At 40.6% G+C, this 143,319-nt stretch overlaps 8 protein-coding genes across 13 annotated transcripts; 5 read left to right on the plus strand and 3 right to left on the minus strand.

The window, feature by feature from the left end:
• Positions 1-26,137: 26,137 nt before the first annotated feature.
• LOC113148348 (SLIT and NTRK-like protein 3) lies at positions 26,138-40,535 on the minus strand. Its single transcript, XM_026340027.1, has 7 exons — positions 40,365-40,535; positions 37,177-37,457; positions 36,751-37,002; positions 36,382-36,497; positions 35,179-36,108; positions 33,571-33,790; positions 26,138-27,325 (listed from the first exon to the last, which is right to left on the minus strand). The coding sequence occupies exons 2-7, from the start codon at positions 37,390-37,392 to the stop codon at positions 26,216-26,218; spliced, it is 2,844 nt and encodes a 947-aa protein (XP_026195812.1). The 5' UTR covers positions 37,393-37,457; positions 40,365-40,535; the 3' UTR covers positions 26,138-26,215.
• A 5,323-nt stretch (positions 40,536-45,858) lies between these two features.
• On the plus strand, positions 45,859-63,997 carry LOC113148400 (nardilysin-like). Its single transcript, XM_026340101.1, has 32 exons — positions 45,859-45,898; positions 46,362-46,727; positions 47,275-47,515; positions 48,076-48,157; positions 49,151-49,304; positions 50,129-50,202; positions 50,385-50,480; positions 50,675-50,797; positions 51,875-51,932; positions 52,602-52,675; positions 53,068-53,137; positions 53,412-53,489; positions 54,667-54,787; positions 55,920-55,978; positions 56,189-56,243; positions 56,324-56,428; positions 56,837-56,960; positions 57,283-57,369; positions 58,443-58,562; positions 58,711-58,762; positions 59,029-59,179; positions 59,714-59,841; positions 60,016-60,178; positions 60,385-60,416; positions 60,689-60,827; positions 60,935-60,982; positions 61,075-61,127; positions 62,030-62,113; positions 62,370-62,460; positions 62,681-62,797; positions 62,984-63,073; positions 63,165-63,997. Exons 2-32 carry the CDS (start codon positions 46,519-46,521, stop codon positions 63,387-63,389), a joined length of 3,303 nt encoding a protein of 1,100 aa, XP_026195886.1. The 5' UTR covers positions 45,859-45,898; positions 46,362-46,518; the 3' UTR covers positions 63,390-63,997.
• A 13,753-nt stretch (positions 63,998-77,750) lies between these two features.
• On the plus strand, positions 77,751-78,527 carry LOC113148515 (protein FAM163A-like). Its single transcript, XM_026340227.1, has 2 exons — positions 77,751-77,855; positions 78,149-78,527. Exons 1-2 carry the CDS (start codon positions 77,763-77,765, stop codon positions 78,524-78,526), a joined length of 471 nt encoding a protein of 156 aa, XP_026196012.1. The 5' UTR covers positions 77,751-77,762; the 3' UTR covers position 78,527.
• Positions 78,528-82,136: 3,609 nt separating this feature from the next.
• On the plus strand, positions 82,137-85,715 carry LOC113148343 (rab GTPase-activating protein 1-like). 2 transcript variants are annotated; one of them, XM_026340020.1, is made up of 8 exons: positions 82,137-82,583; positions 83,205-83,282; positions 83,435-83,545; positions 83,881-83,985; positions 84,075-84,158; positions 84,311-84,382; positions 84,634-84,897; positions 85,112-85,715. In XM_026340020.1, the coding sequence occupies exons 1-8, from the start codon at positions 82,473-82,475 to the stop codon at positions 85,340-85,342; spliced, it is 1,056 nt and encodes a 351-aa protein (XP_026195805.1). In that variant the 5' UTR covers positions 82,137-82,472; the 3' UTR covers positions 85,343-85,715. The 2 variants fall into 2 exon arrangements, with proteins under 2 accessions (XP_026195805.1, XP_026195806.1); XM_026340021.1 differs by having other exon boundaries at positions 83,438-83,545.
• Positions 85,716-85,918: 203 nt separating this feature from the next.
• ebi3 (Epstein-Barr virus induced 3) lies at positions 85,919-88,798 on the plus strand. Its single transcript, XM_026339981.1, has 6 exons — positions 85,919-86,364; positions 86,578-86,692; positions 86,820-86,919; positions 87,459-87,576; positions 87,663-87,826; positions 88,223-88,798. Exons 1-6 carry the CDS (start codon positions 86,262-86,264, stop codon positions 88,376-88,378), a joined length of 756 nt encoding a protein of 251 aa, XP_026195766.1. The 5' UTR covers positions 85,919-86,261; the 3' UTR covers positions 88,379-88,798.
• Positions 88,799-88,868: 70 nt separating this feature from the next.
• On the minus strand, positions 88,869-90,876 carry odf3l2a (outer dense fiber of sperm tails 3-like 2a). The gene is made up of 5 exons (XM_026340265.1): positions 90,828-90,876; positions 90,357-90,467; positions 90,090-90,212; positions 89,519-89,660; positions 88,869-89,214 (listed from the first exon to the last, which is right to left on the minus strand). Exons 1-5 carry the CDS (start codon positions 90,874-90,876, stop codon positions 88,869-88,871), a joined length of 771 nt encoding a protein of 256 aa, XP_026196050.1.
• Positions 90,877-93,570: 2,694 nt separating this feature from the next.
• crlf1a (cytokine receptor-like factor 1a) lies at positions 93,571-108,604 on the minus strand. Of its 4 annotated transcripts, none has more exons than XR_003297397.1 (10): positions 108,219-108,604; positions 104,719-104,997; positions 102,679-102,808; positions 101,096-101,265; positions 96,361-96,518; positions 95,183-95,257; positions 94,997-95,090; positions 93,969-94,157; positions 93,777-93,846; positions 93,578-93,663 (listed from the first exon to the last, which is right to left on the minus strand). XR_003297397.1 is itself a non-coding variant. In XM_026338889.1 (10 exons), exons 1-9 carry the CDS (start codon positions 108,289-108,291, stop codon positions 93,823-93,825), a joined length of 1,188 nt encoding a protein of 395 aa, XP_026194674.1. In that variant the 5' UTR covers positions 108,292-108,604; the 3' UTR covers positions 93,578-93,663; positions 93,777-93,822. The 4 variants fall into 4 exon arrangements, 3 of the variants coding, with proteins under 3 accessions (XP_026194673.1, XP_026194675.1, XP_026194674.1); XM_026338889.1 differs by having other exon boundaries at positions 93,973-94,157; XM_026338888.1 differs by having other exon boundaries at positions 93,571-93,846; positions 93,973-94,157.
• A 9,899-nt stretch (positions 108,605-118,503) lies between these two features.
• On the plus strand, positions 118,504-131,124 carry keap1a (kelch-like ECH-associated protein 1a). Of its 2 annotated transcripts, XM_026339825.1 has the most exons (13): positions 118,504-118,684; positions 118,967-119,129; positions 122,661-123,537; positions 123,857-124,056; positions 124,248-124,404; positions 125,323-125,415; positions 125,685-125,831; positions 126,017-126,123; positions 126,665-126,794; positions 127,272-127,468; positions 129,104-129,309; positions 129,497-129,673; positions 130,283-131,124. In XM_026339825.1, the coding sequence occupies exons 3-13, from the start codon at positions 123,325-123,327 to the stop codon at positions 130,456-130,458; spliced, it is 1,803 nt and encodes a 600-aa protein (XP_026195610.1). In that variant the 5' UTR covers positions 118,504-118,684; positions 118,967-119,129; positions 122,661-123,324; the 3' UTR covers positions 130,459-131,124. The 2 variants fall into 2 exon arrangements, with proteins under 2 accessions (XP_026195610.1, XP_026195609.1); XM_026339824.1 differs by lacking the exon at positions 118,504-118,684 and having other exon boundaries at positions 118,724-119,129.
• Positions 131,125-143,319: the final 12,195 nt, after the last annotated feature.

Genomic DNA, 143,319 nt, shown 5'->3' on the forward strand with positions numbered 1-143,319 from the left:
TGTGAGAACAAACCCCAGAGTGGACACTGTGACGGGGGTGATAGCTCTTGTTTATCTACCACTAGAGCAGGATGTTTACCACAGTAACACACAGGTGTGTGTATGTTTATGTGCCTGTGCGGATGTGTGCCTGTGCCATTGTGTGTGTGTGTGTGTGTGTGTGTGTGTGCGTGCGTGTGTGTGTGTGAGTACATCTGGATGTCCGTTCACACACACATGCCTTTTGTGATACCAACTCAAGGCTTTTGGTTGCCTGGCAACCAGATAGAGAAACTTGTACCTACAGTAAAATGATTTCACTTTCTCATGACAACACCCAAAATAACCAAACCTGAGCAAACAGACCCACACACACACACACACACACACACACACACACACACTGTACCTATCACATCCACTTAACAGTGCTATGAAAACCAGGATTAACTGCATTGTGACCTTTGTTTTGATCACCAGTATAATGTGGATGTTAGCATCTGCAGTAAGATCCAAAACAACCAAAGCTGTGTATACACTCACACACACACACACACACACACTGTATGTAGATTATGACACATATGAAAAGCGTGAATTATTTGTTTTTAAAGCCTGTTTCACTTTTGTGTGTGCGACTCATTGTGCATTCTACGGTGCTTCAGTGTCCTACAACTTACTGTATGTTGCTTAGCTGCTTTGAGATTCATTGAAAGAAACAAAACAAAACAAAACATCACCAACAGAATATAACAGTACAGTTGTACAGCCCTCCTTGTGGCTGTGTTTGTCGCGTCGCCCACCACCTCTTGAACTCCCGACTTCCACCGAGAAAATAAATGCAATCCATTATCATTATAGACAAGAAAAGATACAAGGACAAAGAGAATAGAATTCTTTGCACCGCTTCTTTTGACACATTCATCAGAGTTGTGATGAGCAGGATAGGCAGTCAGTGCGCCTCACTTCAGCGCTCGAAACAAGGCCGGGTAAGACTGAAGGACCAGAGAGGCTTGAAGTGACACCCATGCTAATGTTCTAATCTTATTCCTGAGCCTATATTTGGAGCCCACCCATGTAAATTTAGCTTCATGGATGCCTCGACACACCCAAGGCCCTCTGGTTTCTATCTCACATCTGAATAAGTCTGTTTTTCATGAGCAAATCTATTCCACGATTACACAGCGAATAATTACCTACAGCTGAAAATGGAGGATGAAATCATTATTCACCGTCAGATTATTAATCACTACTCCAGACCTGATCTGGCTCCTCAGCTGTGAAATTATAGTTCTACTTTAGCAAACAACAATAATGGACTGTAGTGAGTTGAACAGGGCGAGAAGGAGGGAGCAAAAGAGAGAATCAGTAGGGACTGATAGAAAAGCTGAGACAGACTAAAGGGAAGGTGGAGGAGGAAGTGAGAAATATAAACCTGAGAGGAAGAGAAACTCAGGGGGAAAAGGACAGATACTGTAGGAGAGAGGGAACACAGGGAAAATGAGTTTGCTGAACAGTGTGCTGGAATCCAGAGTAATCATTACCGCACTAGCTGCTTCCATTGTGTGTCTTGGGAAGCTGAATCCAGCCACAGCCAATTTCAATTCATCTTTATTGAAGCTATTGTCAGCATCCTGGTTGGCAGAAAGCGAGGACAGAGAGACCGAGATGGGAAATGGGACAGAGGGAAGTGCTCAGGGAGAGGAGACAGAAAGGGACATAAGGCCTAATGCATGAAATGATGAGAGGTCCTTCCTGTCGTTTTAGACCTGTCACCATTTGGCTGTTTGCTAAGCCTGCTCATCTTAATTACTGTTGCAAAACCTGACAACCTTGATGTTTTTGCAACCCACGTTTGCAGTTTACAGTAAAACTGTGGGAGATTTACCGCCTGAATTATTATTTTTTAAACAATGCATTTTCGATTTTTCAGAAGTGTAAAAAATTGCATTATTTTTTCAGCTATAGCTGGTCAACCTCCGTTAATGCTAATGTTAAAACTATGTGAGTTGGTTGAATTATTAGTCTGCAGACATGGCAAAAGTCATGATCAAAGAATTGTTTCTAAAAAGGTAATCATTACAAGTAAAAAATACCACTGCAAATTCAAATTTACTCCGCCACTCCAGATATTAATGCATTTAAAACACTATCAAATGCTGTGAATACATTGATGGTGCAGATTTGTTCTACATGTGCATCACAAATAATATTTCTGCAGAAATTTAAAATGTTAGGACCTTGCTAAGTTTAATTTGTGTATTGATTCAAGGACAGAACCACCTAATTTAGTTAGTGGCATCACAACGCATTTATCAGAGCCTACGCACCAGGGACAATGATGATTGTTAATATGAGAAAATATTTAATGTCAACTTGTTTCACATTTGTCCCATAAATTAAAAATATAAATCCGAAGATGAAAAATATGATAATTAAAATTGTGATCAGTTACCTAGAGACCTGGTGTGGAAGAAAACCAGCAGCTGGTGGAGATGAGCTGCTTTTAACCACTTTATGTAGTAACAGCTGGTTAATTCATAACAGTAATCATTGTTTAATTATATTTTGTCATAACAATCTGATTTAACTAACTAGTAACTATCTCTATCCTCACAGAAAGTTTGATTATTTAAAAATACCGTGCTCCTTGCCTTTGGATGTAACATTTGGTCACTAGTGTACAGTAGCTAATCAGAGAAAGTAAGATTAGCTCATGTTAGGGCAGGTGAACACACTGTCTTATTACTTTCTTCCATTTTCTCTCTGGTACTTTGGAATTAGACTGAACTCTGATTAATTGTTGTTCGAGTTGGTGCACACTACCTTATTGCTTATCTACCTACCTTACATGCCTTTCTGTATGTGAGAGTGCCTGTGTGTATTTGTGCACCCGTGTTACTGCCCGTACAGTAGGTAGGTATGTCCATTATACATGTGTCTGAATCTGGGTCCCTGTATGTGTTTGTATTGTTGTTGTTCCCCCTGCCGCATGGAGACAACTCTTTAATTCAGCTCGCTGGGAGCTATGACGAGTGAGGCATCCCAGAGCAATAATATTCAGGGGGTAGTATTTTACAACATCTCCTCTCTGTTAGTATTGGAGCCCTTGGAACATTGCTCTGCTCATTTTCATACATATTGCCTCCTCTGTCTTCTTTGGATGCACCTCTACCAAGATCCATCACAGAAAGAAAGTGTTTTCTTTAAGACGTATCTTACCGTAGTCAACACTGCTGAAATGCCCCTTTGAAGCGATTTTTCACAGCGGCAGAATGTTTTCAGTGCTTTTTTAAACACACACGCTCACACCTCCAGAGGAACACAGGAGCAGTCAACCTACAACACTGGCAGCCTTGGGAATCGACTGTAACCACCAGCGTTCAAGTGTTTTCTTCTTTTTTCTTCTTCAACTTCTTCGTACTTAACATAAATTATTGCAGATACACAGAACTATAAAGATAACTCTTTGTTAGTCCATATGCTGAAGAACAAAATGTTACCTTAGGGCCTAATGGCTATTTTTCTATGTATTACAGATACAAACAATATTGCTTCCAAGTAAAAGCAATTGAGTGGTGCTAATAACATTCATGAACTCCTGTGGAGTGCGCGCTAAAATGTGCAAATGGAAGCAATTGACACCTACTTGCGCAAAATTATTGCTGGCATAGAAGCAAATTCTATTATGATTAAAATTAAAGGTTTCACTTAAGACCACTGCCTAGCTAAAATAAAAGTGTTTTAGAGGATGGATGGCCCTGGATTTTGGAGTAAGTAACTAATATTTTTCAGGTCACACAAAAAGCTTTCCTAAATGGATGTGGAGTGTTTGTGAAAAACTTCCTCCTTCAAAAGCAAAAATGCCCCTTTAAAGCTTGCGCTGTATAGCGATTAAAAGCAGAAAAGGTTAGGGACCCTATTTTCTGGTGTAATCCACTGTAAAGCCTCAAAGTTAAGCATTGTACAAGACCCCATATAGAGATACTTGTGTGAAGGATTATAAGATGACATCAGATAACCAACCCACGCAAACTATGAGCTGAACCGCAGGAGAAGACAACATACAAGACATTGACTCTCAAAGCCTCAGGCAAAATCTGCAGTTGCAGATAACAACATTGCCTCCACAGTCTTCAGGGGGGAAAGAGGGACTTCACTTTTCTTGCACGCATTTGACCACTAGGGGTGACTGTATAGAAAGGAGATCCTTATCCTTGAATGCTCTCACCGCCGTCGTTGACATTCATCTGTTGGCACAGAGCCTGCCGCTTCAGTTGTTAGCTTGTGGAGTGGACATCACCGGCCTGACCTGCCATGCCACTGCAGTAATACTGTTTCAAAGGGAAATAACATAAGGTGGGTGGAACTTGTCCAGCTAAACACCACCTTGCAGTCTTCTTGACACGCCGGCAGTTTCCAGTGTGTTTTATTTAGACGCAGCAGTTTGTGCGAGGAAAAGGTATCACACTGTTGGGAGTGCACTAAAATTAGACTAAAACAAAATGCAAGAAAAAGACAAAGTACTTGAGATCAGAACTTTCCCAATCAGAGACAAGAGGAGTTTAACAACTGCTTTGTTACTTGAAGAACCAACAGTGGTCTTCTTCTAAACAAAAAAGGGTGACTTTTTCGACCCTCTTGATTTAGATGCTCAAATGAAAAACAATGACAGTGCTGCTGTTGTAAGTGATAACAATGACACTTGCCATATGTAGCTGAAACCTTTGTGACAACAACAAACAGCAGTCTCTTTGAGCACAGAAATAATTACTATCCTTATCTAGACCTATAAAGCAAAAGAAGTACAGTATTGTACAGTTTTCTTTATATAGTTCTGTGTTAAGACATTAATGCACAACATACATCTCCACAAGAATGTGGAGTAGTACAGTAGTAGTAGTCTTGTTCTCATCAGTAACACAATCCTAGCACAGCTCTCTCTGCTGCAAACCTTGTACCCGCTGTGATCACTGGTCTGAATCACACCGAATGTCCACCAGCAATAGTCCCTCAGTAATGAGACAAACCCAAGCTACCTAAATGTATCTGCAGTGCTGGAAACAACTGCACAGCCCACAGTCAAATCAAAGAATATAAATACGATTAATTTGGGTAATATAATTCAAAGAGGACATGGCCTGATCATGTACGGTTCAATATGTGATTCATCAGTCTACTGTAGTGTTTCCTTGGTGAAGGTGAAATCAAAACCTGCCTCTTAGAAAGACATAACTTAAGCTGCTTTACATCATACAAAATATGTGACACAAGAACAATATAGCTTAATGTGATTTCTGAACATTTGATTACAAAACAATGGACATTAATATGCTATAACAGCCTCTTCCATCCTAGGAAGTCATACTGTAAGATTTTGTGACCTGGCTGTAGAGATTTACTGCCATTTAACCACAGGAGCATTAGTGAGGTCCAATAGTTATGTTGGGCAATCAAGCCTGCTCACAGTCAACCTCCGTGTTCATTTCAAAGGTGTTGGAAAGGGTAGAGGTCACAGCTCTGCAGGCAAATTCACGGTTTTCGGACCAGATTCAGAAAAACTTTTTTTTTATGGATGCCGCTATGCGCTCAGAGGCATTTGACATGTCGAAACGGAAAAAGGACCTTTGCAAACACAGTAAATCATTTTTAAACCTTTGTGTTCACTATTGAAAAATTTGTGGACTTGTTAATTTGATCTAAACCAAAGTTGAGTAGTATGGAATAAAGTATCATTGGAATTTAAAATGTATATATAGAGGCTAAGCAGTTTAGACACAGAAAATTGCACCATTTGTTTATTCTTAAAAACTCTAGACAAGACAGAATTCAACATTAATCTTATGTAGACAAATTCACATGCAATATCTTGTCTCACATCTTGCTATGAATATAATATTTGTACAGTATATATCTCCTGGCTCTCTTATGAAGTGATAAAGCCAAAGTGAAAGTAGAACTACAAACTGTGCAGCAGAGATAAAAATGGGACTTCTAAAAACCTCACCCTCTGTTAGCTCTGACTCCTGACTCCCTGCTTCCTACGCTCTCCAAAATATACCTTACTTCCAATCACATCACTTAAAATTGACAAATGCACAAAAGTGTATTTTTGGAGCCACTGAAAAAAAAGGAAGAGGTCTTGGCAAGATGTACTTTAGGTAAAAATACAGAACTCTTCATAATTATACAGCATCTATTTAATTCAAACTTGTGTGAGTTTAAGGGAAAAGATTTAAATTAAATATTTCATGTTATTAGTGTGTCATTGCAGATGATGTGGAGCAGTCAGAGGCAGTACACCGTAGGTATGGGAACAGCGATAAAGATCAAGCAAAGATAAAATGCACTAAAGGTGAGGAAACACACTGAATCCCACAAAATTATAGGGGCACAAGGTCTGCTCCTGTTGAGCCCCTCAGATCCACCAAATTGACCTTCCATCAGTTTTGGACTACAGGGAGCTATTTATATGTTGGCAGCCTTTAAGGCTGAAAAATGTCTCGCTGTTCCCTCAAGAATCAGCCCTGCAGAGCTCTGACCAGAAGCAGAGCTGCCCGATGGGCTCGTCCAGCTATGCTGCTGCCGCCATCAGGCTGTTAGGCCGTTTGGCAGTCGGTGAACTGTTGCAAACATTAGGATGCTTTGTCAACCGGGCTGTGAACATGGGCGAGGAGGGAAACTCCGAAAATGAAGATGATTTATAATACACAAGAAAAGTGGTGTCACTAATCCCTCCAGAGCAGGAAACACAATGAGTACTGTCAGCAGAACAGCAAAAGTACAGGATAAGATACTGTCGCTATGATAACACAAACCTTTCCCTCAAACTACTGATTCATTAAAGCTCCTAAAATAGAGACTTATTAGAACAAACATATTAAAACGCATTGCATGCTTCATACAACTTTACCATCGTTCTATAATTGGGAGGAAAGTAAACCACGAAATTTAAATAGCTTTCATGAACATGTCTTAAATGTAGTCTGTACCTGTCGTTCTTGACTGTGAAGCGAGTAAAGCTCCTTCAGCGCCACAAAGTCAATTTAGACACGCAAGAGTAAAATAAAAACCAATTAATCATCAACTAATCAGAAAGGTAATAAAAAAAACACACAGAATTGAATCAAAGTGTGAATCTTATCAAGCCGTCTGATTCTCCTGCTCCATTCCTTTTTTTGTGTTGTCAAAACTATAATTACATTTTTATTGTAAACCTGACAGCGCATTAAAATTAGTTATTCTCAAGCTGACAAAATGCGTCATTATGCTGTCTTTATATTGACAAATTTGTTTGATGAGCAAGTACTTAAAATAAGAAAAGACTATTTCACAATGCAACAAAACAATTACTTGTGTAGCACAAAAACTAAAGTTTGACTTTGTGCTGCTGAATGACACATTCATTCTTTGTCTCCTGTTTAAAATGTTACTCAGATGACATTCATAGGTAGCTCTGAAAAACATCAAGTTCAATCTGCACTTGTCATCTGTGAATTGAAAACTTTGTTTTTTCTTAACACAAGAGCGTCGCTACAGACTGTTGTGCCGAGGGAACAGGAAATCTAATCTGTGCTGTCGCAGAACATGATAGTGCTGTATCACATGTTTTGTTACTTTAAGAAATAAAAATGAAAGTGATATCCATCGTTAGCTCCCAAAGCTGTCTCCTCTGTTTGAAGAGAAGGTAAACTCACTACATGTTAAATTAGACCTACATGTATTTGATGTATTCATTTTAGGTTTAGAGGGAACTATTATCTTTTAACAGGAGCTACAGGAAGCATTTTCAGCTTTGTACAGTAGCCAGTGACACGATGTGACGTGTACATATCACACAGAAGAAAACAAACAGTAGAGTGAAATGCTTGGGGACAGATATGTTGCTTTAGTGCAGAGCGGGACATATAATAATTGAATCTGATGGGGGCCAATGGCAAACCCACTACGTTAAACGTCAATGTGTTGTGTGATGCGACGAGCACAGCTTGATTCATTGTGGTTTACACAGACAAACTAAGACTATTTTTTTGTCAAGACCAGATCATGGTGCTCGGTGGAGAGTCAGGCTAAAGTCCAGCTATCACCAGAGTGATGGACTAATTCAAACTGAGGGGACACAAATGTCTCACATTTAATAGCAATAAATCGAATAGTTATTGAGACTTTTCATTAAAAACAAAATGCCAAGTTTTCAGTGGAACTAGAGGAAAAGTCATCGGATCACCAACGTTATTCGGATACATTGTGTGGGGACCATGAAGGTCTTTACAAATTTTGCTGAGACTGCCTGAGCAGTATTGAAACACTGACATCCTTAAAAACTGCACTCTGCATGCTCTCACTGTTTTACTAAAAGACAAATGAGCACTGCCCACACAGTTATTCAATATATTGCCTAAATGAAGAGGATCAATAGGCAACTACGAGCAGATACAATACATCCACAAATTACTGAAAGCCACGCAGTGGGTTTATTCAGCTCAGCAGTGGAAACTGACTGCTGATACTGTGAAGGGTTTGCAGCATTTATTGTTGGTCTCACCGCATGAAATCCCAGTGTTTGCCAAGTGAATTATCAGCAGCTATACTTTAGCCTCTCTGTTTGCTTTAATAGCTCCAAATCATTTAAAGGCCTACAGAGTGAGTTACTTTTGAAGTACTGTTCTGTGAGACCGAGTGAAATAACTTAGATCATTATCAGGATCTTAAAGGGCGACTTCACTGATTTTGAACTTGCTTCCTACTGCATGGCTCTAATTCAGGGACTACATACAATGTTTTCTCCCTCCTCTATATTGAAATATCTCTCAAGTTTAAGATGAAGAACTCCTCCAGATGACATCATAAGGGGGAAGTGTCATGTGGCTGCTCATACTACTATTATCTGGAGAGGTTTTATTATAGAGAAACTAGAAGAACATTTAATAGCATAACTGTACAAAACTAATTGAAAATCAATGAAGTAGGATATATTCTAGTATCCAGTACAGCATAGTATATCACAGTATGGTAACTGTATTAATCTCAACATAATAAATGTCAGAAGTAATTATCTGTCCTCGTGCCAAAGGCCACAGTGGAGACAATAGCAGACTAGAGTAATTATCTAATAGTAATAATATTATTTAATCAGTAGCATTTAAATAGTCTCTCTCAGATTGGCTATAAGGTTACTCTGCTATATGAATGTACATTAATATCTGGGCATGCTCTGTGGATGCCAGCATGAGATTCACATTTGTGGTTCCAAGTAAAGCGCCTCAAACTATGGTAACTTTTTTTGATTGTTATGCCGGTTGCCTATTATGTTCTTTGCTCGACTGCAACACATGTTGGTCTTTCCTGTGTCAGTTGTGACATTTATGTTGTGCGTTATTTAATGTCGTCCTTCTCAAAATATCGACTGAATCAAAGTAAAGCTATTGTTCGACTATTAGGAATAGCATTAAAATTCAATAACTAATTTTATTTTCAATCACAGCCTAATGATTTCTGTCTTTTCAGTACGCACACACACGAGGTGCAGTCCTCAAAGCAAATCCATCAAAATTAAAACATGTCACATAGCTCTTCTCCAATCTACTATGCTTTAAGATAATTGAAAAGGTTTGGTGCATAGTGCTTTGGAGAAGCGTTGTGTGACGTGTTTAATTTTGATGGATTTGCTTTAATCTCAGCATGATTAGAATGATAACATAATATCATCTTATAAATATGATCATTATTAAACATCAGTTAGAATGACTCAGTGCAAATAATAAAAAACGAAAGAGCCGTCAAAGATTACTGTTAATATTTATCACTATTAATATTTGTGAATATAAAATGGCAAACTGTGGCATTTCTGCCCTAAGGCATGCAGGAAGAAAAATTATTTTAATGAGGACCTCTGACAGCTGGTTGAGTTTTTTTTTTTTTAATGTCATTTACAGAGTTTCCCTTTGCCTCAAGTTAACAAACCCTTTGGACACAAAGAGGATAATGCTTCCTAAAAATATCAATATTTAAAGAGCACAAGATGAGATGTCTCTGTCATCTATTCCCTGTTATCGTCTAGCAGACGAAATCACTGCCCAGGTTAGAGAAGCCCTGAGTGAGTAGTAAAGCAACTACCAACTTGTCTTTTCTGTTTTCTGTTTTGGTCCAGTGACAACCCACCAAGACGCCTCCTGGCACTCCAGCTGGCTGCTCAGCTATTGTGCAGGAGTAATGGCCACGAGGCTCCTGTTAGCTGCGCAATACACTCTGAGTTTCCTCCCGATGTGTGGACTCCCCACACGGCCACTGAGCCGTCTTAAATCATGGCCTCTGATACTGGAAAGGTATCAGGGAATATAGTAACAGGCCGATGCTGAGGCAAGCTGACAGCGACGGGGAGAGGCAGATGGACACACACACAAACACACAATCAGATACTCGCTTATGCACAAACACACACACGCATACCCAGCCTGTGCCCACACTGCTGTGACTCTGAGTGAAAGCATGACTGTGACAGTTCTGCTGTGGGGTTATCAGTGACCAACAGAGCATGCCCAGACACACATATACAGAAACACACATACAACCCCCAAAACACACACACACACACACAATCCTGAGGGCTCTCCAGTCACTGTTATGTACAGTCAGTCTGATGGGAGCAGACGTTGCCTTTTCCTTGCCTGCCATCATCTCTCCGAAGCCTCTTTTACTCACAGTCTTGTGTCTCTTTGCACCCTTGTTTCTTCCCTCATCCACAAATCTAGCTCTTATCTCTCACCTCTGCTCCTTCACCACCTCCTCTCCATCTACCTCCTCTACATTTTCCTGCACCCCCTCACCCCTTCAAGCTCTGAAGCAAAACACTCCAATCATTCTTCCTTTATCATCGGCAGCTATATTGCTGAAGTCACACAGACAGATATACCAGCCCAGTGAGCACATACATGAGCGTAGGTGCCCCCACTGAGACAAATAAGGGTGTCATCATCTGAGAGATCATACTGCATGAGCAGGAGTGTCTGTCTGGATCCCTCCCTTAGATTTTTCTCTCACTCTCTCTCTGCAATAACAGTTTCACACTCCCTTTCCCTCTCCATTGGGAGACAAACATTAAAGAGCTTTCTCATAATGAGGGAAACTACAGAGAAAAGACCCAAACTACACACACACCCACACATGCACACACACGTGCATGGAGCACGAACGCACACATAGAAACGTGTACACATGTCCCATAGTTACGTAAAGGTTACGTAAAAGACATGAATATTAAAATAAATGCTAGTGCATCGCTGTCATTAAAAGTGTACGTACAGTTTTGTGTGTGTGTGCGTGTGTGTGTACGTTTATCTTTCCAACCGCCTAAAAATACGTAATATTTTATGAAGGAGCTGGATGGAGGAGATCATAGTGCTATGAAATAACTGTAGAGCTGGTAATGCAGACATGGGAACTCCTGTCAGGCAGCAAAGTTACAGAGAGACGAGCGACTTGTACTGCTGTGGTGATTTAACATGTCGTAAGAGGCATGAGAAGGCAAAACAATGCATTTTTATAACAATGTGAGCTATGTGACAGTCAGATCAAATGAGCAACTGCCTGCCTCATACTGTGTTCTCTGCATTTGCCATTACCAGGCAGCTGGTTGGACAGTCCAAAAATATCATAAATACCAATACCAGTCATGCCAACAGTGTGCTGTGCTTCTGAACACTGTCACAACCCTGCCCATAAATGGAATTTAAAATGTGATGGAGATCTCAAAGCTTAAAAGGACATCAACGCCATATGTCAGACCAGCTTAAAGCTAAACAAGGGAAACAAGAGGGAAAACCGATTGTTAAGAATTTCAAAACTGGCTGGATAGTGGCATACCTTCCTTTGGAAATAGATCTTTATTCTATGAATTTATGCGACTTATACTCTCATGAAACGTTTTATAGCGAGAGACATAGGAAAAAGAACATATCTTATAATATATAATGTATTTTAAGTGTTCATGTTATTTGGGATTTTTACACTCTGCAATGTGGATCAGAGTGATGTGAGCTGCAAGCAACTCAAGTCTTCAATAAAATATGAACCCACAGTATTCTGAAAGATATGATAGGATAATAGTTACAGTTATTACAGTGATGCTTGTTCTCTTTAGCATCGCAGAGTGCAGGCTTCACTTTGCCTTTTGGGAGGCTCGCCAGCTTGTAACATATAATACAAACAGACACTTTGGCTGTAATACAAACAGATGCTTTTTTCAGTAGGTGTTGTTCCAGGGCTCATAGTGTTCACTCGAACCAAACCCGTCTAACTGCTGACACTGACTGAGGGAATAATAAAAAAAAAAAAACAGAGGGTTAATGAGGTTCAGGTGCTGCCCCTTATCTCTTTCCATCTCCTAGCCACAGCTGTAACTCATCACCTACTGCCGCCTCCACCTTGACACCAACTAAAGTTCAAACTGGCCTGCAACACTAGACAAATGGAGAGAAGGGAGTTTTTGCAGTAAAACTGAAAATAGACCTCGACACTATATAGCTGCCTCGAAGAAAAGCATCACTGCTGCACTCATTAGGGTAACATTTTAAAAGCAGACATGTCACCTCATAAGATCACTGTTGCTGCTTTTAGTCTTTTCCCTTTGGTCATGTCTTTGCTCACCACATCGCTCCGCGAAGCCAAATTTAGTTCAGTGCAGCCTTGTTGGGCATAAGGTGGATCTATTCACCACAAGCATTTATGAAAATTATTTTCTTTTAGTAGCCTTAGGATTGTGCTCAAATCCCCGTTCTAATGGTCTTACAGTTTCATAAAAAAGCCACTGTGATGCTGAATAAAAAGAACGGCTTCTACTGGATTCCTATAAGTTATAAGCTTTCGTTTACTTCAAAGACCCAAGACTATAAGGGAAAAAAATTGTTTACAAAATGACTTCTACCTTTCTATGAAAACAGAAAAAAACACAACTTCCTCTGAAATTCAATTCAATTGTATTTGTATAGAGCCACAACAGGAGTCATCTAAAAGAACTTTATGGTGTTTAAGATTTAAGACCTTACAAAATATAACTATATACAGAATTATATAGAGGGGTGGGATGGGGGTCATTTGCCTCCGCTGGATGGGGTGAGAGAAAAGAGGAGAGGGAAAAGAACAGCAGGCAACAAAAAACAACAACAACACGCAGCAAAAGCATTGGGCAGGTCTTTAGAGCCAATAACTGCAATCTGGAGATATACAGCTATAAGGCAGAAGATACCTGCAGAAAAGTACAGAGAGAGAGAGACAATCGATCTTTACTAACAAGCTACGTACCACAGGCTTTTAAGGTGGCTGTAGTCAAACCTCTATTCAAAAAGCCTACTCTTGACTTATGGGTTTTAGCAAATTATAGACCAATATCCAATCTGCCCTTTATCTCTAAAATTCTTGAAAAGGAAGTTTCAAAGCAATTATGTGACCACCTGCGCAAGCACTGGTAAAGGTCACTAATGATCTCCTATTAGTATCAGACAATGGGCTTCTCTCTGTTCTCGTTTTGTAAGATCTTAGATCTCAAAGACATTATGTCTAATCACATTTTTACCCAAGATGACTTAGCATTTGCCTTAAGTAATACTGTGAGGAATCTCAGAGTTATCTTTGACAAGGATATGTCTTTTACTTTATACATAACATAGATCTCTAGAACTGCCTTCTTCCACCTGAGGAATATTGTTAAAATTAGGAGCATCCTGTCCCAAAGTGATGCTGAAAAACTAGTCCATGCATTTGTTACTTCCAGACTGGACTATTGTAATTCCCTATTAATAGGATGTCCCAATAACTCCTTAAAAAGCCTCCAGTTAATCCAAAATCAGAGTTCTGACTGGAATTAGCAAAAGAGATCATATTTCATCTACATTAGCTTCTCTCCACGGATTCCCTGTAAAATCCAGAATAGTGAATTAGTGAATAATGGTACTCTAAACATAATATTTTATTGCACAACATTTAGAGGTAAGCACTGCAAACAAGCAATTTCTACAGCTCCTAAAGAGAGTTTCTTCACCTTCTCACAGTAAGTGCACACAACATCTGCATTAAAATTTGAACAAAAACTTGATCTTGCTCTAACCCTTACCTAAGAACATTTCTTGCCTACACCAGCCTCTTGTGAGACTTTGGTCTCAAACTTGGGACTGAGGCTTGTCAGCTCTCCAAGATACACGCCCCAGTCCACTGCAGCCTCAATCTGACTGATTCTGGACTCCCTGGTATGAGCACCATTTCTGTACAAAGAAATGTGTAAACAGTGATGCAAGAAATGACATTAAATGCCAAGATGCTTTTTGGAAACTAAGTCAAGGACTTAGGATTATCACGGTCAGTTAAAGAAAATGAAAGTCCAGTCCAGGGCGGACGAACTGAGCTCACCCTTAAGATCAAGTGTAAACAGGTTCTCAGCGTCCAATTCAGCTTTTTTGATGCATTGTTTGATCTCGAGTGAAAAGGAGTAAGAGAACGACTTCAAATGTGCGCCTTAAAAGAGAGTGAGGTAAATAGAGAGAGGCAGATGGAAAGAGGGAGAAGGAGAGGGCGTACGGTTCAGTGTTTCTATGAGGCTGAAATGAGGGAGGGAGAAAGAGCTCGGAGGCAGTCAGGTGTAATAAAGCAATAACTGAGTGAAGAGAAATACAGGTTGAACAGCCAAAACAAGGAGATCTTGGAAGCAGAGCAAAAGAAGCTGCTGAAATTACCAACCCTCGGATGACAACTGGTAAAACTGGATGTTATGTGTGTTGTTTTATAACCAGCCTATTATTTGAATAGCAGAGCGAACACACTCTGTCTACATGCAGAGCTGGGGATGTGGCGATGCTACATTTACATTGCAACATTCAAAAATCCCTTCTGGGTTGGAATGAGCTGAGCAGAGCAGCACTTTTTGCTCTGCTGAGTCTGCTCAGCTGTGCAGCTTTTTTGGGTGGTGGGGGGGTGGTACATCACTGCATTTGTTTGATTCAACAAATGGGCAACTGCAGCTCTCTAACCTCTTACGAAGTAGCGGGATAATCTCCCTTATAATTACAAATCTACTGTCATAAGATGTTTTGTCAAGCTTGAATAATGCATCATAGAAACCAGTGCAACGTTTGGCTGCAATCTGGATGACTTAACAATTTTGAAATAATTTACCACAATATCTTCAGCTGCCGTCAACATCAGCAGTGCCCTGGTCTCCCATCGTCTCTCATCATTTTGGGGAAGAGAGAAATTCATTTTGCCATCAACTGTCCACATGTGGCAGAGGTATACAAGAGCTGTTTCTATAGAGGCAGAAGCAGTGGGGGAGAGCAAAAAGAAGAATGTCCTGTGGAGTGATGGAATGAAAGGGGAAAATAAAAACGAAGGCAAACTCTGAAAAGCATTTTCAAACAGGTTCTACATTTTTCTTAGCCACCTATGGTGTCACTCTAATTTTCCTCTTCTCATCAAAACAACATTGTAATCAAAAGTCATATAATCTAAAACATCCTTAAGTGCTCTGTAGAGAAGACACAATTAGTCAGTTAATTAGTTAGAGCATTTATTGCTAGCAACTTTTTATTTATTTTGGAAAAAAAGACCAAAAACTAATCTCTGTTTTACTGTTCCTTAATTTCATAATTTGGGGTTTGGGGCAGTTGTTGAATAACATTTGAAGTGTGACACTGTGACACTATTTTCTGACATCGATCCCCTACAACTTCATTAGCTCACCACGGCTGCTCTTTTTGTTCCATTACTCTCTGCAATATTTAAAACTGATCTGCTGTCAAAAACAATTGTGAAATATGACCACATTTTGGATGAATGCTTGTATTCGCCACTAACCCTATAGACATATACGTTGCGTTTTCTGTGGCTGCTTCGCAGTAGAGAAAACAGCAGTGAAATGATGTTTGATTTACATTAGCGATGAGTTCACGCAGTTCTGACACGGTGTAAAGAGAATGAACAATAAACAGTGAAGATGTTTTGATAAATGGGATGAAATGCACTTTTCTTTTAAATACTTTGTGCTTAGTTAAGAAATCTGACAAGGAGAATGGTAGATCTGACCTTGATCAGTATTAATAAAGAAACTACTGTATCACTGAATATTAATACATCCATCAATTATCCTAACCACATTTCCTATTATAGATCACGGGGTGAATGTAAATACACTGAATGGTTATTGCAGGATTAATACACACCATAAATGAGTCATGAAAACCTTAATAAATCTAACTTTACCTAGTTTCCACAATAAGAATTTCTGATAATGGTGGATTGAGGGCCATGTTATTATTCCAGTTTCCAAATATAGACTTGACAGAAAATATTTGACAACCATTAGTCTAAACAACGACTCGGGAAGCAGGAGTTAATAGATGCTGAAAATAATTATTCATCGCAGCAATACACTTGATCAGTGAGAAACAGAGAGAATATTAGATGGCCAGATTCTAATATTCAGATTCAGGGTTTAATTGAGTTGTCAAATTAAATTAGCCACATATTTGTGAATTAACAAACTGGCAGTAAAAAGAAAGTATCCTGAAGAGGAAATCAGCCCAAGCAGCAGCAGCACTAGCAGCAGAGAGTCGCGTAACACTCAGCACATGAACTATGAACACTTGCAACCTCTGGGTTGTGTTTGCTGTGGTGCCCCCTGATCCCATTGTCCCACTATAGTTAATGATAATGTCAGTGGCGATGGGTGTGCGAGGGTGTGTGCTTCACAGTGTGTTTGTAGATTGTGCAAGCATTTGTGTGCACTGTGTCAGTGTGTATCAGCTGTGTGTACGCGAGTGTGTGTGACTTGTGGTGACCCAGTGGTGTCCCTGCTGGTCCAGAGCAGGGATAACACCCTCTGGAGGCGACACTCATTAATCATCCCATTCAAACACACCGAATACAATCCATCCTTCCATCCTCTCCTCCTCCTGCTCCTCCTTACCTCTCCTCCTATTCCTCCTCCGCTCCGCAGCACCAACGCTCCATAATGGGGTCACTGCTCCCATTTAACAGAGACAGACAGAGGAGAAAGAAAGGAAAAGGCGAGGGGTGGGTAGTTAGGAGCGGGGGGGATAGTAAAACGTAGTGAGATTAAATAAGAAGTAACTATGAAGAAGGATGGTGAGGGAGGCAGAAATAATAAAAAGAGGGGGTTGGAGATGAGGGGCAGAGAAGGAAATAATTACAGAGGGAGGTGTTTGAGTGTAGGAGCGATTAAGAAGAGAGGGAGGGGTAATAGAGAGAGAGAGAATAAGTAAAGAGGAAAGATGAGGGTTAAAAAAATGTGCTGGAAAAAAATCTTTCTCCCTGATTAATGTTGCACAAGAGGGAAGCAAAACATTGTGTTCTTTGGAAATGTGGAGAAGAATCTTTGGAATATGCCGCTGTGGGGACCCGGCACTAATTATGTGACTCTGTGTGTGTGATTCATTCTAGTGCTGGAGGACAAGCATGTGTACATAAGCAGCACACACAGAGATGCACAAAAGCTGGTAGAAGCACACAAACACACGCGCGCGCACAAGCTAGCGAGCAATGCCAGGGGAACTCGGTAGAAGTAGGTTCCTCCTCCTGCTGCATTATTCTCTTTGGAATGTTGTTTTTATTTCCTGGTTCGCAACTGCGGTAGCATCGCCCCCGGTTATCCAGCATCACACACACACACACACACATACATAGACGCACACGATGGAATGCTTCACTCATCCTCGTCCCAGAACCACTTTCGAGAAAACAGCCTCCGACAGATGCCCCTAACAAAAAGAGAAACTGGAGGCCAAAAAAACATCTGAGCCTGACAAAAAGTGTCGCTTTCTCACCCGCCCTCAAAAGAACAAGTTCATTCTGTTTCTTAGTAGACGCTGGTGGACACTGGAGACCTGTGACGGTGGTCTAAGTTTGTGGCAAATGTGCATGTATGTTTCCTGGCCAGGAGTTAATAAGAAGCTGTATTATTTGTCTAATTCGGAGGTTTTCAAACTGTGAGGCGTGCCCCCAGGGTGGGTGTAGAAGAGCTGGAGAGAGAGTGCATGTGCAGAGAGAAACATGAGGCAAAGATGCTGGGTCAGGTGCATGCTGGTGCTCTAAAAACAATGGGCAGTTAGTTATTGTGGTCTGGCCAACCAATATGGGCATGTGTTGGCAACAAGGTCAGCAGCTGAGGCTGCATCAGTGGTTACAGCACACAGCTCATCCAGGCAATTAAGCTACTCTAAAATCATCCCTTAGCACCCCTATGGCTACAATTTAATCTCCTGAATTTGCCAGAGAATCATCACAACTCATCCAGGTGTAGTTGTTCATACATCGACGAGTACACTGTGAACAGGAAGTCCTAATAGCTGCAGTAATTAAATTTAATGGTGAAATATTGCCATAATGCAAGTAAAGTAAAGTACAGGGCAACATTATGGTTCCTGTTTATACTGTACACTTTTCCAGACCTTAGATATCCATAGAAAATATGTAAAAATAGCTGCCACATTGTCATTTTCACACTTGGTTTTGTTCAGCTTCATCAAATAAGCTGCAAAATGTTAATTAGGGCTGTTTGGACACGTTTGGTAGATTTTGTTAACAGTAGACCGTCATAATAGCCATGAATCAAATAAAGATGTTTCCCAAACTATTCCCTTTAACTGCGGCGGGCAAAAAAAAAAAGATCACGGCTGGTTCTTGTAGTTGCTGTGATTCCACCCAACACAGAGTGGAGAAGTCTGGGCATTTAGTGTCGATTCAGAAAGCCCTGTCTGCCAGAGACGACGAAGCTAATTTATATAAGAATGGGATGGAGATTAAGACCTCTGAGGGTATTATGGATTTGGGGAATTAAGCATAATGGATTTCATGTAGGGCTTTCTTTTATGAGTCCCCCATTGGAGAGAGGTACATAGTCTTGAGAGCAGATGAGATTCATTCCACGGCTGGAGAACTGGCGCACGCACCGACCAACCTGCTCTCATTCAGTAAAAAAACACACATGCACACAAAGCACATACACAAGAGCATTTTCCTATGCCTGTACATTCATATAAACAGCAGCTCTGCAGGATGAACCACGGCTTCTAAGCGATCTGAGCGAAAATGGCTTTTGTTACGCCCAAGTGTATATTTATGAATTATTTCGATATTTATGAAAATTTTACACTCCTATTTCACACTGCTCTGATTTGTGAAACATGGATTGGTGGAAATCATCAAAACAGCACAACAATATGCACAATACAGCGAGCGCTGAGTTATGTGAGACAAAGTGAAGCCGACAGGAATGAAATCAGGCAAGATGTTTCTGTAAACAGCCTTAAAATTGTCTCCCCTGGACAGATTCTGAATCGTAACTGGTAAAGGTACAAAGAGTGGACACGTTCTGTATAATCCAGTGCAACATCATCACAAAGCATTGAGCTTTTAAAATGAACATAGAAATGAATTTATTCCATATTATAGCTTCAGAATGAGCCTGAGCAGCTTTAACACATAAATGTGTCTATTAAACATTAAATGTTACTATTAATTATTAGTAGTATTAAAATTTGCAATAATACAAAGTGCACTGCCTTTGTTTCCATCTCACGTCCTCACGCACATACACACAAATACAATTCAGTCGAATAAAATAAATAAGGGAGAACTTGTTCCGGATGTTTTGTTCTTTCTGAAATGATGTGTTTGTTGAAGACTTGGATGACGCTTGTAACCTCGCATTTTTACATCATATTTTCATAAAGTCAAGGCTAATTTGTGAGTGAGTTTTTGATTTATTAAACAACTGTGTTTCAAAGGATTAAAGCAGAATTATTAGTTTTTTTTTCTGCCACTTGGGAGAAGGGGAACTTTCTAAAGTTCATGTGACAAACTTGTCAGCAAATAATTACTGTTTAAACATCCAACAGACACAGAGCAGCATTAGCATTTGCTTGAAGATTTGTTTTCCGGCCAAGACTGAGTCTACGTCTTACATTGCTCCAGTGTGTTCACTGGTTAGTTGGTCCATTTACCAGCTGTTTGTTGCTGGGCATGTAGCATACCGTGGCATTTTATGGCTTTTTTCAGTGAAAACATTTGTGCTTATCAGACTAGTAAGGCTGACACTTCATAATAAAGGGCCGGAAAAGTAAAGTTGTGGGCAATTAAACCTAAACAAGAAGCTGACAGACACTAAAAGGCTCAGTGGACTTGAGACCTGAGGGGAACTATGGAGCAGGGTGATTATTCTGTGGGTTCTCTAAAGCAGTTCTTTCAGATTTCATATAACTGTTTGACTTTTAATGTAAAAATATTGATTAGTTTTAGAAACCGTTCTCTCCTTGATTCTGTACATGAAATAAATTTAACAAGGCGTGAACATTTGAAATTCCTATAGAAATCTTACTTACTGAAATACTGTAGCTGTAGAACAAATGTGGACAGGACTTGTACAATCAAGTTATCAACGGCATCAAGTTCAATGGTGTTTAAAATCCACTTTTTTCATAGCAGAGTGCTTGTACTCTTGTTCAAACTACATTTTAGAGCATGTACTCAGTACTTCAAATTAGGTCAATTTGAAACAGTACATCTATTTGGAGCAAGGTACATATTTTGGCAAGTACTTGCACTTTGTGTACTTGCGACACCTTTGGTCGTAATTAGGTTGCACCGCGATAGATTGATTCCAGCAGAGGTAATTGGTTTTAGACCGAAATTGAACAAGGCGTGTAAGGTTTGCTTGGAAATTTAAGGCACCTTTTTTGACAAAAATATTAAAAACTTGACCAGGCTTTATATTTTCTATGTTAACATTACTGTTCGTTACAGGAATTATTAAGTGCTCATTGTTATGGTAATGGATCGCAGAATTGCCGCACCAAGGATTTCTCTGTAACTGATGAGGAAATCAAAATGTGTGAACTTTGCATCATAGCTGAGTGAATTTAGATGTTTGCTGCAATAACTATAGTGATGAAAAACTAAAGAGAGGGCCCAGAATTCCCCTCCTGTGCACAGGACCCATAAATCACTGTTACACCCATGCACCCAGACACATAAACACAATGACACTCCCAGTTTCAGAGCAGCACATGGAGGGAGAGAAGATATACTGGGTTATCTCTGTGAACGGGTGCTTTCCCCTGGCTTCCACTCCACTCGCCTTCTCCACTAGATAAACATGTTGTTCCAAACACTGGTTCAACACCCGGCGACGGGCAGAGATTAAGGCCGTCTTAAATTTATCATAAATGAAGTGCAAAGTCGACAGTTGTGTGGCCCACTGCCTCTCAATACTAAAACCACCAGCTGGGGTATTTAGGATGTGATGGGAGCTGTGCAATAGCAGCCACCAGGCATTCCATTGCTGAGGTAGACTCTAATCCTCTGCTCCTGGCTTGCTCCTGACATGGGAGGAAACAAGTTGAAACTGCAGGAAGGTACATTCACAAATCAGAATTCACGGCGCGATCAACACTGTCTTATAGTTGTTGCCAAAACAGCACAGAGGCTTTGTGTTTTTTGTTGTAGCTTCAAAACCCAACACATAATTAGTAAATAGTGAATATTAAAAAGAAAATCCATTTACAAAAAAGAGATTTCCAGATACTACTTATAATACAAAACCCTGCTGTTTCACTATTTTATTGATTTTTAAATTGTTGTCAGGCATTAATTTGCATTTTCCCACAAATGTTGTCATCGCTTTCTTTCAGCTGGAGTATTTTCTGCAGGGAATTTTAGCGGAACAGTTTGTTCTGTCTGCAGCAACACCTTTAGGATGTGTGGGGACTGAAAATGCAGGTGGAAATCTCTTCAAAGTCATCTACTTCTTTCAAAGAATATTTTCCTGTGTAAATCAGAAAGAAAAAGAAATAAAAAAAACTTGCCTGGTTCTTCCACTATCTCATCCATATTCTCCTTATTCCGTCTGTTTCTGATCTCACACGCAAACATTTCAGAAGTCACATAAATGTGCACGAAGATATTAAAAACACACACATATGGAAAACTCGTGAAGCTCATGTGATATTTTCAACATCAACTGGGCCCAGCCCCTGCCATCTTAGTGTCTCCACACCAGCTTACTGCTGCAGCAGAATGACACCGTAACAGACACATATCAGCTTACTATAGCCTAGCCAACGCGCCGCGTAATCTGCCATTTCGCTTCACGACACTGTAAATAAGTATTGTGATGTTACACTAGGAGGCACAGAAATCTTCATCTTCTGACAGCAACTGTTTGGAAGACACGTAATTGAGCTCCAAGTCTTTACAAAGATCATGTGGGTGGCGTCGCGTGCCAGAGAGCAGACACAAAGCAAAGGCGGCCAGAAATGTGTGGATTCACCATGGCAAATACAGCTTGTGTGTCTGCTTTACACGTCTACTGTAAGTACTTTGTTCTTCTCTCTGTCTCACTGCCTACTGTACCTCTCCACTTGCAGTCAAATTAACAAGTCCTCCAGCAGCCTTAAGCCTGGAAACACCCGCTTGCTGATCTTTCTCCCCTTCTCTTCATCTCCTCCCATCCTCCCTCAAATCTCCCTCTGTCCTCTTTAGTCCCTCTTTCCCTCCCTACCATCTCATCATCCTCTTCCTTCTAGCATCCTCCTTACCCTCCCTTCTTCATTTGCCTCTCTCTCACCCTCTCTCTATGTCTCTCGCTGCCTTTGTAGGTATTTCACTTGCTGATGTTGTCCATTGAGAGCCAGTGATTGTCTGTGGGTGAGAGCAGGGGAGAAGAGTGGAGCAGATTACTGCAATGCAGAGCAACCAAACAACATCACAGCGCTGCAGCAGACCCAGTGTGTTTGCATGTGCACTTGGATGTACAGTTTGTGTCCAAATTTAAACTGACTTTGTTTACTTGTGCATTTGTATTTGTATGTACAGAGGTGTGTGTGCAAATTTGCAGAACTGATACAATGATGAAAATGTTTATGTGTGTGTGTCTGTGTGTGTTTGTGAGTGATGACCAGCTCAACCACAACTATTTGTCATGCCCAAACACCAAAGCTTCTGCAGCTATGCACCATGACTTTTAAATAGATCTCTTTTCACTGACATCAAACCATGCCCAACTGTGCATTTTTAATACCCTGCATGTTTATGCAGAGAAGAATATGGTTTCATGCCTTCATACACACACACACAAACACACAAGCTCTCTCAGAAAGGATCCGCCTATCGCCGCACAGGCTAAATCTATTATGCAAAATGGCAGTGTTTTAATCAGGCTAATTGTCCAGCTCCTTGCCATGTCTCTGCCATCTCTACTTAACCGATGCCACAGCCGAACTGTTTTTTTTTTTTTAAGGAATAAATGACACGGCAGTGGAGGAAGAGCGAGAAGCAATCTAAGCCACAGAGGCCCACAGGCGTTTGAAGTCTAAAGACTCTTTCATCCTCGACTCTGGGAAATGAATGATTTTTTTCACACAGTGACAGGACAGCTCTGACAGGACCCAAACACATGAACCATGGAAAAGCTGTCAGATAGTCAAACACACAGATGCATAGAAGGAAACACAGTGCAAAATATACACATACACACATAGCTGGAATGAGTCCAGAGCAGAAAGTGTTGCGAAAATCAGGCACTCTGCATTCATAAGCGAGGAAGTGAGAAGGGAGCGCTAAAAGTGAGAAAGCGCGAGAGAATAGGATGGATGGAATGATGCTATAATTAGTCGTTTGTTGCTTTAACTGGCATTTAGTTTTAACTGGGCTTCTTTGTCTGTAGACACAATGGGGCTGATGTGGCATGAGTGAACTACACAGCTTAGAGGATTAAGGCTGGACTGAGGCTGTGGCGCCGCACTCACTCTCTCCGTCACGCACACGCAAACAGACACTTGAGTAGCTGCACAAACACCCATCTTCACACACTTTCTTAAACACACATACACCTACAAACAAAGGCAAACCCCTCCGAATACACACACACACACGGGCCCGTGCGTGTGCACATACACACAAACGCACCCACAGGGGGATTATCTGTGCAACAGAGTTCTGAACACTGAGAGTGAGGAGGCGTCTGAAGAACTGCACTCATCACCAAAGGATGGAAAGAGCACAGCAGAGAGAATCGAAAAAAAAAAAAACATGCACACACACACACACACACACACACACACACACACAGTGCAAGCTACCTGTGTATTGAGCAGCATATAGAACAGCATCTCTCCGTGTCCGTCCTGTGAGGCTGAGTTGACAGTTGGAGCAAAGACAGGGAAAGTGAGGGGAAAGGAAAGAGAAGAGAAAGAACAAAGGCAAAAGGTGAGAAGGAGAGAAGAGGAATAAAGAGCTGAGGAAAAGAGAGAGCAGAGAGAGGAAGGAGGAAGAAAATCGTTAGGAAAGAAACAGAGTTGAAGAGAGATGGAGCAATTCACAATCTTGGCCCCGGGGCCACCAGCCTTACATGTCCTTATTTCACAAATAGATTGTATTGATTTTATACAATTAATGTGGTAGATTTCACACTATTAGCTTCTCTCTCCACCCTTTAGTATGTGAAGAACCCTGCAGGCTCTCAGCTTTGCTGAACTCTCATCTGATCCCTTCAACACGCTGCATGGACAAGCTTACAGGTTTAGCATACCGCGGGGCTGTTTCTTTCATGCGCTATTAAGGCAATGGAGACAGAGACAGCAAGTGCTCATTTATGAGGGTCAGGGCATGTGTGTGTGTGTGTGTGTGTGTGTGTGTGTGTGTGAGAGAGAGTTAACTTGTCACAGAGTAGCTGCCATCGCAAGGTTTTTACATAGCACCCTTTATTGTATTTCGTGGGTCGGCGGTAAGAAGGCTAAACCAGATGCAGAATCATCCTATACAGTAATATAACATGATCCCTTACAGGAGAGCTTCAACACGCAAAAACTAAGAATAAATATATTCACAACTGCCTCTACTATTGTAGGAGATGAAAGCATAAAAAGATACCTCCGTAAAAGATAATAATTGATAGTTGATAGAAGTGTCTGTCTTTTTTTGTTTGTTTCTTTTTTTTGACAAAAAAAAAAAAAAGCTTTCCCATCCTGGTTTTGTCCATTGTTTTGTTTTGTTTTTGCCATTCAATTTTCCTCTGAGAATACCTAAAAAAACAATAACATAAACTCGGTGCCTTTGTCCGATGAAAAGAAAACACGTGGAGCAGAGGTCCTCGTGGCCCATTAAGTCTGGCTGATTGAGAAATCCAAAATGCATCCATTGCCACAATGTCCTTCTGTATGTCGGCCATTCTTTGTTTTGCCTTGTATTCAGAAAATAATAATTTCTATATCTTTTCCTCCATAAAACCTTTTTTATAATTTCACATAGCAACCAACTATTTATGGAAATGTCCCTCATCTAGCCCTGAAAAAAAAAAAACAACTGTATAAGCAAATTAAGTTAACTGGATGAGATGAAAATGAACTGAACTGCATATAAACAACTCCAATATTGACTGGGTATATTATTATTTTTGGCTCATCCAGGGAATGCAATTATTCGGCGGCTTTGATTGGTTTTAGTCTCAGTCGTCCATCAGCGTCCCATCCATTGGTAGTCAAACCTCTTTGTTTAGATAAATAGATCTGTATTCATAGAAAAATAAGCATTGACCACACTGCTGGCTGTTCATTGCTAAGGCACTTGGCTGTTTTCAGTCATTTCTCTCCCTCTCGCATTGTCTCTGTCCTTTCTCCATCTTACGTGTCCACTCAGCTCGTTCCACACCTTTCCTCTATCACAGGTTATGACTCTGTGTTTGATGTTGCAAAGAGCTGGTGGTTTTCACCTCCACGCAGATCTTTTGAGAGTGGTAATATGAACATTAACGCCCCCACCACCACCATGACCACGCTGTCTCCTGTTCACTGTGGCGCAGAGTAGAAAAACGGAGCCTCAGTATTTTATGATTGTGAGGAGTAATAGATGAAAAAAGAAATACTGTAGTAGCTGCAGCTGAAGTTTTGCCTCCAGGCAGAGATCTGGGATCAGCTTATCCTTGCCAAATACCAACCTATATGCCAGTAGTGGGGAAAGTACAAAAACTGACCTCAGCTTGTTATCCAGGAATAAACATAGTGTGTAGTGTAGTCCCGCTCCCCCACAGCTTCCTCTCAAAGCCACGCCAGCCTCTGTACAGGAGTCATTCTTACTGGATGATTCATCACCAGAGAGAGAGAGATGATGAGGAGACAGGAGAAGAAGGGCAGCAGGAGAGGGAGCAGGAGAGGGAGGAGGAGGGGTTAAAAACAGAGTGTTAAAACTGGTATGAGCGGTCCAGCACCTCCATGTAGTCTGGTGTGGTCCTCAGTCTGGCTCTCTGCTCTCCTGCTCCCTGCTCGCTCTGGCTGCTGTTACCGCCACCTGTTGTGGAGCTGACGGTGGTAACGACAAGCGTTTGGTCAGGTCTGGTGTCCTGATTGGAGTCTTGGGGGTGGGGATACCGGGGCGGTGGCCTCGCGTACCTGTCTGGCAGGTCTCTAAACTCAGGTGTAGGGAGTCTGAAGAGGCAGTCCACCAGTTCGACTTTAGGGGTGGGGCCCTGACTGTCGATCACTGTGGGGCAGAGGATGCCATTCCCATGAAGGCTGGCAAGAGGTCCCATTGCTCCTGTAACAGTGTTGATGGGCGATGAGGATACCTCCAGAGTCCACTCCCTCTCTTTCTCTGCTGCAGAGCAGAAACCTCCCTCGCTCTGCTGCTGCGGTTGCTGCTTCACCGCTGCCTCTTTCTCCTCTTTATAGATGGGGTTGCTACACATGTGTGAGGCTGCAGCAGGGTCAAGACCTTTGGATGCAGCCTCTGTTGGCAAGATGGTATCATAGACGTGGTTGTGCTCAGGTGGAGGTAGAGGCGGTGTCTCCGGAAGGCCGTGGTGATGGTGGTGGTGGTGCGTCTGCTCTGTAAAGATTCCACACTCCATCTGGATGCCAGCCAAGTCTACTTCTCCTTGGCGGCGGAAAGGTAGTTTGTCCCTCCTCCTCAGGGCGTAGGCGATTAGTGCCGCTGCCGCAAAGAATGCCGAGACAAACAACACCAGCAGGCTGAGCACTAATACCGACAGAGGGATAGAATCCTTCCCTGGAGGGATCAGGGGGCCCAGCCCTGATCCAGGGTAGCCAACCGATACACCTTTGTCTTCAGCTGTGGAGGTGGCTGTCTGCTCCTCCTGCTCCTGGTCCTCCTGGGGCTCTAGCTCCGGGCAGAGCAGCTCCATGGAGAGGGAGCGCAGGTCTACACCTTTGGTCTTTTCTGGGGAATGGCAGACCACCTCTCCCACCACCACCACTGCACTGAGCCCCTCCAGCCAACGCTTCAGTGGAGCTGCTTCACAGTTACACTCCCATGGGTTCTGCTGCAGATCAACCTGGAGAAATACATAATACCACAGTGTGTTGTCATCGCGTAATAGTACACTAATTACTGGTGTGCTGTGACATGTAAAATCATATATCATTTTGAGAAAATTAAACAAAAAAATTTATCATTTTGATTTGACATTTATGTGATATATATTAGTAACTTGGTAAATGTCTCTTGTATTGAAGAATAAGCCGGTAGCTTGCACTATAATAAGATGACAACAAGAAAAATTGTGTTTTCCCTGCTACCCTTGGCTTTCACCAGCAAGAATATATGGAAAATCAGTTTTTCAGCATTTGCATAATAGAAAACAGCTCTACACAATGGCCGTAGTCTCTAAATTATTTTTGAAATATGCTTGTGATGAATAACACTGAATAATGTAAATAATGTAATTTTAAGGTCATCAAAACATTGAAGGGCTTACATTTCCTGAATGGTTGTGGACAGGCACAGCGCAGTGTCAGTAGACAACGACCTGAGCAGTGACCAACTCAACTTGTAACACCCATAAGTGCTCTCAAAAAAACTGTTCACCCATGCACTAGAGCAGGTTATAGAAATATTTTAGTTTACAATAACGACCACTCAAAGTTTACATAAGTGGTTATTCACAAAACTCGCTGGCAGAGTTTGTGCGATGTGCATGTGAGTGTATCACAGCACTTTGTTTATAACAATAGACAGGATGTGATGCAACGCTCCCTTGTGCTATAATCCAATAGGTTTGTGTGTAAATCCATTTTCTCATTGCCAGCTATTGATTGTGTGTCCTAAAACAAACTCAAATATTCACTTCGCCACACTTTGAAAAGGCTAAAGCAGATTATGCACAAAGGGAATCACTTACATCACGTCGTATTGTCTGCAGAACTGATCTGTTCCATATCTTTAGTAATGACACTGGCAATGAAAGCTGATGTTCTCTCTGTCACACTTCCAAGGAGTTTGCAGAAATGTTGTCATGCTAATTTGGTTAGGCCATCTCCCTGGCTCGCAGAAATAGATGGATGCTTTTCGAGATGATTCAGCATTGCTGTTGTGGGAGCCATGGTACGACTACTTCCCCATATCATACTCAGAACAACAGGATGCTCCTTCGCCTTATTGAGGACAACCCACTGTGGGCTTTTGTGTGGCTCTGATAATGACATAATTGCGACTGGAGGGTGAGTAGAAACAACACTCAGCCACCGTTTGAACACTTCAAGGTCTGCTACCACATCATAGGTCCAGTTTTGCAGGCTTGTGTGTTATTGTGACACATCTGAGACATAATGTAGCATAAATAAGCATCAAATAAACATAGTGATATTGTAAATAAACTGCATGTGAGTAAAACGACAGTGTTTTTTTTTTTCAACTTTCATGACTACAAATATGAAACTCTTGAAGCATTGTGTTCCTTGGTATTCTTTCATATCCCAATGGCTCTATCCCCTTCTCTTTTGCACGCATCTGTCCAACACCACTTACAATTCAGATGCCTGGTCACCAAGTGTGCAATTTGCTGTCAACTTGTCAATCAAAGCTGTGTTGGGAAGGGAAATTATGGACCCTGAGTAAGCCCAGCAGGTTGCACGGAAATGCTAGTGCATTAAAGCATTATGGATATTTTGTGAAGATGAAGGCTTTTAGTAAACGCCATCCACTTACCAAGTACAGTATGTTAATGATGACGATTTAACCAAGTGCCACAGTCTTAATAAATGTTACAGATTTGAGTCCAAATTTAATGTATTTTTGGAAAGAAATTCATGAAAAACACACAAAAAAACTTTCATTTGTCAGAAAATATATTTCACCTGGCTTAAATAATGGCTTTAAATTTGGATGGAGACTGCTACACTTTAGCTTAAGACGAGTAAATTTGCTCTTGTGGGTTTTTATCATTATGGCAGAGTCCAAAGATCAAGTAATAATTGTCCGAAATTTTCTTGGGAGCTATAAAAAAATTGCATTTAGGGAGCAATTCAGGATGTTCTCAGCGTGCCGTGTGCCTTATAATTGATCACTTTGCCCAAACAGTAATGTCCTGCCAGTCATTAGAATTGCTCTACTTAGCTCACAGAAATATAGTCAATACAAGCAGGTTTTGGAATTTCAGTTTAGTTGGTGCAGGGATTGTGCTGTAGTCTCTTGTGACGAGCCGCCCCTGAGCTTCAGCTTGCCAAGGCTTCTCTATACTGATGAATGTGTTTCATTGTCTTTTGAATAATACACAGAGCAAAAATGAAAAGACTGCATTTGAAGAAGAATCTGCAATATACGCAAAATGTAGTTTTTCTAAAAAAAAAAAAAAAAATACATGTATATGGGTAATCTGTCTTCATGGCTACAGTATATGTGAAATGTTTTATAGTACACATAAAGCCAGACAAATGCATCAAAGCTATTCACTCATGAATACTCTTACAATGTTAAATTTCATCATTCTGTGATGGTAAGTGCATTCCAGGAGAGTTTTTTTTTTTATTTGAAGTGTTGTAATTTACTTTCATAGTGTACTCACGCTCCCTTAGCCTGCCTCGTCGACTTCTACCTCAGATAGTGATTTCCCATATTTCCCAGAGCAACTTCAACAACCTCTTGAGAAGGGGCATGAACTTGTTCTATCCAACGGTTTGTGTTTCATGTAGGTGGAGAGAGAGCTGTAGTAATAGCAAAGAGCAAAGAGTAAGAGATTCTGGTCTATTGAGGCTGCTGTCAGCAGAGAAATTGGCATCTTTGCCTCTATGTGATTGCTGAACATCAGCGCAACATGGCCAGTCTAGAAAAAAGCCCTTGATCTTCTTTTCTGAGGGAAAACAACGAGTGATTTTAATGCTTTATCTGAAAATCTGGATTTTCTGTGTTTGAAATAGAGTATGCTGCAATCTGCTGTGGAAGTATGTAGACGTGATTAGAAGAGGATAATTAGCTGCAGACAATGCAACATTAAACAATAACAAGTATTATTTTGATATATTTAAAAATGTGGCCATACAACATACTAGTACTATAGTTAATAACCATAAAGGAATTTCGAGTTTTAAAACCAACCCTTTTAAATACCTAATCATTAATATTTTTGAAAATTGTATACAATCTTGTAAAAACAGAATCACATTACAACATTTGACTCAACTAAATGTTGATCCCATGTTATCCTGAACGCTTATGTTCATGACAGTGGCAGGAGTTAAACGGTCTTCACTGGCATTTGATGCAAAATAAAAAGTACTGAGACAGACAGTCTCCAGACTCCATCTTCTGTCCCACAACAGAAAAAAAAGACATTTGTATGCTTGCCAGAGGAGTGGTTGCACACTGTGACAACTAAAAGCTGAGTATTCAGAGGCTTTTATTGTGATACAATATTTATGCTCAAAACACCTGTGGCGGTCATGTTTTTGCTGTGCTGTGCATTTTCAAGTGAAATATTAGTTTTTATTACTCCCTCAATATACCCACTGGTTAGTCTCTCATGAAGGTGTTATTATACATGGTAGAAACCAGCCAGCTGAAAATAATGGCTAGACCGACAGAAGAAAAAGCTGTACCCCTGACAGATTTGATTTAGTTACATCACTAACTTGCACCTTACTGACCTTAACTTCTGCATTTAATAGCAAAACTCTACAAACAAGCAACAAACAAGATATAAGTTGATGTGTAGTATATTCAGTATTTAGTAATCTAGATTCACTTTGATCAAATGTTTATGTCATCGACTATGTACATTGTTCATTTAATCACTGTTGATAGTAATTTTAGTCTCTGGCTGGTTACTAACTGTTTTATTCGGTCGATTTTTTCAAACTAGGCCTATTCAAACTGTGTTTTCAAGGTTACCAGCTCACATCCACTTATTTGCAGCCGAGTTATCCAATCATGATTCATTTCTGTGGCTTTCATGGTCTTTGAAATGGGTTTTAACCAGAATGAAACGCACTGTTTATCATGACTGAGTTTGAAATATGTTTCCGAACACCAATAAAAAGAGCTTGGCTGCTAAAAGCTAATGACTGTCAGTGACAAATAAAAATCAGTATAGTCAGTTTAATTTTGTTTGGCTTAAAAATGTGGTGACATTGCAGCGTTAGCCAAAAAACAGTCTGGCATTTTACACCGTAACACAGCAATTTCATTTAGTTTTCTATGGATTTAGCAAACTGGAAGGTGGATTTAGACTGAGCCAGGTTAGTCTTTGTAATAAAGAAACTATTCAACTGTAGCTTTATACATAATGAATGTCTTACTATTCATTTTAACATTTGTTTGTACATGTACCAAAAGGCTTAAGGATATAAAATGGTGATCAAGTAAATATTAGTGGGACATTAAACGTATTAGTTTCCTGTCAAATCTGTCCCTGGAGGTGTTTTCATCAGTCTTTCCTGAGCGCGCATTGTTTTTCTAGCTGACATCACACAATGTGAAACATGGCAGGTTTCTTCACTGCAGTTGGCAATGATGAGTGACTGCTACCCAGCTACACTTTGTTTGCATTTACTGGAAAAGACATATGTATCCTTGAACTGTACATATTTCTGGCATCTACTCACGAGCTGATTCACCGAACCTGAGTTTATAATATTTTTTTTTTCACTGGGTTAGTGCTCATTTGCTCTTCTGCAGCAATTAATTCTCTAGTTATGAAATTATAGACACCACAGTGATTTTAATTGTCTCTTTAAAGTCTCACTAATAAATATTTTTAAAAATAACAGTGACATCAGGGAGGTGTTTTTCAAAAATATATTTGCATGTAAGTGGGTGTAGCTGTAAAATCCTGTCCTTGATTGTGACAATGACATTAAGCTATACATGCTGCTGCTTTATGATTATGAAAATGCACCGCTTTTTACAGCAGCTGTGAACTTCACCCTGTTCCCATCTGTGTTACCCTTTGATTTTACTGTGCAAACTCTGGCTCCAAAAACACAAACCAGCGCCCAGAAATCCCACTTCTCGAGCTTCAAACAGACCAGCAGTAACAGGTGATATCATTGTCACATTATTTTCTGCAGTCCACGGGCAGTGCTAATGTGGCTTTGTCAGAGTAATAACAACCCTGGTAAGTGAATGAATTCAATTACGGTGCCACAGATTTTGAGCACTACAATGATGATACCGCTGGGCTTTATGAATATGGTCCACAGTGTACTTCCATTTGGTGAATGCTATAATGCTCTTGGACATCAGAGGCGCCTAACAGCACAAAAACACAATACACTTCTACATGGTTCCTCCAGTTTCATAAACCACTGTCGTCCTTCCCCTGAGCAAACGTTTAGAAACAGCCTCTGAACTGCCAGCCTCACCCACACTACCTAGGATCAGGAATTTTTCATGGAGGGAAGTAAAATGGAAATTCACAATGACATTCAGGCTAATCCACACCCACCTTACCTCATTCTACTCTGGCTGTCTAAGAAAAGCCTGGTACACTAAATTTGCTGAAGTGAGAGGAGGCAGGATGAAAAAACGTAATACCTCGGGTTTGGTCCTTATCGGTGCAACGTGTACAGCAACCAGCCACATAATGCTGCAGTCAAATGTGCAAAGTAAGGCCTTACACAAAAAGCAAATTTAACACATATTGTTATACAGTCTATTTACTTATTTAAAGAAAAGTGCTAATTACAACCAAGCTCAAAAACTTGAGGGGTTCAGCTTTCTCCAGTTTAGTTGCTGATTTATTAAGACCACTTATGCAAATCGAGTCAATTGGAATTTTCCAATTACAATACCTGAGGCACAAACACAGTCCCATATGCCACGGCGGAGCTTTCAAAACAACAGACGATGCAGACGACAGAGAAAACCGCAGCTGTGCCAGAGGCCAGGAGATCAGGGGCTGCCAGAGGTTTTTAGATGTGGGTATGACTTGATCCAAGATTTCAGCTTGTTTTGTTTATTTCATCAAGCTGTGATAATATAATGTGTCTTGGCAATCTATTAGTTCTTTTAATCTCATTCTCTGACATTTGAAATAAAAAATATGCTGTGTAATTATGCACATTTTCGTTTAGTAAAACAACAGGGGTGATCCAATCCAATCATCTCCATTTTCATTCTGCCACTGTCACTCAACAAAATGCATGTTATTTGGCCTAAATTTGCAACAAGCCTCGTGCCAGGTGTCTGACTCATTTACACACGCGCAGGTTAGCAGATCAGAGTCATGTTTTCAAGCATCCTCCTGCACTGAAACCACCTCATTCATTCAGTAAATACAGTTTAAATGCAGAAATTTGCACCAACCTGTACCAGTCCAGTGAGGTGTTCCAGCACACCCTCCATAGGAAGCTGCAGAAGGTGGTTGTTTCTCAGATTGAGGCGAGCAAGGTTAACTCCAGAAAATACACCGAGAGGGAGGCTCCGCAGTAGGTTGGCGTTGAGAAACAACAGTTGGAGGGACGGCATGGAGTCAAATGTCCCAGGATCTACCTCTCGGATCTCATTGTACTCAAAGTAAAGGTACCTGTAAGAGAGGAGAGGATCGTGTTACAGTTCCTATTTACTGTAAATAGAAACTGAGAGTGGAGTGTAAAAATAAGAGGATAAACAAGGCATGGTTACATAAAAGGAAACTATAACTGCATCTTGATATTAAGTGATATCTGACAGTAAAATACATAAAATAACATCACAACAAGCTAATAATCCTCTGTCTATCTGATATAAAGAAACTGTATTTGATTCTTGATTAGTGCACAGCGTGAATTTTCACTTTTTCAAATTGATTTATTTTGAAGTATTCTGTATGTAATTTACTTCTCCTGCACCCTAGAACGATAATTACATCAATGAATATTTATGTAAAGAAGTTATAACCGAAATTTGATTTAATCTGCACTTTTCCTGTTCACAGCTGATTAGCTGTTGGGTATCAAATAATATTGTGTAATTTTACACTGATGACTACTTACACTTGCCTCAACATGCCTGATCATCATGTTAAATTTAGGAAACTTTGAATTTTTAAGGCTTCTTTTTCAATAATAGACGTCAGTGTGAACTTAGGGAAATTTAAGAGTAACTGGAGACTTTTCATTGAATACCAGTCATCTAATATACTTCCATTTTCGAAATAAGTAATAGATCTGATTTAAATGACTTATACTGTTCATTTGCCCTAGAGCCACTTAAAAAGGCTAACGAGAGGTTAAGGGGAAGACATTTTGAAGGTCCTGAGAGGGTCTATTATTGATTAATAGTCAAATTAATACTGTAGGGCTGTAGAAATATAGAGACAGTGGAACTAAAAACCCCACTGATGTTCTGAATGTGAAAGACAGCACAAAGCTTCTCATTCTTTATTTTGCACAGCAGGCAAGTTGACTTGTTGTCTTTATCAAGCTGACTATAGATATTTGCTGTATACATTATTTGGAGGAGGAGGAATTATCTTTGAACACTTAATCTGACAATGATACATCATTCTGACGACTCATTTTTATAATAAGTCTTTTTCCAAAAAGCAAATTCCTGGCATCACCCAGACGCCTCAAAGCCTTATCAACACCTCTGTATGCAAATACAAAAAAACATTAATTTTCACGTTGTCGCTCATACCAGCCTCACACCTCAACTGAAGCATGCCATCAGGCAGCGTGACTAACAAATGACACTCCTGGAAGAGAATGGGCACCTTTTAGTTCAATCAGACGCTGGCATAATGGTAATCAAAATGTTCTGCTCTGTGCTATGCCAGTGTAACGGTGAAATTAATTTCCACATACTTAGAAACAAATATCTAAATACCTAATCTGACATGTGGTTTCAGTTTATGAATTTGTTTGAAGTGCAGTAAGGGCAAAATGCCTAAAATGCTATGAGTGATCCAAAAGCAAAAAAAAAAAAACATACCTTAGATTCTGCAACCCCAGAAACATGTGAGGGCTGAGCCTCTCCAGGTTGTTCCCATTCAGGTAGAGGCTCCTCAGGCTTGTCAAGCTGGAGAAGGCTCCTTCCTGGAGGTAGGAGATGCGATTGTTTCCCAAATGAAGCAGGTCAAGACTGGAGAAATTCCAGAAGTCAGTGCGGTAGATCCTCTGGATTAAATTCCCACTCAGATAGAGCTTGCGGCCGTTGAGGGGCCGAGGTGTAAGCTGGGAAACATTGACGAAGCCATTCTCCTTGCAGTTGACGGTCAGGCCCAGGTCTGTGATGTGCAGGTTGCAGGTACAGCCCAGGGGACAGATGATGGGAATTGGGGGTCTTGTTTGGTAGCCAGCTACAGGGGGATTCTGATTGGGCAAAAGACTGCGAGGAGTTGGTGATGTTCTGGAGAGTCTGGGCCTTTTAGTCGGCCTCGGATGCCTCTCCCTTTCTCTACGCTCTGCTGAAGAAGAGGACGACGAAGTAGAGGAGGTATGAGTATTCTGGCGCGAGCCATGGACCATAGAAGAAGGTTTTGTCGGCCTGACTCGCCCAGGATGGGAGTTAGGTTTAGAATTAGGGGGCAAATGTTGGGGTTGTGATCCTGCTGGGGGACCACCGCCCTCTCCTTGTAGTTCTTTATCTGGCAGGTCAGCACACAGCTCCTTGCGGGGAATTTCCCTCAAGTCCTTACCATGAAGGTGAAAGGGATATTCACAGGTAACGTCCCCAACAACAGCCGTGTAGGGGATCTGACCCAGCCACTGCTGTAGCTGCACAGCCTCGCAGCCACAATTCCAGGGATTCTCCTCTAGCTGTAGCTCCATCAGGGAGCGACCAACATACTCCAGGGTCCCAGCGTATGCCAGGCTCTTCAGACGGTTTCCCCGCAGGTCCAGATGAGTCAGAGACACAGATCTGGTGCAGAAGAAGGAGGGGTATAGTTAGATATGTAAGATGAAAGGACAATGTGATAGTAAGTGCAAATAAAGGTTCACACATTCCATTGCTGAGAAATCTGCTGCTTTTTATCTGATAAGAAATTCGTCTTTTACAATAAGAAATTGTACGCAAAAAGAAACATTAATTCAACAATTGTGCAGGCTGGTTAATTGTGTCTGATACTGATATTTCTGCAGATTAGTCCCAGTATAATTCAAAAGCTTTGCAGTATTATCATCAGAGTCTAACCTGAACAGATGAGCTGGTAAGACAGGGATCAGGTTGTCATTGAGGATGAGAACTCTGAGCTTGTAGAGGAACCTCAGAGCACCGCTGTCAATTCGTTTGATCACGTTGTAGTCAGCCTGCAGGTAGGAAAGAGAAAATGTGACGAACATATAATTGCTGCAATTGACTAGTAGACTGAATGCAGTAGAAAAGTGTAAGCACTCTCCATTTGACAATACATAGAGATTTTAAGAAGATTCATTCACTCTGGCCACAAACTTGCTAGCCATAAACTATTTTGGTTACAGTTATCCATTGTAATGTTGGGCAAATTTATCAATAATCCCTTTAATCATGTGTAATCAGCGTGGATTTTCTTCGACACTCTACCTGGAGGTATTCCAGAGCCTCTAAGCCAGCAAAGGTGTCATTTCTGAAGACCTCCAGCTTGTTCTCGTGGAGGTACAGGCGCCTCAGTTTGGCCAGCCCATGGAAGGCTCCGACTCGGATGTCCTGGAGCGCGTTGTTGCCAAGGTTTATCGACACTGCGTTGCCAAGGTGCAGAAACCCGTTGCTATAGAGACGCCTCAGAGAGTTCCTCTGGAGATTGAGTTTGAAAGGGCGGACCCACGACTGTGACACCTGAATGATTAATTAGAGGTCTGTATAGTTATCTTATTAATTACATGAATTTAACAGTTAGAAACACCCATAAGCCACATTAGAGACAGGATATTAGACTTGGGCATATGGGATGTTAATGAGGTAAATGAAGTGCAATAAAGTGCAGTGCAGTTTAATATTAATGATTGATACCTGGCTGACATTTGTGAAGCCCCGCCCATCACAGTGCACATGCAGCACACCTTCTTTGACCTCACACGTGCATGGCTCAAAGCACGGCTCGTCCACTTCCTCCTCAGAGTTGTCCACCAGAGGGGTGTGTGTGGAGGTGGGGGGGGGGGTGGGGGTGTGCGATGCCCAGGACAGACACACACACCCCAGGGCCACTGCCAGAGTGACCAACTGCATCCTCCTGCTTCTCCCTCTCAGCTCAGCAGCCTGGGGCTACAGCCTGACATCGGCCCTTCACCGCACTGCATGGTGAGACACAGCACATACACACGCACACACATACATAGTTAAAAGAGGGCAAACAGCCAGGGAGGCAACAACAAAAGTGAGTTCAGGATGAATCAGATTGATGATACATCACAAGCATACTAAAGCAGTCGGAAAATGAAAGTTAAATCACACAGACTGAAGTGGCATAAGGAATGAATTACATTACACCAGAATAATGGAGGCCACAGTGCACGGTGATATGAACTGAACCTGAATGGTAAACATATGTAAGATGTATTCAGCACTGGAAAACAAGGCTGTGGACTTACTGGCTTCATAAAAAAGGAAATGCTAGTTTAATAACAACAAAGCGAAACACCTGAGCTGATGCAACGTCGCTTTTGAGTTGAAAATTCAAATACTGACATCATCATCCATCCAACCAATATTTTAACTGCTTTTCCTGTGAAGGGTCGTGGGGGAGTATCCAATCCTAGCTGTCATTGGGCGAGAGGCAGGGTACACCCTGGACAGGTCACCAGTCTATCACAGGATGAATCCTGACATTGAAAATGCAAAGCAGACACATGGGCTGGTTCACCTGTGAATCATATTTTATCATTTTCAAAGTGGCTTTTTCGGACAAGTGGGGGAGAAAAAGCTTGTGATGAATATATTCATCTGTATTCTCAAATGCCCGATGAAGCTGAAATGTCACGCATGTGTTGTTTTAATGTATGCAATATGAATATGGGTAAATGCAAATCAGATTCATAATGCTTCTGTCTAATGAACTGCTCAATTTAATAAGATGAATGGCAATCAGAGAACAGAAGGAAGGCACAAAATACCCCATATTATCAATCAGCCGAATATGTTAGGTTATCAGAAATTAAGTCCTGTCATAACCATTATTGTGATAATGACAGTGGAGAGAAAGCATCGCTGCGAATCAAAACTCTTCAACGTTTTCAAAAGGGTTGATGTGAAGTCAATGCAGTGATGGGCAGGAACATGAGCTGAGGATGATAGTGGCGATGGTGGTGATGAAGAAAGGAATGGCACTGCAACAACAACAGAACAAGAACGGAGTTGCAGTAGTCGTGAAAAAAGAAAAGCAAAACAAAAAAGAAAAACAGCTGAGATGAGAGTCTTGCATGGGGATATTTCCTCTCAAGTCTTAATGAGATCTAAATTGGATAAAGCATCTTGATCTGCTCATATAGTGTTGAACACTGCCATGCGAAATGCAATGATGATCATGATGGTATGGTAGCTGTAATCATACAGCAATAATCTAGCATCAGCGAGTTAGACAAGGAGGCAGCAGTGAAAACATCACCGCCCGGGAGAGGAAGAGCAATCACAGAGATGATTATGACTGGGAGAGATGAAGGGGAGGAGGTGGAAACAAGAGGAGGAGGAGGAAAAATGGGAACAAGGTGAAGGAATGGAGTAAAGAAGAGACAGACAGATAAAGAAAGAGTAATGGGCAGAGAGTAGGTACAAAGGAGGAGGAAATGGGTGAGGTGGGAGAGAGGAGTGGGATTGCATAAGCAGTAAGAAGTCAGTCTAGGATGCCACTCAGGATGAGAGCTCACAGTGAAACAGCTGAAATCTGATATTGATTACATCAAATCCCTCCTCTCGCTCTGCACACAATGTACGCCTGCTTCACAGAGAAACAGCGCAGGAGCCAAGTTACATGCGTCTGTGTTGAAAACAATGTGAGAAAGGTCAAACCATATCCAAGAAGTGTGCTTTTATAGCCTGCCAAGTACAGAAACAGGTAGCTAGACACGTGTAGATGAATGTGTGATTTTGTAACAAAGCACTGCAATACTGCAACACCACTTGGACTTATCCTGCAATACTTAAAAAAGCAAGAAAAGAAGGAAAAGGCACATTTCTTTTCTTTTTTGCTGTAAGAAAAAATCACCCATTTATCAAATTGTTAGGAGAATGTATGCTTCGCCCAAGAAACACAGCGCAATCTAGGCCAACGTGCTTAATGGTGTTTGACAAATTGGAATACAATATGAAAATAAAACCCATTCAGAGTCGCAGTAGGTTTTTGTTTTCGTCCCAGAAATGTATTGTTTAACGCCGGGCCCGAAAGCCCCTGGTGAATAGGAGATCAATACTGAGTCCAGATAGACCACTGGGATCCCTCCTGTTAGATTCTGCTTTGGTGGATGGCCATCTCTCCTTAATAAGAAGAAACACAGTCAACACTCAAGCCTCTTTCACCAATCAGCCAAGTGGACTAGTCAGCAGTCGGCATAGCTCTGCATCATTATAGTAACAAGAAGGGAATGGACTTGTGTGTTGACTGGTGAAAGCACAGCACAATTTAAAACTCTCTATCTATCTATCTATCTATCTATCTATCTATCTATCTATCTATCTATCTATCTATCTATCTGCATGTCTTTCGTGTCTGCCTGTCACTTTGTCCTCTTGTCCATCTAAAAGTAGGCCTGACACAGGTGTGGCTTCCTTCCCTGTCTTTCTTGAGACTCTGACTCTGAGTTTTTTCTATTCCCCCCTCTCTACTCCAGACCTGCACACTGACGCAAGCGAACCAGAGATGACGGTCACTGCTTATTCTTCACCATATTATTCATGTCACATAATTCCAGTGTCTACCTCTCTGTCCCTCTCCGTCCTCTCTGTCCGTCAGCATGGAGCACAGAGCCTCGCCAAAGCTTCACTCTGCCTTTTACATGGGCCCCTGCTCCCAGCACAGACCCACACTATCAGACAAGCAGCAGCATCACTGATCAAATGTATGGGGCTATCAGCCTGGAAAGCCCACAGCCCTCCAAGAAAATCAATTAGCTCATAACATTACAGCACACAAATTGTAATAGTTAGCAGAATTAAAGCTGGACTAATTAAACAGCCTAGTCATTAACAGAACCTATTAAGACATTTACCAGGCTATGTGTGAAAATCCTTGGCAGAGTAACGCAATCCAGTTGCATTCCCCATTGTCTGTCTCTCCTCACCAGTCTCTCTGATCCACACAGCGACGCTTAGCAGAGCAGGGATGCGGGTAATACTCACTCAGTCCTCCGCCAAAGAATTAGGAAACGACCGAGAAAACACTTTAGAGGCTGACTGTCGACATGTCGTTCACATTCAGCCGCACTCCTCTCCCTCTCTCTCCTCTCCTGTAGCGGCTCAGGCGGATGGGGAGGGAGAGATGGAGGGTGGGGGGGGGGGGGGGACCAGAGCAAGAGGGGGGGACGTGATAAGACTGCAATGAGGTGGAGGATAAAAACCGGGAGAGAGAGAGAGAAAGAGAAAAAACGATTGGCTTTAGGATGCAGGTCCGCTTCTCCACAGTGCAGCCCGTGGGAGCTGCGGCACTGGACCGCTGGACAGGCGTGCAATGCGCGGAGTTGTAGCCTGCGTAATGATGGAGAATCCTCTCTTCATCTCTAACACAACTGGGTAATTCATAGAGGTGAAAGGGGGGCAACGGAGGCGCCGGAATTAATCATGCAAAAAGGCGGTGCGAAACTGCTAGTTTGTCTATGAGGCATAAAGCGCGCAGGGTGGGTTCTCCTCGTCACCAGAGGAGCCAGTTCAGGTCCTCATCATAAACAGATTACAGAAGACACAACAGAGTCACAGACAATGGGCCCCATAAACTTTCTCCTCACGTTGCCCGCGTGTGCAGTCTGGTAAAAATACCCCGACTGTTCAGCTATACCGACAATAATTTATAATCTCATTAGTTTATTCAGCTCTCCTCTTGCCCTTAAGCACCGACGGATTTCGTGAAACCGGTGTGTGTTACCATGGCGACTCGTGCCAGCTGGCTTCGTCGCGCACTTACGCACGCGTGCGCGCGCCCACGCGCGCGAGCATGCACAAGGCATCAGTCGGGAAAACTGTGGTGACTTTTATGAGAGGAACAGCGGAGATTACAGGGCGGCCTGGAAGTCTGCACGGCCTACATCCAAACACCTGTCTCGCCAAATGGAGGTGGTGGGCGCAACAGATGCCGCGGAGATTGAGAACAATGAAGCCTCCCCTCCAACTCTGACTCGAGCTGCCTACACCGGCTAATCACAGCCGGTTAGGTGGCTGCTGCTCCATCAATACTGCCTCTAAATGGCAGGTGTAGGCCGCTTGTGAAGCCCGGAGTCCCAAGTGGACCAATAGCGGGGTCTCCATCAAGGACACCGTGGTGACAGGGTGTTGAAAACAAGCATTCAAACGCGTTCAAATATCCGTCAGCCGGTTTCATGGCTAAAGGAAAAGATTTAATAACAACATGTCTTTCACATTACTGAGCTGAAAGTTCAATTTTCAGTTCAATTTCACATTGATTTCAGCGTGCATTAAGGTGAATCACCTTGAGGAAATGGAGAGGTGCATCTCTCCCTCACACACACACACACACACACACACTTTCTCCATACCTCTCTCCATAGCACTGGAGGGGAAAGCTCTCCCTGGAGATTCCTATCAGAAACAGTAACAGAGACGGTTCCAGTAATATCAGGAAGATGTAGATGATGGTTATAGATTTCAGGGCTCTCAGGTGCATTAGGCTGTATTACAGCCTCCCCGCAAGGCTACTTAACTCTCACTTGCAATAGAAACAGGCCAGCAGACGCCGGCACGTATGCACAGCCACATGAATACACGCATTTGTGGAGATTGCTTACAGACAAATGCACACATTTAAGTCACATACAACCCGCAGGGCTGCAGCTGATAAATATAAATATAGCTTCAATGATGCAATGCTTTCGACGCTGAGATATTATTCTCAGTTTTGTAATTGCTGATGCCAGATCTGTGGCAGGGGTAATGTGATCCCAGACCTGGAGGCTATATCATCTACCTCTGAGTATAACAATGGCCGTGACGGAGAATCTGGGAAAAAACACCCGCTTTCCTCACCGAAGTGGTGTTGTTGAACCGTGGAGGCTCCCTAAATTAAGAAAACAAACGGAGAGGAACTGAGAGAAGATGGTTATCAGGCACCATCAGATACCTGTGTGTCTTTTCTCTAGGGGCAGGAGCCGCTCTGAGCACATAAAGCACTTTTTTTGGAGCTTTGACGGGGCCTCTAAAGTAGGGGATCTATTTATACTGGCCTAGTGCTGTCTGTGGAGCTGTCCAGTGCTGAAATGGATGGGGATTCATGCTGTTTCATTTCAACTACTTTTCCTTTCTTCCTCCTCCGCTTTCTCCTTCTCCAAAGCCGTTTCCTTTCTCCCATCTGAATTATTTCTGTCAGATCGTACTTAGATTCCTTCTATTCACTTCCCTTTCTTTCCTCCATCCTCTTCTCTCTCTCCCTCTCTTTCCCATTCTTCATTCTTTATTTTCTTACTTTGATTCTCCTGTGGGCTCTTGTCAATTCAGATTGGTTTACATGCCATTCTTTCTTTGAGTTATTTCTTTTGTTTCCCTCCCTCTGCTCACTCTTTCCTCTCCTCCACTGTAGACATATTACAGCAAGTGGCCATCACATTGTTTCAGCTCTCTCCAATTATGCTTTTGTTACAAAGATATCCACTGGGACTGGCTTGCATGCACGAATGAACACACACTCAAGACTGGAGGACAAACAGACACACTGGGAGGAATTAGAATGTGTTCTCCCCTGCCAATCCACAGGTCAGAAAATCTCCTTAAAGCTCCATGTTGTTCACATACTGTTGCACTGTCCCTTAACACATGTTTTGGTTTCTTTGGGCCTGCACTTCCCCCAGTTATACTTTTGGTTGAGACAAGCAAAGAGGCAGACAAGGGCATCCTATGCACTGTGTGAAGGAGTAGGGAAAAAGGGGGGGTTGGGGAGAACAGGGTAGATAGGGAGGGAAGGCGCAAAAGAAAAAATACAGGCCATTTCTAGGAGAGAGTGAAAAAGAGACAATGACCAAGGGAATTTGGGCGTTTGTGAGGGCTGGATGACATGCATGGGGAAGGGAGAGGAGTAGGAAGAGAGGGAGGAAGAATCAACATATAGAGGGAATAAGTATGGGGGAGCAAGGGGGAGGATAGCCAGGAGGGCAGGTGGTTCTGTCATTAGCTCCACATTAAAGCAGAGGGCAACTCCAGAGGACTCACCTCTGATTCACACAGTAGCACTGCAGGCAAGGACGAGCCTCGCGGGAGACATGAAACACACACACACACAAGCATACATGATGCAAACATAGTAGTGATTCACAGGATTACCCACAGGCCTAAACAGACACACATAGGCCTATAACACCCCCCCCCCCCTCCCCATTTAGCAAAAACTACACACAAGACATACCGTGAGTCACAAAAACATGCCGATTCCTACACACATGCCACATACACAGAGCCATGTTACACACACTCAAATACATATACACATCACTGAGCTAATTAATCAAATCTCCTGTTTTAATTAGGAATCAGATCAGTTGCTATGGGAACCTTGCCCCCTTGGAATCTTAAGGTAAAGACTTGTGCTGCCGCCGCTGCCTCCAATAACTCTACAGGAAGCTGACTGAGGGGGACAAATTCATAATACCTACAATGATTCAGCTGGCTGCTTTCTACATTGGGTTTTCACACAGACACATTTTTCTGGGGAGGCCTGAGGTACCCGATCTGAACTTCAATTTGGGCTCAGTCATAGAAAGGGGCACAAAAGTGGAAAAAATGGAGAATTACAACGGCTCACATTGCAACTGCGCTAATATAATGTGCCATACCAAGAAAAAGCCATATGTGTTGGCATTAAAGGGGAGGTTCATGGTGTGCAGAGGCCTGTCCAATCGATCACTAACACGAGCCTGCCACCATTTTTGCTCTGAAAGTTTTCACATTGTGAGTCACGTAAAAGCACTTCCACACAGCTCTAATAGGCTGCTTACCCTCGCTATTACCACAGCCCAGCAATTTCAGCCGAGCAACCGCTCTGTGCTTCCTACAGTATGTCTGGTGCCAGAACCTTTGCTCTGAAAACATCATTCATGGTGATTTCACAAGTGCTCCATTAGTGATCAATAGGATATGTTTGTGAAAATGGGCTCAGTATTTTCACTTTCTGTCGGATGAAGGAGAATCAATATGCTAACATTTCGGTCCATTTTAATCCAACAGGAAATATTTATTCACCGACTAATATTGGAGCATTATTTTAAGCAGAGTGGAGGTTTTAGTGTTAATACAGTTTCATCTCACATGCTGATAGACACACTTATCTCAAAAGACTTTGATGAGAAAGCTTAAACTGTAGTGGAGCCACGCTGCTTTCATCTGTCCTGAGTGTCTTAATATCAGCTCAGGTGAAGGCTGGACTTGATGAATTAATGGAGGAGTGGATGCCAAGTAAAGCCATTAGGATACAGGAACTCAGGCGTGTGCCTGGCTCACCGGTTGTCATGGTTGCGGTGTTTATCACCTCTTTCTGCCGACAGAAGCCCAGGGGCAAATCAGATTGGATTCAGACAGAGAGACACACAGAGGGAGAGTTGGTGAGTGAGGGGGAGGACATATTGGCACAGCAGAGGGGTGAAATGCCAACACGCTGCAGAGGGTAGGCTGAGGAAGGGCATTGGACAAATGTCAACGTAGCTTATTCATGGTTTTTTGTTTTTTACCATCTCACTGTGATTAGACGTTTGAGGTTGTGTATATTACCGATATTAGTCAGTCTAATTCAGCAAATCCTTGCTTTAAATTTCTCTTATTTTGTCTACAAACCTGCGGTATATCCAGTTATTTTCTGCTTCCAGTCATTTGTGTGTCTGTTTCAAAATAAACTGCAATTTTCTTTGCGGATTTGTCTTTATTTTCACACCTGTCTAACTTGGATGTCTCTTTTGCAAGCCCCTGAAATCCCATGGAGAAATGCAGATCAGAAGCCGTTTAATAGGTGTCTAGGAAGCATCAAAATCTTGGCCCATCCTCAAAAATCAGGTGTGAAATTTGCCCAACATCCCTCGTGGCCTATGCCTGCCACCTAGCGGCCCCTAAACATCCCTGTAGAAGCCATGAACAGGTGCATTAGGAGATGCGTGGGGGTCGGGGGGGTCACTTTTCCTATAATAGCGTGGCTGTCATGTAGATATAGCTGACAGGAAAATTCACATCTAACTACGCTCTTACCGGTTTATTGGCTAAGTACATAAAAAATGACCAATTATGACAGTTACAATTCATGACAAGTGGTCATCCTCAATCTAGCAGTCATAATCATAAACAGATGGCGAGCAGCTGCTTGTTCCATCCAGTTGGCTACTTGTCGCTGCTGCTGTCCCGTCCCTGCAGCGTTTTTACAACGTAACCACTCCTGCCTGCACGGCGCACACGTGTTCCGGCACGAACACGCCCCCCCTCCGCCTTTAGAGCCAATCAGAGGTCGCCATAAGGAATGGCCGGTCGTTCTCAGCGAATCACAGCGCTCCTTGTTGGAGAGGCGCATTCACGCGTCGAGGCCTGTCTGCTGTCAGCAGGGTGGAAGGTATGGATACATTGTTGTTATACCGGCTTCATGAACTACTAAAAGTTACTTTCGTCGTGTCTTTCCTTTGAAATGCAGTGTTAAGTTTATTTCTAAGAATATCTGTAGTATTTCTACATAAAACTCCTCTAGAACCTGTTTTAAAGCACACTGCTGCGTCTTTTTAGCTGCTCTTTTGTGGCTGCTGGGGCTCTGTGTTGCTGTGCTTGTGCAGATGAGAGGTTCAGGTTCAGGTTTTGGTTAGTGTGGTGAGAGAGGCTCGTATTTTAGCTGACACCCAGCTGAATAGGACGAAACCACCAGACAGAGTGTGTGTGAATAGCTGTATTGTAGGCGCTGGCTGTGTGTGTGTGTGTGTGTGACAAGTCAGGTTCCAACATGCAGGCCTCCGCAATAGAACATAGTCGTGGTTAATCTGTGTTGTTTTAATCCCACTGGTTCCTGAGTTTTGTTTTTCACACAGCCGCCTGTCAGAGAGGGTCCTCATCATAGCTCTGTCCAGGTTGACACGGTGTGTCTCCGTGCTGAGGAGTAAATTAGCGGTGACAGCGAGCTGTCCTGTTGTTTATGGTCGCGCCTTGCTGTCAGCCCGTAGCAACGTTTCATCATCTCTGCCGAAGATGCCACATATAAACAAGTGCAGAAACGCCCCAGCTGCTGACTCTTCAGGCTCGGTCCAAGCAGGAGCCACAGGAGCTGCAGCAGCAGCAGCAAGTGAAGACCCGGACCCGGTGCCGCGGGAGGAGAGCCTGGCTGCGGGGGACGCGAGAGTGGACAATGGTGGAGACAGCGAGATCATCAAGTCCCCCAGTGACCCCAAACAGTACAGGTAAGAGACTCTACAGCACCATTTGAAAGAATAACACCCACACTCAAGCTTGTTTGCTTTATGTTGTCACTCTCTTGAGCGTAAATTATGCACTGTAGCACCCCTGTTACATGATTCATCTCCTCTGTTTAGTTTATTCTTAGTCATTGTTATTAATCTGATTTCATGAGCAATGATATACATCAAAGAATACTATTTTCTGTATTCATGCACGCAGAAGTGTTGAGAAAATGACCCAGATCCACTAACCCAGATCCCAAAATGGTATCAAGCCTCCTTTCCAGCCAAATCAGTACATTATTATTGTAGTTTGATGGAGTGATTTCATGCTATGAGCACACACCAGTGCCTCAGGCCTCTGTGGGGCATACACAAAAAAACTGTTGTTAAGAATCACAGAACAAGAGAGTTTCAAATGGTAAAAGATGCAGGGGGCGAAAAGGCATTACAGCCTGTTCAAAATAAACTACAAAAGCTGTGAAACGACATGATACACTATACCTTAGATCTGTCTCTGCTGTTTCACCGTTGACTTGACTCCTTTCAGGTACATCGTGTTGGACAATGGACTGCGAGCTCTGCTCATTTCAGACTACAGTGGCCTAGCATCAGACGATGAAGACTCTGCAGAAGAAGAAGAAGACGAGGAAGAAGAAGAGGAGGAGGAGGATGAATCTGAGGAAGAAACAGAAGGCGAATCAGAGGAAGGCGACGACGAGGAGGGCAGTGACAACGATGAGGATAATGACAAGGAGGGGAAAAGGATCAAAGGAAATGCAGAGAAACAGGTACTGCTTGAAAATTTTAATGAAGAGCCCCATTTTTCTTTAGCTGAATATATTCAGTGAAGGGAAATAGTGGGGAAACTTTGTGTTGAAATTAAATACAAAAACATAACGGGTATTGAAGCCAAGAGTTGTCAGCACAAATTGAAACTATTTATAGTATTCACCAGTAGCTAAAACTTCCACAGGACTTCAGCTACATAAAGAAAAAGAGCAGGCAATATTTTCTATTTTCCTTACTGTCAACCCTAAGTTTTATTCAGCTACTTATTTGGTGCTACAATAATTATTGTAGTGTGCATCAAAACAAACCACCATGCCCAGGTTTGTTGTAATTAGGCAACACGACACATGGTACCACACTGTGGCTTGTTTTTCAGTGTTTTTAATAGTTTTTGAACAAAAGTGGAGCTCTTTGGCACAGGAGGATAAACTAATGAGCATTGCTGGTTTTAGTTCCTTTGGGGGTTTGTTAACAATAAAAAAACACAGTATATCACCAGACTTATTCTTTAAGTGCATTGTCAGCCTCAACAATGACTTGGCATTTATTTGTGTTTCAGTCTGCAGCAGCACTCTGTGTTGGAGTGGGCAGCTTCAGTGACCCCGGTGACCTGCCTGGCCTTGCCCACTTTCTGGAACACAGTGAGTAATTAACCTGAGTGATTCAGGTCATTTGTTTGGAAAAGTAATCCTCATCTTTTGTTTGATTCAATATGCATTTGTTATGTTTTTTCCTATTACCAATCAACATTTTGCAGTGCAGATTAATTGTTTTGAATGATTTATGTGCCCTCTTGGCCTGTTTTGTCCAGTTGGATTTGAGTTAATAATATCTGACACTTCCCAGAATACCCTTCTCCTAGGGCCAGATTAGCCCACTATGGGGCCACAAGGCAAAAATTGAGCTTTGGGCCTTCTTTTGACCCACTTTTTCTTTTTGTGCACTCTGTGCACTGCAAATCAAACCCATCACCTCCAAATACCTATTTGGCTCACATTGCATACACAACTAGCACTTCCTGCATAGAGATCTAAAATAAATGTCTCAATACTAGCTTTAGACCCAGGTCCTGCATAAGACAGGGGGTGAGATAATTATACAAGACTCGCTGTAAGACCCTTAACATTTCAGTTAACTCCAGGCCTTAGTAATGCATGTTCCATGATGAACTTACACATAATTAATTTACTACAAATTCAATGACACAAGTGAACCCTGGGGACTTCAGGGCATGTTTCCATTTTGGTTTGACTGCCCATAACTGAGAACAGACAGGAAATGTTTCATTCAGTCTGTGCAAGACAGCAAAATTGAGATTTTGCCACTCTCAGTGGGTAAATTATTGCTCTACTGTTGGTCCAAAATGGTCAATCTTAAAGGAAGTTGTTGTTCATTCTTGCAGTCTATCATCAAAACTGTCACAGAGCTTTGTGAACATCTATGTCTGAGCTACAACAGCTATTGTGGCTCACTGTAGAGTAAATAAACATTTCACTCAGTCTAGTTTTGGCCAGTTCTCCACATAAATAAGAAAACTACAAATGCAAGGCACATCAACATTTCTTTCCTTCTGAAAATCCCTACATTTATAGCCTCTTCCATTCTCTTCTCTTCTCTTTCCCATTGCATCCCAGTGGTGTTCATGGGCAGCGAGAAGTACCCCTCAGAAAATGGCTTTGATGCTTTTCTCAAGAAGCACGGTGGGAGTGACAATGCTTCCACTGACTGTGAGAGGACCATCTTCCAGTTTGACGTCCAGAGGAAGAGCTTCAAAGAGGCTCTTGACAGGTGAGGAAGCATCAGATATTTTTTGGTTTTGGAGCAGTCACTTTTAAGAAGTGGACTTCTAGAGAACCATCAAACAACTTGCGGATAAACACGGAGAATTGACAACGTAATAAAATAAACTTGAAATCCTTCCTGTGTACGTGGAAACTATTTATTTAATCTCAAAAACAACATTAGTGAAGTTAAGGTTCCCTAGCATTTTGTAAGTTTCCTCATAATTTGTTACTAGTTATATTTAAAATAGAGAGTGATCAGTTCCAGTTACTTGTACAAAGTAAGTTAGTACAACCTTGAAACTTTTATTTAAAGTGAACTACTAGACACCATAAAAGGTGTCTGCAAACAAACATCAATTCATCATAAATGAAAGAAGTTATGGAAAAATAAATAGAGTTATGCAGCGGAGTTTATTTGGAACATTTTCTTCATCAAAAAAAAAATCTATCTGGAGGCCAATAATAAACCTGAAACACTCTGAACAACTAAAATAACAGTCTTAGAACTTAGTGACAACGTTTGTACCTATTTTTCCTGTAATTACCTCAGAGCTATGGTCAATTCAAGGAAATCTTTTGTAATTATTAGGAAATAATGGACCTATAAAATAAAGATTTACTAAAACCTCTTAGGTTATATTAGACAGACTCGAAAAAAACATCTGGCACGCTCGAAATAAAAACTGCATAATATAATAAAATACAGTTTTAGGCAAGCAAATTATATATATATATATATATAAAAATGTTACGCGAACTGTATTTTAATTTATACATGCATTTTTGTTTAAACTTGCTTACAGCCTCTCTGTCATGTCCCGTTTTTAGGTGGGCTCAGTTCTTCATCTGTCCTCTGATGATCAGAGATGCCATTGATAGGGAGGTGGAGGCTGTTGACAGCGGTGAGTCTTGCTCTCTTTGTGCCCTACTCATCATTGATAAGATATTAAATTTCAGCAGTTGTTTTGGGGTTTAAACTCTTCAACACATGTGTTGCTGTGTTCCTCTTATGCAGCTCTTTTGCACACTATTGATTGCTGTCTTTCTCTGTCGCCTCACGTTTTTCTGTCTCTCCTTCTGTCAGAGTACCAGCTGGCTAAGCCGTCGGACTCCCACAGGAAGGAGATGCTGTTTGGCAGTCTGGCCAAACCTGGACACCCTATGGGCAAGTTCTGCTGGGGTGAGTTGATAAACACAACCGCTGGGACATATAATACACGCAGGACTTCCTTGGGGTATGTTCAGCAATAACAAACAGAACACCTGAGACAGGCGCCAAGTTTACTGTCTTGCTGAAATCTTTGCGTTTGCAAGGCAATAATTCTTCAGCATTTTTATAGCTGCTGAACTGATCTGTTCATTTGACAACATCAGGTAACGCCCAGACACTGAAGCAGGAGCCAAAGAAGAAGAAGATCAATGTCTATAAGCGGCTGCGTGCTTTCTGGAAGAAACACTACTCTGCACACTACATGACTCTGGCTGTGCAATCAAAAGGTCAGAAAACAAATCCCCATCCATCACGTATCAACAGCCAGTTAATTAGTAAATGACAGACGTTTAATTGATTTCAGTAATTTCATACACCAAATAAATTCATTAATTGAAAAATAAATCTGTATATTAATCAACAATTAAAACAATAATTAGTTGCAGCTCTGTCAGACATTCACTTCATCCATGTTCAGCCAACTGTAGATAATCATTCTCGAATCAACTCAAATTGCTGTATTTCTCCAAATTCCCACTTTTTTTTTTTGTAGGACTTCACAGAAAATATCACACAGCTAATTAACTACTGCAAGTAAAATGATGACTAGTGTTGACATTTGTGCTGAGGAAAATCACCCTCATGAAACGGCTGAATTATTGGCCTTCTGGATAAGTCTGATTCTTTCATGTTGCAGCCAGCATTTCAGAGGGAGAATGATAAGGCATTGGAGCACTAACGAATAAGAAAATGTAAAAAATAATACGTTTAGACATGAATGTTTAGACAGACTTTTCATGAAAATGCCCCTTGGTAGCTTATCTGTCCAGTGCCTTGTAACTTGTCAGCTTGCTGCAGTGATGTACGTGCCTGCTCCAGGACACTGGGACGTCACTGCTTGGCGTGGTTACAAGCTCAAGTCTATAGTACTTCTCACGCCCGGTGAAACGGGCATGACACATTCATCCAGTGAGAGCAGGTTGTCAGCCAGTATTGATATGCAAATTGTAGGAGAACTAGAAATCAGTGAATTTACCAGCGAAACCTAAATATTAACTGGGATTCTTCCAGTTGCATTTTAACTATGATGCAGAGCTACAGGATGTCATATACAGTAATACACTGCATCATTATTGCATAAGAAAATCCAAACCATATATAAAATAGGATTAGAAATCTGTCTCCAAATGCCAAATCTGTGTAAACAAAAACAGTTGCTTGTGTTTTTTTATTTTTACATTAGTAATGTGTAAAAATATTATAAAAACACTGGACCTTCTGCATGAACTCAGGATTATGACTTTCAGCCAGCATTATTGAGACGCACTCAAACTTTAATTTATCATCCTTCACTTGTCCTTTAGAAAAGCTAGACACTCTGGAGGAGTGGGTGAGAGAGATCTTCAGCAAGGTGCCCAACAAGTGAGTAGCGCAGAAGAGGCTCTCAGTCACTGTGATGAGGTGCCGGTGTGATATAGACTGCTTCTGAATATTCTTTGAGTCTTTGCTTAAATGTAAATGTCAAGCCTTCCTCTGTCTCTTTTTACCAGCTCTCTTCATCTCACACATTTTTTTTTCCAACAACATGCACCTGAAAGGGATCATTTCTCCCTAAAGTCGAGCTGAATTAGTGTTTTACAGAGCTCCACTTCTGTTAGCTTTATGAGTCATTGCAATAGTTTTTTTTTTTCTTCTAGAGAATCAACATGCATATCGCCGTTATGTGAAAACCTCATAACTGCCAGTTTGTAAGGCTTTTCATTTCAATTATAGGATTACATGCTCCTGTATGGGTTGATGAAATTGAGCTTATAAGGTTGTCTCATGTGACTCCAGCTCCTTTAGATGAACTAAATTCCCTTTGGTTAAATGTAAAACATGAAAAGTTGAAATTTTATAGTTGAGTTCATTTTTGCTGTTGTTTTCTTTAACTCATTAGAAATGTCATTTTTACAAAAGCATCACAGTGGGTGCAAGGCGTGTTTAGTGACATGTGGTGACACACTGTCGTGATATTTTTTTTAAATTTATGTTAATGCGTACAGTCATTGTCACAGTTTCTTCTGATGATTCTGTTTTTTGTGTCTTCAGTGGTTTGCCCAAGCCAGATTTCTCTGATATGCCAGAGCCTTTTGACACACCAGCCTTCAACAAGCTTTACCGAGGTATTGATCAGTCTTACTGAGTGAACACATCTGCGATTGTGCAGAGCAGTGGTTCCTCGACTTAGCGGCTAAATAACATACTTAAAAAGATAACAAAGCAGAAAAATATCAAATGTTTCTGCATTCTCCTAATCTTTGTATTTTTTCTTTTCAATTACTGGGTGATTTTACAGCTTCAGGACTTTAAATTGATCCAATAAAACAGTTTGAAAAAAAAAAAAATACAATTTGGTTAATTTGTTCACAACCTGTGAACAAAGTGAGAAAAATGTTGCAAAGTCACGGTTTTATTTTAATGCATCTCAAGCCAATAGGATTGGGGCCTAGTGCTGTAGACAAAATGTAATACAATAGTAAAAAACTGCATTATCCTTCTTTTGTGGTGTTTGCAGTGGTTCCTGTTCGGAAAGTCCATGCTTTGAATATTACCTGGGCTCTACCCCCTCAGGAAAAATACTACAGGTGAGATACTCACAGAAGACATACGTGATGAAGGGCATACAACTGCAGACAGCCGATAACAGACCATGCTTTCCCGTGCCTCGAGTGAAATTCTATTAAATGTGTTTGTTTCTTTTATTTCCGTGTCCCTGCCACCTCTCTGCAGAGAGGTGCCTCTTCACATAAACATTGAATTATACCAGCCACAAGATACCGTGCTTTGTCTTGGTTTGTAGAGGGATTGCATCAACGGTTTTTGTTTTCTCCTTTTCATCTCTTTCCCTCCTCTTTTCAGAGTGAAGCCTCTCCACTACATCTCTTGGCTTATTGGCCACGAAGGCACAGGAAGCATCCTCTCAGTGCTCAGGAAGAAGTGAGTGTTATTGCCTCTGTTTGTTTTTCTGATTTGAGGGCACTCCAAAACCCAATTAAAAGGTCTTCAATTTGCTGGGTATACATGAGATTTTTCAAGCTCCAAGTGTTGGAGGCCAATCTTCATGTACACTGTGCCAGCCCACTTGATGATGTGATTCATACAGTCTCATCCCTGTAGTAGAAGAGCATTTCAGCCTCTTGTCGCTAAGTGGCAAAGTGATTCACCAAACTCTCTGTAGTCCCACAATACCAAGAGCCCATCCAATAGTCCCTTTACCATCAGCACCACTTACAGCGTTTGATAAAATATTCCTATTTACTATATTCGCTGTTTCTCAATTGTTGATAAATGACAACTGTGAAATTGGAGTGCACTCGGTCTCGATTCCCAGTCAAACAAACTGCTGAGGCAGTAGAGTGGTTGTTTTTGTTGAGTTCAGACAATCACGACGTCAAGGGCCAAGAGACTGGTTTAAAATTGGGTCACTGTTGTTGCCTGTAGTGAAATTGGGGAATGGCCTGTCCATCTGTGTGTCCATCACACAGAACACAAACAGTTTGAAATGATGATCAGATATCTAACAATGTGTCAGGGTTTTGCAGGAGAGGAGTTTTACTGTAGAGGAGATGAATATGACTCTAATTACATCACTGCAGGTTATGTTAAAAACTTTCTCATGTGTTTTTCTTAGTATTCTACTATATGAAAATGGATTTAAATCTCTCTTTATGTACTTCATCATGGTGGACATCTGTTCTACTCGTGTGGTATGTCGTGTGCAATGAAGACTTTTCTAAACCAGCCTTTTCTTATTAAGTGCGTCATCACACAACTAGAACATGTCTTTATACAGATGAAAGCGGACATGACGGTTACTTTGAAGGATTATCCAACTCGGAGAAATGTCTGGTGTCTGCAGGTTGTTTTTCATTTTAAATGAGTGAAGAGCTGCCTCGAAGGCAGGACAAACGCATAATAGAGTGACGCATAGAAGTTCTGGATCCAGGGATTTTTTAAAGTGACATTTTTTACACGATACCCTGTAAATATTTAAAAGCTTTATCTGTGTTCTCTTTCCAGTTTTTAGTGATGAATAAATCTTTAGTGGCATTTCTGTTTTTAAAATCAGTGTCAACTAATTGGTGAGTGCCTTTATGTCTTGGTGCGTCTGTAGGTGCTGGGCCTTGGCTTTGTTTGGAGGAAACAGCGAAACTGGTTTTGATCAAAACACTACCTACTCCATCTTCTCCATCTCCATCACCCTGACTGATGAAGGTTTTCAAAACTTTTACCAGGTAAAGAAAACTCTTGCATGTCTTGCATCTTCTCCTTTTTATTTCTTTTTTAATTCTACGTTCAGTGAAACACAGATTGAAATGTTCTCTGCATGGACGCCGGCCCTTTTTGTACTGTTTTCACTAATACAACAAGTAATTTGTGTTGTCAGTTGCCATGGCAACTCCTGTGTTAAACAGAGAGGCGGTTGGCGATCATTCAACAGGAGCACGGTTTTTTGATCTAAAGTACTTAATGGAAAAATGTTTTACTCAACAAACTTTCATTGATAACGGTTATATAAATATTGCAACAGCTCAGAGAACGTTGTTTGCTGTGAAGAGCACTTTATCCTCGGCGCTTTCATTCAGAGAGTGGAGGATAGAGTTAGGATCAGAGGGTGCTAGTTTTCTGATGCAACATGCGAAATGCACTCAGCTACAGTTCAGTGTTGTCATGATTAACTTGACTTTTAAATAAACTGATTTGATTCGACCAGCATGTGGAAGCTACTATGGACAGTACTAAACTCAGTTGAACTCGGAGTACAGTATCTGTTTGCCAGAGTCTATTCAAAGAAGGAACAGGCTAAGAGACAAGATGGAGACCTCTAACCTTCTTGTAATCCTCCTTTGTTTGTCTGTAAGCTGGTCTTGAGCTTCATGTGTGATTTACCATTTGAATAAACTTGTTTGACATTGCTGAGATTACTCTATCACATGTACACTTAGCATCCATAGCAATTATGAAAGTCATACTTCTCCTCCTGTGTTCTGCTCTTTTACAAACAGACTGGTCACGACTGAAAATGCTTTTGTTCACAGTTAATAATTATTATTCTTAAAGCGGAGTTGACAGGTTCATTTGCATGTTTGGATCTCCAAACAGAGGCGAATAAACACACATTACTTTATGTTTAGTATTTAAATAAACTCACCTTTTCAGATGTCACTGTGTGCTGTAATGACTATAATCATGTAACTGTAGTCAATGTGATTGGCAGCCTCTTTCTTTAGCGTATATTGGTGTGGTTTTATCAAAATTAACTGTGCTTTTCACTTTATATTTACAACCAAATGAGTGAGATAATGGTGATTAATGACAAAACCCTTTCAAGGTATGACTTATCTTTTTTTTTTTTTTTTTTTACAGGTGACTCACTTGGTTTTCCAGTATCTGAAGATGCTGCAGCTACTTGGACCACAACAAAGGCACAATCTCACACACACACACACACACACACACACACACACACACACACACACACACACACACACACACACACACACAAACACCTTAAAACAACACAACAAATATATAATTAGTTAATACTACCTTATACTGGATACCGACAAGTTAATGTGTTTGTAGCTTTTTAATTTGGATTGAATAAAGTTAATAATTTTGTCTTTGTGTTTTAGAATATATGAAGAGATTCAGAAGATCGAAGCAAATGAATTTCACTATCAGGAGCAGGTAAGAATTCAAACATGTTTAGGGTGAAAAATTTTTTCATGTTGAGCTATGAGCAGTGAGATCGATTTGCTTTTTGTCAGATTGACCCCATAGAGTACGTCGAGGACATTTGTGAGAACATGCAACTGTTCCCTAAAGAAGATTTCCTGACTGGAGATCAGCTGATGTTTGAGTACAACGCAGATGTAAGTAGCTTAAAACTTTGGGGAGTGAAGCGGTTCATGGTTTTATCCTATATTTTCCTTTATTAGATCATGTTTGGATGTTAATGAATAGGGTCAGTGACAAGTTGAAAACTATATAGATATCCCATCGGTGGATGATTTTGTTTCTAACACCTTTGTAGCCACTTAATAAATTTCCTAGAGGTATTATTTTGCATCAAAAGTGAGAGTCTAATTGAGGTTTAGCTTATTTTCTGTAACCGCAGTAACTTCTGTTCAGTTTTTTTCTCTTTCATTGTGATTGACAGTTAAAATTGTTCTCACATAAACAAGTAATTTAGAAATAAAGGGGGGGAAAAAATCATTATTTTCCTCTCAGTTTTCGCTTTGAAAAGTTTACTTTTTTTGCATGTGTGTCTGTGTGTGTAGGTGATCAGTGCAGCACTGTCCCTCCTCACCCCTGAGAAAGCCAACCTGATGCTGTTGTCACCAGAACATGAGGGCCAGTGTCCCCTCAGGGAGAAGTGGTTTGGCACACAATACAGCATGCAGGGTGTGTTTTGTGCTTCTGTGTATGTGTTTGTTTAGTGCTGCAGCTCTTGTGCTACAGCTCTTTCCTACAATGTAGGTATTCAGTGCATTCATTGTCTTTTTTTTTTCCCCTGTGTGGTGATATTCAGTCTGAGCCAGCATTTATCTCTGTCTTCTAGGAGGCAAGAAAAAGTGTTGAAACAGCATTTAAAAAAGAAAACGTACAAAATCAGTACTTTAGTTTTCTGGTGATGAAGCCTTAAGGTCACTCAATTCAAAAACATAAGTCTAAGCTGAAAATCCTGTGTGTCATATTTGCTAATGGATATTTGCTGGTCACGCAGACATCCAGCAGGAGTGGATGGAGAGCTGGACAGGAAACCTTGAATTGAACAGTGACTTGCATCTTCCTGCTGAGAACAAGTTCATCGGTGGGTGAATAAATGTCTTTGTGCACTGCAAGTTTCTTAAAAGTGTCCCATAAGAAGATCAAGAAAACAAGATACGGTTGAACAGTTTGTGCTTTTATTTCCATTCACCAGTTCAACAAATAATCAGATATATTGACCTAACTTGGGAGAACAGTGCAACAGCCAATGTATCCTCAACTTAATAATACTTCTCTGACTTATCCTCTACACCTTAAGCCTCATTTGAACAGCATTTATTTCTTTAGAGGGCTACAGGAGATGAAGGAATATATCATCAATGCTATGGATACTTAGGATTATAAAAATCAACATCAGTGAAGCAGGACAAGATATGAGTATGTTCTTTCTTTTTAAAATCTGCAACGATGCAACCTGAGCACCAACAGTTCAGCCTGGGAATAGTAGAATTAAGCAGTGTCTGCTCGACACTCCCTGTTTTCTTCATTATCAAACCTTCATATAAGGCAGTTTATTAGATTTCATACAGCTTTCTCCATAGTTGCAAAAGGTTTATACAACTTTGTCACACATATGCAGTAGCATTTCCCAAGACTTTTGCCAATGGCTAAAATACCAGACAGATAACTGTTATACAATATTAATCCTGTCTGAATGGGGTGAGCTGTGCAACATTATGTCAAACATACATGCCTGGTGGTGGCACAAGCCTAAAAGTTTACAATTTCCAACTTCCAAAAAAGAAACGACTCCCAAATCCTTGATGATCAATCAGACTGACACAGAAATCCAGCTGTGGTTTGGTTGTTTCTAATTGGAGTGTTTTAATTAAATGTCAAGACGTCTCTAGTCCAATTTGGAACAAACTTGGAGATACACAAACAAACATGGAGGTTGCAATTTTAATTTTGGAAAGCCGCAGTGCCACTTGGCCAAATCTGACAATATGTGAAGAGATAATGTGTCATCACTTATAGGCCAACATCTGTGTGTTGTCAAGTCGCTGCAAGCTTATCTCCAGAGTGGACCTATGGAATTCTTGAAACTCACACATTATTTATGAGATTGTACCAAGTGGAAAGATGATGATTCATTGTTTATGTGTATTTGTTCAGCCACTGACTTCACCCTGAAGCCCTCTGACTGCCCAGACACTGAGTTCCCTGTCCGCATAGCTGACAGCGACAGGGGCTGCCTGTGGTACAGAAAGGACAACAAATTCAAAATCCCAAAAGGTGACGTGTGTGTGTGTGTGTCTGGGTGAGCGAGACAACATGTGCCTGTATTGCGTGCATCATTTAGCATGCAAGATGTTCTTTTACCATAGTCATTTAATGTGATTAAGGAGGTGTTGACATCCATTTGTCCTTTTGCCTGCTGCAGCCTACATCAGATTCCACTTAATCTCTCCTGTAATCCAGCAATCTGCTAAGAAGTAAGCTCAACCTCAAATTTGACCTTGTGAAAATAGTGTTTGTTTTTGCTGTGACACTAATTAACACCTGCCTTTCTTCCATCCATCTCAATCCTTTCCCCTATCCTTCCCCATCCCCTTCTCCTCAATCTTGGTCTTGCCTTCTCCTTCCTTTCTGCTTTGCATCTTTTACTCACTCTTGTCCCTCTTCCCATCTTCTCCCTCTACCTGCCTCCCTTTTCTCCTTTCATTTTCCTTTTCACTTTTCCTATTCTTGTCGCTGTCAGCGTGGTCTTGTTTGACCTACTAGTCAACATCCTCGGCCACAACCTGGCAGAACCAGCCTATGAGGCTGAAGTGGCCCAGCTGGAGTATAAACTGGTCGCTGGTGAGCACGGCCTGGTCATCAAGGTCAAAGGATTTAACCACAAATTGCTTGTGAGTGAATGCTGCTTTGATGCTACATTTACACTATGACTATATTTGACATACGTAGCTGGGGTCAGTACAATCTTAGCTTAGCTTAGCATAAAGAATGTGTGGAAAGGGGGAAACAGCTAATCTGGCTCTGTACAAAGAAAAAACCTTTTGTCTAGTAGCTCACTAATGAACAAGTTATATCTTGTTTGTTTAACCCAAAGCTTATTAGCTGCTTGAGCTTATTTTTACCATACAGGCATGAGAATGGTATTTTATCATCTACTTTTAAAGTAGAGGAAGGCAAATTAGCATATGTCTGGTGGGTAAAAAATCCTTTTAAGAAATGATTTCATAGCTTTTAGTTAAAAGTTATACCTACCTTTGGTTTACTGGTGTCAATTTGTTAGACTGACGCACAGGAGTACACCTGCTACCTGATTTTTCTAAACATAAACACGCTGAACGGCTTACATTGTTCACATATCGTACTTGTTAATTATTGTGATTCTTGATCTTGCTTGAGTGTCTGTCTTTCTGTCTCTCTCTGTGTAGTTGCTGTTCCACCTAATCATTGACCACCTGGCGGATTTCTCTGCCTCTCCTGATGTCTTCAGTATGTTCACAGAGCAGCTGAAAAAAACCTACTTCAACATCCTCATTAAACCTGAGAAACTCGGCAAGTGAGTTGTTTATCTTCTGTGTGTCTGCCTTTTTATTTATTTATTTATTCATTTTTTGTTCTCTGGCATTTCCATCTCAACCATCTGGGTCATCATCAAGTCTGCGATGCCTTCTAGTGGTGAAATAGAAAAGCCTATTTCTCTGTTCTCCTCTCTCCCTGTCCTATTTCCCAGGGACGTTCGTTTGCTGATCTTGGAGCACTCTCGCTGGTCCATGGTGGAGAAGTATCAGGCTCTGACAGCCGGTCTGACCAGTGATGAGCTGATGGCGTTCAGCCAGCACTTCAGGGCAGAGCTATATGCTGAGGGACTGGTGCAGGGCAACTTCAGCAGCACTGTGAGTGGACAGTAGTCTGAGAAGCAGATTGATTAGCAAGAAAATGAGCTGATTAGTTAACGTATTAGTATAAATGTCCATGTCTGCGCTGGCATCAGTTGATACTGAGTGTATCTGACATCTTTTTGGGTTGCTGGTTTTCTCACTTCACTCTCTTTTCCCTTATCTGTGCCTGTTCATTATCCTGTATTGTATTTCCTTCACAGGAGTCGTTGCAGTTCCTGCAGTATGTCACAGAGTAAGTCAGCTTGTACACTGAAAGCACTCCTTAACAAGAAGAACAATACTATACAATCAAATAGATTTGTTGCCATACACAATCATTTGCTTTAGCTACAGTTGTTCAGTTAATAATTGGCTTTCACTGTCTTCACTTCACTTTTTTCTGTATCCTTTCTTTTGAATCTCTCTCCTTCATTTCTTCTTCTTCTCCTTACCTCCTTTCCTATTTAATTTTCTCTCCCCTTCTCCTTTTCCTTTTATTTAATCCCCTTTCTCTTCCTCTGGCAGCAAGCTGCAGTTCTCCAAGCTGCCAGCAGAGGTGCCGGTGATGTTCAGAGTGGTGGAGCTTCCCCTGAAGCACCACATCTGTAAGGTGAAATCTCTCAATAAGGGAGATGCAAACTCCGAGGTCACTGTTTACTATCAGGTAGACACCAGCACACATCAGTACATGTACATGCAGTACATGTTAATAAACATTCTAATTTATTATCCTTTAATTTCAATATTTCTGCCTGCTACTTTTTTATTTAGTCTGGCCCCAAGGCTTTAAGAGAGCACACATTGATGGAGCTGTTGGTGGTGAGTACTGCAGTCTACTACTTAATTTCCTCAACCACTTCATCTTGCCCGTCCATCTGGCCTCCACCTTTGAACAAGTTGTTGTTTTCCAGATGCACATGGAGGAACCTTGCTTTGACTTCCTTAGGACCAAGGAGACTTTGGGGTCAGTTTGTTATGTTACCATTCACATTTTACTTTTTTTTATTAAACCTAATTTATATCTTTAACTATAATGGAGTTTTACACAGCTTTACAACTGTGTTTTACTATATTGTAACTACCTACAGGTGATGAATAAATGCTTACGATTGTGTTCTGTAATGTCTTATAAACATTTTCAAAAGGTTTGCAGTCAAGCAATAAAACATTACATTTTGTATAAGTTTAACTTGATTTGAAGTGCTTTAAAAACAAAGCTGATAATAAGACAAAAATAATGAAAGCAGAATACAATTTCAGAGCATGTTCAAGCTTGACTTGGTTTTCTAGACAGACTCTTCCAATGGCGTGATCATCATAAACTAAACATTATCTCAACAAAATTATATTCCAGCACCCAAGAACAGCTGGAAACATAACGGACAAGCAGGCTGGTGCAAAACCATTATTCCAAAACCATTTAGCTACTGTAACAGCTAAAACAGGTGTAATGTGCTCTCTCTCCTTTATGTACTGGTCAGCACTGGGGCAGCTAAATTCAGAATCAATTGCCACTGATGGTTTTTAGCAGTATACCAGATAGGAGAGCAGCACGGTCAATGGTTCAATTCCTGGTTCCTCTTAGCTACTTTTAGAGGTGTCCTTAGACAAGACACTGAAACCCCGTAGTAGCGCCGATATGTATCTTACAACCACAATTTTTCCAATGTAATTAGTGACGTATATCCTTATTATTAAATTCCAATTCTTTCCTGTCCAGACTTGATTATATACTGAAAACTAAAGAGTAGATGAAGTCAGGGCAGGTGATTCTTGCAAATGTAATACAGTTTTTCAGGTAGCTATTTCAATCTGTCTGATTCTCAAAATTCCTACTAGCTTGTTTTTCCACATCTCTGTCTGCAGGTACCATGTCTACCCCACCTGCAGAAACACCTCAGGCGTACTGGGCTTCTCTGTCACTGTGGAAACACAGGCCACCAAGTTCAAGTGAGTCTACAACACAACTATAACCTTTTTCCAAATCCTACCTTGCTTTTTGCCCAAAAGCAAGGTAGGATTTATCTCAAACGCTTTCGGTATAATCTATCTTACTGCTCACCTGAACCCACGCTACAATTTATCTGTGTGGCCCTGGAAAGAGAAGCGAGTAGAACTGATAAATGACTAAAGGAATCAAATACACCCCGTAGCATATAATATATCTCTTTCCTCTCATGAGCTGCTTTTTTTCCCTCTCTCTCAGTACTGAGCTGGTGGAGTTAAAGATTGAAGAGTTCTTGGCTTCATTCGAGGAGAAACTCAATGCACTGACTGAGGAGGCCTTTAAAACGCAGGTCTGTGTCTGTGTGTGTATTATTTTGTGTATATGTGAGTTTCCTATGGTTATGGAAAAAGTAAAAAATTCACTGCAAGTAATACATATCCAAAAAAGTTTTAGAAGTGTCAGAATTTGCTCTTCAAGTTACTTTCTTGGATTAGTAACAGATTTCTTAACCATGTTGTAGATGAACAGTGTGTGTGAAGAAAGCCTGTGCACTGTGTGTTTTATTCCAGGTGACTGCTTTAGTGAAGCTGAAGGAGTGTGAGGACACACACCTCGGGGAGGAGGTGGACAGGAACTGGTCTGAAGTTGTTACACAGCAATATGTGTTTGACAGGCTTAACAGAGAGGTGAGGGCCACACCCAAAAACTGCACATTTAAATTCAATATATACTGTGTTTAGCTTTGATTTGGTCTCTACCAATTTTTGTGTTATTATAAAAAACGATAAACACAGTTTGAATTGTTCTATTTATGCTATTTGGATTCCAGTCCAGCTGGTTTTCCTCTTAACACCCGTGTTTTTGTGTTTTAGATTGAGGCTCTAAAGCAGATGACCAGGGCTGAGCTGGTCTCCTGGTTCCAGGAACACAGAGGACAGAACAGCCGCAAACTCAGTGTGCATGTAAGTGCATTTGTATCAGTGGGGTGTTTTTATTTTTCCCTTTACGTTTGTGCTTAAAGCAACACACAGAATCTTTCTCTGTTTTGTCAAGGTGGTGGGATTTGGTGTGGAAGAAAATGATGAAAAGGGTGGTGGTAAAAAACAAGAAGGAGAAGAGGACAAAGAGGAGGATTTAAGTGGCTCGGCCTATGGCGAAGTGTCTAAGTTAACCTTCCTTCCTGCCTCACCCAAGATGGCAGGCGCCATAGCCATCATGGACATTCCTGCTTTCACTAAAGGCCTGCCCCTCTTCCCCTACCACAAGATCCTCGAATGAACTCATGCCTAGACTATGAAACAGACAGATGACTGAGCTTTGCCTTTTACTGAACCTACGTCTGGGAACACTGCCTCATTACAGATGCAGGCACTTAATATGTGGAGGTGAAGGAAGGTTGAAACAGCTTTGGCTCCTCTCTGGACCTGGATTCTGTCTCTGAGGCCCAGCTGTAGGTTTTACTTACACTGTGTGCATTAGCAAAAAGCCTGGACGTGATAATAGAGTTTTCTTTTAGCTAAGTGATAATCTTTTTTGATTTCTCACTTTCAATTATTTTATATCCTGAGACACTGTGTGTGTGGGAGCTCTCTGTCTCTTTCTATATTCCACACTGACTTAAAATATTTGAATCTCTTTGCTGCTATTGCAACACCAAATCCCTGTCTTTTCTATTGTTTGTGTTGGAGCAGAGACCGAGTTTGATGCTTTTAAAGTAAAATCAACTGTGCTAACTGCAGATATTCTGAGCCCTTTGAACTCCAGACAGTGTGTGTTTGAGTGATGGTGTGTCTCAAGCTCTGCTGTGTACTACATCTATTAGTCGACCTGGATCATGCCGTGAAATGAAACTGAGTAAATAAATAAGTCTCTGAGTGATGAGTGGATACAATGAAGCATTGCACTGACTACAGAAAACACATCTATTAAGTCATCTTTGTATATTTTAGTCTTCTGTAAATGGCAGACAAACTGACACACCTGCAGTTTTTCTTGGCACACAAATTGCGTTGAACAACACAAACACCACAGTGGATCAAATATTACTAGAATCTACTGTCTGACAAATAACAAGGTCAACAAAGTCAGAAGGTTTGCATGCTGGTGACTCAGTGTGGCGTCAGCTGTTTAATCTGCACGGCTTTAATATATGTGTAAATTGTACATTACTCACAGATTCTACCTTCTCCCAAAGGAAAAGGTTGTTGTTGTAGGCGATATTGTGTTGAGCTTGTGACTGGTGACACTCTGCACGATTGAATGTAATTAAAAACTAATCCAGAGCCCAGCACAGCAGAGCATGTTAACAGAATTGAATAATATGCCCACAGGGAAGTCTCATACTGTAGCAAAGTCTCCATCACATAAAATGATAACCATTACCTGTACGGTGGATTGCAAAACGGCAGAACAAAGCACAGGGGTACCTTGGGTCCCTGCTGGACCACTGACGAGGCTTCATGGGTCACCTTCCAACATACTGGAAGTAAGGAGCTCAGCCAGCCGAGCCTAAAGCTACCCACACATTTGTGGTGAGGTGTGCACTTATACGTTTTGTTATTGTGGTATCACAGCTAGTCAATGACTGAAAGGAAAAAAAAAAGTGATTTGCAAATAAATTAAAACTGTATTTGACTGAAATAGACTAATTGAGGTAATTTGATTTTTTTAAAAACATGATGAATTAGATGTCAGCAACACATTTAAGAAGGAAGTGACAGAGGCAACTAGAGACTGGGATGGGAAAAATGGACTTAAAGGCTAAAGGAGAAACGCCTGGAAGAACATTTCTCAACAGATGATGTGAAATGGAAACCGGTACCACGATTGCGTATAAAAAACAGCATCCCAGAGTATGGACTGGGAAAGGTTTACCACTCTGTGAAAGCCTGTGTAGGAAAATACTTTAACAACTTAAGAATAATGTTTCTCATTGTAAAATTGCAAATTCATGAATCGATAAGGAGATTTCATTATCAATTCATGAAACGATCCATAAAATATTTGTATGCAAGTAACAAGGCTGAAAATCAATAGGACTGTGATCTGTGAGCCCTCGGGTGGCACCGCATTAAAAACAAACGTGATTCCTGGAGTGGAAATCGCTGCATGGGCTCAGGAATGCCTCTGATGCTACATCCACGAATGCACGTTAAAACTGCACAAACACCACTTTACGTGAACAACATCCAGACGTTCTGAGCTCATTTAAGTTGGACTGAGGGAAAGCGGAAATCTGCCTGTGATGTGAAGCGTTTCTCTGGGTTAAAGAGGAAATGGACCAGCTTGTTATCAGTGAGCAGTTCAAAAGTCAGCATCTGTGATGATGTGAGGATCCATTAGTTCACACAGCATGGGCAACGTGCACATCTGTGAAGGCTCCGTTAATGCTGAATAATGTATATAGTTTGGAGCAACATATGCTGCCATCCAGATTACGTCTTTTTCAGAAAGACAATACCAAACTACTTTTTGTGTGTATCACAACAGAACGGCTCCGTATTAAAAGAGTCGTGATTCTAGATCAGCAAGAATGGAGGGGTCATTTTGGTCAATGGTCATTTTGAAGTCGAATTCAAAATGAGCATGTGTTTAAAAAGCTAATTTCACAGTTTCCACATTGGACATAGTTTCTTTGTACTTATTACTTTAATTTTGAATTGAAATAGGTTTAAAAAGCTTTTTGCAGTGTTGCTCTTTGTTTTATTTGCAGTTACATCGTGTCCCAGTGTGTCCCAGCTTTCAGAAATGTTGAAGAGTAAGCAAAGATGTCTCAGGGTGTCAAACCTGGAAATAATGTTATCCCCAAATGACATTCGAATGCAGGTATCTTGGTGAGAGAAACTGTAAGGAAGTGATAGTGGAGTGCAGGTAAAATTAAAAATAGAAAATGACTTTAAATGTGCTTTTCTTTGTTGATGCAGTACAAAATTCTAGTAGAAGAGAAATTTGAAACTCTACCTGTAGAGAGAGAGCGGCTTTAGTGAAATATTGTGTAATTCACTTAACAGGTTCTGGGTGTATGGCTGCAACATGCAGTACTGTACAATCCCACAGAGCATTTTTGGTGATGACGGCAGATCTAATTAGCTTTCAGTGTATTGTGATCTGAGCTGTGCTTCCCTGGTTAATCAGCTGCCTTTATCTCTTCTGCAGGGAATATAGGATATTATGCACAGGCTACTTTGTCTTACATTATACCAAACCTGAGATTGCAGCTTCGATGGGTGAAATTCAGTCTGTTAAAATGAGTAGAAGCATTTTTTTTAGCTGTGGCCCTTACTCCTGGACTGCGCCCACTAGAATCCATCCTTAAAGAACAGACGCCTGCAGTTCTTTGAAGGCAAAACAACTTGAAAATCTATTTTCACACATTGCACTCCAGGTTTTCACATAAAGGTTTAGTGATGTCTCAATCTGTCGAGCTGAAAAGCCACTTGACTTTATTTTGGTGTTTATAAAAACACTTTAAAAGACTGTTTGGCCTTTGGAGAAGTGGTAGCTGGCAGTGCCCTTAGAAACATGTTGGATTGCTACCAGGCATTTGGCCCAATATATTCAATTTACTTACCTCACAGCTGGAGCTTCTTTATGTGATATTTCCATTAGATTCTTTGTCAGTCTATCTTTGTCTCCGCTAGGAGTAGGTGCTGTGTATGAGAAATAAATCAGTTTATGTTTTTACTTGTATAACAAGATATACTGTAGCTATATACTCCTTGTTGTCATACTTCACTGTGTCGTAGTGCAGCAGACCATATTTGCCTGTCACAGGCAATAAAACATTTCATAGTTCACTTTGGGCGTGTAGTGAGACAGTGACCGCACCTTTTTCTTTTTATTTACACACATACGGAGTTAGAAGAGGTTCAATTTCAGATTTCTAGTAAAGAGCTCTCCTTGTTTATATGTGACGTCTTATTGACTCTACTGAATTTACTCTGAAGCAACACTAATACATCCATGTTAGCAGCTAGTGAGGCTGCACAGTTCTGATATGAGCACTGCTGTGAACGTCTTCATCTTAACAAGCTCAGGTTTTGCAGGCATGTTCATTTTCCTGCTTGACCGTGTTAGCATGGTAACATTTCCTAATTAGCACTAACCACAAAATGTATCTGAGGCTAGAGGGAATCCCATTACTTATACATTTGTTTGGTCAAATTGGAGAAAAATTACATTTTGCCCGATGATGACACTATGTGGAAACTTAAGGACTAATAGAAAATTATCACAATTAACTTTAAATGTCTGAATCGAATTTCATAGCAGTCCAGCCAACACTGAGATATTTGAATCTGGACCAAAGTGGTGGACTGACTAGAGCTACGCTGCTGAAGTGGCTATAAATACACAAATCATCCTTTTATCTCCACACACTACATTAAACACAGATACACTTTCCAACTACTTTTATTAAAACACACACCGTAAAACTCTGAGAAGAAACATTTACATCAAGGATACTTTACAGTAAATTAAGGTGCTTATCAATACATGTCCATATATTTATGATTTATTTATTATCTGTGCTTTTGAGGAAATTGAGAGTTCACTTCTGCCTGTTGTCTGCCTGTGCTACAGAAAGCAGCAGTAGCTCAGCATGTGTTTGAATTAAGAAGTCATAATTCAGCCTTTGGGGTATGTAACTGTGTCACATGTAGTATTGCCAGTAAATGAACTCAACAGTAACTGGTGGTCCTGCTCAGAAAAGCTTTGCGACTTTGTCCCAGATAGTTGTGCTCATTCTGTGTTCTACTGTCAGAAGCCATTCTGTCTCATTCGCTCTCTGTCTCCATCTCTTAGACGGAGTACATACGCAGAGAGGAAGTGTATCACAAATGCATGCAGACAAGCCTGCCCATGAATCAGAGAAGATTAGATTTGTTCAACGCGCACACACGCGCTCTCGAATTCACCCCGTGTAAACTTTCCACTGCTACACTCTGTGTCATTCCTGTTGTCATTCTAATTTCATCTGAGGAACCCTGCCAAGGCAATAATGAACTCAAGTCATGAGGCAGCCATGTTGAGTGGTTGAGCCGCGTGTGGGTGCGTGTGTTTGCTCGTCTTTGTGTTTGGTGAAGAGAAAATGAGAGGGGACGGTAAATGGAGGAAGACATGGTGTTAAAAAGAGGGGCTGACCAGGTTTACGCATGTTGTTGGTGTGTGCGTGCGTTTCTGTGTGCCGTGTATAACGTTGTGCTGGTTTTAAATTAATCAGTGCACAGGGGTGTATCATCTAAGCCGCTGTAATGTGTCGACTCCTTTATTCGATTTGAGCTGTAATCTTAGAACTCCCCACTGGCCCCCTTTCATCAGCCCCCTGCTACAAAGCTAGCTTAACTTAGCCTCAGAGACACACAAGCAGAGAAATGCTGAAGAGATGAGCCATTTTTTCTGGATCAAGATTACACTTAAACAAGTGTAGCCAGGCTTAATCTCCTCATTATATGGGTATTATGGTTGAGATGGACCCTGTTTGTTGAAGCGGTTTGAAAGGGGTTGGTTCCAGCTGATTATGAAATAATACTTCACAATGTATCTGGGATAAAGAGATGATTGCCCTTGTTTTAGTGAACTTCAGCACCACGGACAGCAGTGTGCATTCACCTCATCTGTTTTCCTGGGAGACTTTTTTCCTTTACATTAAAGAGACACAGACTTGCATGTGATTCATCTCAGACTCTAGTTTTTATGTCTTACCAGCATGAAATGAGCTTTTTATTTTGTGTTTGTGTAGGCAGAGACTGAAAATACTGGAAAGAGATGGAAGCGTTTGGATTTGGACACATTTACGCTCCGTGATTATTTCAGGAAGCTGGATGCTAATTGCACTACTGAAAATATTTGACTACTGTTGTTTTGAACCTGAATGAGTAAAACTAAACTTGCATATGTTAGATGTCAACACTTTATTTATCCTCCAAAGGGAAAGTTTACATCACAGCAGCAGTCAAACCGATATTAAAAGTTAAAAACAACAGAGCTAATTTAAAATAAAGTAAAAAGAAATACAGAGTAGCTCAATAATAACAATATAGAATTAGAGAGGTGAGACACAGCAGATAACAAAGTTTGTGGGAAGCGACAACAAAATTGAATTGACAGGTGCCTTTAATTTGAAAGATTAAGCAGATCAGTCTGAGTTTATCCAGGTTCGCTGGAAGCAAAGAGAAAAAACTGAACTGAACCAACTAAAACAACAGGAGCTGCTGTACGTGGCTGCCAGTCAACAGGCGCCATTCTCGCCAGTCTTCAACTGCATGATGGCATTAGACTGAACATTTATTATCAAGGGTTCAGAGCAGGTGTTGAATGCTATTTTAGAATATAACTGGGGAATCCTGCTTGGTGTAACACTCCCACCTGGACTCTAGTTTCTAGAAGACGTGTCTCACAGTGCTCACACTTTTCCATAAGTACTGGGATATTTTATTTTGTTTGGTTTTTATATGACCTGTGAACAAGTAGGTGCTTTTGCAGAACACTTGAGTTGAAATAGAGACTGTGTCGGTAATTTGATCTTTAATTATAAAGTAGTTTGAAAGTAGTTTTTCTAAACTAGATTTCTCTCTATGGTAGATTTGCTATAGTCCAACTTCTTCCAGTGTGAAGACGCTTACAACAACTTATGAAACCAAACATTTCTATTTTGTTAATAACTTTTATAACTGATGTCCAGTCACTGGCCACTTTATTAGGTACACTTGTACAATCCTATCCATTAATCCAATACAGCAGCCATGCATTCTACGTTTCTCTCTACTTTCTTTCTGTCTGATCTCTCACTCTACTGTAATTTCATTTGTTATTTCATTTATTCTTGTACTTGATCCGTGCAGCGTGGACCTTCCCGGCCACAGTCCAAACTACTGGATTATTTTACCCATTAGAGCATGCTGACGACCTCATGCCCACTACGCCAACCACACCGTCCTCCCCACCACCTAGTAAAGTGATCTCACTCGGGGTACACGACCGTCTCATCCTCTTTCCACTCCACCCCGCCGGGACCGGCGGCAGAAGGTGCCAAACCGCCCCCCGGGATCCGCGCCGAGGACGCAGCCATGCCGAGCGATGACACTCAGCAGCCGAGCTGCTGCCCTGTCTCATCTGTCTCCAGCGCTTCACAGGGGAGGAGGATGCCATGAGATTTCCCACAGGCCCTCACTGGCACCTGGCTGTGAGTGAACCGGGGGGGGAGAGGGGATAACCGACGGCGGATAATGACATAATAATGGTTCGGGTTGTAGAGCGAGAACAGGGGAGCTCCGGGCATCTGTAAGGACCGGTGCCACAGAGGGAATCACTGGACTTTTATGTGTGGAACCACGTACGATACTGGACCGACCGTAGTTCTACAAAAACAGGAACGGGCTCTCAAACAGGTTGCTGTAAATCTGCTTCCATCGGAAAGGTAAGACATCATCCGTGCGCCACTCACCGGCTCTGCGCGTTCATTTATTCGCTTAATTGAGTAAAAATGAGGCGGCTCAGTGATGTAAACGTGGTAAATTGACCTCCAGCAGCCAATTTAATTAACATAATAGCAATAATATGTTAAACTATTCATTTACCATTCATCCGACAAAAAATGTCTCTATATATTTATGTATACACTGTAGTTTGACATTACTGAATAACAGACCTGAACAACAAGGCGAGTAAAGTCGATTTTAGATGGGTTCATAATAACAATCCAGGCTGCTTGCATTGGAGTAATAGAGAAATAAGATAAATGCATTATTTTGTGCAAGATTGTGGCCACTTTTGCAGATTTAATTAGATTTAATTCAACATGATATGTGTTTTCTGCAAAGTACCATACATTCTTTGTGAAATATGTAAATGGAACAGTTCCTTACATGTTTTTCTGAGAAATTACACATTTTTATCACTGACAGAGTGATGAATGAATTAATTTATGATATGAATGAAGCCCCAACACCACCACACCACTGACTTTCTGCCACCACCCTCTCCACCCCTGCAAACAAACAGGTTACTTTGCTGTAACTGCAGTGCTGACCACATCACTGCTGGGGCCTGAGGCGTCTCCTGATATCCCAGTTATTACTGAGGTCATGTCTTTCTCCCCCGAGGGCTTTGCAGCACAGTGTAGGATGCTGTCCCCCAGATGGTGACTTGTACAGGTAAGGTGTGCTTGAGCATTCTTATGAACAATATATCTCTCACATACCCACGTGCCCTGTTTTCCTACGGGTCAAAAGGGAGCCAGACATAAACCTTTTGCCATGAGCTTGTTCATGTGGTGTCTCTGATCTCTGCTCTGCACCTCAGGGATGTTGCTCCAGGCGAACTGTGTTCGCTTGTGTTTCAGCTCCTATCTTCAGCTGGGATTGTGATTTCAATGATTTTCTGCACAGAATTCAAATCCAGCCCAGTCCACTAATGCACTTCTTAGTAATTCAACTGTAAATGACACTAAACAAATAACAGTGCAGCTCCTGGTAACCTGTCCTAATATAAAAAGAGATCAGAGCACACATAAAAAAAATGGATAATTGATTTCCATTTAGACAATTTGAACATGAAAACATCCACTTTTCCTCCCCCCTTTTCTCCTCACTCCTTCTCTGCCTTTGTTCCCTCCTGTACTGGCAGTGGGTGTCTCTGTCCTAGATGTGGATGTGTTCCTCTCCTCACACGCCGAGATGAGTGCTTTCAGGGGTGGACAAGGCAGAAAAGTCCCGATTTTACTACCTGGGTAAATTGCCCTGTGATGGAAAAATATTGTTAAAGGAATGATATTTGAATAATTGAAGCCCCAGGGCTTTAAAATTGCAGGGACTCTCTGTGATTTCCAGCACAAAGTTGGAGGCCACCCCACCGAAATATTCATATTATTTAAGAATGGTTATATCAAGGAGCCACTCGCAGCCGCCCTCTCGCTTCGTCTCTCTCACTCACTCACAGTGAATGGTCTCTGTTTCTCGTCTGTCTCCTGCTGTAAAATCACCTCCCAGCTTATGTATTTCTTATCTTTGAAAGCAGTTACTTTATCAATATCTTCTATCTCGTGTAGGCTATTCTTACATTAAAGCTTAAAATGAAATAGTTGAGATTGCTTTAGAAGAGTTCTTTTAAATACGCATTACATACTGCTGTACCATTCTCACAGTTATGTGTCCCATAGTCGCATTTTAAAGGAGAAAGTGATATTATATATCGATAATATCAATTTATTATAATTTTTATTGAATGAATTTAGAATAAAATACTTTCATATTATTAGGAATGTATGTTTATTTAGATGTCACTTTGACCTCCAGCTGATCATTACCTGGCATTTTTTTACTATTATTTAGACTTTTTTTTCTTTAGCTTCTTTAGGAAGCCTAGATATAGTATAGTCAACTGTAGTTTACACGTTTAGAATTTAGATGTGCTGAATTTGTTATTGTAAATACCTCTAATCCAGCACAAAAACTGGTGTAACTATTTTTTCAGGCACTGGGGGAACTTGAGGTTCAGCATCTTGCTCTAGGATATTTCAGCGGGACCATTAAATGACCAGCCGTGCACCGCAGCTGGCCTGATTAGTGAGCTTTAGAGATGCTGCTGGGTAGATTTATTGGATTGAGCCAAGTTAGCTTTTTTCCCTATTTCTGTTCTTCATGCTAAGCTGAGCCAATCAGCTGCTGGCTGCAGCTTCATGTTGAATAGACAGATATGATACTGCTTCTTATCTAATGCTCTGCAGGAATGCAAATAAACATGTTTCCCCAAAACTATTAAATTGGTTTGTGGCTAAAGTTGAGTTTTATATTTAAATGTTCCTTATAAGGCTTTATGGTTCACTGAGGCATCACAGTGGAGAACAAGCTCCTAATTACAAAACACAAATCATCACCACATCATCCCACTTGAAACATCTGAGGGAAGAAGTGTTTTTACCTCTCGAGTTCTCGATCAGGGATGTGTCGGGTTGCTAATGTGTATCTGCTCCATGTGTGTATATGAGCCAGTGCCGGCTGATAGCTGTGCGTGCATTTAGCTGACTGCTAGGTTTGTTTCATTTCCCACAGAGAAAACGAATTAAAATATGACACCTCTCTCAGCTGCCTCTCATCTCCTGCTTTTCACTCTGTCAAGAGATGACATAATGGCTAAATATAGTTCTGCAAGTGGAGTGTGAAACCTCTCCACCTCGTTCAACAGTTCTATGAAGGTCGAAAGTAGATGATGCTGTGGTACTGACGCGCGAACAACGTTGGAATCATCTCATTAATCATGCTAATAAGTGTGTTTTGCGCGTCCTCTCAGAGAAGAGAGGAGGTGTAGGGGAACATTGATCTGTGTGCGTTAAGCTGGGAGATATAATTGAAAAGAATACCAATGACACAGAGTTGACGATAACAACGCACATAAAAGTCAAACTAAACTGTCGACGGCAGTGGACTTTGTGCCACTGTTATGCATTACATCAGAAAATAGTGTTTACACTTCAATGTACTGATTTTACCTCTTCACCTTACAGAAGTTTCTGTATTTTTATTTTATTTAGTGAATTATTATTGAAGTCTATAGATTTTTCTGACACAATATGCTCATACAGCTAACGCGCAGTTCCATTAAAGCTCAACAAATAATCATAGTCACCCTGCTGGGGACTCCGTGTTGCGAGTTAAGTGACAGCGTTGCTGATGGCTGAGGTTTCTGTCCTTCTCGGTCTCTCTTACAAACAAATCAGTTTACATCAGCTACCTTCAAAATCCCCGCAAATCTCACAAATACACACTCTCTTCATCCCTTTTCGTCTCTACCGAGGAAGTGGATCCTTCACTTACTGTCACTGAATCCTGTTTGACAGATTCACACAAAACAACTGGTCCACTGGTCACATGGGACTTGTACACTTAATGACTTAAAGGAGGTTTTGTGTTGTGGAAATCAGATGCCTGCTGGTTCCACTGAGACCGTCTCATTCCCCTTTATCCCTGTCACTTGTCCAAGTCAGCAGCTGACAGGATTTCTGGCAGATCCTCTAACTCCTTTCATGCTACTGTTAAATCTAAGGGTTTCTGCTCGGATTTGTGTTTGCGTGTGTTTCCCAGCTGAATCAGGCAGCTCTAAACCTGCTGAGAGTCATACATGAACTACGCTGGTTAAAATACTCTGACAGTGTTAGAGTTGAGTCTCCCAACCTCTGTCACTTGGCGTCTGTGTCTCTCCAGTCTGTTGGAAACACTCTAATCTGAGTCTTTACCTCAATGCTCCCTTTCTAGCATAATTTGGTTGCATGTTAGTCTAAATCACTTATTTTTAGTTCTAAAAAGATTCCACTGCTCTGTCTGTGTTAATATACATCAGAGAGAGCGGTAATTCTTTGCATAAATGTGAAACCGTAGCTTTAGCAGTCTAACAGGTCTTGATTTTAATTGATAAATGTGGGAGGGGGGATGTTGTAAAAGGGGTGAAAGAAGAGGATGTGGTTGAAATAGTGGATGAAAAACAAGAATGGAAAGAAGAGACAAGAAGCATGAGGCCAACTGAGGAGACGGAGATACCGAGCCAGAGAGGGAAGAGATGGAGAAACGGGGAGCAAGAGAGACTTCACATCGCTTTTAACGACATTATCGTGGCCCGTGGTGTATATAATTTAGTACGATGACGCAATGGAAGATACGGCACCGAGTGCGCCGTCTGGGAGGCTCACATGCTCATTTCAACACACACACACACAAATGCACAGACCCACAGAAACACATTTCTCTCTCTGATTGTGGGACCAATTTGATTCGGTTGCATTCAGTGTTAAATATTAAGATTTCTAATCCCATCCCTGCCTGATAACAATTTTAGAGGGGGGCATTCAGACAGTTGAAAATCAACAGAGGCACCAAAGGAAAGAAATCTTTTGCTGGATTTGACTGTAAGCGAGGAACATGGGAAACGCGTGGCAGCAGAGCAAACCACCATATCCTAAAGTAACGTTTGTTTTAACCTTTTTATAACAACACAACAAGTGCCAGAACATTTAAACCAGTTCATTAGGCAATAAGACTAAAACTCGATGCAAATTACAGCTTTGGGAGGCTCATAGCTGTTAGAAAGTTGCATTAATACATCAGTAATGAGAAAGAAATGTATTTATTTTATCAGTTTAATTGGGATAATTAAATGTTGCTCTTCCACTGAGAAATATTCGGATGTATTTGTTAATCAGCTTGAGCAGTAGATAAACAAAGTCGTCTGGTGTTGTATAATGGCAACGCTTAAAATGAATATTTCTGCCTGAACTCAACCATTTAAATTACTTTAAATTAATGTCACAATCAAACATTTTATATACTGATTTGAAAGAGTATTGGCTTTGAATATATTAATATTTAGATTGCATGCTTAAATGTGACTGCAGGGGAGTGGAAATAAAAATGTCCACATGCTTATTATATATTGCACAACTCATTTATTGCTTTCTGTCAGATTAACCTGTTTGATGCCAGACATTGCATTTGCTGTGTAGCTAATTGTTTGTGGGATATGTTGCTTTTTTTTCCCTATAAACCAAGTGTGATGCCAAAAAAACAGCACTGTAATTTAATCTACATACTTTCTAAACTAAAAACTACATCTGTCAGATTCCTTACTGTATGTGTCAGCAGCAAACCCAGAGTACCACCTAATGACAATTATCCATGCAGCTTTTAGAGGTGCTTTTGAATCAGTCACAGTAAATCTAACTGACAGGACATGCACGTACCACTCAGATTTAGCATGCTGAAATTGTAACAGCACATATGCATATAGAATAAGGGCCATATGGCTGGTGTGCACAGTAGGTGGTGCTGCATTCAGCATGCTAATTCATCTACACCCTCGGCATCTGTTCCTCATCCAAGCAGTCCTGTTGAAATTCAATCACACTTCACAATTGTTGCTTTTAAGACTTTCAAAAAGCAGTGAGTGCATTTATGTGTAATATCTGTGTATATAAAATTGCATTACGAGACCAATTTTACTAAAACATTCTGAAGAAATAATCGTTAAGACATTTGTCATTATTTTTTATAACTAGTTAACAATTTATATAATTGATTGAGCTCCAGCTCTGTGTTGGTTTCCTGCTATTTACCCTTGACAAAAGCCAATTTCTTCTCCTGCAGGAGTTCCAGTGAGAGGTGGTTTTGAGAGTAACACTCCACACACCTGTCATGGTTCCCTGCCTTCTCGCACTCCTCCATCTCTGCATCTCCTGCTGTCTTCTAATGTAAGTGTCCGTCTCTGCTAATAGAGTTCAGGCCCTCACAGGAAATAATTACTGTTCCTTTTAAGCTTGTAAAATTAGCCACAAGGACACACAGGAGGATGACAAATTGTCTGTCTGATATTTTGGCAAAAGTTAAATGCAGTTAGTTTTGCATAAAGACTGGAAACAGGGACTTTGTCCCAAGTTCAAAAAGACTCCACCAGATTTATAGTTTTGTTTTTTTGAGGAGTGTCTTGCACTGTATAGTGCCTCAAAACTCCACAGTAATTAAGAAAAAGTAGTGACCCTGGAATGTACGCCAGTTTCTGCCAACAACCCCACAATGCAATTCCCAGTTTTATAGAAAAAATCACTGTGCAACTCAACAGCTAATATACAGTATAGAGCAGGCTGTATATATTATACACAGAATCATAGTGTATGTATATAAAATTACTTATTAAGCTATTTATGTAGTTGTCATTTACATATATACATGTGCACCCTTCTTTCTGCCCTACTTCCTTGTAATAAGTCATATGTGTGTGGGCGGTTTCTTTGTCCTGCTTGGTTTTATTTGCTGTATGTCAAAGTGTATCTTCCTGACAAATTGCTATAGTTAAGTGGAGTCTAATTCCTTATATTATTTACAAACCAGTATTGATTCTGATATAATCACACTGGATAAATAGCTCGAATTTGCTTCTTTTGTTGCATAACCACAGTGTATTTACTGCATAGCACTTTGTCATAAAGTAAAACCAGATACAAGCAGTGTAAACAGTGCTGCTTCTATTTCTGTCAATCTTGGCTTTTATTTACATTCAAGTGCCACTTTTCATTGCTTTGCAGCCATTTGGTGGCGTGTTGATTCTTCTGTTGTCTCTACTTCCTCAGAAATTCCAAATAACTCTGACTAAGAGTTACAATTCACTTAGCAAAACGGTTTGTTGACTCACATTATGGAAATATATGGTCTGATATGACGTGAACGTACACCAGCGCACAGACAAAAGAGTAGTAGCCCTTATGATCTCATCTCATTTAGAAAGAAAGCAAATAATTGGAGAAGCCAAACAAGCACAGCTGCTGATGTTTCTGTACAAAGCTTAATGATTTAATAAGAAAGGAAATGTGAGTGAGACTCTGTGGCCACCGGATCGTAACCCAACTCAACACCAATAGGAGATTTTAGAGTTATGTGTTAATAACATGTTTCATGTTGCAGTTACATCATGATGACACATGGATCTAGTAATTTAGCCTATATTGGTTTTCACTGCAGCAAATGTTAGCAGTGATGACATCCACATGTGTTATAGCTTCATTTAGTGTCTATTTTCTCCCTCCTCTCTGTCTTCAAATTTCCATCTCTGTTGCTCTCTCTTTCTTCTCTCACTCTCTCATTCTGAAGGGTTTGATGGAGAGCTGGTCGAATGTCAGCGGGAACTATTGTTATAACGGGAGGAATTCTTGCCGGAGTGATACTGCTGTGCATTGTAGCAGTGCTCTGTTACTGTAGACTCCAGGTATCACTATCACTGTGTCTGAAGACAAAGACAAAAAAAAGGGGGGTTGCTGTTATGAATAATCTTAAAGTTAGAGGCATAGCTGAAGTGTCTGTGTGTTCTTAGCACTGAACTTGTTTATGTTTTTTATGTTAAAAATTAAATCAAAGAAAAAAAAATGTGCAGACCCTCTTTTTTTTGCTTTGAAATATATTAAATCAAGATGAAATATATTAAATACTAGTAAATACCTAATTCTATAAAGCACGTGGGCAAGTCTCTCCCCTCATCTCTTCCTCGTCCACCCTCTACAGTATTACTGCTGTAAGAAGAATGATTCTGAGGCGGATGTGGGATCCGTGGCGGGAGCGGACCCTCTCTCTCACTTTCCTTGCAATGCCTGCAACGCCCTCGCCATGGACGGCACAACCATCGTCCCCGTCTCGCTGGATCAGCTGGACACCGGTTCTTACCACAACCACTGTCCCACCTGTTCACCGTACCCACGTCGTTCTGGACTCACAGACGACATGCGCAACGGAGGGGAGAGGCTGGGCTTCCACACTTACTACGAGAACCGGTCTGTGTCTCTTCCCCTGTCTGCCAACGCACTGGGCTCCTCCCCTCTGAGTTACTACAGTTCCAAGGACATGTTTCCCCCCCCTCATCGCTCCTACAGCACCCAGGTGTGACCTCTGCTGCACAAGACACTCAGACAGAAAATTTTACTGACATATTTACACACATCTGACATTTACGTGTTCAGTACATGTCCTGTTGTTCGGGACTAATTTCAGGTGATGGACTACAAAACAGCACAATAACACTCATATGCACACATTACTGCAAAAGCAGTCTCAGTTTAATCCAGACTCATTCATCTAGGGAAGTGGCCCACAAACTGAGCCCACTGACAGAACCTCTGTGTGGGCAGCAGCCTCTGTGGAACTGCATACTGCAGCATAAAACAGTATTAGATTAGCATGGATGTGGTACATGCATACGTCTAGTACAACAGTTTGTTTCACTGGCGTTAAAATGGGTTCTTGGTAACCGGATCATACGGTATGTGAATGTGATCCAATCTTCACTGCACGTCTCTGAGGCAACATTTGAAGTTGGTCGGTGACATGATGCGATGCATGATGGTGTAGTATGAACACAAGATGGTCTCCATTGAAGACAGCATTTACCTATTTAAGTGCTAGGGTGCTAATTTCAAGCAACACCTATAAGCCATGTGAATGACTTACTATCGTCACAGTGTGTGCGTCCAGGAAAGCAAATAATATAGATATTTAAATTAGAAATGACAAATGAATTAAGCAAAATTAGTCATTATTAAAATGTTTTTCGATTTCACTTTAACACTTATATCAACTAAATGACATTTTAATTTACAATAGCAGTTTTCTGCCATTGCTCCACTTGCTGTTGTTCCTAAACTGCATAACAAAATCCAGAAGTTAATACATAGTATTGTTCATAATAATTAAAGCATCATTATGCTACTTTTGGGAATTAAGCCCTACCTCTTCCTGCTCTGCCAACCTTTCAGGTGTTAGTCATTCTAAAATTACAGTAAATAAGAAGCTACAATACTTACCACTAAAGCAAAAAGATAGATAGATAAATAGACGAGCCTCACTCAGAGTCCTTTTGAAGGTAATGCTGTATAGTATACCTACACTGCCGAGCTGTTCAGCATCTCTTCACATAGAGCTTTCTACTAAAACATGTTACCTAGTGCAGCTTTATGTGTGAGGAAAAGACTATAAATGCTACTATATCAACTAAACTACAATAGGCTTTGCTGCCCTCTTGACCGAACATCAATTGACTCTCAGTGGGTTTAGTACTGTAATAAACTGCCAGAGCATCAAATCAATTGTGTTTGAGAAACACCTAACATACGATTTAAGTCTGTAAACCAAAGGCAGGTTCTGAAAAGCCACGGAAATCCCCTTTTTCTCACTGAATGGACGTACAGTAAACGTGTCTCAGTTTTCCTACTCATGAAATCAAACGTGAGCTGTGAGATGAACTCTGCTCACAAGGAGACGGTGGAGACACTTTGCGACAACCAGTGTTGTATATCTCTTTACAAAATGCACGGAAACCTGCACCCCCACCACCAGTTTTTAGTTTCTTTTCTTCTCTCATACATCGTCAACCCCACCCCCAACCCCAAGAGTGGAAATGCTTCCCCCACCCTCCACCCCACTGCAGCTACTGCAAAAGAGGGCTAACGGTTTTTCTAGTTGTTTCCCAACTATAGAAACTACTAATGACTACTACTTTTTTTTCCCAGAGGAGAGACTTGAAGAGTTAGGGAGAAACCTCCGGTTTTCTTCTTTCTTGAAATTTCTTTTCAGTCAGCTAGAAAAAAAAAAATTCCGCTGCACAAGTGTTTTGTTTGCTTTTACTTTCACTTCTGGTTAATTGTAATGAAACTAGACTGCTAAAAGGATGTTGGTTCTGCAGTGTCTTCCATATAACTGGATGTATTTGACTTTTTCATGTTTACAGATTGTGATGGATGAAAAGAGCCAGTGTCGCTAGGATCATGTACCATAATTTAGTTTCCTGAAAGTTTTGTATCTATAAGCCATTATATCTGCTATACAGTACAGTACAGTGACAAGATGCAGTGTTATTCCATCGTATATGCCTGAATCTATATATTTTTAAGGAGTGTTGTAGTTTTTGTGAGGGATGTCAGGTTTTTGGTGTGTTATAGTGAGTTTGTACCAAATGTGGTTCTGCCATACTCTTCTATTTTTCTTCCAGCTTGATTTTGTGTGTCTCGGCCCCGTGTACAGTGATAAAACAGAGGAACACGGTTGGAAGAGAATTTAATGTATATTTGGAACCGGACGTTCATTTTATCCAATTATCCAAACTGAACTTAATACGTGAATCGATTTTTAGTGTTTGAAATTAAAGATTGTTAGTTAAAAGACAATATAAAGATATTTATTCAGTATATTCTCACATCACATTGTTTCCACTGAGCTGTGAGCTTCATTATCACGTCTCTTAACTTTCCTCACCTCACATCTACTTGTTGTTATTATGAAGTATGTGCTAATTTATGTATGTACAGGAGCTTTTTTTGTTCATTTACATTGGTGTTCACTGCCACGTTGCCAATATACTCTCACTTAACAAATATGGTCCCTATTTTTTGGTGAAAGGTTTTCTTCTATTATCTGATTTCTATGTTGACCAGTTTGTTGTGCCACAGAAAAGCACCGTAGCTGTATCGGAACTGACGTGTGCATCTTTTCTGTTTTAGTTCTTGTTCTGATTTGTATAAGTTGTATTTTTCTGTATGAAACTAGAATAGGTTTTGGTACACACCGGTACAGTGTGCGAATGAGAATCCACCATGTTTCACAATGTTTTTTTTTTTTTTTTTTTGGAAGGAGGAATAAATGTTTATATCAGCTTGGACTTTTTTTGGTCCTCCACCATTTACAGTGACTCAGACTGTGCTGGTAAAAATAAGAAAAAAACACCAACAAACAGTGGGAAGTGATGAAATATGCACATATATTAAAAGGCTCAAAAATAAAAAAAACCTAAGTAAAATCACTGAGAGAAGTGAGAAGTACCTACACAAGGAAGCTTGAAGAAAGAGAAGTGAAACCAAACTGATCAGTCATAGAAGAAATTAAGAGATTCCAGACAAAAAGTGAGATATTAGCAGGAACCAAAAACGAGATGGTGGGGAATCCGTTGGTGTCATTTACACGTGAAGCTTCCGAATATATTTATGTGATCCTGCATTCATGCTTTGGTATTGTATCACCTTACTTGCTGGACCTGTTGACTCCTTTGTCAGGCTGCTCAGCCCAAAACAATGATGGAGAGACGGGCTTGTGTTGTGCCTACGCCCCAGGGTGAAATATCCCAAATACCAGCTGTGTTAGGCCCGCGCAGTCTGGCAGGTTCGCACAGCAGCTGTGCCAACTGGAGTAGAAGTGTGAAGAAATGAAATGCAGGACAAATGAATCCAAATTAAAGCTCACTGTATATAAACACAGGCAGATGGAAAAATCAGTACAGGAGCGCATTATCACCAAATAAATGTGAATCAAGCACTTGACTGAATTCCTTTAAGAGGTGGGAAACACAAACGGGTGTAGTGCGTGTGTGTGTGTGCATGAGACAGGTGACATCTAAAGTAAGGTGAGCCTTGTAGTGGGTGTGTCACTGTTGTTCTTTAACACACACTGTCAGGCTCGTATATAAACCCTGTTCAACCTGTTAACTGACTTCATGTGTGAGTGAGTGGCTATGACTTCTTACTAGGTGATTTATCTATGTAAGGTTAGCTACCTGGTGGAGTGTGTGTCTCTATTAAACACCTTTGGACTGTCAGAAAAGTTTCCTTGTCTCAGGACGACTTGGACTTTGTCCTCATATTTCCTGTTTACTCTCATGCCACTCACCTGCATTATTGCAAGCGAAAACAGGAGGACTTCGTCTTTCAGGAATGACACTGTGTCTGACGCTCATGGTAGATTTTCTTAATCTCTCCCGGATTGGATTTGGAGGGTTCACCTGCAAAAGCTGTGATTGTTTGTGTCTGCGTGAGTGGTAGTAGCTCTCCGGGGTGCATATTTGGCCAAGATGATGGAAGAGGTGTTCACGATGATGGCGTACGATGCACAGGTTATGGAGCAGATGAGTGAGCAGGAGATCCTGGACTGTCTTGGGGATGAATCAGGACCTGTGTTCACAGTAAGACTTGCAGATGCATGTATTCATTATAAAGGTTACTCTCAAATCCATCAATAGGGTTATTACTTTTTCCCAAAATATAAAGAGTTGTTAAACACATTTTTACTGCATTATCAGTACATTAACCTCTTGTGCAGGCTGAACTGAGGTTTAGTCCATCGTCCTACAGCACCTTGTTTAAGTAAGAGAAGTCATTTGACTGAACAAAGAAAACCAAAATCATATGTACTGATTTAACTTACTTGGAGCTACAAGCATGAACAGAATGGACAAATCACATTCCTCTGCATTTTCAAATCAATCTTAAACAAAATGAATTCTGATTGTTCATTTTAGATATTCGAGATATTAAAATTATTATTCAGGCTTTTAAAAAAAAATCCTCCCCTCCACCATTATCATTCGTCACGCAGCCTAAATTATTCCTCCATGTGCTTGGCTCTATCTTATCTCCGTTTTATCCCTATCTGGATCTCTTTTGAAAGCCTGTTCTTGATTTGTTGCGCTCATCCTGCATCTGGCATCAGATGTGTTTAGAGGATATAGCTTTCTTCAACCTCACTCATATATGACACTTGTCCCACATTACTTGATTTAATAGCCTTGACTCTTTCCCCGCAGGTCCCGACGAAAAAAGCTAAATTGAAGGAAAGCCGGCTTCAGATAATGGATGATGAAGTCTCTATAGACAAATACATGGTCAGAAATATTTCTTTTAAGTTAATCCACTGATAAAACAAAATATCTTTCTTAAAACTCCATATATGCATTTCTTTTTCTGTAATGACCCAATTTCTTCTGCTCGCCTTTCTGAATCCTGCAGTTTGATAGATTTTTCTGTGTTTTGGCAGAAGGATAATCATCAGCTTCAAGAGGCCAGCCTCCGTCTGGAGCAAGAAAATGACAACCTGGCTCACAGACTGATTAGCAGCAAGGTCGCCCTGAGGAATGCTCTGGACAAGGTGCGATTAGCCGTGTCTTACCACAAAAAAAAAAAAAAGAGTTTAATTTAAAAAAGCCAAAGGCAATTATTCAGAAACTCTGAAGCCACTCAGGAAATGACCAAACAGTAACCTTAATAAAAACTTCAGCAGGAGGAGAAAATGTTTTTAGGTTTAATTTTGGAGTCTTTGTAAAATGGTTTGAAAACGTAGCATTTGGATCTGGCTGATATTAGTTTCTGGTGTCTTGCAGACCAATGTGGAGTGGGCACAGCTGCCTGCGTGTCACACTGATAAAAACCTGAATGTATTAATTCTAAGGAAATCTAATGTTTATTGACTCACCTGTTGAACAGGCTGAAGACAAAGTGGACGAACTCACCAAAGACCTTCTACAGACCAGACATCAACTGCAGGCCACAGAAGAAGAGAAGAGGAGGAAGGAAGAGGAAACTGCAATGGTGTGGAGAAAGATTTCTACCTGACATCACAGCTGATGATGTGTAATTGTAGGGATGCACAAGTAAAAGATTTCTTTTTGTTGTTATAGCTAAAAGATGTATTTCGGAGAGAGCTGGAGAAGACTGAGCAGGAAGTCAAACGGTCTGCAGTCATCATCGCAGATTACAAACAGGTACAGAGAAGCAATGACAGTGTGATTGAAATGAGAAGCATGGAAAACCAAGCTGCTGGGAATTAGGAAGAATACTTTGTTAAACATTGATGAATAAAGAATTGAGGGACGGAGGTTCGCTTGATGTTAATTCGAGATGCTCTTTCTCTCAGATCTGCTCTCAGCTGACAAACCGCCTGGAGAGGCAACAGGCCGCCTACAGAGAAGAGTTAGACTCACTCAAGGTGAGAATAGTTCCTCCAGTGGAGCTCAAGTGTTACCCTCCATACTTTCATCTCTCCTTAACTTTTTTTCCTGCCTCATCTTGAACAGTAAAATATTTATTATTTAAAAGCTGTTGTGTAATTCATTTGAGATTACTTCCCCATACAGCAGGTATCAGTAGTTTTCAGCTGCTTGATGTCATATTTAGGGCATAAAAGTTTTTATTCTATCTAATCTTTTTCCTTTTATTCTCATTCTCCACTTTTTTCAGGATGCAGTCAAGGAGTGCGCTCACTGTCGACTCACTGTTGAAACAGATGAATCATCAATTCTGGGTCAGGACTCCTCAACAGCAGCTCTAACAGAAAGCCACAGGTTGACTGAACAAGGTCAGGATGAGGGCAACCAAGGTCCCACACAGGGCCGGAGGAAAGAGGAGCAGGAGAGGGAATCCATTAGCGCTCAGATCAGGGAGCTGGAACAGGAGTTGGCTCAGACCAAACTCCAACTGGTGGAAGCAAAGTGCAAAATACAGGCAAGACACAGAGCAGGTTATCATAGACACAGCATCACAAGCACTGACAGGAAGAATCTCATTTGTCTATCAAATTAGGCATATTGAATCTGTCTCTGTTATGGTGAGCAGGAGTGTGTCCTCTCTACAGTTGAAATACAACAACACCTGCAGAAACACAGCCAAACTGTAATTTTCCACGTCAATGCTCACAAACACCTGTATCCTCCTCCAGGAGCTGGAGCACCAGAAGGGAGCCCTGGCCAATGAGCTCAACGAAGCAAAGAACAGCTGGATCAGCAAGGCTTTCACCTCCCTGCGGACCTCCAGCAGGGGACTTCATGGTCTTAGTATACCCGGCGATGGCACCCCTGCAGTGGGCTGGAACCTCCACAGTGGGTCCCTTTCCGGATGGAGGGCCATGAAGCTGCCGTGGCCTCACAGAGAGAATCGAGAGAACGTCTGATCTCTTGGACTGTGAACGTACAGATTAAATGCAGCCACTGTCACGAGTAGAGGCACAAATCTGGACACAATATAGAGATCCGACTCATTTATTCAGTGGACAGACTCACAGTTCTTCAAGTTTGTCTTACAGCAGTAGTCAGATGTTCATATGATCACTGAAACAGGTTTTGCCTGCTGTAACCATTCCTTTAGGGTTGTGAGCTGTAATTCACACGTGAACGTACACTGCGTTCTACGCTGTGGCTGCTACTTTTCTCTGTGTGCATTAGAGGGCACAACAATAGTAGAGTAGCACAGCAATAGAGCACAAAATGAGTACCTCCTTTGTCTGTTTACTATTTCCCATGCACTGTAGTAATTAATGAATACAATGTTTGTACATATAAAGTTTTTTCTGTATATATATATATATATATATATATATATATTATATATATATATATATATATATATATATATATATATATATATATATATATATATATATATATATATATATATATATATATATATATATATATATATATATATATATACACATTATATATATAAACCAATGGTGTTTTATTTGCATGTATTTCTTTAATTTCTAAACGATTCAAATACAATATGAAACCAAGTGTGATGGTGAGGGTTTTGTTTAGTGACATGTAGAAAGAGAGAGACGTGATATAAAAGGTTCTTTCCTGTGACAAAGCGGCGCGTTGTTCCTCTTTCAGTCTGACCACAGTTGCCTTTAAAATGCTGATCAGTTGCTGCTCAAACCTATAGAAGCGAGTCCTCAGTCATCTGTTTATCTCTGAACTTTGACACGTTGAATGGAGTAGATCGTAACAGACAGCAGAGCTAGTGTCTACTGTACAGTATTTATAACGCATTTATAAAGCTAGGTATAGGGAATAATTATTGAAAGACAGATGGCTGTGGTATTTGGCAGTGTATGTGTCACTATGATTCTCCTTATGTATGTTATTGGAGGCCAAGCACTTGACCTGCTGAGAGCAATGGCAACCTCAGGGAGTGAGTATCAATATTTCTAATTGTGTGTCTTAAACATGCATGGCTGTATTTATTAGGATTTTGTTTTGTTTTGTTTTTCTTTTTTTATTTCTTGCTGGAATGTACCTGTTTAGCAGAAAATTGTTATTATTATTTTATGATCTATTATATTAATTGTTATTAGGAACAGTTATTAGTGGGATAACCTGTGCATGGTGTCATTTCTTCCACCAGATCCTCCTTCTACACCCATATTGAATTGCTGGTGTGCCAGCTACCCAAATGTGACCCTTTGCTCATGGCCTGAGCCTTTCGATTTCCCACCAACACACTACATCACAACCTACAGGTACATGTTGGGAAAAAAAACTCTTGTGTCCTGACACCAAACCCATGGACTCCTGTTCAGTAAAGCCCGTTGACAAATGTCATTAAAATGCTCTTTGGAAATGTGTGTAAACGTGTGTGTTTGACAGAGAGCGACACAACGCTTCATCCACCAAGGAGTGCCACCTCATTCCACCCAGCTCTTCACCATCTGCTCAGATCTCAGAAGCATCCTCCACGTCTCAACAGGTACCAGTTTATTCGCCTGCAGAGAAACTGTGCACAGTTGAACAGGTGTTTTCCAGAATTTATGCAATCTGAGATCAGCACAAGTGAAACCAAGCGCTCTTTACAAATGTTTAATAAAAATTTTGATGAAGGTCACTTCACTTTTCTAAAGGTTTTCTGCAGTAATATTGATCCAAAAACTCCAAAGTACATCTTTAGACTGGTGACAGTGCATTAAGTGAATAGTGAAAACAAACTATTCTTGTCTCTTGTTGTGGCTGTAATAGGCCACAGACCAGTTTCAGTAAACTAATGAATATATTCATTACTAAGAGCTATACTGTAAGTCATATTGTCCTTAGTTATTTATTGATTATAGTGGTAATTCTCATCTCATCATGGTCTCTCTACTCCCTTTAAACATCCATCCTCTCCTAGGCAATTCTATATTTCATTGTTATGTTATTTATGATAATATGTTTTCACAATCATTTAGCAGATATCTTCATTTCCTCTATACATCTTTCATCATGCATTATGTTATTTGGTCTCTGTTTCAGCTCTGGCACTGTCAACTACCCAACCTGAAACTTCTCACAGACTACATCATCAACGTGACAGCAGTTTATTCTGGTGGAAGCAGCTCCCATCTAGCAAGTTTTATGTTGGAAGATATTGGTAAAGTGCAAATTGCTACCAGACATGACAAGGTGGAGTATGTGGTAAGAAGAGATTAATATTCTTTTCTCTGTTTTTTTCTGCAGTGAAACCAGATTCTCCAGTAAATGTCCGGGTTTCCCCTCATAAAAGTAGAAACTTGATGGTTTCGTGGTCTCCTCCCCCAACATGGGACAACCTGGACATCCTTCCCCTAAAATACCAGATACTGTACCAGTGGGAACACAGGGGCAACCCAAAGTCTGTCAATGTAAGAATAAACTTCACAAAGTTTTACACGCACAGTGATTTCATATGCAAAAGTTTAAAGTTACACAACACTTCAGGAAACCTCAAAGATGTTTCTCAATTTGTTTTTCATAAGAGGAAAAAGTCTCCTCATTTTTGAGCAACTCTGATAAGAAAGATTAAATCAATTCAAGGTATTTTTCACATGTTTATGTTTCTCTTAATAAAGATAATATATAATGTTTAATTAATAAAGGCTTTAATTATAACTGACACTGTGACCGCACATATTTCCAGCTGACAAATCTTTTTTTAGAGTTGACGGGGGTGTTAAGTATTAAATCTACATACTCGTGTTTGATATTTTTTTAATATTGAGATGTGGTGAAATTCTAATTTCACATATTTTCCCCTCCAGCTCGGTCCCTTTGAGAGCACCAAAGTTGAACTGAAGGGGTTGACCCCAGGGAGGAGGTACCTGTTCCAGGTGTGCGCTAAGGAGCTGCTGGGTCTGGGCGAGTGCAGTGACTGGAGTTCACCTGTAACAATCACCATCCCAAGGATAAGACCATAGAGGTGCTTTTGCACTCACTCCTTTATTTATTTAACCCTCACCTTTAAAGCTATGAGTAATGTAAAACTGCACAACTGTAACTACTTGTCGTTTCAAGCAATAGTTGTTGAGATTTTGTTTTATTTATAAAAAATGAAAGAACATTATCTGTACAATGAATATTTTCTCATGTTTTTTGTAATACTGTTTTATTAAAGCGTATTATAGCAACGTTGCAAATTTTAGAATTTTGTTTGCTTTTCATGACTCAGTGATGAAAAGAGTGATGCAGCGTTACAAAAAACACAGAAGTGAATCTTAAAATTCAAACGTTATTTCCTGATGGTTTCATTATGTTCTAAAATACTAATAAACACGGCCATACCTCAAACATACAGACTGGAAATGATAGGATACCACACACATTTGGACAGGTTCTGCTCTGAGATGGGTATGTAAAAAAAAAAAAATCAATAAAAAATAAAGCATCTGAAATAAATCCACTGAATCTTCAGTCAGCTACATGCACCACGAGTGGGGTGACAAACTCAGAGTGTCTGACACCCAGAGTGAAAGATGGCGGTTTAGGAAGATGCAAATAATATTTCTCTGGGCTGTACATGCCCGGGCCGGGAGTAGCAGAGGAATAATCAGGCCTCTTAGTCCGGCTCTGCATGGAGAAGGAGGGCTGGCGCTGGCGGTAAATGTCCGGGTTGGTGCTGTTGTACTTTCCAGGTCCTGGGCTCATGGACAGATCCTCAGAGGGAGCTCCAACCCTCCTCCGGGCTGAGAAGCTGTAGCTGGCACTGGAGGGTTTGTTAGGAACCTGGCAACCTAGCAGACTCGGGAGACTGTAGCTGGTGGAGAGAGGGGAACAATAATTAGGTGGAGTCTTATACACTTTCTCAGATTTAGGAGATAAAACTTTTGTTATTTTAAGTGTGGTTCTCTGTACAAACACTTGTAACATAAAAAAGATGTTTTTATAGGTCACAACAGGTCACAAAAAAAGAGCAGGAGTTAATTGTGCCTTTGTTGGTAACTATTTTAAGCTGCAAACAAACATGCATCCGATTTGCTATAGATGTATTTCTACACAGGGGGGTTCTGTGGCACAGATAAAGCTATACCATTTGCTTAAATAATATGATAAATACACACCTGTTTGGTGCTGGTACAGCATCCACAGAGCGGTATCTGGTACGGGCACCAATGGTGTGGGATGGAGGTCTTTGATGACCATTGAGTGGTGGAGCTCTTTCAGGGCTGTAGGCTCCAGGTCCTGGAGTCTGGAACAGCTCAACTGTGAACATGAATAGTAAAGATTTTGGGAAGGTTTTGTAAGTATAATGAGTAAAAAGTTTATTTAAATTCATCCTTTGAACAAAAATGGAAAAGAAAAAGTCCAGATTCTGTCTGTTTTTAAGTCCTCCCTCGCAACTTATATTTTTTCTTATTTATGATTTTTGAGAATTCCCAAGAACTACTTATCATAGGCATGTGATGGGCAAACACAAAAAAAAAAACATTTTAAATGAGAAATTTGTCCATGATGACTTATGATAGTCACACTTTTGCAATTGCTGACCTTTTCCTTTCTTGTTTACTTCTCCTTTTACTGTATTACTGTGTGTTTTAAAGATAAAAAACATTTCTTTACCTAATGATACTGTGTGCCTTTGCTCTAGGAGGAACATACATCGTAGGCGTGACAAAGACAAGGCTCTGTTACCTTTGCTCCTTGTGCGTTTTCCTCTACCCAACATAGAGTAGGATGGCGTCTCCATCCGTCCAAACCGGGTAACATTAGCCTCAATGTTGTACCTTGGTCCTGGACTGGAGTCCACAGCGACCACTAGAGAAAGTTATTCAAAGACAGCTTTTTATCCCATGAAGAAGAGTGAAACTATATTTGACACATATTCAGGATTTGTGGTCCGAAGGTGGTCTAGTGAAGTGCAACATAACAGATAAAACAGGTTAACCTATGAAAACTCACTGGCACTGCTCATGCGATTGTGCAAAGAGTATGCAGGGCTGCTGGGTTTGGTGAAGTCATGGTTGATGTATCCAACTGTAGGGGGCAGATTGTAGCGTCCAGGGCCCGGGCCTGTAAGTAAGAGAGAGGAGGACAGTGAAAATGATGCAACGGATCCTGTTCTGAGCAGCAGTATAGCACACCCACTGCTGTTTGGCTCGGGCTGTGTTGTCTCTGATGATTTCCATATGGAGCTCTTTGAATTATTTTCTATGGTTATGCATTTTAACATCCTTCCTCTGTTTATTTGGGAATGGATTCTAAACAAAGTTGAAATCTCAAACAAGTATGGAGCAATAGCTGTACAATGCTGTGAGAGATTTCATAGCAAAACCATTTGAACTATAATATAGTCCATGTGGATGAACACACACACACACACACACACACACACACACACGTACACAGGCCTTCACATTTCTTTGAACTGACCTCTTTCTCTAGCAGAGATTATCGGCCGTTTCTTCACCACCTCCTCCATACGCTGCCAACCTCTTTCTTCCTTCTTCTGTGTCCTCTTCCTTTGCTCTTTGATTCTCTGTCACTTCACATCCTTTGCTTGTGTGTCTGCCTCCAGGTGAGCCACAGCCTCTCAGGCTGAATTATACATGACCACAAGGTGAAGAAACTCTATCTTGACTGAGGTTCTGTTTACAACCCAACCTGGTCTCCACATCTTTCTCCCTAGAGTCCCCTCAGGACAAAATGTTTTCTCAACTGTGGCCAGAAATCCAACTCCGTCATGGCTCAGAATAGAGGAACCAGTGATTATGTATGACTGAGATGTTATAGAAATGTACTGAAAAGCTGAATACAGAACAAAATCAACAAAGAAGCTGCTTCTGTACAGCAGAACATATATTCAGAGATTTCAGTGCTGTCTTTATTTATTATTGAAGCACTTAACGTGTGACTGGTATTCATCATGCCATTAACATGTAATGTTGATAATTTGGTATCCTATTCCAAAGTATTGGGTTACTCAAGTGCAGAATGTGTGGCGGACCCCTCAACTACAGCATACCTGCTGTAACTAATAGCATCTTAGCACACATGCTATTAAAAATGAAGGGACTCACTCTGCTCCTCAGTTGCAAGTGGACATTTGATGAGCTGAAAATTGTTAAAATGAAAATCATGAACTGGTGAATATTTAACACCCTTCAGCTTTTTGTGACTTTTATTCCTTAATATTTTCACAAGCAAAGATAGATTTTTAAGGTCCTAACAGGCAAAACATATCTAATATTTATTGAAAAGCAAAATTTAAAGCCCAAAATTATTTATTCATTTATTCCTAATCCTTAATTTTTCCAACCCCCATGTTTATCTTGTGACCTCAACTTCAGTGTAAAAAAACTCGAACTAGAACTATATCCTCTTTCACAGAGGTAACTAAAGCCTTGAGAGCAGAGCCATGACCAAGAAGAACTCCACTGTGGTTAAATATTAAGCACTGGTGACTCTGAATGGTCACAGGCTCTGTAACAAGACTCTGCAGTGGCACCAGCAGGAGATGGACTCAGCACGACCGGGCCGCTGACAGGAAACAGTTTCTTAAGGAAAAAAAAAAGTAAGACAGCATAGCAAGCAGTGTTGGACGTGTAAAACAATTTCACTTGTTGTTGTGATACTACTATCAGTACTATTTCCCACATGTGTCAGTAATGTATCGCCCTCTACAAAGTTATTAGTTTAGTTTCATTTCAGATTTTTGTTAGTTAGCAGGATCTCATTCATGGAGCTAAAGGTCAAAGAAGAAAACATTAGATTGAAGGAGCAGAGAGCTCCACCATGTGGGCAGCACCTGATGTTTTATGTTTTCAAACATAAACCTTGACCTGGGAAGTGTAGAATTCATTATTATTATTATTATTTGCCATGTTTATGGATTTTGTTGCATATGGTTCAATTTATGAACGCTGTTAAACAATTGAGCTATTTGACAAAAAATTGCTCCAATCGTTGAACACATTTGGCGTACTGGAATAGGCTCGAGCTCCCCCAGGCTATCGAAAGGATAAGTGGCTATAGATAATAAATGGATGATCATTTGCAAGATTTGAGGAAAATTTAATGAAATTTTTATCTTAAGACTCCTCTGTTCTGACAATTTAGGAAGTCCACGAGTAGGACTGCGCATCACCACTGTGTCTATCTGATGTAACTCCAGTTTCCACAATTTTTAAACAATAGAACACACTTAAATTAATATATATTTTAGTGTAAAGATGAACTATGTGAATGTGTTCTAGTTTAATGGCCCACATGTTTTCAGGTTGCTAATTACACTTCTCGTGTTGATGTGTGTCAAATTAGTTTGCTAATAAGAATGATTTGGTCTGTATGTTATCAAAAGTTCTTTTTGTCCACATAAAATTGCTCTTTGAAATGTTTCTGTACTGACATTATGACAAAATATCTTCAGGAAATGTATTGAGTTGTAAGTTATACTCAGGAGGAGCTGCTGGAGGTAGCATAGGCAAAGATATTTATAAATAGAGGTGTAGAAATGGGTATATTAGAGGGATGAAGAAGAAGATATTCAGTGTGTATCACTGTGTCTGCTTTGCATCTGTAGCACGCACATAACTCATCAGACTCAGTTTCTGACATTTTTATAGATCAACATTAGAGATTGATAAAAACTTCAGTCATTGATATTTCTTTACTAACTAAACATAACTTAAGAAATAAAACATAACTTTATACAGTTTTAAATATGCTGGTACAATTCAGTACAAAAATAAAGGCAGTGAAACGTCTCCACACACAACAACACCATTATGTCATCAGTCACATACTGGCACTCAGAAACAGAGAAATCCGTAGTGAACCAGTTTGGCACATTATCCACTTATATAACAAAGCAAGAAATACAAATACTGTTTGTTACTTTTTTCTTTTTTTACATCAGGACCACAGGGAACGCTTTAATTCGAGTGTCCATGCATGTCAAACAGCCACTAGATGGTGCTTTGGATCCACCCAAAAAGCTTACAAAACACTTCAAGCAGACAAACACTTCTTGATTCTTGTTTGAATCTGTTTTGACATTCAGAGCAGGTGTAATGTCTTTACTAATGTCCAAGTTATTCATGTTACAATGTCCTTTGTGAGCCCACATAATACCGAGATGTCCGTGACGACTCCACCATGTCAGTCCTTACCCAGTTGCACCTTCTACAGTGCTCGTGTCGACTGGAAAAAGATGCGTAAAGGAAGAAAATCCCACTGCTTTTCTTTGGATGTCTCCTCACGTCCATTGCTGGTAAATGTCCAAAGCAAATTGTCTTTATAATTCCCATATACGAATACAATCAAATCTCTTTTTCTCATTTCTCATCCACCCACAAAGACAAAAACACATACCACACTCACTCAGTTCTTTTCGTGACTCGATTTCTGCTTCTAAAGGCAGGGTGTGCTAGGATTTATCCCCTTGAAGAACCTAAATTTAAAGACAAAATCTGTTAGAAATCATATTTTATAAAACAGAGTTACTTTGTCTGCATGTACTCCAGCGTAAATGTGAAATCATGTATGCCTCATCCCTGCATTAGTGATGCTTACCTACCTGGTTGCGAGCTTTGTGGGATTTCTGCATCAGCACTCTCCACTGGTCATACAGCTTCATGGACATGCTGCTGCAGCCGTAGGCGTGTTTGCGCACCCAGCCGAAGAACTGCTTCAGCTCCCTGCGCAGGGTGGAGTTGGAGTCCCCGCTGGACTTGGAGTCACAGGAGCCTGACGTCAACCGTTCTGCAGGAACACAAGAAAGGCAGAGAGTGGGAGAAATTCACAGGTGAAGAATGAGTGAGAAAACTGATTTCTGGTAAAAGTATTATTGGCAAAATGTCCTCAAAGTATGCAAAGTTAGTACTGGTTCTGCAAAGAAACACGTTAGCATGTAACTGTTGTTGTTAGACGTGTGGAGTGCAGTGAACATAAAGACCTAAAAATGTTAGGAAAAGCAGAACAGGAAGGGAATTGAGAATGACTAGACACATTTATAAGAGGAAACACAACAAAGAAGAAGTCACAAATTGCTCAAGTTGTGCAGTGTGTGTGTGTGTGTGTGTGTGTGTGTGTGTGTGTGTGTGTGTGCGCATGTGTGTGTGCCACTTTTACATACAGTGTTATTAGGAACTCAAAGACATGGAGAAGTTCAGGCACTGGATGCTGCAGACCTGAGAGTTCTCACGTCTTCCCTTAAATTCTTGGCTTTTAAATTTGTAGTTCTTTCTTGCATTTATGATAACATTTTACTGAGAAACTGTACTGCCAGCGTCCAGGGGAGCAACAACCACAGGCTGCCAGTTATCCTTCATTGGAAAATTACTAATTTCTTTGTGAATCCCTTTGTATTCGTTCCTACTGCAACTAAAAGTTTTGATTTTGAGGTGTGTGGAATTGATTCGATTCAATACATGATTGACCAAGAAGAGTAAAACTACACCATCCTCTTATTCAACAAAGCTGCCAGTTTCTAGCAGTGGGCAGAAACTGCAGCACCATGATACTAAAGAGATTTTAGTCGTACAAATTTGCTCCTAATACGGACCAAAAGTCAAACGATGTGTGCGTGAGTGTGGGCTAACCGCTGTGGGGTGTGGATGCAGCAGTGGGGTGGCTCCACTCGCTCCAGATCCCAGCTTTGCGAGAGCCATAAATGCCCACAGGGTTACAGCGGACCTGAAGAAAAGAAAACAATTTAACTCTAAATCGTGTACTAATTTTGAAGTATATTAATATAGACTCGGACACACACACACACACACACATACCTGGACAAAATACACAGTGCCAGGTCTCAGTCCAGCCAGTCTACAAGAAGTCTGGTTCCCAACGTCATCCATCACCTACAAAATAAAAAAAGACACAAACACAAAGGAGTTGTGCTGGAGGTCTGACCACAGTATTAAATACCAATGGGCATAAACTAAAACACAGGGCAGAATCAAGATGTTGAAAAAAACCACAAACTATGTACAGACAAAAACATGCATGAACACCACATTGTTTGGTGGCTCCTGATCAGCATGTTTATGAAAATATTTTCATGTAATTGTGCCTGCTGGGTAAAATCTGCTCTCTATTATTTCTTACAAAGCCGGATACGCTGGGACACACATGGGAGCATGCACAGGTACTCGTACAAACCAAAAGACAGCAGAAGTAGAGACAGGCAAGTAAAGAGGAAGAAACTCACACGCTGCAGTTAATTATCTTGTCTAATAATTCCCCACTTTCTCTCTGGTATTCTGTCTGTAAATACTTATTAAGAGAGACCCCAACAGAAAACAGAACATGAAAATTACAGGCATCAGAGGGCTAATGATGTGACGTTGGGAGGCCAAATCAGCAGAAGTTACCGCTGAGTGTCTTTACAGCCATATTGAAGACATTAACAGCTGAGATGTATCCCTCCATTCCTCAGCATGACCTCATGATTAGGGCCAGTTCAGAGGGAAACTGCGTTTTGTTTTCACCACCAAACCCTTAAAGCCACTTGGATTTAAGTCTCCTCTCTCCTCCTTCTCATCCCTCCGTCGCCTCTCCACTCCCCTTCTTTTCTTTTTCCACTTTGCGAGCAAAGACTTGCTTATATTACATCGGTGTAATTCCCCCTTAATTACTGGAGAATCTTCACTCTTACCCAGAGGATTCTGGGAAGCACCACCTGCATGACTGAAGGTTTTACACTGTATTTTTCATTCATTAAAAGTTTAAGTAGAGATATACACAGTGGTCCTGGCCTGTGTTTTTCTCCTTATCAAAACCTGGCTCTTAGATTTATGGCTGATGAAAGTTTTGAGCAGCCCAGCTATTAACTCATCTGGCACAGGAGGCTTCAATCAAACTAGATTAGAAATGATTACTGCATTAAGATGAGAAACAGCTGGAAGAGTTCAGACAAAAAGATCAATTTATATCTTTATAAATCAGTGTCCTTGTCCTTTACCTTCCAGTCTTGGCTGTCCTCCAGCCTGTAGCGGATCTGGTATTTAGCCTGAAACAGGAAGTCTTTGAGAGCAGGAGGAGCTTCCCAGCGAACGCTCAGCTGGTCCTCCAACTGTCCGACTCGACTCACAGTCACACCTGATGGCGGATCCGTCGTCACTGGAGAAAGAAAAGACTGAGGAGGTTAGTGAGTGAGAAGAGTCAATCCAGAGCTGAACATGTGCCAAAATCACCCAATTTAAATGTGAATATTTGCGGTTTTGTTAGTCTTCAACAATCGTAAACAGACAATCTTTGTGGTACTGAGTTGTGAAACAAACAATTCAACAACTTGGGCTCTGAGGAAATTTTTCAGTTTTTTTAAACATGCGGTAAACCAGATTATGAAAGTCTTCATTAGATTATAATAATTAGCTGCAGTGCTAATCCAATGCATTCATCAAATACTGGACATTTTAGGAAGTAAATATACCACTGTTTTTACTTTCCAGTCATTAAATCTGCTTCTTGATGCTGAGCAGAGCTGTGTAAATAGTGTAAACTCAGTTAATCAGCTTGCTGCCTTCTTCAGCTGGACATTAAAACAATGAGAGAAGTGAGTGTGAACCAGAAGTTGTAAAATCAAAACACTGAACTGACGCTAAAAAAAAGTTTCTTAAAAGCTCTGAGAGCTGAGGGCAGATGCACAATCAGGAAATTTGATCCATTGTTAATATAAAAATATGAATTAGAGCAGCTTTTAGCCCTTAAATGAGTGACTGCAAGTAATGCTAAATGACTTTCTAGATTTATATTTATATTGAAAAAACAAAAACAATGGGAAAAAAAACAGTGGCTTGTATCTTTGACCAAAATATAATTATCACTGCAAAATCTGAAATGTGCAGTGATTTCATAAGGGGCAGAAACTGGGGCATTTTTAATTTATTAGATCCATTAACACGTTTATTTCTCTCCTAAGAACTTAATGATAAACTTCTGGTGGACAGATGGCCGAGATTATCCCGTCTAGCCGTGGCTCCAAAAACTCATGGCTTAGGGGCATCTTTACAATTGTGCAGTCAAGAAATCAATTCAATTTGAATTTAAAGTGCTAGGAGTGAGATCTTTATGTGTAACAGCACATTGAAGGATTGTTCAACATTGGCAGAGGTTTGCGGTTTCTGAGTGCCTTCTAGTGTCTGAAGGCTTGTGTGAGTTGGATGAGGCTTTTTCATCTGACAATGATTATCGTTTCGACAAACAAACGTGGTGACAGACCATTATTTTAACTTTCCTTGCTCATAATGTCATGCCTTACCAGTAAACAAACAAGACGACCCAGGAGGAAAAAGCGGGAATTAACTGAAGAGTTTTAGTTTGTGTCTGGTTTTGCCAGGAACTGGGGACGTTCTCTGAAGGTCGCATTCAGACAGTATTTATGGGTGGTGTAAAAAGTGTCAGCTCAAACTGAATGAACATAAAGAGCAATAAATATAAAAAACTGACGCACTTGAAGTTTATTTCTGGGAAGTTTGCTTTTTTCCAAGTTAATATTAACCATGTATTTATTATTAGTAAATAGGTCGGAATATAATAGTAGAAGCTGCGAGCAAGAAAAACAACTGTCTGAACCTTTTTGTTTAAAACAAATAATCAGTGGTCCATTTACTTAATTACTGTACAACTTTAATGTATTTCTACTTTTCTTGAGTATTTGTTCTTCTACTTCATAGTTTAACTTTTCTACATTTCATATGGTAATATTGTACTTATTATATTGTACTCCACTACATGCATCAGTAATTTTAAACCAATAATTTATTATTCATTGATGTAAAATGAGCCATTCTGCATGAAGATTAATTGTACTTTTGGTACCATGTAAGAGTATTTCTACACTGTGGTCTTACTACTTTTATAATAATATTAATAATAAATTATTTCAGTACTTCAGGAGTTTATATATATTTATATATACATGAGAGTATAGACATGGATAATGTACAAATATATGCAAATATATTACTTAATATAATGTATGAGGTCTTATATGATGCATAAAATGTATTATTTTTATATTCAATAGCTATTATTTTGTTAATTCTATAGAAAATTGCCATAATATTATTTGCTCAATTGATGGTAAATGTATAGCGCATTCAGATATTTTCAGTTTAATTGTTCTTTTGTAATGGAAATAATTAAAACACATTATTCAAGATAATTTTCTCATTATAAGAAAAAGACCCAACATGTCCCAAGATAATGAGATAATTAACTTGTCATCTCAAGATAATAGAGTAAATTAATTATTGCGATCACTGCAGCTCTGCAGCCACATTTTTTTTAACTGTAGTAATTAAGTAAATAAACAAACAGTAAGGTGGCCTTCATTGAGAGCAAATGTGTTATTGCTATACATTACACAATATGCACTTGGCAGTAAAAGTCAACGAGACATGACAAATTACATAAGAATCATTGTTAACATGTGTTGCATCATTCCTCAACACATCGTCATCGCCAGAGCGAGACACCAATACAAGTTCTGAGGGCTCCCCCGTAACGTTCAGAGAAAACTGTAGGTGTTTCTGCCTCGCCTTCATAATTGATTGGACATGACCTTATATGTGTGACTCATGCAGCTCAAGCATGCAGGTGTGGTTGCTGTGTTTTATGACCTGCCGCTGTTGTGGAAACTGCTCGTCTGAGTAGAACGGCCACAGCAACCTGAGCGAAACAAAACGCTCACACACGCAGATGCCAGAAGTCCAGAAACCGCCCACGCTCTGCCTGCCTCTCTGTTTCTATACTGTTACTAGGCCTTGCCCTGCCCTCGGGGTGTGTACACAGGTGTGTGCGTGCATGCATACATTAGGGAACAGAAAGGGATTACGGCTTGATGGACGCTTGTTCTCGCACCAGTGACGTGTTCACGGCTGAAACTCTATATGGTGTTTTCTCAGTACATCCCCTGACACCATTAGGAACATGTTAGGAGTGAACCAGATGAAGAGTTCCAAGCTAATCAGGTTGTATTATTTCAGGTCCAAGTCTTAAAGCCTCAAAGCCCAAACTCCACTGGCCTTGAAGGTCTGCAACCGGCTTGGAGACAGGATTAGATCTGAGTATGAGTCTGGCACATTCCAACATTGCCTAAAAGGGGTTAGCAAGTGTCTTCTGTGTGTGTGTGTGTCCAGTGAGCATGACTAAAGAGAAAATGAACTCATCAAAGAGAGGGCGTTTCCATTCATCATACACCTACGCCTGTCCAGGTGTGGACATGTATGTGTGTATGAGTGTGTGTTTTTTGGGGATAATGAGAGGAGAGAATGATTTTGGGCTTACTGCATGCTCCGTTTGCTTAAACCACTCTACACTAAGCAATGGACCACATAACAAAGCTTTAAAAGGTAACGCTGCTCAGTTCCTATCAGTGTTAAGCCAGATGAGAAGCTTCTGCAGAAGCCAAAGTCACAGAAGTCAGGCCAACGTCCTGTCGGCAGGAATAAAAGGGCTGAAGATGTAAAGAGAAGTGATTTTAAAGATGCCCATATGAGGCGAAAACTACGGTCATTCAACGTTCCCAACCTGTTGGTCACAAGGTACATCTGAGGAATGACTATGAGATAATAACAGGAATGAACAGCTTAATATATACTCCTCCTTGAAAAAGATTATATAAATAATTAGAGCCTCATACATAGATTTCATCTAGTTCTCACAGAATTTTTAAAGTAAGTTTCAAGTCACCACTTGTTAAATTAAATATTTTAGAGGTCATGTGCATCATTTTATACAAAGCTGAAGATATTCAATATCCACAATACAGTAATTTAAAATCATGTGCTACACAATCGGTTTAGTTGGCTGCAAACTGTGATGCTTGAATTATTAATGCTTCATAAATTCAGTTTGTTAAATTATTTTTGGCAAAAACCGAGAAGTTTTATCTGCTCAAGGATTCTAAGAATGATGCTGCAATGGTGTCGAAATTCAAAGATGTCATCGTGCCGAGCCCCATGGATGTGGATGGCACCTCATTCATTCTCATGAAAGTTGCTCACCGGGCATGTTGTAGCGTGTTAATCCACTAAAATTAAAACTTATATTTGTGAACATATGTATGCATATAACATAATGTTACGACTTTAACATCTTTTCATTCAGTGTGAAGTTGCAACCCAGACACGTTTAGAGTTATTTAGCATGCACACTCAAAACTATTAACTTGGTTTTGTGCAAACTTGAAGTTACTGCTTTCAGCTAAGAAAAGGTTTGGCACAAAACTCCCTATATAACCACTAATTGTTAATGTTACACCATTTTTTGCATGGATTAAACAAACAAGATACAACGTGTTAATTAATAAGCTGTAGAAGTACAGGCGTATTTAGAGGGGCAAGACATATTTTGATGTTTTATCTACTTGCTTGTTTAGTTTTGTCTACCCCTGCTTACAGTGGTGCAGCATTAAGCTAATTGCTTTCTTGATTTGCCTCTAAAGATAAAAAACAAAAAGCATGAGTGGTCGTCTCATGTAACTTTCAGCAAAAAAACAAATACGTTTATTTCCTGAAATGTCAATCTGTTGTCAAAAAGATAAACTTTCAAAATTACTTATGGCCCACAGACATTAAAACTGGTATCCACTCTCCTCAATTATAACCTGGGGACTCACTGACACTAGGATCTGAGCATCACACCAGCCGTAAAAAGAAAGAAGGTCAGAGATCACTTCTTCTCATACTCACCCACGTCTAGGATGTCAAGGGTGATGACATCAGAGGTGGCCCTGCCCAGCTGGTTGGAGGCCTCCACCCAGATCTCATAGGGTGTGAAGAGGTGCAGGTCCCTGGTGATGCTGCAGGAGTAAGGTTGCGCATGGGTGTAATCCTCACACTCCTTTTCTTTACCATACCACCTGGGAGTTAAACAGAAGACAGCATCATTCAAAATCTTTGATTAATGTGACATAAAACATTTTTTTCTGCCACTATTGGTTTCATTACTTACACTAATGTAACTGCAACATGAGATTTCCATGCAGTTGGCACCACTGTGGGCACTGAATGTCAAGTCATTTCCTTTTCTGTGTTTCTAAATGTCTCCCTGAATTACTAAAACATGTGAATGCAGCTCACACCCCATCTGAAACTGATTTTTAAAAATGTATGGTTCCCAGATGAGAATCTGTTTTCTTAATTCTTATTAAATTTGACTTTTTTACTGTTGACAGGATTTTACCCTCTGGCTACCACTGATGTTATTTCTCATAAAATCGGTTCTGCCAAAGAGTTACGTTTTTTCTTTTTTTTCTTGGATTTTTTATAGACATGTCAGTATCGTAATCTCTTGAAATATGTTGATGTTGGATGGAGGCATTTGCAGCAGACTCATAAAGTTGCACGTCTAACCCATTTGAATACTAGGAAATTTCTGGATCTTCATTCCCTTCATTTAAAGGTTTATGGCAAAGTCACGACAAGTCTCTATGTGTAATTTCCAGAATAAATTAGGCTACAGGGAAAATGTATTTTGCCCAGTCCTAGCTTAGCAATTGTAACGACACACTGCAGGCTTGTCAACCTGTGCGTTTCTCCACATGTTGAAGCAGTAATAGAGATGCACTCAACAAAAGCGGTGTCATTTTTAATCCTATTCAAAACCAAGACACACCAGAAGTGTAAGGAATTAATTAAACAGTGTAGTTATTTGATGCAATCGTCACCACATCAGCTGAATTGGCTACTTGTAGTAGTGACGAAGCATTACTTTAAATTAAGGGACACACCCTAAACTCCATTATTTGGTATTTAAAAAACATTCATAGTAAGCACAATATGTGCTGTTTAGTTTATCCAGCAGTAGTTGATCTAGTTATCGTTATATCATGTAGCCATCAAATGCATGTCTAATACCGTGTAGTTGTAAAACTAGTTTGACCAAAACATTAAATGTGAAAATGATGTGATGATGTAATTCAGTGTTGTTGTTTGTAAGTTAACTTCATTCACATCAGTGGTTGTTGTTTACCATCCTACTATTTAAACACAGCTGCATTAAGATTTTAAGGCAAACTTAATATTCCCACCTGTTCCTTTTACAATTAAACATAGACTGACTTAAAATGTCTCGCAGGAAACACATGATTTGTCGCAGAAGTTAGTGCTGACCACGATTGGATGCAAGCACAACAGACAAGTGATAAATTAAAAATCAATACAGAGTAGATTAACAGGTCCTACGCAACAGTAGGGGGCTAGAGAATGCATTATGTCAGTGAGTGTCCTCATTCAGTGTGTGTGTGCGTGTGTGTGTGTGTGTGTATGTGTACCGGAGTTTGTACTTCAGCGTGTACTGTGTGCTTATGTTGGTCTCTCCTTTTCCTCCTGGAGCCCAGCTGCAAGTCAGGTCTTTGGTGTTCCTGGACCAGCAGGTCAGATTGACCGGCTTCTCTGGAGGCACTGGGACAGAATGAGTGAAAGAGGAGGAGAAAGGGGTGACAGAATAAGTGGCCAGAGAAAGACAAGGTGAAGAATGAGGAAGTATGGGAGGGTAGAGATGTAAAGATGAAGGGTCAGTGAGGGTACGTGAGTTCCCTCCAGCCATTACTTCAGCCTCTTCCTCCTGAGAGTAATTCACCCACTGTGATGTTCCTCAGAAATTGGTGTGTTTTTTTTTTTTTTCTTAATTGGACTGCGTGTGTGTGTGTGTCTGTGTCTGTGTGTGTGTGTGTGCTGTCTCATTTGGTCAGACTCAGGATCCCTGCCAACATTCCTCATCTGAGAACACAGGGTGCTCAGCACTAGTGTCGCACAGAGATTAGGATCCCGACTGCACATCTTTGCGTGTGTGTGTGTGTGTGTGTGAGTGTGTATGTCTGGCAAAATGCAAGCATGGCTCATATTTAAGATTTTTTGACTCCTCTACAGTTAATTTTTCATCTCATCACCTTCCTTTGAAAATATTATGTGTACAGGAACTCGAAGAATAGGGACAAACACATAAATGTGTGTGTGAGCGTGTGTGTGTGCATTCGGTTTGGTCTTGTACTTCTACTGTATGTTTATGATGTTTGAGAATGAGGACATTTTTACAACGTGAGGACATTATGGGTGGTCCTCACTTCTTCAAAGGGCTGTTTGACAGTATTTATTGCAACGTGGATTTTATTTTTGTAGCTCAGGCCGTAATTCCTGTGGCACTCATCAAGTTAATTCCTGATCATCACTAAAAGGAGTCAAACTGGGCATGCATCACAAGACGTCAGACAAGATACCGGTTTTAAACAAAGCTTCATGTTAGTTAAACTTTAAATATTTAGAAGAGAAAACAAGTGTTATGTTATTATCATGCTGTCAGTCTGATGGGTAAGTTAATGATCTGATCTTCTGTACTCGCTGTAGTTAAGTCTACACAGTTTTCCTGTACAATGTGGGAGTGTTACATTTTTGTAGTATTACATTATCAGTACTTACTTTGATTTACCTCCAAAGCAAAGTAAGGCTTCTTTAAAACCTGTCTGATCAAGTGTTTCTTGCCGTGTCTGACTTTGTTGTAGCAATGGTTTTTGCTTTCCAGCTCTTGGCAATTACATTTTGTGACATAAGCCCAAAACCAAAGTGTAACTGTGATAATTTGTGGTTTTAAAGGGGGTTATATACAGGACTATTTCTTGGCTGGGGCTATGGCCTTCAGAGAAACTCTGCTGGTTTCCAGGCAAACTCTACATAAAGAGAATTGGAAGCCTTGGAAGTATTCAAGCTGTTATGTAAAACTATGTTAATGTGCTGCTGGTTCACCTACATATTTACTCTACAGGTTTGAATGTTGAATCTTCTCATCTGGTTCTTGGAAAGAAAGTAAATAAGAATAATTACCAAATTGTTCTTCTTGAATGGATGTTAAGGGGAAAAACACACAAAATGTGCATTTGGATGTGTGTGTGTTTTTGTAAAATGTAAGATCTGTGCCATGACAGCGCACAACAGGCCACACAGGGGGTCAAATCAGCCACCGTTTCACAGAGGCCTCTGACTGGGCCTGAAGGCAGGAATACTAAACATGAAGTATAGCCACAATTGTGTGGGGACACTTAAAAACCTGCCCACTACTTCCTTGTTGCTTCTCTTTATTCCCACTTCCTTTTCACTCCTGTGACCTCTTTGGTCTTTGGTATCACTTCTCTCACCCCTCTCCTGCACTTTAATATAACAAGCCTCTCAACATTTCTTTCAACATTTTAACTGTATGAGGCAATGGAGAGAGTTCCTCTCCTGAATAAAAAGCTTTAAATGTATCTTAGACAACTAAATAAAATCCATAGGAAACATCATTTAACATATGTACAGTACCGGGACAATCTTCAACTTACTCCCAACGTAAAGGCAGGATCCAGCCAAGATGTGTCCCTTGTGGTTGTGACAGACCAAGTTGTCTCCAGACTTCTGCTTGGATGCGTTGAGCCCAGCCAGCGTCACGCTGAGGTTGGTCGGGCTTAGCACTCTGTAGAGGGAGCTGGGCAGCTGCTGACCATTGAGTGTCCAGAACAGAGAGCTGGCATGGACGCCAAGGTCGGGGTGGACCCAGCAGCTAGCGGTAAGGTTAGACCCCATGCGAAGAACGGGGTCCTGGGGGTAGATGACTGCTACATCTAGAGGAAAAAACATGGAACATGGTTAATGATATGGTACTGTCATCAGGCTGGAGTTGAGTTAGACAGAAATATTGGACAGTTTTAACAATCTGGAGCTTGTGGCATCAGGAAAACCTGAGTTATAGCCAAGCACAGTTCAAATGAAGACACAGACTAATGCACTACACTGAGGGAGAAGTAAATCTATCTATATTGTTATTTTTTTATTATCTGTTTTTCATCAGATATTGTCTAAATGACTGTCTCTCACTTGTTTAACCGTAATTCTGTGCAGCTGTTTGCTTATGCTTCAGTGGTTTTTTGGTCTCTAATCCCACAAAACAGTTGGTAAACTTCAAATTAAACTTTCTAAATAAATAAATGGTATGACTATTTAAAATTTTTTGATCATATTTCAAAGCCAAATATGAAATAAACACCCACACAATTGGCAAACTGCAAAGCAAACTGTAATTAGAACGACTTTTCTCTCCAAGGGACATATATGAATGTTTAATTCACTGTGTGTCATGGCTGCTTTGTGTGAAAGATCTCGCTGTGATGTTGTTGAGAGGTCTCTCCTTGCAAAAACACACCTTGATCACAGTCTTCTTGGACAAATGCTGCTTAACGAAACTGACAAGTGAATAGTGGAGAGGCTTTTGCTTTCACTACAGATGAACAAAGCAGTAGAAAAAAACAGAGAAGAGAAGAGAAGAGAAGAGAAGAGAAGAGAAGAGAAGAGAAGAGAAGAGAAGAGAAGAGAAGAGAAGAGAAGAGAAGAGAAGAGAAGAGAAGAGAAGAGAAGAGAAGAGAAGAGAAGATTTTTCTTTACATCTTTCTCCAGAATTTGTTTTTTGCCCACCTGAGTCGACAGCTCAACAAAAACATATATTTAAGATGCTTTCTGTGAAGACCCGACTGAGCAGTGAGTGAGAACACCAACACTTTGTCAGACCACTACAAATCTGCGCCCGGGGCTACATCTATTCAGCTGCCAGCCACCTTACGCTGACAGACATTGTGTAGCCCTTTATGGAGGAGCCGCCTTTGAAGAAGTTCACTCGACTGTAATGCCACACCAATATTAATGTCATAACCCCATCTTGAGCTTTGATACAACACTTACATTTGTGCAAACACACACATACAAATGCAAACAAACACATGCACAGAGGCTGGTTGTCTTTGTCACCAGATACGGTGCACTAAAGGGGGCTTTGATTAGTCAATAATATGCCGATCCAGCTGAATAACAATCAGTGTTTATGTATTCCAGGCTCTAAGAACAGGACATTGCCCCGGAGCGGGGTGCAAATCCGCCTAATACCCTTCCCTTCATAGTTCAAATAGTGCACTGATAGACTTAATTACTGATGTTTATTGTCTCAAATTGACACACTCACTGGAGGAATTGCTTAGTAAAATATTATTTGTTTAGAGTGTCTGTGGCTGTGTGACGCACAGCTCTGATCGGACAAGAAAGGGATGAATCTAACCTGGCGATAAAGGAAGATGGAGTTTTAATGTCCGTTTCAGCAAGAACAGGACGTCTCCAACGTCTATGGCGGAATGAAAATACTTTTTCTTTATGCTGTCGCTCTTCAAAAGGTGCATGACATTCCCTGTTGTTTCTAAAGCCCTATTTATTCTTCACGCATCCATGGAACAGTTCAAAGCCTCTGCTTTTCTCTGTCTGCTGTACAATTGTTGTACATGTGGAACATTTTGAGGGGCCAGTGTGGACGAGCCAAGTGGAAGAAGTCACGCAACATTTAGTGACAATGAACCGTGCAACGCCATCTGAAAAAGAATCGAGGACACGGTGGCAGATGTTTTTTTGTATTTGTTTTATAAATAGATTTAAATTTGGGGATATTTAACGGAGTGTATTATCTAACGAGAGGAGAGATTATGTCGTCTGACGTATAGTCGAAATAGAGCACGTACAGTAAAAAGTAAGTGAAAAGGTAGATGTTTCCAGATATGTACTGTGTCAATACATGATACTTAATGATCATCGTCATGAATACTTGTTTATGTGTTAACAGAACATTTAAACTAAAACTTAACAGAATTATGAGCTGCACTAAAAACTAATTATAGGTTTGTAAGAAAACTCCACATTTCAGCTGTTTTATTTCAGTGTCATCCATAAACACACACTGAGTAAAGGGAAAGCACCATCCATTATTACAGTGAATAAAACAGTAATGACCAATTAGGCTCTATAATAAACAGCAGTACAGCTTATGATCAAGGCCTATTGTCCCCTTTAAGCCCCTACAACTATACTTTCTTTTATTAGCGCCTTTCAAACAGGATGAATAACAGGAGATCCTCTCTGAACAGCTATTCTTTGCCAGTGAGCTCACCATAAAAACTAATCCAGCCACTTAACAGGGGAAGCGGACATAACTTTGATTTATTTACGTTACTGTGCATTAAGCTGCCGGTTAACATTCTCCAAAACCTGAGCAAATGATGTCACAGTTTTGTTGCGGTTCGTAAAGCCTCCATGTGTTAAACGAATTATGGCCTGACTTGTTGAAATTCAGCCTCCTGAGGGATGAGTTTTCTCTGCAGGGACACAACCAATACACTTCAGCAGGCCACATCAATAACAGGAGCTGTCAAGTGGACAAAGTGGCATTTGTCCTTTTTTTTTATCTCTCCTAGAATCAACCAGCCTGGGACCAGTATGTTCTGAGCAAGTGAGCCCTTATTATGTAAGGCAGCTTCAGAAAGAGTCTGGAGTTATTTCTCATTGCACACATACTTATACAGCAGTATTACAGAATTATTAATCTGCAATTCTTACATGTTCCTCTGCATCTTTTACTTAAGCTTATGTAAAACCTACTATGATCATATTTAATGGAGTTTAAGAGACTTTTCAATATGAGTTATTTTGCATTAGGACCTGGGTACTACCCTCATAAAGCAGTTTTATCCCATATTTCTAGTGTCCTTACCAAGCCTGGTAGTCTTTCTGTAGTGTTTATGTTTTCTCTATAGTGACTTCTAACCTGCTGCACTGCGTTGTGCTCCTACTGGTCCATTTTTCTTCAGTTTTATCTTTAAAATCATGCGTACCAGTGTGGGGACAGTGTCCTGCACACTTTAAACAGCATCTCTGGTTGACAATTCTTAAGCTGATCGCAGTGGCCCGAACATGCAGGCCACCTAAACCAAGACCCAGGACTTTGCGCATCGATGGACATTGCTGTGCAACTTACGTGTGGACAAGGACAGCACGCCGGGAGTGAGCAGCATGAGGAAAATGAAGCAGAAATCCAAGACGACTTTCATCTTCCCCCACTTCGTTTTATTTCTGTCTTGAATCCACGTCCTGTTGTTGTTGTGATGTCGCCTTTTTTTCCGATTCCTGGAGAGAAATTACGCACAGTGCAAAGAGGAAAAACAGCACGGGTTCAAGGCGAATGCTCCGGATTTTATTGAGAAGACAAGTCTCAGGAGTGAAGGAGCGCACTAGAAAAAGTGGGACCCAGTGGAAAAAGCCAACCTCTGAGAAGCCATGAGGCAACTCGCCCCCAGTAAAGCATAAACGAGTCAATTCACCACGTCCTGTTTGCAGTCTTTTCCCTTGTTAATGCTTCCTGCAGTTAAATCATACACAAGTTCATACTTTTTAAGCCCCTCCTCTCTCTCTTCCCACACAGTCGCCAGTCATTTCCCCCTCTTCCCGTCCTTTCCCTGCTTTTTTTTTTTCAACCTCTCCCCCTCAGTGATGGGTAGGACAGTCTGAGCCATTCACTTTCACTGAATCACTCTGTCTCTGTTACTTTCCATGCCTCAGGTCTCAGCTTTACAATTTTCACCAAAGGCGGCTGTTGAGTCACTGAGTGCTAGAAGAAGGATTTCCAAGTGTCTTCACATTGAGAATACCTCTTTGTACCACTTAAATTGTGATGTTTTTTATGATTATGCCTGTTTATCATAGGTGCCAGTCGTTCAATACAATATCACACTCACACAATCTATCTCTCACATATGTTTATTTGCTATATTTATCTATAATTAATTGTTTAAAGAATCAGTTAACCTTGTCAGTGGATATCTGTGATGACCATGGATAGATTACTGAACAGGCCTAACAGACACAGTGGTCAGGAGACCCCTGGGCCAGAGCCTCAGAAAGAAGGAGTAGTAATATTTGTTGCTGCTAGGTTAAAAAGAGATAGAATTACTGCAATGAGACTAAAATTACCAATAATATGCCCAAATAATCAAAAGACACAAAAAATAGACACAGAATTACCACAAAGATAAAAAAAAAGGTTTCAGCATCTCATCGCCTCAGAATCCATCTATGATGATGGTAGAATTACAGTTTTAATTATTAACTACTTAAATCATCTGTACTTGAATAACTAGTCACAAATGTTTGTGTTTTTTTTTTTACTTTTGCTCTGTTTGCACTTAACTTCACAATGGAGCAATTTAAACACAGAACTTCTGAAGTGACGTCAGCAAACTACTGATGGGTTCTGCTGAGTAACTGTCATGAGTGAATCAATTTGCTGACTCCTCTCCACATCTATTGTTGTTCTATTGTTGTGCTACATTTGATCATTTTCCATTATCCTGTATTTCCATAAGATCAGCGTTTGCTGTAGCCTAACTAAGTTCACTAAGGAGTCAGTTAGCCTGACGGTAGGAAGGTTAACCTTCAAGGCCTAAAATAAACTAACTTGCATTTGATTAATCTAAGCAAAATAAAATTAGACTAATGCTAAAGTGTAAAATCTATTTGCGAAACCCGTCTTCAGACACAATAACTGCTTGTGAAAAGTTACCTACGCCGCTTTGATTGCTGATTTTAGAGAAACTCTTTTATTGCAACACTTGAACATGAGTCTTGTTTATTATAAGAAACAAGAAAACTCCTCTTTTTTGTTCTTCCATTTTATTTTATTTTTTTTTTGCAACATTGCCTCAACATAAACAGTGATGTCACAGTGTTTGGTTTTTGCTCGCCGTCCTATTGTAACGAAAATTCCCGTCACTATTGCTAAATAGACACTGACTAAGCATGAGTCAAAATATGAAGCCACCAAACACCCACAAACTGACTCACTTCTAGCTGGTTTGTTTCATGTTTATTTAGCATTGACCTTTAGATCAGATATGTACACAAGAATCCCACTCTCATTTACTATATAAAAGCTAAATAGATCAACCAATCAGATTTTCCACTGCAGACATCGTGACACGTATGCAGAAACTGTGATTGGCACTAAAAATATCAACAAAGGCCATGTTACTATGTGACACCATCACAGTAGAGCTAGCATGCACAATTCCAGGAACCTGAAGTAGATCTCAGTCGTTATTCGTTTCACTTAAGTCTGTGATTTTTCTTCTGGGAGGGTCTATTACAGGATGAAACATGTTGAGGAATCGTGTAAATAATTGTGAACGGTGAAAAGACCAATTTCGAAATATAAAAAAAAAATCATATTGTCACACAAGCGAACAAATGGCAACAATTATCACACGTGGGAGTCTCATTTCATCATCCGGCAGCATCCAAATTATTTCATCTTGACATTTTTATGATCTTGAAGAAAATTGAAATCACACAAAGATAGAAAAACTACAGCAAGAAAGTCGGGGAGAGAAAATGTAAAGAACAGGCCAGGCAATAATATAGATACTCATCTTACGGCAGAAACCTTTATCATTACACACCTACAAAGACACTCCTGCACAGGCCCTAGTTTTATATTATTTATGTTGTATCCTGAGAAGTTTTAGATTCTCAAGATTCACAAATTCATGCAAGATGATGACCAGGAGAAGTCACCAATTACAGCAGAACTGCAACAATCAGTGTCCCATAATCAGATACGACTTGTTGTAAGGTTTTGTGTCTAAGCAGCAAAGAAAATATTAGTGCCATCTGAAACTGCTTTACTATTAGCTAGCCAATCATCAAAAATCAAGAGAATCGTCTTCTTGTTAGACATATAACTGCTTGTGAACCAAGCCCTGTTTTCTTAGAATTTGGAGTTAATGCGTCAGTATTGTGCATCCAATAAAGTGTAGGACAGATTCTTTTTCATAAGAAGAAAACAAAAGAAATGCAACTTTATTTCCATGGAAGAACCTATTTTGTTTCTATGGAGAAAACATTGCCCTCTGGCACAGTTTTATCAAATCAGTAGAAGCCAGTGTGGATCTCAGTGGGCGTCCTGTGATGCAGCCATCCACTAAATCTGTCATCAGACACACAGGGAGCAGGGAGCAGAGAGCAGGGAGACACAGCAGGGTGAGGAAATGCAATCTCACCAGGTCACAGTGGGGTTGACAAATCCACATTTGGACCCTAGAGTGTGTCTGGAGAACAAAAACTCTCTACATTTTCATCAACGAAATGGTTCTAAATGGCTCTGACTAATGTTTGAGTAATGGTGGCCCCAAGACATACACAAGTTATCGTCTTCTTCTGAGTCAGCAGGAGTCTGGGCAGAGCGTGAGCCTAACAGCCATGCTGACCTTTGGGTCCTGGCCTACAATGCCCCTCTTTTTCCCCACTCAGAGGGAGCTCTTGTTCGAGGGGCACTTCCCGCTCATGCCATGTTGTTACTGTCCAGGAAATGTGAAAAGAATTTCGTGACACTGTTGTGGCTGCTGTGTCACTTTGCTCTGACGCCTATTCACAGTGTCATAGGTAGAATAGTTGATTTATGACGAGGAGTTGTCACCCTGTCAGTGAAAACGTTGTCACTGTCTCGGCTTGTGTGTTTTATGCTGTTATTGTTGCCTATTTTCTGCAAACACAGACATAAATATCCCACATTTACATACATGCAATTGCCCTCTTTCTTCTTTCCTCATACATAAAGGGCCCCTCATCTCACAAATACAAACAGTTTCATGCCCTACCATCAAACACACACACACACACTCACAGTGCTATTTAAATACCACATCTTCCAGCCAGACAGTCTTTAATCCAAAACACCACAGACAGAGAGCAAGATAAAAAGTGTTGAGAGACAGTGAAACACAGGAAAGATGGTGACAGAGTGAGCCACTAAGAGTCAAAAAGATCAAGAGAGCAGTTAAAGCTGTACTGAAGTTAGATGAGGACGGCTGCTCTGTAATAATGGCAGGCATGTGAGGACAAGACTTTACATCTCTTTAGCCGGAGCCACAACATGAGGCTCAGCGTAAAGCAGTGACACATTTGACAGGCTGGTGAGACTCAAATGTAACTTGTTAGACATGCTAGCAGCGGGGGTCTCCGGATAGCAACTTCTTTTTTTTTTTTTTTTTGGTCCAGAATGAAACAGTTATTGGACGAGTTGCCATGAAATTTTGCTCAGACATTCATAGTCTCCAGAGGATGGAGCCCGATGACTTTGGTGATTCCTTTGTTTAGTTTTCTCAAACGCCACGAACAGATTGACGTTAGAAGCTTTGAATGAGCTGTATCATATGACTTGCCATGAAATGTGGTACAGATGTCGATTTGCTTCTCAGGATTAATTGCATCAACAGGATTGTGTGCAACAGACATTGATTGATTGATTGTTTAAATCAATATTACAACCAGGAAGGTGAATGTGTATTCAAATAGAAGAATGGTAGCTGGTTGACATTTCTTCTGAGAAATACTTTATGTATAATATAATATAATTTTTAGAACAATGCATATTGGTTAATAAAGGTAAAAATATATTGTGAAGAAAAATGTTATTAATTCTTAACTTATTGTGTATTCAGTTTCTTTTTAGAGAGGAAACTGTAACAGGCGTAAAATAAAATACTCTGATAAATAAAAAACTAAATTCCTGATAAAGTTTTATCAGACCTCCTGTAATTATTGTTATATAACAAGTATTTTTTTTAATAACAAGAAGTTCTTCTAACCAAGTGGTTAGAGAGCTCCTTATCAAGAGACTGGAAAACTCAAACCAGAGGATAATCACAGGGATGCAGATGAGACGAGGAAAAATATACAGTGAGTAGATAGACAGAGACAGGAACGAAAAGTTCGAGATCGGGTTATAGCGACAAGAGGAGAGCCAGCAGCCACTGAGACACAGATATGTGGAGAGAGAGAGAGAGAGAGCGGGGGCAGAAACAGGGGGAATGAAGAGGGAGAGAGAGGGACTAATCAAGGAGAATCAGGACGTTTCCTCTGTAATACCCACAGGCCCCGGCTGAGCCCCAGCTCCAGAAATCCTCGCTGATTGGAGGGAAGGGTTTGTTTGAAGAGGAGGTCAAGACCATCAGTACCTTGTTAAGGAAAAGTTGTGTCCAGAGGAATGAAGAAGGCTGACTCCTTCCTGAGGAATTCATAGGGGGATAGTGTGTGGTGTGTAAGTGCACGTGTGTGTGTGTGTGTGTGTGTGTGTGTGTGTGTGTGTGTGTGTGTGTGTGTGTGTGTGTGTGTGTGTGTGTGTGTGTGTGGAAAAGACAGAAAGACAGTACTGATGTTTGAGAACGAGACTTGAGTTTGTCTTTTTTAAAATCTGTGTTAAAGTGAGAAAGTGTGATTGCCCGGCTGTGTTAGTGTAGTGACATAGACACTAAAGAGAGACAAGGAGGAGGAATCACATTGTGATTTAAGAAGGACCCATCAACCCCCTCCTCACATAGTTTCTAAAGCCAGGATAGCAGCACTGGCATTCGCCGCAATAATGCATGACAGATGTACATCAACTGCGCTCTCTGTCTCTGTTTCTCCTTCTCTCTCCTTCTTTTTCTGCCTCCTCCCATCTGGACCCAATGTGTTGTTGTTGATGGGCATCACACATCAAGGCATAAACTGTTATAAAATTGAGAAAGAGAGGATTAGGAACTTGTCTGCAGGAGCCTTTCAGATTTAGTGGCGCTAAGAGCAGTGAATGTTTGTTAGAGCTGCTGTGGTGTTGACGTGGGCTCCAACACAGTCTTCATCTCCTTTTTACCGCTCGGGATCATTCATGGAGACCTGGATGAGACAACATATATTTCGCAAAAGCACAAAAGCAAGACTGCGCTCTAAGGTGTATTATTACTTCTCCTCGTAGTTGTACTCTATATTTTCAAATAACGTCACTGACATTGCCGTTTCTTTCAGCTGTCCCTTAAATTACATCAGTCTTACCAGAAATTATTGAATAAATGATGGTATATAACTGGAAGACTTTTTTTTCTTCGTAAAACATTACTCATTAAATCATCAAATCTTTTGTGTAAACATTTAATTAGTATAAATTATTCCTTTCCTCACCTTAAATGTAAACTTTATCTGCATCTTAACTTACACTGTATTGTGAAATTTTAAGTAGTACTCAAAAATATATATTTTTGCACAATGTATAGGACATTTCTGTCAGGTATATACCATTTATATCACTTAATTACATTATTTACACAGTAAACTGTCAATTGACTGTTAACACAGCCTTTAAATTAAAGAGTATCTCCTGTACGATCTCTACTAAAGTGGAGAAATGTGGCCTTAGATCATTTTTGCTAGTAGCTAGTTACAATCCTTAATGCATAGGTAAATTTGTTTGTTGTAGAAAATATACTCAGTTAGTATTGATAACATTGCATGCAGCATATTAGGTTAATTACACATCATGTTTTGTTTGTGCTAATAGCCTAAAAAGACAATTTGTTATTTAACAGAGAACATGGATAAAGTAGCAAACAGAACGCAAAAGTCTAAAACTGGGATGGAAACTAAGGGTGCGGCGTAAAACCGGAAAAGTAACAACTAATAAATCACTGCTAAACTTGCAGGCAAAACTCTCTTTTCTTAGGAGAACAGGGGTCCAAAACACAAGAAGGCACACACTAAACAGTCTCTCAAAGGGGCGAGGCAGAGGTGAGGTCCAGGGTCCAAAGGTCTAAAGGTAGGTCAAAATCACAACAAGAAACAAGGCAGGAGTTACAAGGCTGGAGAGTAAAAATGAAATCCACAACGTGAGGCATGCAAAATCCAAATGGGCAAGGTAAAGGCAAGGTGTAGAAGAAGACAGAGGCAGGAAACCCAAGGCAAGGTCGTGGCTGGGAGGCAGAGTGAGGGGAGCTCTAAAAAGGAAGGCTGGTGCACCGGTGAAACAGAAGATGTGATCAAGGTGAAAGGTGACGAAAGGTCAGAAGTGAGGAGCAGGGTCATACCATGTGTCAAGCTCCTAACTTGCTCTATCCCACATTACACATGTGCAGCTATGTATAAATAGCACATTTCGTTTGAAGCATAAAGTATTATTATTTATAACTTTTTTCAGTATTTGGTCAAAGTAAAAAGACCTGGTTATCTCCCTGTGTTAAATTGGTGGATTGCCCCTTTGAGTGGTGTTTTCACATTTGCTTGTGTTTCTGGGTTCAAACAGCAGAGGGCAGTATGTCCATAGTGCAAGAAGTTTCCACCTGCTCCTTATCAGGCAAGGTCAATATAATCCTGTGGTTCTGGACAGAAACAGGCTTGACAGGAAGACAGTAGCTTTTTCACATGATCTTTTGTTGTTATCAGAGTTAAACACGTGCGGTTTATTTTTTCTAGAGAGATCTGATGCCAAGTATAATCTAAGATAGTTTTGACTCAATACTAAACTTGGTACCGTGATCTGAACATGTGTGAAGAGAAACAAAGACATGAAGAAGAGCAGGATAGGTCAGATTCCACAGATGACGAGGCTGTGAGAAGGATAAGGCGCAGAAGTTACAAGAAATGAGGAAACAAAGTGCACAGAAGCTGACCCGCATTGTGCTGTGTCATCGTGCTGTTGTACTTTGTATGTTTACTTCCTTGTAGCGGTAAATTGAGCACGGTGCCTGTGGCAGCTCAGATACTGCATAGACACAGGGGATCATTTTCCAAAACCAAAAAGAATATCTAACAACATAAAAGTATTTGATTGGAGATCGTCCAAGTGCAGCCTTAAAACCTTTTCTAACTACAGAAGCTTTACCTCTTAATATGTCTTTCTGTTGTTCCTTTTGATGAGGTGACCAGTGTTGCGATATATTTCCAGTAGTGGACATAACCAGGTACATTTAATATACACTTCAAAGCTCAAATACTGCATTCAAGTGTAAATGTGTCTTTTCTCTTGATGTTTCCACATCATGTCACTATATGCAGTCAGAGGAACATTTATACTTCACTACATTTATTTAAAATCCTGCGTTTTAACATATGATTCGTTTGATCAAATGTTTGTATAGAAGATTTTTATAGAATTAAGAGCAGCACATAGAATAAACACAAGGGCACACGTGCACACAAACACATGTACTTACCACACCTTTAATTCCCTATTCTGTGTCACAAGATGAATCGTCAGATGTGAATCACCTTTCCTGATGTCTTTAAAGGCAACAGAAGCACATGGGCGAGACATAGCTGCAGTATATATAAGCCTAGCTCCAAAAAAGAAGAAATGAAAAAATGTAAACAGGAGCTACAAATTGAATTGGCAATCATGCAGTGAAATATCAGCTTGACTCATAATTTCACACTGTTCATCCTCTCTAGCATGATTACCTTAATCTTTCACATCCTATTTTGTTGAGGTGTCATGACAAACTGAAACAATCTGGCCTCCTATAAAACTATGCAGAATAATGGCATTGACAATATGATGCAACATGTCCCGGCATTACACCTGCAAGTCAGTTTTGTTTTTATTGTTTTCAGTGTTGGTAGGTGTGGTGTTAGACACATGCATAATAGTGTTGTCATTAACACATGTGGCCTACCTGATACCTTGGCTGTTCAAAAATATACTGCTGTGCAAAAACACACCCACTTAAAACAGCCAGAGGGCTGAGACACATAGCGTAATTACAGTATGCTCAGTTGATAATATGACCAGGAGTCACAGCCCTACAAAATAAAAGTTTAATGAAGGATAAACTGAAGTTTCCACTTGAGATTAACTCACTAACCCAGACTCTAATTGCTATAATTATCAGGTGTCCAAAGGGCTTAAAGTGTCTGTGAGCACAAAGGGGGTAAAGTGCAAATATAATGAACTTGTCTTTTTCTGTTACACTTAATCAATATACTGTGAAAACTTGATAAATGAGTCTACATGGATTTTAAAAGGCCAGGATTGATGTTTTGTAAACTATTATAGAGAAACAGCTAACATACTGACTTACATAGTCTATAAAGTCGGTGCCATTCTTGTTTTCTTAGCATTAAGTGAAGCATGTTGAGTATGGCTGACTGCCAAAGGTGTGGCTTGTCATGTCTCTTGCTACTTGATATATCCATGATCAGGATGCCAAAGTATACCTGATGTCTGGTTGCATTTGATGTGGTCAGGATGTGCACCAACACATACAAGATCATATCCTCTTTGGATGTGAGGGGGGGGAAGTAATCTTCAAACGTCAAGCAGGGAGCGTTTATTGACAAAAGGACCATACAGGGTCAAAGACAGAAAATAAGCTCTTAAGCTTTGTTTTGCTTTTGAATAATCTTTTTAAATTCCTGTATTCATCAAGGGAGTTCTGTATGTACATTCATCTTTGATTTAATCAGACCAGTAAAATAGTGAGATTATCTTAGTTATACTTTGCAATACACACACATGTATCCCCGAAACATCAGCTTTTCGCACGCTTAGCAAAACTCTCTTCAGCTTTGTGACAACACATTTGTCAGATAATGCCGTTGTGTGTTTAAATAGTTTATTTTGCTTAATGTCCACGAGGAAACATTTGAAGAGCAAAACATGTACGTATGTAATTTGATTTAAAAAATGACCTTACCTCATGTCCCTGAATATTTCAGCTGAATTTGAATATTTCTGTTGTGCTCAGGTTTTTAACACAAACCTCACTAATGTGCTTTAGTTTGGTTCCTCAAAAATGTAGATAACGTGATAAGAGGTGCAGATAGTCAATCCCACGACTTCCCCATTTAAAATTAAAAAAAAGGTTTTTAAATGTGTAAAACAATAGAATTAAATGCATTTTTATGGTGGAAATCGATTCCATTTTTGTGTACTTATGTCATACACCTGTCTTATTTGTACTTTTTATGACCTGCTACCATCGTACAGGGTGCGTTTGGTCTCATTCTGGTATCTGTGAGTCTAGTGACTCACTCTTGTGAACAAGAAAACTCAAAGGAACTAAATATAGTAGTAGCAGCATGAGTCCTGTAAATTAATGATAAAAAAAACACTTTTGTTTGGATTCCTGACTGCAAACTACAAGTACTGTGAACATATAGTGTAAATTTATGTCCTTTGTTTATTCCTAATAATAAGTGGTTCTGTTTTGTTACCTGCTTTGTTTCCACTGATTGATTGTGTTGTCTTGTTGTACACTGATGAGTTGAAAGTTAGTTAGTAATATTTTTGAAAACATAAGTTTTAATTCTGCAAACTAATAATAATAATAATAATAATAATTAATTAATTATTAATAATAAATACACTAAAGAGCTATTAGATCAAACGAGCTGTATCTCACTTGTGTTGTATGTAGCTGCTGATATAATGTCCTTACATAGATTACTTAAACTACAGTCATCCTCCAAATGCTACGTGTTGTTATGTGGTTCCCAGAAAGGCAACAGCGGTGACTCATCGGGACAAACACGGAAATTAAACGGCAGATCCGAGATGTTTTTTCTGTCTCCGTGAATTAGTCACGCGTCGTCGCTCGCCTCGTCCGCGCACACGCGTCTCGCTCCACATGAACCCGTTTCTGCTCGGTAAGTGTTATATAATTCGTGGAGCTGTCCTGACCCCCTTGGCCCGAGTTCAGTTTCAGTTTGAGGAATGCTGATCCTGACTTGTTGTCATGTAGGCATCCGTGCATGCGTATTAGCCGCGCAGTGTTTGCACTGTGAGAGTTGCAGAGTCATGTTGGTGCAGAAATTCCTCCCCCTCCTCCTCCTCCTCCACCACCACCTTTGCACATCCGTCAGCTGTTACAGCCCCGCACACTTCTCCTTATACCGCGGAGTGTGACAGATCTACTTGTCTCTTGACAGGACGGAAAAGCTCCGGACATCGAGCCGGGAAGACGCGCTGCGCTGCGCCGCGCCGCGTTTGGACAGCTTCAGCCTTCTCCTGCCTCCTCTCTCTGAAACTCTCCCGAGCGGCGTGCGCGATAAAGTGCGCTGCTCGCTGCTCGCTGAGCCATTGTTACTGAGGGTGAGTGAATCTGCAGCTGTTAAACAGTGTTTAGGTAAAAAAAAAAAAAAAGAGGGGTTTCACATGCTGGGTGGACGAAAATCACCACAATCAAACTCGGCAGTCGTGTGTTGGCTACGTGCTCTCACAGCAGCACCACCACTCGTGTGTTCATGGTATAAAGTCACAACAAGGAGATGATTTCTGCTCCGTGTTACTCGGTGACATCCGGTGCCTGAAAATGTAGCTGTCGACCACTCGCTTGGTTTCCTCAGTTGTGCGCAGACTCCTAAAAGGGAATTGAAACTTTGACTCGTGTGGCGTCCTCTGTGCGCGGTGTGTTGCTAAATCCTAGTGGGCTGGATGTCAAGAGGGAGCTGCTCTATTTTCAATCACGTGTTTGGTTTCAGAAAGTTCATTATGAAAATCACACTGTGACACAAGAGGAGTCGACTCATTAGTACTAGTTAAATAATAATAATAATAATAATAATAATTAATTAATTAATTAAAAGAAATGCACATGAAATGTTTATTTGGATTGGGTCAAGTGTTAGTTGAAGCCCTGAAATTGATTTTATGGATCAGTTTATTTCTTTGTTTATAAAATATTTGCTAGAATAAAACCCCAAGATATTGTAGTTCAATTACTATTACTATTATCATGAGCACCTTCAGCCTTTCAAAGATGACAAACCAGTGGAGAGTGTGTCATTGTCAATAAAAACATTCTAGGAATTGTGTGGTCAGTACAACTCAGCAGTTTTGAACAACATGTTTTCAATGGCTAAACCAAAAAACAATCTTCTTTTCCCATATTAAAAGTGCTGTACATTATATTCTGGGTGCACGTCCCAGCTGCACACACCAGATCCAGCTGTTCTGCCCCCGACTGCCATCTGTCAGCGCAAACAGTCTGTAAATGGTTAACCCTCTATCTTGCTGATTTCTTCTTATATATTCTACACTTATCTAGACTTTTGATTTAAGAGGAAAAAAAGGACTTACGAAATTAATTCTTAGTCTTTTTTTTTTTTAAACTTCTTCACATGGATGCTCCCAGCATTCCTGTCGTTTAATACTTTGTTCAAATGTGCATTTGGTGAAATCGACAACCTGGACAGAATAAGTCTCACTGTGATCCCACATTGTTCTCTCATTGTTCCTGCAGGCTTGAGCAATGTTTTTATATAGTAACTATGTTCACTGATAATCATCTGTTTACCCCCTTAAAGGTCTGAAAAGGAGACTAGGACTGGCTGATGTATCCATGCATAATGGATCTATATGGAAAACTTGAGTCGCTCCACTGTATTAATGACTGTTACTTCCCCTTTTTTAAAAACTGTGTTTTCGATCTGATCGCTCTCTGTTGCAATTCGTCTAAATCAAAGGTCCCTTTTATTCCAGTTTGTAAATCTCTCTCCGGTTCACTGTATTTCCCTCAGACTGTCTCTGTTCGGGCACTGCTCTCACACTGTTGGTCATACAACCAGCTGGCTAACTGTAAGGTGAGACGAAAGGGATCTTAAACCTGAACAGATTTGATTGTGCAACTCTGCAAAGCTGCACCACTGCAGACCAAACCAGCAATAACCTCGTATGTACTTTGCTCAGTAAAATACACAAAACATTTGGGTGAAAACAGTAGCTGATTAAATTCTGGTGGGACAGAAAACAACAAACTCTGGGTAGGTATCCGCATGAATCTCAAAGGATCAGTGCAGGATTCTTGTTTGTCTGTTCATGCCAATCATGAGTCTGCTGCTTTGGATTCTGAGGATCTTTAAAACAATGAATATACTGTAGCTAATTGGCAGCTTAACAGATCATCTCTTGCTCTTTCAGAACTGATGCGTTGTGTTCACTCAGTAAAATGCTTTTTGATTTTAACTGTAGACATAGTATAATTTTCCTAAAGCTCATATACTTTCTTGCAGGGTGTTATATGATTAGATTGTCTGCATGGTGTTGTGTCTGAGTGTCAGCTGAGCAGTCTTAAGATAACCCATATTATGATATAACGGTGTCAACTTTTTAAAATTTCCATATGTACCCAGAAGCCATCCAGCTCTGGTCATAGTTAATTGACATTTCCTGCTATATTAACTTAACTATGGAGATTGTTCGACTTGGATTTTATTAATTGACAAGAATCTAATGAGTCTCCTAATTTGCACTTTATTAGAGGCAGGTGCACCTTTGAAATCCACGGTCTGTAATTATGTTAAACTCTGTGTAGTGCTTAATGATTTATAGTGCTTAAATCACGTCATCCACATCTGCCTGAGTGGAATAGTAATGATTTTACAGTGACTTATGGCCATACCCAGGTATCCTCTAGCTGTGCATAATATAAAATGCAGGTCTTCAGATGTAGGGTTATTTTGGTCCTCTGGTTTCTTCCATTTTCCCCCCATTCATAGTTTTTTGGGGAGTTTTTGCTTTTCCAGTTTGTGGGTCAGAGGGTGTTGTTGTGGCACAATACCCTGCTTTGGCCTTTGCAAAGGTCACCCTGTAATATTGATCAATTTGCTTTTCTGCTTATGTGAAGCACCTTGAATTGCATTTGCACATGAACCACACTATACTAATTAAATTGACTTGAATGACTGTAGAAATACATTCCTTGGGAAGTAAACCAGTGAGATGTGTGATTGAATTCATGCTTCACCTAGTGCATTCGAGGAAGATAATTGTGTTCTGTTCTTGAAAAGGTGAACTTTACTAAGTTCACCTGGATGGTGAAACAGGTTCCAGTCAGTAAAGAGATAAGTTAGAGGATGAAAACAACCTGTTCTGACATGAGGGAGAGGTTTTATTACTTACCCAGTGAGTAAGTGGAAACATAGAAATGAGTGTGCTTTATAGGGAAACAGTGGCTGGTCAGTGGCAGCTTCTGGTGTCTGGCAGGAATTCATTCATACATTGTGTTGCTTTAAATAGCGTGAATGTGTTCTGTATATGTTTGTCAGTCAGCTGGAGTCTGCAGAACCTCAGTCACAGCAGTGACTCACACTCTGACTATGACTGTTAGCAATCAGTTTGGCCGAGCATTTTAAAACGTGGGGACAGAAAAATGTATTTTAAACAAGGCAAACGTTTCTTCTGAAGGGGAGAACTGGCTCTTTGAGGTTAGTTTGGTATTCTACTACAAAAAGGTTCTCCTTCAGCGGAAAGGGTGCCATAAATGCATACAATGTCATTACAGGTGTTAAATATACAGTAATGTCACACTCTTTTGCCAATTTCAGCCCAGACTAAGTGGGCAAACTGAAATCCATGAAGTCAACTGAAGAAAAAACTTTCAAAAAATACCTAAAGTAACAAAATTAAAAATACATTGTCCTCTTCCATGGGAGAAAGTTGTGACACATACCAGTTAAACATATTTTTGCTTCAGCTGCAAGGAAGTGAAACTTTTAGTGTGTGACTCATCCGTCCACAGACGTTAAAGGGAAAAACGACATATCCACATGAGATTTAGATTCTACCAGCTTCATTTCAAACCTCTAAAAGTTGGCTGAAACTCTTTCTTTCTCTTCTTTGCAGGATAAGCATCAAAGCACACGGGGTTAAAGAAATCCCTGCCAGGACATATCTGATTTACCCCTTCTTCTGTGGAGCACTAATTCGCAGAGGACTCGCTACAATGTCGAAACGGATTACTTTCAAAACCCCGAAACCTGTAAAATCTGGAGCAATGGCAATTTAGTGATCATGGTTTGACTCGAGCTATGGGAACTGTCTGATCTTGATACAAATGCTGTCAGTCATGCTGGAGCCTGGATTGGTGCATGAAGGAATATTTTGTGGTTCACCATTAGTCTGCGAGTTTGTTTACCCATCAGAGTTGTGCAGAGAAACATATGACCTGAACTCATTTTATGCAGCAACTCATTTTTCCTGGGGGCTGGCTGCTCTGCCTGCTGGCTGCTCTGGCTGGGATCACCAATGGATAGTCCCCTTATGCTGTACACATCCATAAATTCTTGGAAAATGTCTACTTACTGAATAGAGTTGTGTTAAATGTTCAGAAAAATGGAGGAACTAAAGCCATCTGCTTACTGGAGTCTTTATACTGATAAATTAAAGGCCCAAGGAGTTGCCTGCATTGGAATAAATAACTTAAACCCTTAAACTTTTGTACTGTGAAACTGAGAAAACAACTTTTAAAGGAAAGAAACTTCTATACATCTTCTTTGTCTCTCCCATAATGCATTGCTCGATGAGGAAGAAACGTCCCACATGTGATTCTGATTTCTCGGCTATCGCAGTTCCGTCAATGCATGGATCTGGATACCTTGACTACACCGTAGAGACCCATGCTTTGAGATCCCTGAAGGTCATGGATGAGTTTAGACAGAATGAGATGTTGTGTGACCTGGTGTTACACGCCACGTATAAGGAGAGAATAGTGGACTTCAAGGTGAGAAACCCTCTCAAATAAATAAACTTTGGTCTGTTTGTGCCATTTGTAAGGGAGTTTTCAACCTGATGAAATGTAGTAAATGGCTACACACAGGTCAAAATACAACTTAATGCATCAATAAATAATATTGACTAATATATTATAGAATGCAACATAAATCATAAGTTCGAATAATAATATAATTGAGAATGTATTTTAAATCTCCTCGCGTAGCCCAACCATGCAACCAAATCCTTCTCTTTTGTAAATGACAGACTCATTTTTCTAGTAGTAGTGAATTCAGTGTTTGTTTCTATTTTTGTTCCTTCATTTCCAGGTGCACAAGGTGGTACTGGCCGCCTGTAGCCCCTATTTCAGGGCCATGTTCACCAGCAGCTTCAAAGAGTGTCACGCCTCAGAGGTCACCCTGCGTGATATCTGCCCTGAGGTGGTAGGAAGACTCATTGACTTTGCCTACACCTCCCGCATCACCGTGGGAGAGAAGTGTGTGTTGCATGTTCTTTTGGCAGCCATGAGGTAAATGCACTTGAGCTGCAGCACATGTCTCGGAAATATTAACACGAGTCTGCATACATATGCTGACCTAATTGCTATGTTGTCTTATAATAATATTAAACTTTGAGGATTTAACAGTGAAAATGACAATTAAATATACTGGAGCATAAACTCTGTAAGCACCAACCCTCGTTTCTGTTCTGCTCTGCAAGGTATCAGGTGGAAGATGTGGCTAAGGCATGCTGCGACTTCCTGATTAAGCATCTAGAGCCTGCTAATGTCATCGGTATTGCCCGATTTGCTGAGGAGATTGGCTGCACAGAGCTGCACCAACGAAGCCGAGAATATATCAACACACATTTCAATGAGGTAAGATGCATCTGTTTAAACCATTTTTTCCTTGTGCCCCACATGTAAGGAGCTCCAGGACTAAGCTGTTTGAAACAAGTCATGGTTATCCCAGTGATTCCAAGCACAGTTTTGAAGGAACCTTAGTTGTTCTTGTACAATGCTGCACCCATGTGGTGATTTTTCTGGTCATCAGTGACACTGGACTTTGAGGAGTAGACACCTTGATGGGGTTTTTGGAAAAAAACCTGTATTGTAGTGCAAAGAAACACACACTGAGCTTTGTGAGCTAACAGCTGGAATATATTTGCAATATATATAAATATATATATTTAAAAAAGATTATTTGTATTTAAAATAAAGGAGAATCAGCCACAAGCAGTTTGAGCTGCTTTCTAGCGGCCTAAGCTCTTCCATCATGGCCTCACACTGAGGTCAGAGTGTGAGGGCTTCTCTGTCAGACCTAAAACTCCTGACAGGCCAAGTTTCAGCTAACTTCTCATTCTTTCATCTGATCTTATCAGTTGACCTTACATAGTCTGCACGTAGCAGGCAATAAGTCACCACAAAGCTACAGAACATTTCAGCGTACATGCATTATTATGCATCGTTAATGAGATAAGATAAAGATAGTGGTAAGTTTCATAATGGCAGAGATACAGTATGTCACGTTATATGGACACTGTAGGAACATTGTAGCTTTGATTGCACCATAGTACCAAGGGGACATGCTTTATCATAAACGTATGCATGATTTTATGTATGAAAATCATTCATGACCAATGGTCAACATACTTTAAAAGAGATAATGCTTTCATTCAATTATTTCCCCATAAGATGACGAAATCTGGAAAAGAACACCAAGGTTTCTGAAAAGTAGTATTCTCTATACTTTTATCTGACTGTCCTGTGATGTCCTGTTGTGTCCCTCTGTCCTAGGTGACGAAAGAGGATGAGTTCTTCAGCCTCTCTCACTGCCAGCTGCTGGAGCTCATCAGTCAGGACAGTCTTAAGGTGCTCTGTGAGTCTGAGGTGTGTAGCATTAAAATATACATTTTACCGTAGCTATAAAAATGTATACTCACAGTAACTGACACAAACATTTTACATCACTTTAGTCTGATTTTAAATTTCCTATTATTAACATGTGTTAAATGTCACTCAACCAATGCTAGAAGGAACTACATCCTTTTCTCATGCAGTTGCAGGCAGCACAAAGTGTGTGTGTGTGTAAATCCAGAGAAAATTGATATCAGGCCAACATCAATATATATCAATATGTGTAAATACATCCATGCCAGGTGTATAAGGCCTGTACAGACTGGGTTGGCTGGGATATGGAGGGCAGATCGCAGTACCTGCACGCCCTCCTGAATGCAGTACGTATCTATGCTCTGCCTCCTAAGTTCCTGAAGAACCAGCTCCTGTCCTGCCCCATCCTCAGTAAGGTAAACTACAGACTTCCAGGCTGTTTTTTTTTTTTATTTTAAGGAAATGTATGAACAGATTTATGCTCATTTTAAAGTTACGTCTTGGTATTTATTTCAGTAAAAGATCCATATATTCAGAAGATGTTATGACTGTTACTCTTAACATGCTGCTCACCCTTTAATTGTTTGTCCTTTTATTTCAGGCCAACTCCTGTAAGAACTTTCTTTCAAAAATCTTCCAGGAAATGACATTGAGGAACCTGCCGCCTGCACCAATCCGTGGACCTCAGCTCATCTATGTGGTCGGCGGGTAGTTATCTGATACTGTTTATAGTCTCCTCGACAACATTGCTTTGTTCTGCAGTGCATTAGCAGCTGCACACTCTTAAGGTGATGGCAAACAATTTGGGATTCATTTCTGATATCGATCATCAGAAACAGATTAACAGGCACCTGTTATGATGTTTTATGTTAATCTTTTCAACACTCCATGGATACAGATGGTGTCTTATTCTGCCACCCAGTGGCTATTAGCAGGTTTTCTTTCTTACAGAGATCTATTCTTTCTCTATGCATGGCAGACTTAAATTATTTATCCACTATGGCCAGTTTAAAACTAGCAATTAGACACTTTGAGTGCAAACACTTTGTCACAGACATTTTTAATATAAATTCATGTGGAAAATCCAAGTCCCACCATCCGTATTTATATAAATCAGCATATCACTGGACCTTTTCTCTGCATCTGAACAGTTTCTCATTTAACTTCTAGATCATGTTCTTAGTATAATTTTAACTCAGAGAGTTCATGTGTTTAACTACCCACTCACTATTATCTTTCCTTTGTTCAGATACCGGCAGCATTCACTACCTTCCTTGGAGGCTTATGATCCCAAGAGGAATGTCTGGTTTAAACTGGCTGACATGGACACTCCATGCAGCGGTCTGGGAGCCTGTGCACTGTTCGGGCTGCTCTATATTGTAGGTTGCCACTTTATATTGTAGGTCTTGGGTCATTGTGAGCACAGTGACCCAAGAAGGAATGTAGATTAAGTTCCTTTTTTAAGGCCACTTCACCAGTGTTCGAGGTCAGGTGACAAAATAGGTCCATCAGCCACCTTCCTATCAGCATTTGACAGCTGTCATAGACCCGGTGTCAACTATTGAGCCAACAGCATTTAAATCATTAACCAGTCAGAGAACAGGCTGTCCAACATTTGTTATGTTATCGTGAGTCAGGCCTTTGTTATTGTTGTTATACTTTGCACCTACATTGCTTAGCACATACACAGATAGCAAGGAAAACTAAAAAGTACACTATACCATCAACAAAATGTTGTAACAGAGCCTTTTACCTCTGAATGATAGGATACAGCGCAGTACAGTACAATAACTATATAATAATATAGTATAATATGACATATACGCTAAATTCTCTTTTCTTCTCTTTGAGTTTAGGTCGGGGGTAGGAACCTGTCACTTCAAAACAACACAGAGTCTAGCGCCCTGTGCTGCTACAACCCGATGACCAACCAATGGAGCCAGCTAGCCTCCCTCAACATCCCTAGGAACCGTGTCGGGGTGGGGGTTCTGGATGGCTGCATCTATGCTGTGGGAGGCTCCCAGGGCTCGACACATCACAACACGGTGGAGAGGTAAGACATGTCTGAGGTGTTCACTTGGAGTATGTGAGGATTTATTTATTTAATTAGGCACTCAAGAAGCAATTTAGTTTTAATTGCATCTTATTTTCTAGGATGAATGTAATAAGGAAGGATTTCTTTCGCTATACACACATTCTCAGATTAAGTGCAGTTACCTATAAGCATGGATAATGGCACAAGAGGGATCAAATGAATAGCTGCCATTCAACCTAAAGAGCAGTCGAGAAGTTCTCAGGTATTCCTCTTTAGTCTAATTAGGCAACAACACCGGCTCCTTCAAAACGTGTTGAGACACACTTCCCAGGAATGTCAATCTGGATGAGAATGCTTTACACCTCGTCGCTGCCATCGCCAAGCAGGGAGGAGATTTAATGCTGTTTAATGCTAAATTGGTTCAATTGCTAACAAAAACCTCAAGTCTGTGAATGACAGTTTATTTTGATATTATTAGCTGTGCTTCAAATGTAACCTTTAATAACAGTTTTTTTAATAATGAATGGTATAGATTTCTAAAAGATGCTAGTCACAGGGGAATTGTTAGAGCTCATCAGACGCCACTTGGAAGCCTTCTCAAGAGAAGCTGCTAAATTAATGAAAGCTGATAAAAGGATTGAACTGAAAATTCAATGTGAAACACATGAAAAGAGACTAGAGCATTTATAGTAACAATAGATGACAGAAAAGGATCAGCTCATGAGTCTGCTTCCCAGAATGAGCATTCAACAGGGAGTCGGTGTCGTCCCGCTACAGTGAAATCAGGTTTTATTATTTGTTATTAAAGTGTACCGTGTTGCACAAGCGTGTGCAATAATTTCAGGGATCAGACCACTGGGCCATTGTGAGCACAGTGACCCAGGAAAGAATGTAGATTAAGTTCCTTTTTCAAGGCCACTTCACCAGTATTTGAGGTCAGGTGACAAAATGTCAGCCACCTTCCTATCAGCAGTTGACTGCTGTCGTACACCTGTTGTCAACGATCGAGCCAACAGCCTTTAAATCATTAACCAGTCAGAGAACACGCTGTCCAACCTGCCTTATCGTGAATCAGGCCTTTGTTATTGTTTTTATACTTTGCACCTTAGCAAGGAGAACCTGTCAAGAAGTGAAAAATTCTCCCATCGCCAGCGTCAAACCTCATTAATTAATCCACACAAAAACAAAACGTCTGCCTTATATTCTCTTCTAATTGGTGCAGAGGTGGTCTCCGACGGAGCCATGCTAACCTTCAGTCTTTATCCTAAATTAACTTAACATATTTAATGGTTTTCTCGTTTAACTCTCAGCAAGATAGCAAGAGCACTTACTTAGACAAATGTGGGACCATACCGTCGTGTGTTTCTCTGCTCTCGATGGTGTAACAACCTCTTTGCCTTCAAATAAAGCTCATCAATAGCTGCCAAACATGGTTGCCAGCTTAACCTAATCCACTTAAAGTTGACTGCCTTGTGTAGATTGAGAAGGTTTGCTGCTCACAGCTGCTCCCCCCTAAACCATTTAAAGTTTAGCAGCACTCATTTAAGTTTAATTATTTTAATTGACTAATATGTAATGTCATTGGGTATTGTCAGCAGATGTCGTACACACTATTAGCTCTGGACCATCTACAAGTTCAACTGTCGTTTGCAGGTGGGATCCAGAGTCTAATCGCTGGTCATTTGTTTGCCCGATGTCGGTGGCTCGCCTGGGTGCTGGAGTGGCAGCGTGTGGGGGGGCTTTGTATGTAGTGGGGGGATACGATGGACAAAACCGCTGGAACACTGCAGAGAAATACCAGCCTGATACAAACACTTGGCACCAACTCGCTCCCATGAGCACAATACGCAGCGGACTGGGTGAGTCTGTGTTCCTCTGATTTAAATTTAGAAAATCAGTACGAGGACATGTTGGTGTTTTATTTACATTGTTTGTGTCTATCTGTAAACACTCGTATATGAAAGTTCAGATCACCTTAGCGTCATACTGAACCAGACTAGTTGTCTGTCTGTCCATCTAAACTTACCTCTCTGCCTGTTTTTGCAGGTTTGGTGTGTGAGAACTCGCACCTGTACGCTATAGGAGGCTATGATGGCAGAACCCAGCTCTCCACTGTGGAGCGTTATAATATAACCTGGAACGTTTGGGAGCCCAGGGCCTCAATGCAGTACAGTCGCAGCGCACACGGGGTCGCAGTCCACCAGGGACGCATCTTTGTCCTCGGTTTGTTAAATCACTAATCAAATTCAAAGGGCGTTGCACATAATATGTCCACAAAAATATAAGATTGGATCTTTTATTAACACAAATAAGAGCAACGTGTTTTGCTTCATCAGACTCATCAGATGCTCTTTTTAATTTTTTTGTTAAATATATTTTTACATTTCTGTGTTTTGTTCAATTTCTCTCCCTGTGTCAGTACAAAAAGATGTTTAAGCAAGCAAAAGGATAATAATCTAGACTCATTAAATATTTAAATCATTCTGATTAATGAGGAGACCGTCTGATCAGGAGAGACACTTCTAGTTTAGTGTGCACTGCTTCAATTCCAAAGTGACTCTGTTGTTTAATTATGGAAATTAAGGTTCAAATGTTAATAAACAGATGTGCAATCAACATATGAAATGTTAGATCAGAAAGTAATTATTAACTACTTCACTAAATTCAATTTGCCTCTATGGAATTACCTTTCTACTTCCATTTCTGAACAGAAAAATAAATAAGTTACTTAAAGACAGACTAATTTAATTATTTGCTGACAATCGTTGAACAGTTCCCTAATAGCTTTATGGGGAGCTACAATAAATATGTTGTGTGTCTGTGTCCATTCAGGAGGTTTTAACCAGCATGGCTTCCTGTCCAGTGTTGAGTGCTACTGTCCAGAAAGAGATAAATGGACATTTGTCATCGAGATGCCTGTTGGACGTAGCGGCATTGGCGTCGCTGTTACCATGGAGCCCTGTCCCGGCAGCCTGCCAGAAGAAGAGGAGGAGGATAGATCCATGTAGGACAAGGACTAAATCTGCTGCAGGTTTGAGAGTTGAATGTGGATCTAAGTAGTGCTGCTCAGAGGGTCAAATGCATCAAATAGAAACATTCCAATATGAAAACTTGCCATTCCCGCCCTCATGGATCGGATTTGCGTTGCAGCCTGGAATACTGCAGGGAAACGGTAGCATTAATGGAAATGATGTCTCGACGTGACGGGGGAAGATGTGGTGCAGAAACTCTGGTAGCGTGACAAGTGACCTAGCAATAAACAAGGTGCTGCAAATAACAGTAATACTATTTAATTAAATAATGTTGTTCATCAGCTGTTTTTTTTATATGAGAGTGTAGTTTCATTTGCAAAACTACTAAATGAACGTCCAATCCCTAATTTCTAATTCCTCCCTCTGTGTTACAGCTCTACCTCTGTGTCCAAACAAGCACTTATCACGTGTGTTTTCTTCATATTGTGCCAACATAGTTGCACCAAAAACTGCCATTTAAACATTTTGTATTCATTTTGTTTCGTGCACTCATTAGATTTAGTTTTGATTTTGAAAATCACAGGGATCAAATGTGTTAAATATATGATAAATATTGTATTTGTCCAACATTTGTTCAGCCATTTAATTTGTATTTTCTTATATGCATTGATGTTAGTAAAGACAAATGTGTTTCACTGACCTCTTGTGATCTCAGTTATTAAGATACGTCCACAAAGTATGTTCGTGCGGCTGCAGTATGTAACAGCATATGCACTACCACTAGATGGTGGAATAAGTCCAATAACAGCCTTACACTGCAACTGAATTTTTTTTTTTTGTTTGTTTGTTTGTCATGTAAAAGAACTCTTTGATACTCGCAGCTTAAAAATAACAGAGCAAATGAATTTTGGCTCTAATTTTGTTTACATCTTGACAAAAATTCCCAATATTGGGAAAAAACTCATTGTGCACACTGTAAGAAAATTCTATCTGTTGGGATAAAGAATATTTGTGCATGTCGGAGTGGGAAAAATTAGCATTAACCAGCAGAGCTGTCGCAGCAACCAATATTTCAGCAGTCTTGAAGAAAGACAGAGGGTAACAGAGTCACTACAGCATTAGTCATCAACCACGGACGTCATTTGTGTGTTTACTTATCTCTCTCTGCACTGCTGTTCTCTGTCTCCACCATGGTTCACCTGCAATTATCCCAGCAGGCCACCAAAGAAGACAGTTCTGGACAGTGCTATTATTCAAATACATCCTCAGTTGTCTCATCATGTTGAGATTTCTGACAGAGACGAAACAATAACAAAGGAGGAAAAATTGTTCGTGGTTGTTTTATCTCTTTTCCAGTATAATAGACAGGCAGGTGGCTGTCGTCACATGTTTGCTTCCCTTTGACTCTGTCTCAGATTTCAAACCCGCGGACATACAGTACAGTGCATTGTGGCGTTCTCTGTTGACAGAGCAACCTGTTGGTCCATGAGCAGAGGAAGACGCAGCAGAGCTCTGGTTGTGCGTTCGGACCCCTGAGCGTTGGAGCGAAGACAGACGAGCAAGTAGAGGGCTTCTTACTCACTGCTGAAAACCCTACACAAGAGCAAATGACTCACATGGCGAACGCATGACGCAAGCATCTTGCACACATTTGCACATGGGTACACAAGGATGTGTGCACCCATACACAAACACATTTGTTCTGTATCTGTCACACACACACACACACATGCATCTGCCGTGTATGTGTGCGCACACTCATGCAAAACAAAGCTGGCTGTCTCTTATTCACAAGCTGTGGAAACAGATTTGCCTCAATGTGTTCATTGTCTCATGAGGGGAGTGGAATACAGAAAGAGATGTAGCACCGCACAGCAGGGAGTTTTGCCTTCCATAGAGAGTCGGTGGAGGAAAAATTCATAAACATACAGATGTGGCTGTTGTACAAGTCCATCTTTTGCATGGTTACTGCACTAATGCTGAACAGTTGCACAATCCCAAGAGGAACTGTTGGAGGAGAGGATAGTCCTCTGATAGAGCCAAAGAGATACAGGGAATGCAGTCATCTATAAGAACTGTAACAACGCATTTATATCTTAATAGTTGGTAAATGTAACTTTATCATTAGAACAGTCATTACTTTAGTGAATACTGTTGTGCAAAGAGATGGGACCTTTCAAAATTTGTCTTTCATGCTCCCTTCATTTCTTTAAGTTTGGCAGTCTACATCCAGACAGTCACATTCAAACATGGGGAAGCGATACAATCTCAAAGAGCCGAACTGATCAGTAATAGCATTACAGAGCTCGCAACTATGCAGCGTGTTGAAATGCACAAGTATGGGTTTTAAAATCTGCAGGGGCTTAGAAATACTCCAGGTAATGTACATATTGGTGCAACATGGAGGCATCCAACAGTTTTATTCACAGGGTGAAGGAAGTCTCAAGTAGCCGACCCAAGTATTACAATAAGTCTTATCCTGTCTGGCTTATCCTGCCTTATTCAGATCTGCATGAAGACAGGAGTTCGAATCATGTCTCTATAGGAACTGAAAAGGTGGGGGGCTTTAACGCCAGTGGGCCTATAGCTAGATGTGTAGGTGTGACCTTGGAAAGTGATGACCTCATCAACATCCCTACCTGCAACGCTAATCTGTTACATTCTAAAGGATGCTCCTGTGATGGAGCCACCCATGAAGGTGACATTGGTGAATGGGCTGGTGGGGAGGACGCACACCCTTAAATGAGACGCATGCAAACGCATGAGGATTACACGCAAGCAGATACATGGGAGTAGTTTACATGCGTGCAAACAGCATCCATAAATCCACATAAAACACTAAGATTCATGCACAGCGTCACGACGAAACCACTGTAACTACATGGAACTTGTGATGTAATACCCATTGGTTTACAGCAGCTGATCACCCAGATGCCTGCAGCAGGTGTTGCAGCATGATGGCGGTTAAAAGGTCAGACTGCTTTCTCTAATCTGACCCCAAATATTGCAGATTTTCAACTCTGTGGCCAACAGATAAAACTCTGCACATTTGTTACCTCTATTTTTTCCGTGAAATGTCAAACTCGACCGTTTTCTCGTTCATATGCAGCAGTTTTGCTCGTAATTGGGAAGATACCCAGCTGTACAGCACTTTGTTCAAAAGCAGCCCAGTTGAAGCAGTTGCGGGTTAAACGCCTTGCTCAACGGCTCCTTCAACCTCACAATAACTAAAGTGTGTAGTAGGAAATTGTGAGAAAAAAGCGAAACATACTCCGTGCTCGAGTATTTTCTCTGCCTTCTCGTTCAACAGCTGCCCTTGAGCAAGGCAACCCCAGCTCATGCAGTGGAGCTGCTCATTGAAGAGCAACAGAAGACAGACTGGAGGAGCTGTAATGAATGTTTGTGAGCAAAATGAGTGGGAAGCCGAGCATATGTGCATATGTACTCAACCAATGTCCCGCTGCACGACTTATCCGAGCACTCTTTAAGGCTTCAGCACAGACTTGCACTGCCTGAGTAAGTTTCTTCATCTAAACGCAGTCGTTTATTCAGCGTGTACGTCTGCGCTCGCAAGCGCACAACCGTGCACACGCCACGAACCAGCACTGCCCTGATGTTGAGCTGATGAAGGTTAAAGTCACATCTGCATTCATAACGTCGCTCAGTAGTGTATCTAGTCTACAAACATCAACCCTAGAAGGGGAATTATGCACAGCCCTGACTGTCATTTAGACTTTCACACACTTTTTGTGGACCATTCAAACGAGGTTTTGCTTTAGGGTTTATAGTGTGTGTGTGTGTGTGTGTGTGTGTGTGTGACCCCCTAATACAGGGAGTTCATACAGACTGGTGACTTTTAAACACAGCCTAGTGTCCATAGGAAAGTCCTGCAGTGACATACAGATGTTTGCACGGGCTTGAGTGGAGTTTTAGTGCAGTTGCATGCAGAAAAGCCTGCTGTTGTTTTTCGTGATGTGATGGGAGCCTGCCTGTTGTGAGCATGTAGTGCGGCCGACTGGTCTGTGTGTTCACTTCAACTGTGTTTCTCTCAGACTCGGAGGAAAGCATGAGTGCACGGTTTCAAGCTCCCCTCTCGCTGAATTGATTCTACTATGGGTCCTCTAGAAACACGGGGCTCCAGCACAGGGGAGCTTCGCCTCAAACTATTCCTCACATGTGGGTTTTTTTGATGTTTGGAGCGACGCGCGTTTCACTAATTCAAGTTTACAATGTTGCGTTGCGCTTTAGGATGGCGCTGAAATTCACGCCCTTGCTTGTGACGTCTGCTTTCCTGAAAACGCACTTCGTCAGCTCCCCCCTGTACCCAAACATAGTATATTCCACAATTTATTCCAGGGAAAGACTGACAGTTTTTTGGGTCATGAAGCAGCTGTTCAAGTCAGTGGTTCACCCTCCCTCCGTAAGAAAAAGGAATTAGTACATTTCAAATTAGATAACCACAAACGTTGGTGCAAGAAGAAGGAAAAGTGCGACAATGTGTCCGCTGCACAAAATAAACCTTTCAAACACGGGAAAAAAATATATTTTCATTGTTAAACCAAACTGATCACAGTTGATTTTGAGCCTAAAAATGAGCAATGTTTGCGCATTGTTTACATTTTTCAGCTATATTAGTGCAGGGGGTTGAATGAGTAAAGCGAATTCCTTTAAAAAAATTCCTGTGATATTAAAGGTTGAGAACTTACTAGTAGATCTCTCTTGCATGCACACACACACACACACACACACACACACACACACACACCCTGTAACAGACCTCCAGTAGAAAGTGGAGTTGAACAATGGTGGAATGACTGTTGACCCCTCTTCAATAAATCTGCTAAATGTTACGGTGTACCTGCGTGATCCGTAACGTTTCTGTATAGGTTTAAATTCATGCTTTCATTCTTCTTCTGCAATAACTTGTCCTCAACATGGTTATTTCACCATCACGTATCACGATCGCATTCTTTAAGAGCTTTTAAATTTGTACAAACATGAATCCATTCGTTCATACGCACTCATTGTGATTATGTGGAGGAAAAGCACTGGACGAGGACGATGCTGCGTACATGTAGTGCCAATTGTGTTTTTTTAGACGTGTGTGTGCACATGTAACGTGGGTCAAGCCCCTCGGAAACAGCAGCAGAGGTCTTCTGCTTTTAAGTGGATTAAAACTCCAGCACAATCCCCAGGGCCAGCAGGCATTGGACAGACTGGGTGTAGTTTAGATGAGGACTTAAGACTGATTATCTCTCGTGCTGCCTTTGTTTTTGCTGCTACTGTTGCGTATGTGGGTAATCCGGCACAGTATATGGAAATGTGTGTGCTGTACATACTAGCAGTGAAGTAGGTGTCAGCTCTTCAGACTCCAAATTGGTGTGGTTGTTTTTTTTCCATCTGCACTGAATCTTTTGCTGACTATCAGCCCAGATCCACTTAAACATCAGCTGTTACCAACTTTACTGTGGTGCTGCACTGGAAAGATTCCTCAGCTCTAAATGTATAGCTGCAGAGCGTTGATGTTTAGTCTGCCGTCACACCGCCTGTCTTATCTACACTATAATATGTGTGCCCCTGTTATGGTTTCCCTTGTAACCAGTGTTTTACTTGCATACTTCTTGCAATTTGTCAGCACCAGTTAACCAGGTCAATATTTCTGTGCTCCAGTTGTTGCAACTCTGCTTCTGATCCTTATTCCAGTCCAGATTTTAATGTTAAATATTCCAGAAATCGTTGGGTTTGCTTCAGGCTGGAGTTCAAACCTTGTTAAACCTTATTCAAAATTCAGTGCTTGTTTTTCTTTTTATGACCCCACATGATCTTCATAACCTGTCTAATCTTCTTAGGATTTTTGAGGCTTGGAAACACGTTGAATGATCCAGAATTATTTACTTTAATTCATTTCAGGTCAGAGGAATAGCTATTGTTTTATAAAGTGAGCATCGCTGGGTTTTCAAAAGTAATGACGATAACAACGTATAAGTCACTTACTATGTAGTCATAATGCTTTGGGTGTGGATCTGGCTTCTAAAATCAAATTACATTATGTGCTCTGTCTCTGTCTCTCCCTCCCTCCTTACTTGCCTGTTACTGTCCACTGTATACAATCCAATGATGAAGAGATGCCATAAAATTAGTGTTTAAGGAAGTAATGACAGTCAAACAGCAGCACTCGCAGCCAACAAGATAACAGAGTCTTTGGCATACAGCGGGCAATGTGCTTTACTTACCTCTCTGTGCTTAGTTTTACCATTTTATATCTGTTTGTTTCTTTGTAGCTTAAAAAAAAGACCCAAATCTGCACAATATACTGCTCTCCACGGTGAATTCATTTAACAGAGTCTGTAACTTTAGGAGGAAGTTTCAGCTGTGTTGTTACATCAGCATCTTTTAATTGGGTTTACCTGTTGTTGTCAGCAATGTCATGTGCAATTAGTCACTCGTTTGTCATCATGAGCAATTAAACCTCTCCAGATGATCCCTAAATGCAGCAGCACATCTCTTTTTTATTTGACCAACCAAAAAGGATGCGTCACAACACTGTTGACATCTTCACTGGCTTCCAGTGGCGGCCTGCATCATATTCAAAACTCTGACACCTGCTGACAGAGTGGTCAACTCAGCAGTACCTTCCTAATCCAGACCTACAGTCCCTCTTGTCTACTGCACTCTGGGAACGAATAGCGCGTGGTCCTTACCCCACATAATAAAAGATCCCAGGCAATAAAGAAATCTTGCAACTTCCTGTATTGAAAATAAAATTTTAAAATCTATTCTTTCCCTTGTATCCTTTATTCATTAATTTCTTATAAAGGCTGTCTTTTTCCTGATTTAGCTTTGTTGTTTACTTTTTTACCTCAGGTGTAAGTCGCTTTAGATAAAAGCATCTGCCAAATGACTAAATATAAATGTGAAGTGATGATTGAATATTTCAAACCTGGTTGATACTGCGCCACCATAGGTTACTGGTGATCCTAGCACATTTGGTTTAATACTTCATCACCCACTCCTTAAGTGGCAGCTTTGTCAGAAACACAACAGAAGAGCAACTGGTATATCTGGTTACAGTCAGTAAAACCTCAGTGACAAATACATAGTCTCCTGTTTCTGCTTCACAGTGAACGCTCTGCATGTTTCAGCAGTTTACTCAGCAGCAGCAGGAACATTGGCTGCATTATAGTTATTAATACAGCCACAATACAACGTTCGGACAGTGAGCAGTAAACAGTGACTTTAATATAAATGGGATAAAATTACAAACTGTAACACAATCACACATACTGCATCATTTCCTGAGGATCTCCTGCACACATGGAAAGCGTATGAAGTCTTTTCAGCCACTAACATTGAAATTCAATACATGAAGCGTTGATTGTACGATGTAACTACATGGAGTGGGTATCTTTGAAAACATGCTAACCATTAAAACACAGTATTAAGAGTTATTAGTAATGTCAGCCTGTGTTAATAAAATCTCACGTTAGCTTAGTACACATCACTGAGGTTCTTTTGCCATTGATCAGGTGAACAGATTACATGTTAGATTTGCTGCTTTGGACGACCTAATACGACATGGACACAACCTATTTTATGGTGGTGTTGTTATCTTAACATGACATAAATTAAAAATAATGAGAGCATTTATGACTGAAAAGGACGATAATAAGCCACAGTAAAATAATTGTCCTTGGTAGAAATTGGCAAAGGCTTTATTTGTGTGGTTGGATTGTTTTGTTAAGTAATCAGTACTTTAATTTATGACTTACAATGATGTTAGAAGGCTGTGTTACCAGCAAATAAATATGATTATAACATTTTACATTTCTCCCCGAGGCAGTAGATGAAAATATATTAAATGTATACAGATGATGTTATCGTCGTCGTTGCCAAATGGCAAATAACTACAAGCTGTAGCCAACTTCCTGCAGGAATCGCGATGAGTGAAATGTTGGACAAGTTAACTCGAGTCTGTGTTCTCTTCAGACTGGCGCGGTAGTGTTTAGGTTGCTGACTCTTGGCATGACTCTACTATTTGTTGACAGACTAAAAGAGATCTATCTCTCTGGAGTAGCTATAGAATTACAATTATTGCACAACATATGCACAGAACAATTTCAGCAATCATTAGAGTCATTTCCCCACTTGCAATCTGATCATGTGTCATTTTTTCCCCAGAGGAGACAATACATTCTTCTACCTGTGAAAACCCTGATTGAACAGGCCCTAAACCCTTCCCTGACCCTCACCTCAATCACAACCACAAGCATTACAGAAAATTCCACCTCACGTAGCTTGTGGCAATATTGTCCCAAATATCAATGTCCCATATAACATTCATTTTTGTCTCTTGATGTGTCTGACCAAATAAAAATTCACTCTACTGTTATATTTTTGGACACTTCTGGGCCTAATTGTAGTCCCTTGTGAATGAACAAATGTTCTAAAGATCCTGGATTTGCCCATTTCCGTCCTGCAATTCTCACAATTTCTTAAAGATTATGCTGGGATGATCAGTTTTACAAAATGGAGCTCTCAAAAACTGAGTCCAAAACTCTCCTCCTTGCTCATGACACATCTGGTTTCCTAAGACACTTGTGGTTGCCTAGGAATGATGCTAGGTTTTACATGGTGATGACATCACCCCACCCCCGATCTTCAGGGTTGCCATGGCTCTAGAAAAGCAGGTTTAAGTGGCCACAAAAGGGTCAATTTAATGTCTGAGAATTAGAGTTTTTTGCTATGAAAATGACCAAAAATTTCTGGTCAGGCACTGATTCCAACACCGGCCCCTTGTCGGTGAAAAAGCCTCAGGGGTGAAATTGGATCAGGCCCCACAGAACCCCACTGTGCATCTATGCTTGTGTGGTGGATGCATGCATACCTGCATGCACACGTGTGCTTACTTACATGTGTGCATGAGAGTGTGTGTGTGTGTGTATGTGTGTGTTAACATGGGTGGGTGTGGATTAAAGTATGCGTGCAGTGTGTATAAGTGTATGTGTCTACTCCCGCCAGCCTGTAATGGGGATCATGTGTGGAGTCAGCGGCGCAGACACACAAAAACATGCTAACCCCCACCCTACCATGCACGGCCTGTATTAACACGCATGTGCACGTACACATACACACACCCAGTCATGCACACGTATACACACAGAGTGTGCCTCAGTCAGCGAGTTAAGAACAACTCCTAGGGGAGGTATAGCACCAGTTTCTGTGCGTGTGTGTGGCAGAGCATGGGGGGTTGGTGGTGAGATGGAGGGTAGGGGGAAGAGGGGGAAGGGGGGAGGTAGGGCTAAGGGGGAGGGGAGGGAACGGCAGGAAGGGGGGGGGGGGGGGGAAGAGACAGAAAGGAGAAAGACATGGGCAGTGAGCACAGGCAAAAGGATGGAAGGGGTGTGTGTGTGTGTGTGTGTGTGTGTGTAGACAAGCAGGGAAAAATAAGGAAAGCAAGCATAGAGGGAGAGAAAGTAGAAGATCGACAGAGAGGACGGAGTGAATGGCTGAGAATAAGAAAGAGAGGTTGAGGGGTCCTGTGCAGGGGGGAGAGGAGGCCCTGTAGTTTTGGCCGAGGGGCGAGACAGTCAACAACACATGTATCCAAACCTTCAGACAAACCTCCCTCTCATCCAGGGCAATAGCAGGGAGATGTTCTCAATGTGTACAGCAACCTGCTCTGCATGTTTTTAACAATCCCTGCTTTATCTTTCAGCATTTCTGCCAATTTCTAAAGTTTCCTGTTGAGCTCTAGAGGCATTTGTGTTGCCCTTGTGAGAACTGATGGGCACTTGAATAGACTGTGGATGATCAGGGATCTGTTAAAAGACTATATGAAGCAAGAAAACAAAGCACAAAAAAAGAAAAAGACAAATAAAATAAAGTTTAAAATTGTGTAAATCTACAGAAAATGTATTTCTGTGCAGGTCTGAGCTGTGAGGAGCAAACACCGCTCTGGGCAATCACAGATTTTAACTTTATTATCATACAGTATGTACAGCGGGCTGCCTGCTTGGGAAAAATGAGTTTGTTTGTCTTTTTGTAAAATGGTTAATTACTTAATTACTTAGATTTTAACCTTTACTTTTAAGTTTATAAATTTAAAGTCCTCCGCCAACGTAACACTGCAGCATAACATGACACTCAAGATGGACACTAAGAAGTGGCAAATGCTGGGAATTCGGATGTCTTATTCTAGCAGCGACTAACCTGGAGCCTCTAACCCCAAGCTGAGAGAAGGAGGGGTTTACAGAGCTCTCGTCAGCTCACTCCTTTCTAATTTCACATCCCCTGATTTGTCTGACTTGTGGTGTTCAGTACCATCTAACTTAAGTGATTTTATCCGACTTCACATAAGTCCCACTGGCGCCACAAAAGGCTTTATCCAACGTTGAGCATATGGAGTGATTAGAAGTGGTACAGTACATATCCATTTAGAAGAATTCAGCAGTTAGGTGTGGGATTTGTTTTCAGTCTCAACTTTATTTGTTACTGAATATTCTTAAGCTATGACAAGACAAAGAAATCAACGCTCCCGTAGAGTGGCAGCTTTTAATATATTGAGAGCATGGTGGTGGTCACTGGAGAAAAATGAGCAGGAAACACAGTTCTCAATCTCAGAAGGTGACAGAAAAACAGCAACTGAAATTGGCCCACTAGTTGAAAGAAAACATCTGTAGACTGTCTGTGCAGCCATTTAAACCGCCGCACACTCATGTTTGCGTCAGATGAAAAAACAACAAAAAAAAAAGGTCTTATAACTGTTCAAACGTTTCCGAGAGGACACACAATCTGGATCCAATTTGACATCCAAGTCGACATATGTTTCTGTCGCAAGCTTTCAGGTCAAATGTAAATAAAAGACCGTGAGCACTCTATGTTGTGAATTCTTGACATAAAAGAATTAAGACAGAATGAAAGAAAAGCTGCCGTATTGCTGATTTGCTATGCTTTTGTTGTGTAATGAATGAAATGCTGGCCTCACGTGAAGGTGAAAATGTTTTATATTTTACATGGTTGAAGACATTTTTATACTTTCTTCTTTGTTGGTTGACTGATCATCAACATACAGGCGCTATCACAGAAAAAGTAACTGTAATGCTCAGAATTACAAACTTTCTTTTCAATGTTGAAACCTGAAATAATTCCAGTCCATTGTCACTATACAGTGCCTAAACACTATCTGTTAAGATCACCACATTATCTGGTAGTAGACATTTTATTTTGGCATATAGACATTGTAGTCCTTTCATTTCTGGCTTTTGTATCATTTTTAATGAAGCTGACGGTACAGTTTTGAAAATCTGACAGCAAGGTTGTGGCGAAATCCAAACACTTGAAAAGGAAAAAGGGGAGAACTCACAGAAAATAAGCCAATCGGGAAAGGAAAGGTATAAATAAGAGCGACTCAATGTGAAAAGTAATCTTTGTCATTGAACTTTCACTAAGCCTTGTTATGTTTATTCAGTGTAGCAGGGTATATAAGTTGCCTGTTTACAACTTAACTCCTCTATTGTGAGGTATGGGCTCAGGCTCAAGGTTACACACGTCTCATCACTGCAGTTGGTTATGTGAGGACATACTTCTTCACAATTGTTACGTATGAAAAAGTACAGCTGACAGATTTGAAAGTGTTCAAGTTAGATGACGATCAGATAAACAAGACTCTTGAATTTGTGCTTTGCAGACTTTAAAAACAATTTCAGTGTGTCTGAACTAAGTATCTGTATTCCAGCGTCTGGCCTCAGAAAATCCTACACAGACATTGGTTGAATGTGCAAGGCCGGTGAATGAGCGAGTCTCAACATTAACATGTTATTGAAACATATGAATACATAATATGGACGTTTTGTATGTATATGCTTTCACCGTCACATTATTAGCCCTAAATGAGACGTCACCTTGCAAATTTAATTCCCATAGACACATCTTGTTCCTCTGTGTCTCTTTGTTAACAAGAAAAGCACCTCAAAACCTGTGCTTTAAACACAAAGAGCATGTAACTAATTTACCTTTTAGGGACACATTTAATTGCTTTAGTTTCAAGCGTTAGATGAGAAGATTAGCTTGAATATCTCTCTGATTTCAAAATGGCCTACGAGCACCTCTAAACCTCGCTGATTAAATTGTTGTATTTTAAGTGTTTAATCAGTGCAGTAGCAAAAACATAAAGGCAACCATTTGGGAGCTGCAACTTTCCAGCATGTTGAGAGTCAAGCAATAGTTACATCATGCAACTTCCATTTATTTGTGCAATTTGTGTAGGGATAGAAATCAGGTTTGTATCAACTGATGAGCTTTAGTGCTGGTAGGCTAACAGTTTCCCCTTGTTTACAGTCTTTATGCTAAGCTATGCTAATAACCTCCTGTGCGGTGTCAGTCTTCTCATTTACCTCTCAGAACGAAAGCAAATACAAGTTCTTTTAAATGGTGAACTAATCATTTAATTACACCATAGAATTAGTTTTGGATGTGCTTGTTCCTTTTTGCACGGAATAAATAACAAATAAACTCAAGTAAATGGATTAGATCTCTTCCTGGAGCATGTACTTAGTTTTCCTAACTCTATACACCTGAATAAAGTGTAAGGCTGTTAACGTCCATGTTGCATATCTCAGACGCTTGTGTGCAAATCTTTTCCTGTGTGTTGTTATGTGTCTGTGTCTAAAGGCAGGGAGGTCCACAGTGCTGCCCTGTCAGAAATAGGCCGGGTTAGGTTAGCAAATGTTTCATAAGCTTAGACTGACCTCTTTCCTCTGTGTTTCTCTCTCTCTCTCTCTCTCTCTCTCTCTCTCTCTCTCTCTCTCTCTGCCACCCCCTTCCCCCTTTCCCTCTGTCTCTTTCTCTTGTAGTTGCTGTCTCCCTCTCACCCAAACATTTAAACAGCCAATACACAAA

Source organism: Anabas testudineus, chromosome 22 (assembly GCF_900324465.2).
Source record: "Anabas testudineus chromosome 22, fAnaTes1.2, whole genome shotgun sequence".
Taxonomy (NCBI): Eukaryota; Metazoa; Chordata; class Actinopteri; order Anabantiformes; family Anabantidae; genus Anabas; species Anabas testudineus.

Coding starts and splice junctions, on each gene's coding strand:
- crlf1a (XM_026338888.1), bottom strand. CDS start 108,291: ATGAAAGTCGTCTTGGATTTCTGCTTCATTTTCCTCATGCTGCTCACT. Junction 102,809..104,718: donor ATCCTGCCTTTACGTTGGGA/GTAAGTTGAAGA, acceptor ATTCTGTCCCAG/TGCCTCCAGAGAAGCCGGTC. Junction 101,266..102,678: donor ACGCTGAAGTACAAACTCCG/GTACACATACAC, acceptor TTTAACTCCCAG/GTGGTATGGTAAAGAAAAGG.
- LOC113148400 (XM_026340101.1), top strand. CDS start 46,519: ATGCCACATATAAACAAGTGCAGAAACGCCCCAGCTGCTGACTCTTCA. Junction 46,728..47,274: donor AGTGACCCCAAACAGTACAG/GTAAGAGACTCT, acceptor GACTCCTTTCAG/GTACATCGTGTTGGACAATG. Junction 50,481..50,674: donor TATGGGCAAGTTCTGCTGGG/GTGAGTTGATAA, acceptor TGACAACATCAG/GTAACGCCCAGACACTGAAG.
- LOC113148348 (XM_026340027.1), bottom strand. CDS start 37,392: ATGCAGTTGGTCACTCTGGCAGTGGCCCTGGGGTGTGTGTGTCTGTCC. Junction 36,109..36,381: donor TTACCAGCTCATCTGTTCAG/GTTAGACTCTGA, acceptor CTTCTGCACCAG/ATCTGTGTCTCTGACTCATC. Junction 27,326..33,570: donor ACCTCACTGGACTGGTACAG/GTTGGTGCAAAT, acceptor GTATTTCTCCAG/GTTGATCTGCAGCAGAACCC.
- LOC113148343 (XM_026340020.1), top strand. CDS start 82,473: ATGATGGAAGAGGTGTTCACGATGATGGCGTACGATGCACAGGTTATG. Junction 84,159..84,310: donor TCATCGCAGATTACAAACAG/GTACAGAGAAGC, acceptor TCTTTCTCTCAG/ATCTGCTCTCAGCTGACAAA. Junction 84,898..85,111: donor AAGCAAAGTGCAAAATACAG/GCAAGACACAGA, acceptor ATCCTCCTCCAG/GAGCTGGAGCACCAGAAGGG.
- keap1a (XM_026339825.1), top strand. CDS start 123,325: ATGCATTGCTCGATGAGGAAGAAACGTCCCACATGTGATTCTGATTTC. Junction 126,795..127,271: donor TGTTCGGGCTGCTCTATATT/GTAGGTTGCCAC, acceptor CTTTGAGTTTAG/GTCGGGGGTAGGAACCTGTC. Junction 129,674..130,282: donor GGGACGCATCTTTGTCCTCG/GTTTGTTAAATC, acceptor GTGTCCATTCAG/GAGGTTTTAACCAGCATGGC.
- LOC113148515 (XM_026340227.1), top strand. CDS start 77,763: ATGTCAGCGGGAACTATTGTTATAACGGGAGGAATTCTTGCCGGAGTG. Junction 77,856..78,148: donor TCTGTTACTGTAGACTCCAG/GTATCACTATCA, acceptor CACCCTCTACAG/TATTACTGCTGTAAGAAGAA.
- odf3l2a (XM_026340265.1), bottom strand. CDS start 90,876: ATGGAGGAGGTGGTGAAGAAACGGCCGATAATCTCTGCTAGAGAAAGA. Junction 90,213..90,356: donor CAATCGCATGAGCAGTGCCA/GTGAGTTTTCAT, acceptor AACTTTCTCTAG/TGGTCGCTGTGGACTCCAGT. Junction 89,215..89,518: donor GCTGTACCAGCACCAAACAG/GTGTGTATTTAT, acceptor TCTCTCCACCAG/CTACAGTCTCCCGAGTCTGC.
- ebi3 (XM_026339981.1), top strand. CDS start 86,262: ATGGCTGTGGTATTTGGCAGTGTATGTGTCACTATGATTCTCCTTATG. Junction 86,365..86,577: donor AGCAATGGCAACCTCAGGGA/GTGAGTATCAAT, acceptor TTCTTCCACCAG/ATCCTCCTTCTACACCCATA. Junction 86,920..87,458: donor CATCCTCCACGTCTCAACAG/GTACCAGTTTAT, acceptor TCTCTGTTTCAG/CTCTGGCACTGTCAACTACC.